This window comes from Falco peregrinus, chromosome 6 (genome assembly GCF_023634155.1).
Source record: "Falco peregrinus isolate bFalPer1 chromosome 6, bFalPer1.pri, whole genome shotgun sequence".
Classification (NCBI taxonomy): Eukaryota; Metazoa; Chordata; class Aves; order Falconiformes; family Falconidae; genus Falco; species Falco peregrinus.
This window is the reverse complement of record NC_073726.1, coordinates 9,750,443-9,894,621: the sequence shown is the minus strand read 5'-3', so window position 1 is coordinate 9,894,621 and position 144,179 is coordinate 9,750,443. Positions and strand designations below refer to the sequence as shown.

The 144,179-nt window shown below is 38.5% G+C and overlaps 1 protein-coding gene across 3 annotated transcripts; it reads right to left on the bottom strand.

Annotated features, from left to right (window-relative positions):
• Positions 1-43,959: 43,959 nt before the first annotated feature.
• On the bottom strand, positions 43,960-119,875 carry POT1 (protection of telomeres 1). 3 transcript variants are annotated; one of them, XM_055807949.1, is made up of 20 exons: positions 119,746-119,875; positions 115,349-115,482; positions 109,976-110,048; positions 108,467-108,558; positions 102,442-102,552; positions 100,702-100,749; positions 99,414-99,528; positions 86,966-87,096; positions 74,493-74,783; positions 69,976-70,131; positions 63,853-64,010; positions 60,992-61,080; positions 59,849-59,893; positions 59,345-59,501; positions 56,353-56,558; positions 53,978-54,113; positions 51,133-51,227; positions 49,588-49,679; positions 46,573-46,678; positions 43,960-45,633 (listed from the first exon to the last, which is right to left on the bottom strand). In XM_055807949.1, exons 2-20 carry the CDS (start codon positions 115,469-115,471, stop codon positions 45,521-45,523), a joined length of 2,337 nt encoding a protein of 778 aa, XP_055663924.1. In that variant the 5' UTR covers positions 115,472-115,482; positions 119,746-119,875; the 3' UTR covers positions 43,960-45,520. The 3 variants fall into 3 exon arrangements, with proteins under 3 accessions (XP_055663924.1, XP_055663925.1, XP_013158178.1); XM_055807950.1 differs by lacking the exon at positions 74,493-74,783; XM_013302724.3 differs by lacking the exons at positions 109,976-110,048; positions 115,349-115,482; positions 119,746-119,875 and having other exon boundaries at positions 102,438-102,552; positions 108,467-108,557.
• Between the last annotated feature and the right edge of the window lie 24,304 nt (positions 119,876-144,179).

The following is a 144,179-nucleotide window of genomic DNA, read 5'->3' as shown; positions in this document are numbered from 1 at the left end:
AGACCTGAACTGTGGTGACTTCTAAGTCGTGGTCCATGAACTAAGGAAGATCTGTGAGGCCATAGCAAAGGTTTCACAACTAGCATGGACAACCTGATGGAAGAATAAAAGCTCCACCATTTCCAGTTGAAACTGCTGAGAAATTCCAGAGTTGGCAATAGTTTGTAGATCCAAAAAGTTTTTGAAGTACTGCTGTCCTTGGGATGGCCCTGGTTGTCCAGCATAGCACCACCTCCACCAACTCCACCTGCAGTCCAGCCCGGACTGGGCAATAAGATGTATCCCAGGGTGGCAGAGGCAGTCGAATGACATCTCAGTTGCTTTTAAGCAACAGTGCAGCTATAAGGAGAAATGAAAATGTGGGGAAGGGGAGCTGAGAAAGATTCTGTGAAGGACAAAGTGGGACAGGAGTCAAGAATGCTGACAGAAAAAAAGTCATGAGTAAGAAAGAAGGGATTCTCTTGAGAGACTATGAGGAAGAGAAGAACAGTTTAGGAGAGCCTATAGTGTAGAGGCTGCATCATGCCGTGAAAGCATGGAGCAGACAACTTGAGGTTATTTGTCCCTAGACCCTGTTGTTACCTGCCAGTGTTGTCGCTTCAATCTCTCTCTTCTGTGAGCATCTCACGATTTTTCTCTGGTTTGGAATGCTAAAACGTATTTAATTGTAAACACTTCAAACCTACATTTGCTCCATGCACAGAGGATTTTCTCCCTTCCTGTGCCACATTAAACTACTGAACATGCAACCCAAACATACATTAGCTTTTGTGTCCAACAAAATGCACTCAAACCCTCATATGTATGCTGCCCTTCGTTCCTAAGGGTAAGCGTAAGCCATTGCTTTGGCTATACAAGATACTTGTTTTTCTGCTGTGATCTGTCCCTTCCCCAGTGCAGTAGCTTGCTGCTGTCTTTTTACTTTTTTTTTTTTTTTTCCTCCTAAAGTTAGGCGTTTTCTGCCACTTCAATGTTACTCCAACTGTAGTTTCATCTGCAGAGCTCATTTACGTGCCGTTTACCTTTTCTTCTGGCTTATTAATGAAGTTATTAAAACAAGAAACAACTTTACACCTTGCAGTAGATCCCATTGCTTGCTTGCCCCACAACTTAGTGTGACCCACTGCCATTTCTCATCAGCCAGTGTTTATGATCCTTCAACCGGTTTTCAATTTACATGACAGTGCTTCCGTCCAAAGTAATTTGAATTCATTTTGGGAGATTTAGTGAGACACTGTATTAAATCCTTTATTAAAATCATGCTGTGTATCTTTTCATCCAGGATTTCTGCAGTTCTATCAAAAAAGCAATCACGTTTCCTTGGCGCGACATGTTTCTTATGAACCCATGCTGCTTATTGCTTATTGTTCCATTATCCTTTGGATGTTTAGAGGACTGTTTTGGGGCTGGGTTTTTTTTCCGTTTATTTTCTTTTTCCCCTCAGCAATTGTTCTGTTCTGTTGCATTACAGAATATGTCTGAAAATAGACTCCTTGTTTAATAAACTACTCTTCTTCCCTTTATTGATGTTCGAAGCTATACCTGCTGTGCTATATGACTCTTCAGAAATAATTTTTGAGGGCTTAGTATTTTCAGTGTGTACTCAGGGATGCCTTTTACCTGGACTAATTGGCTGGATACAACTGTTTTTCTTACTTGTGTGCTGTCAATGTCAATTTTTTATTCCTTCTTTTCTGCCAAACCTTCTGCTTTCAATAAAAACAAATAATAAATACATGTATCTGGGAATCATGAGTTTTCTCCACCTCTCTGCTACCAATGTAGCCCTACTATTGGACCATGTTTGCATTTATTTTATATCTTTTATAAATCCCCTTTGGTATCATTAACTCGTTCTTGGCTTTATCCTGAAAGCCATTGAGCACTTTGACCATGGTATAACAAATTTGTAAGAATATATTTACTTTTCATCACTGAAGTCATCATGCAGCTCTTTTGGATAGTATTTATACATTCAGGTTAAGCATGAGATTTTATGCTTTGGTGTTGCTTATAGAAGTCATCTTCTACAGTTCATCTTTTCCCTGAATACTAGCCCACTCTGTATATTTTGTTTGCTTTCTTCTTCATGTGTAAATATATCACCCTGTGGGAGAAGAGTTATTTAAAGCTGTATGATATATTTTGTACACATTCTCCCTTTCATATCATGTTTGTTCTCAGTTAAGCACAGGTCCAGAGTATGGTAAAATAGATGAGAATATTCTATTTCACTGCAATGCATTTGGATCACACCCTTAGTTGTCAAATCTCCCATTTTGTTTTAGTTTGGGGTCCTCTTTTCTATTTTTTTATTTTGGTTTGGTTTTTTCTTCTCTTTTATTTTATCCTCTCTCCCACTTCTATATCCCATGATAAATTGATAGCTTCTGAAGGTTAACAATGAATAGGGAGATCTACTAACTGCATCTCAGCAGCTGGAGGGTTAATTTTTGTGCATTTTCATGTTATGCTGTTGTAAGGGACATATCCGCTGCCTCTTTTAACGTAGCTTTACTTTCCATATTGACATAATTTTCCATATTTTTTTTAAAGACTGAAATTCTTGCCTTCTATAGCATTGTTCCAGTTTGCCAGCATCTCTTAATAAGGGCATACTATAAAGTCACTGATAATGTCAGCATGTCATTGAAAAGAAGAGGCAGTCAGGGACACCAGCTCTTCTGTCACTGGTCTTATGAATCACAGATGTCCTGGACCACACAAGGCTTCTGAGGGCATGGGTAAGAGCTGCTTGTGGTCACGTTATATTAAGCTGTGCTTTTTCTTCCTAAATAGAATCAGCTCTCATGTCTGTTGAGGTGAAAACCTCAGCTTGCTGCGTGACCTACTATATTCTTCCCTTAAAATCATCGGTGAATATGCCCTCATTTAAGCAAGCACCTTTGTTACCAGAATGTCTCTGTCAAATGAAATACAAAAAGGAGGCACTTGTTAGCTGTGCCCATTAATGAATTCCAGGACACTTTTTACAAGACTGAAGATATCTTGGCATGGAGAGTGCGGTCATTTCCCTTACCAGAAATGTTATCACTTGAGTGGTGGGTGAATTACTTGTACAGTGGGACAAATTTTTGGCTGTGGCTGTTTTTTCCTAATCAGCCCAGCAAAGATACAGGCACAGAGCTAAAGTAAATTGCCTTTTAGCTACTTTGATTCTAAAGCTTCTAAAAACTGCTTTGGGGTTTAGGGATGCTCACAGAAATAGTGCTTGGGACTGCTATCTGCAGCCCTCTTTCCTCCTGAGGGATGTTACGGAGCCATCTTAGATGGCATTTGGCAATCAGCAAGTTCCTTAAATCAGAAAAATCTCACTTGCCTTGTTTTAGCTGCTTTTTAATAGGTGTACTTCGTACCATAAAAGGACCAGAAAAAAGGTCAAGGGTCCAGTTTAGTTGCTGTAAAGGGCTTTAGAGATGTGTTATTGACCTCCAGAATAAATTAATTCCTCGGGAGCTTGAACAACAGAGAAAGCTGTATGTTTTCCAGAAGGAAAATATATTATTGACTGTAGGAGGTGATTAAAATTGTTTTAAAAAATAATAATTCAAAATCCCCCAAATACTCTGGAATCGCTTTGAAAGAAAGGTAATGACATTTATTTTTCTCTCTAGTTTTACTTGCAGACTACAAGTTAAGAATTATCATAGTCTAATCACAAACTCAATGTTACCTGTTTTGATATCCTCAGTTTTTTGCTCTTAGCAGCCACTGTCAAACTGTAATTCATTCGGGTGCTGGCAAAATGTTAGCTTACTGTACAGGGAAACATGCATTTCATGTGAAACACGCATGTATCATATATCCTGAGCGTGGCTGAATTGTACCTCGCTGTGAGCTAAGGCTGCCATCACGTCCCCTCCAAGATTTCAAAGGTAAGGGACAGGAGGAGTGATTTATGTAAATAATTTAAAAAATATATTTAATTAATATTTTAAATAGGAAAGGGACGTGCTTTTATGTTCATGAAGATCCTTCCTTCTGCTTTGGAGACTAAGCCACTTTCAAAAGCATTTCTAATTCAGCTTGAGTCACCCACTTAAGCGCTGCTTAAAATGAAGGCCTGCTCATTCTAACCTGTTGCAGGGAAGGCTCTAGCTGGAGCCAGGACACAGAGCAGGACCCAGCCTGCTAGTGTGAGAATCCTGCCTTAAAATCATAGAAACATTGAATTATTGAATCATTTAGGCTTGAAAAGACCCTTAAGATCATCAAGTACAACCATTAGCCCAGCACTGCCAAGTCGTCCACTAAACCGTGTCCCTAAGCACCACATCTACACCTCTGTTTACTACCTCCAGGGATAGTGATTCCACCACCTCCCTGGTCAGCCTCTTCCAATGCTTGACCACCCTTTTCCATGAAGACATTTCTCCTAAGATCCAGTCTAAACCTCCCCTAACACAACTCGAGGCCATTTCCTCTTATCCTGTTGTGTCTTACTTGAGAGAAGAGACTGATGGTCCACCTCACTATAAGCTCCTCTTTCAGGCAGTTGTAGAGCATGGTACAGTATCTTCTCAGCCTTCTGGTTTTTTTACTCCAGACTAAACAACCCCAGTTCCCTCAGCCGCTCCACATAAGACCCTTCCCCAGCTTCGTTGCCCTTCTCTGGACACGCTCCAGCTCCTCAGTGTCTTCATTGTAGTGAGGGGCCCAGAACTGAACACAGTATTTGAAGTGCAGCCTCACCAGTGACAAGTACAGGGGGACAATCACTTCCCCCGTCCTGCTGGCCACACTATCTCTGATACAAGCCCAGATACTATTTGCCTTCTTGGCCACCTGGGCACACTGCTGGCTCAATATTCAACCAGTTGTCAACTGACACCCCCAGGTCCTTTTCCACCAGGCAGCTCTCCAGCCACTCCGCCCCAAGCCTGTATTGTTGCATGGCACTGTTGTGACCCATGTGCAGGACTCGGCACTTCTCCTTGTTGAACCTCGTACGCTGGGCCTTGGCCCATCGATGCAGCCTGCCCAGATCCCTCTGCAATACCTTCCTGCCCTCAAGCACATCAACACTCCCATCCAGTTTAGCGTCATCTGCAAACTTACTGAGTGTGCACTCAATCCCCTCGTCCAGACCATGGATAAAGAGTTCAGGCAGGACTGGCCCCAACACTGAGCCCTGGGGAACACCACTTATGACCATCTTCCAACTGGATTTAACTCCATTGACCACCACTCTTTCAGCTTGACCTTCCAGACAGTTTTTTACCCAGTGAAGCATATGCCCATCCAAGCCACGAGCAGCCAGTTTCTCCAGGAGAATGCTGTGGGAAATGGTGTCAAAGGCTAAGCTGTGCTAAAAGTAGATAGCATCCACAGCCTTTCCCTCATCCGCTGAGTGGGTCACCTTGCCATAGAAGGAGATCAGGTTTGTCAGTCAGGACCTGCCTTTCACGACCCCATGCTGGCTGGGCCTGATCCCCTGGTTGCCCTGCACGTGCTACATGATGGCGCTCAGGATGACCTGCTCCATAACCTTCCTTTGCACTGAGGTCAGGCTGACAGGCCTGTAGTTCCCCAGATCCTCCTTCTGGTCCTTCTTGTAGATGGGCATCACATTGGCTAACCTCCAGCCAACTGGGATCTCCCTGGTTAGCCGGGGCTGCTGGCAGATGACTGGGATGTGGCTTGGTGAGCGCTCCTGCCAGCTCCATCAGTACTATTGGGTGGATCCTGTCTGGCTCCATAGACTTGTGTGTGTCTAGGTGGTGTGGCAGGTCACTGACCATTTCCCCTTGGACTATGGGGGTTTCGTTCTACTCCCCATCCCTGTCTTCCAGCTCAGGTGTCTGGGTACCCAGAGGAAACTGGTCTTACTATTAAAGACTGAGGCAAAGAAGGCATTAAGTACCTCAGCCTTTTCCTCATCCCTTGTCACTGGGTTTCCCTCCACGTCCAGTAAAGGATGGAGATTCTCCTTAGCCCTCCTTTTGTTGTTAATGTATTTGTAAAACATTTTTTATCATCTTGTACAGCAGTAGCCAGATTAAGTTCTAGTTGGTTCTAATTAATTTCTTATTACTAATTAATTACTAATAAATTAATATATTAAGTTCTAATTTTCTTCCTGCATAACCTCACAATATCCTTGTAGTTCTTCTGAGTTGCCTGCCGCTTCTTCCAAAGGTCAGAAACTTTCATTTTCTCTGAGTTCCAGCCAAAGCTCTCTGTTCAGCCAGGTCAGCCATCTTCCGTGCCAGCTCATCTTTTGGCACATGGGGACGGCCTGATCCTGTGCCTTAAAGATTTCCTTCTTGAACACTGTCCAGCCTCCCTGGACCACCTCCCAAGGGACTCTGTCAAGGATTCTCCTAAACAGGCCAAAATCTGCCCTGTGGAAGTCCAAGGCAGCAGTTCTGCTGACCCCCTTCCTTAGTTTTCCAAGAATTAAAAACTCTTATCATGTTGTGGTCACTATGCCCAACATGACCTCCAACCATCATATCACCCACTGGTCCTTCTCTGTTCACAAAGAGCAGGTCCAGCAGGGCAACACCCCTCGCTGGCCCACTGACCAGCTGTGTCAGGACATTATCTTCCACACACTCCGAGAACCTTCAAGACTGTTTCCTCTCTGCTGGAGCCAGGAAACCAAGCACAACCCAAGATGCCAGCTTGTTAGTGTAAGAATCTTGCCTTCAATGAAGTCTTCGGATTAATGACTTCAGACAGACAGATGTGAGACTTGGAGGCCATGTGTGGGGGAAGGCGTTTCTTGTTGGAGATTCCTAGTGTTCTTGGTGGGAAGAGTAGCTTTATACCCTGAAAAATACAGGGTGGTGACTGAGTAATTGTGAAGGAAGACTGGCAAAATGGAAGGAAAATATAATTATTGCATGTATCTTTGTGCTGGGAAGCAATGCACATCAGCTACTCTGAGTCGAATCAAGGAAACCCTGTGCTTTCTGTATAAATCTTAAGCTAAAATTAGTTTCCAACATCTGAATACAGTAATGTTACCAATGCATCATTGCTAATGGAAGTAATTTGAGTTTCTCGTGAGCCATCACTGCAGGAGAACTGATTTCTTTAGTGAAGAAGATTTTATAAAACACCAGATCTGTCATAGCAAATCCATCAATCCCCTGCACACTAACTTTCCTGCTATACTATCAAAAATAAATAATATCAAACAAAATCTAAACATCTTCATTTTTCATCAAGCAATTCTAAATTAGGGGATACCCTCTGGAGCACAAGTCACAGTATGTGCACTTTACAATAAAATGTTTACATGTTCTGTAACATCTGTATAGTACAAGAGAGTGTAATCTGGACTAGCATTTGGAATGCCAATTGTGCACATAGGAGAGCAAACAGAAATGTTACACAGTATTTCATAGACTGTCTATAAAATTATTATGGGAATATAAAAATGCATAACACTGATATCCTGAAATCTGTATGATATATTTTTGTACTGTTTGCATAGTCCAGTTTAATATTAATTGCATTTTTAAAATGCTCTATGTTGTGAATGCACATATGCACACATACAGCTCCACACAAACTCTGTCATACACTTATTAAAGTGTATATGTCACACTTTCTATTTTGTGTTGTATGTTAATGTTAAAACCAAGAAACTCGAGGCATATTTTCAGTCTGAAATCATAACACTGGGAATGGATAAATGGTAACAGATGTGATGTGGAAGGAATTTTATTCTGGAAGGCTGTCATAACAGAATTAAGCTATCCAGCTGACTTCATATTCAATGGTAGAAACTTTCAGCAGTGGGTGGTGTATGAGCACAGAGGCATGCCAGTTCAGAGCTCAGCAAGTAGTTCTTAAATATAGCCAAACTAAAGCCTGGTAAAAGATTTAGAAATAATAAGCAGCAGCTGATGAAAAAAATTGCTGGGTGGACATAATGTGTCGCAATAGCCCATCACCTTGAGATACTGTACAGCTGCAACGATGTCAGCTGCTCTGTCAAGAGTCCTGCAATAGGGTCTTGGAATAATAGAAATGAATAAAAATAATAAAAAAGGCTCTGTTAGCATATGCAGTGTGGTGATAGGCTGGGGACTTTTGAGTACCCTCTTGAGGTGTGTGATCTCTGCCAAGAATATGGATCTTCTCAGGTTTGGGGATGAATGACTCCTGATGCATTCAGTTAGCAGTATCTTTAAAAATTTCCCATGGAGCAGGTCCTGTAGCTACAAAGCCAGAAAATATATCTTGCATCGTCAACATAATGGTGATACTCTGTCCTGTGTTCGGTAATGATCTTACCAAGAGACTTCATATTTACAGCATGGGGAATGGGAAAGGAAAAGAGCCTTGGAGGGTGCCACATTTCAAATTCCCTAACTCTGACACATGATTACCCAGTAGAGTCAGTTAGCTCCCATTCTTTAGACGGCTGGGAAAGGAAGGGCGTTCTTATGTGTAAGACCTTGGGAGATACAAACTCAGCAGCTGGCTCTGAGACAGCTCTCTTAGTGTGCCCTTGAGAAAGTGCTTCAAGTGGCTACTATTTGGTTCTCTTTATTTACAAGAAGATCACTACTTCTGGTCTTGTAATTGGCTTGATATTTCTAGGCCTTTGGGTATGTGACTGGGTTGCAGCAAAACACCTGGAAAGTTTCAGACACATGATGTTCTAACGCTGTTTGGACTTGTGTGCACTACCAAGCTGCAGATAAGTGAGCGGTGAATAAGACTACTGGGGAACAGCTCTAGAAACACCAACCATTTCCTCTGTTTGCTAAAATGAAAAATTACAGATTAGAAATACTATTTATTTTTAAAATCCAGGAATATCTAAATACTATACTTTTTTAGGGACGGAACAGGTAACAACTCCTATAATTAATGCTGCTTTTAAATTTAGTTCCAGAATTTTTCTGTTTTCCTAGAAACTGGAAAAACTGAGTAGGATTTTTTGCTTCAGGCTGAATATTTAGGTTGTTTTCCTGGAAAGTTCCTGGGTAGAGTATTAAGGAAATGATCTATTGTTTTGATCGCTATGAAATACTGCCACCTGTTCCCTTAAGCAGAAGTTAATGTATTGCAAAAGGTCAGAGAAAGAGGAGGTTCCCTTTTATTGTTTCCCTGAAATGTTGTTCCACTTGAGCTGTTTTTTCTCCCTGCAAGATGCCTGTGCACATCCTGCTTCCACTGCAGATGCTCCACCACTATGACCAAGCCACACAGATGCTGGCACCAGTGTTTGTGCACTGAACATTCACCATCCCAAGAGAACAGCACCAAATTGGGACTTTCTTTGAAACTGCTCATCCCAGTTGCTGGTGCCATGAAGATATATCTGGCTTCAGAGACAGTGAGCAAAAGGAAGGAAATTCCTTCTTCTAGCATTCACATTCTTACTAACCTCCCTACTCTAACCAGAGATCAGAAAAGAATCTCAGCATCAGAAAAGAAAAGAAGACAGGAGTTTTGCAGGGGAGGCACCTAGGGGTTGAGGAACTGCGTGGAAGGGGACGGGGGTGAGGATGAGGTTGAGAGAATGACAGCTCCTGAGGCTGGAGAAGGGAAATGTAGGAAAGGAGACTGGGAGCTGACAGATGAAAGAGGAGCTGGAGAAGGCCTTCATGGGATGGGAAGAGGCTGGACAAAAACCTCTAGAATCTGAAGTTGAGCTCAAGAATCCCAAATCTCAGCAGCCATTTGCTTTCCAAAACGCCGCTTTTGAACCCCATTTTAATGGGAAAGCTTTACAAAGGATAATGGCCTTCTACTGCTGCCACCCACCACCAAAGGCCAGAAAACTGTGCCAGGAAAGTGGTTATCTGCCACCAAGGGTCTATCAGAGGGATCTCCTTACTCTGAGCATTTTAATAACTTAAAATTACTGTGGACAGTGTTCAGAGAATTTAAATCTTGCATGGTCAGAAAATACTTGAATGAAGGCTACTTCCCCACTTTTAACTACCTATTGCCTGTGCATTATTGGGTTGCTTAACATATTTACAAGAATGGGGAGCAAAACTAACCAGGTTTATTTTGCCAGCAGCCTTCCATTTTTCTCAAAATTTCTGATCTAGATATTTGAAAATACCCTTTTCAAACTGCATGCATGCTTAAATGTGCACTTCCAGAAAGAGCAAACTACCTAAATGATGACTGCCTATCCATGAGTTTATCTGACCATATATCCCAACAGTCCATTTCTTATGCTAGGTTGCTTCTAGAGTTCAGAAGAAGAATCCTGACCTTTCTAGAAGAGACCCACTTTGGATAAGAGGTTTTTTTATAACAGTCATGTAGTCTTGCTGAAACTTACCAAACTTTGCCTGGCAGCAGCCACACGTATTCATATATTTCAGACTTCTGAAGCAACATTTGAAGTGAACTGTTTCTTTTAAGCATGAGCAAGATGGAGCTCAGTTTAGCGTACCTAGCTTCAGCCACGTTTTGGTTGGGCAAGGGCAAAATTTCTGATCAGGAAATTACGAGACCGTCAATTTTCAGACTTGCTTAAATCAAAACCTGTTCAACTGATTTTGCTTCAGCTTTCTGTACTTTCTTATTCAGACAGACCATGCAGATCTGAAACAGCAAGGGAGCTTGAGATAAAGCTCTGAACAATGCTGGAGACAAGCTTACAGAAAAGCCACATATCATAGTTAACAAGAAGAACTGTTACAACATACACAGTATGGTGTAGCATAAATGCAAAGCGTACTGGAGGAGCAAACACACCTATGCCGAATGGGCATATGTCCAGAAGGAAGTTAGGGCAGTGTAATTTATCATTTGCCATGCACAGACAGTCACATCAGCAAAGGATGGTAAAGAAGTGGGGTCAAGGCATCACTTCCAGTCACCAACACAGGAAAAGGGAGCTGGGTCACCAGGTGTAGAGAAGAAAAGAAAAATCTGCTGCAGTCCTGTGCAAAACTTAACCAAATCACAGGGGACAAATCAGAGCTCCTAAGTGTTAACCCATCCTGTGCCTAGGTGGCAACTCTGCATCCTCACTCTCTATTTAGCTCTTGAATTGCTCAAGAAAGGCACAAGTATTTATGTTAAAAAGGTTCACACAGAAAATGCTCCACTCAGAAATTATTCCAGCCAAAAAATATTTGTTCACAGATACAGAAGTATTCCAGAGGCAAACCTCCTCTTGTTTCGGATTATTTGCTATCAGTGCGTCAGTGGCAAGAGCTTGGTCTGGACTTCGACTGCACAAGAGGGAAGAGAGGAGCAAGAAGGGTTCTTGCCCCAAGAGCTTCTAGACCATGAATATATGCTGCATGCAGGCAGAGACATAACCCTGAGGAGTGACTGGCAGCTGTCTCAGAGCACCAGCTCTCACTAGAGGATCTCAGCCATGTGAGATGAGGGTCCATCGTCATTAGAGCCATGCACACACTGCAGAGGCAGCCTGCACCCTTCTCTCTTCCTGGTATAAAGGCAGGACCTTGAGGCACTGTATGCTCATGGCAGGGCTGCATTTGGAGTCCTCCCTGCCCACACACACATAGGGACACATGCTGTCTTGGGTATCCTGCCCCGATGTACTCTGTCAGGAAATTACTCCGTGTGTTCACCGGTAACGATAACCAAAGTCTCAGTCAACAAAGACAGGGGAGGAGGGGGATGCAGGTGAAATCAGAAGAGGTGATGACAGTGAGCACTGCAGCACAGGTAACTTGTGGGATGTTCTGTGTACCCTGCTGAAGCAGCAAAAGCTCAGTTAGCAGCTTTCCCCAAAGAACTGGCAGCTCCTTTAAGCCTGTACCTGCCACATACAGCGAATACACACTGAAATGAATTCTGAGTCATATGAAATATAAGACCTTACCCCTTCTGAGAAAAATGCCTCTCCATATTAGCCATATATGCTGCTAAAGATATTTTTCTTAAGTCACTATGATTGGCATTCACAGTGAAAGAAAGGGGAGTGGTCTTGGCTGTCAGCATGAAGGAGAAGCAGCAGGACCTTGGCTGCAGCAAGAGGTGTTTAAAAATGCTAACATCTCCTACATCACTTTCCTGAAAAGATGTGCTTGATAAAACAATGGGAGCCCTGCTAGTATTTTACAGACCAACCTGTTAAATGAGTGAACACCCTATCAATCTAATACATTATTGTGGCTGAGTACCACCTTTTTATATATTTCTATCCACATGCCTAGAGTGCCTTTTATATCAGACTGACATGGACTAACTGCTTGGTAGATAATCAGAGCAAGCAGACCACAATTAAGAAAATTATTGATGCCTATTAATACCAGAATGCTATTACACTAATTGTGTATTCACAAAATAGCCAGAGGGCAAATACGTGGTACCTACACATAACAAAGTGTTTCATAGAATCATAGAATGGTTTGGGTTGGAAGCGACCTTAAAGATCACCCAGTTCCAACCCCTCTGCCAGGGGCAGGGACACCTTCCACTAGACCAGGTTGCTCAAAGCCCCATCCAGCCTGGCCTTGAACACTCCCAGGGATGGGGCAGCCACAGCTTCTCTGGGCACCCTGTGCCAGTGTCTCACCAGCCTCACAGTAAAGAATTTCTTCCTTTCACCCAAACTAAATCTACCCTCTCTCAGTTTCAAGCCATTACCCCTTGTCCTCTCACTGCATGCCCTTGCCAAAAGTCCCTCTCCAGCTTTCTTGTAGGTTCCCTTTAGGTACTGGAAAGCTGCTAGGAGGTCTCCTTGGAGCCTTCTCCAGGCTGAACAACTGTCTCAGCCTGTCTTCACAAGAGAGGTGCTCCAGCCCTCTGATCATCTTCATGGCCCTCTGGGCTCACTCCAACAGGTCCCTGTCCTCCTTCTGTTGGGGGCCCCACAGCTGAAGGCAGTACTCCAGGTGGGGTCTCACGAGAGTGGAGTAGAGGGGGAGAATCGCCTCCCTCCATGTGCTGGTCATGTTTGTTTTGATGCAGCCCAGCATTCAGCTGGCTTTCTGGGCCGTGAGTGCACATCACCGGGCCATGTTGACCTTCATGTCAACCTACACCCCCAGGTCTTTCTCCCCAGGGCTGCTCTCAATCCATTCTCTGCCCAGCCTGTGTTTGTGCTTGGGGTTGCCCCGATCCAGGTGCAGGACCTTGCACTTGGCCTGGCTGAACTTCGTAACATTCACATGGGCCCACCTTTTTAGCCTATCAAGGCCCTTCTGGATGGCATCCCTTCCCCCCAGCATGGCGACTCCACCACACAGCTTGGTGTCATCTGTAAACTTGCTAAGGGTGCTCTCAGTCCCACTGTCCATGTTGCCAACAAAGATGTTGAACAGCACTGGTCCCCAGTACAGACCCCTGAGGAATTCTACCTGTCACTAGCCTCCACTTGGACATTGAGCCATTGATCACAACTCTCTGAGTGCAATCATCCAGCCAATTGCTTATCCACTGAGTGGTCCCTCTGTCAAATCCATGCTTCTCCAGTTTAGAGACAAGCATGTTGTGTGGGACCGTGCCAAAAGCTTTACACAAGTCCAGCTAGATGACGTCAACTGCTCTTCCTTTATCCACCAATGCTGTGGCCCCATCTTAGAAGGCCACCAAATTTGTCAGGAATGATTTGCCTCTAGTGAAGCCACGTTGGCTGTTTCAGCTTATGTTATTACTGGTTACATTTGAATTCATACTTCTCAGAACACTTGTGCTTTTTTACTTATGTGCTTGACAGCAAATTTCTAAAAATATATTTTGCATCCTCCTCGTACCAACCGTGCAGGGTCTGCAGTAATTTGTTACCCTAGAGAGTCATTGTCAAGTTGGACAACCCAGCTCAGTGTGGCAGGACTTTTAAGAATGGTACTGTCATTTTATTAACATGTGCCCTAGTGCTTTATTTTTTAAGGACACTGCTGACCACACACAAATACATACACAGTTATGAATGCTGCATTGTCCCTGTATAAATATATCTATCATATTTCTGTTAACTGTGACATTTTATGTCACTCATGGGTGCTGCTACATGGTTCTGTATAACTGAGACACCAAGTTCCTAGTTTTTCTTGCTGGTTTCCCCTGCTGCATATAATCACAAGAAGTGTAAGAGCAGTTGTTCCTTTCTTTCTCTCCTCAGAATATTGCTATTTCTCACATCTTCACATCTAGATGTTATAAGGGAAGACTAGACAAAGCAGCCTTGTCCTAAGATGCCGTGGTGGGATACCTGTATAGCATCCTTTTCTCTAGAGCTGGGGACTGGAGAAAAACCTTCAAAAAACCTCATTCTCCAGGAATGAGGTGAGTTAAATAGCAGCTGTCTCCAGCAGATATTTTTTCGACACGTTCCTAAATTTCTCCAGCAAAGATCTCCCAGCTTCTGTGGGAACAGCCTCAGAAAACACAGGATTTTTGCTCTACATTGAGATGTCAAAGAAAGCTGTTCTGGATTGCTTCAAGGTAAAGGCTAAGTAGGGAGAGAAGTCCTGAGAGAACACAATACAGCAGAAAAGTCTTTCCACCCTACGTGCATTTTTTTCTGAGGCTACAATAAGTTGAAAAAAGATGACCTCTCAATAAGCATCAGGGATATTCAAGGGCTACTGGAAGATGCTCCTACTTGCTCATCATGCTGTTAAATGTTTTACCAGACATGATTTGGCATGATTGAGAAAAGAAGTAAAAAAAAAAAAAAAAAAAAAAAAAAAGAAAGAAGTCTGACATAAAATTGCTGTTAAAATGCAAAAGAGGGGGTGGGGGGGGAAGTGGTGGGGGGGGATCATTCTTCTCTTTCCCTGGGATCACAGTGATTAATTCACAAGGGTTTTCTAAATCCCACAGCTGCTTAGTCAGTATGAGAGTGAAAGTTTTTAGCCATTTCTGCTGAGATGTGATTTAAAAAGAGAAATTATGTTTTGTGGGATACTTTGGCAGTTCTAAAAAATATGCTCACCTCATCGCAAGACTGATGAAGTTGGTGTACCATTAGCAATAGTCATCGATTAATATCCTCTAAGGATGCTACTGTTACTACCACTGAAAACTCAGCAATCCTGATGTAGCAGCCTAAAAATTAAACTGATGAGCTGCAACTTAAGTATTTAACAATATGATATCGAGCGAACTATTCAAATATGATGGAGCTTAGCAGTTTATAGCTGTAACTAACGGAGAATGCAACAACAAGTATTAGAGAGATTAGTGAAAGCATGCAGTGTGACTGATGGGGAGGGCATAATGGATGGTGGAAGAAATGAAGCAGCAAATATAGATAATTACTGAAGAGACAAGAGATTTTAGTAGCTCTGAAGCTGACAGGTAGTAAAGCATTAAATGTCTGATCCAAACCGATTCAGGTTGATGATACTGTAGTAGTAGCAGCCAATTTTTCTTTTATATTCTAATGGTTAAGGTGCTTGGCCAGGAAGACTGGTTTTCAGACCAGTGCAGCTTTTTTCTTCCTTTGTGTAGTCAGGTATGTAGGTGTTAAAGGAACAAAAAGCAAGGAAGAAAGACTGGCTCCAGAAATGAGAGCTTGGACACTCATCTTTTGCATAACAGCCTACTTTCAATTCCCTCGTTGGAGTCATTCAGACACCTGTCTCCTGCCTATCATTCATCCTAGAGCTGAGACTTTCATGGAAAGCAGACAAACATGGTCCTACCTCTACTCTCCAGGGCATTTCTGCACATTCCATTATCTGCGCACTGACAAGTAATCCTGAGCAGCCAGATGAAAACTCAGGCTGTAGAAACCTGCTGGTGACCAAGCAGCACTGGAGCAGCTTGCTGCCTACCCATCCACTAGCAGGAGGAGGTGCTTCTTGAGCACTAATGGCAACAGAAATCTTAATGTGGATAGAAAAGGAAAATTATTTGGGATGGAGTGTATGAGATAACTTTGTCAGTTGCACTCCAAAATGGGGAGCTGCAATCCTGGCAGTCTGGAAACCCTAGGAACGATGGAGCTCTGCTGAGCTCCTGGTGTTCTGGATCTGAAGGCCCAGTTCAAAGATTCAGGTATTTGTTTCTGGCTTGAACTCAGGCCAGTACCTCTTCCCTCAAAATGGGCATTTCCTAGAGCCAGAAAAAAACCCACAAAAACAAGAAAAGGATTTGACTGAGCAGACACTTGATCCTGATACTTGTTTGTTGTTGATACTATTTTCCATTGCCTCCAGGCTATTTTTCCTGTTTACTCAGGCAAATAACCATGAGTGAATTCAGAGTCAAGCTGTTCAAATTTAGCCAAAAAAGATGGGGTTTTGCAATCATATTTAGTTATTTGCCCATCTTGTGGAACTCCAGAACTGATGCATGCATATAAGTATTTATCATATTGCTCTTATTGGTTTGACTGACATGAGGGAACAAAGACAGCTTCATACCAAGGTCAGACAAAAAGGGTCCAGACATATGTATTAGATGGCTTTGAAGTTCCTGAAGCTCCTTTTTCTAAGCCAATAAAAACTACAATATAAAATTGAAATGCAGAGGAGTTTGTTACAGTATGTTTGTCATAAAACAGAGTGAATTACAGCAATACTTGCAGAAAAATACTGTACCAAGAATGGCACGTAAATATCACCTTTAAAATGCAAATATTAATCATGAATCTGTCTTAGAATATAATGAGCTTTTTTTAAACTCAGTAAAGGCCTTAAAATGTAAAGCTATATCAAAATTATTTGTATATAGTTGATAAATAGTATTAGGTGGTGAACAACATAAGGTTCCAAGGCAGAAGCAAGGGACAGCTATTTCTGTAGCCTGAAGAACCTCTCTATGTAATAATGAGCACAATTCTCATGTTTTTCTTTAACATCAGTGTGTTCAATATAGACACAAATTGAGCTTTAAAGAGGATTTTGCAGGCAATTTGTATTGGTGTTTGTAGCTGGTTTTACAGGAGGAGAATTTGCACAGAAATAAAAAGTCTATTAACACCCATAAGTACAATTGCCCAAGAGAAAAAAAGGATAGAGGAGGGCACCATTCAAAATCATGACAATCACTGTAAAAATTGTTCTTTATGTTACATAAAAAACATCAGTCAGTATGAAAGTGAATCTGTTCTTTATTACAATTCTTTTCCTCCAATTTGTGTCCAAGATGGCTTGCTGAGATAAACTGGTGGGCTTCTGTCACTCACATTTTCTCTTTAAGCTTCCAAAGAGGAAAAAAAACCACAACCCTGAATAATTTAAAAAAAGGAATCTTAAAATTATTTCAACATTACAGAGCAAAAATGATAACAGAGGGAGTTACATTTCAGCCCTACCAGTTTCAACAGTGTCTCCTTAATCTGAAATTGAAGCGGTTCTATGAACTTGAGTCACATTTGATTTTTTGTTTGACCTTTTGTATGAAGATACAGGTATGAACGAGTACTCAGTCCCCTGTGAACATGTTATATTAATGAACACAGTCTTGGGAAGGGAGACAACAGTGGGGGATTCTATAAACCCTAAGAAAATATAAAACCTATTTTCCACTCCCTTGCCTGCCATCCACAGGGTGTTCAGTGCTTTTCAGAAAGTGTTTAGCCAATACAATCACAATAAAATTGTGATTTTCAATTTACAGTGCAAGTGATTGGCTGATGTTCCTAGTTAATGTAGGGAATATGTTTATGTATATGTTTCATCTGTGTGGTTCAGGCTGTGTTGAAATCACATCAATTTGCAGTGTTAACTGTTATGCAGCACAAATAGGTCCTGCACAGAAATTTGAATTGGGAACTAAATGAAAAGAGGCAGAGATAATTCCAGCTGTCACAATCATTTCAAAATGTTATTTTTTTAATGCCTACATCTCCATTTTAAATACTAGGTTGGGGCTACATATGGATAAACAGGAAACCATATCTCTCTCAGATTTTTTCTCTCCTAGGTACAACACAGGCGGACAAACTGATGCACAGTCAGAGCGTAGCCAGTGTTGCCCACGTTGACTTGCACAGAAGGTACTTGCTGTCTGCCCTGCAAGAAACACCTGTAATTCTCCCAAAGACTTGTGCGCTACTGATACTATGGTTAAAGACATTATCAATTGTGTTGAGTCTGACTGACGCCCACAGCAGCCCTTATAGTGCCGTGCTTGTACTGGTATGATAACGCACCGGGGTTTGGCTACAGCTGAGCAGGGCTCGCACAGCACCCAGGCTGTCTCTGCAACATTCCTGCTCCCACCTCACCAGTAGGCTGAGGGTGGGCAAGATCTTGGGAGGGGACACAGCCAGGACAGCTGACCCAAGGTGACCAGTGGGATATTCCATACCATATGATGTCTGCTCAGGTATAAAAGCTAAGAGAAAGGAGGAGGAAGGGGGGGCATTTGTTATTTATGACATCTGTCTTCCAGAGCAACTGCTACATGTACCAAAGCCCTGCTTCCCGGGAAGTGGCCGAACATTGCCTGCTGATGGGAACTAGAGAAGAGCATCTTTTCTTTTCCTTTGCTTCTACCCACACGACTTCTGCTATTGTTTCATTAAACTGCCTTTATCTTGACCCACAAGTTTTTTTCCATCTTGTTTTCTCCCCTGCGATTCTGTTGAGGAGGGGAGTGATAGAGCAGCTTGATGGGCACCTGGTATCCAGCCAAGGTCAGCCCACCACACCGATATACAGACAGCTTCTCTTTCAGCACTTTGTGACTTTGCAGCTTGTAGTTTAAGGGCCCTTAGCGCAGCCTCCCTGTGGGGACAGACCAGATGAGAGAGCACAAAGCTGGGATGGAAATCCTTTGCTAGATGCCAACAAATAGCCAGGATTTGGTAGAAGATTTTTAATTTTTTTTACATTATATTTCGTCTGTATTGGCAGAAAAAGATTGTGGCTTTAACACCATCAAATGCGTGCAGGCACATTTACCTATAAACAGATCAGAAGGCTCAGCTAAATATTCCTTCCTTCCTTCCTAGATGAGGTTGGGATGCAGAGGCAAGACAAGCGGCTGGAACATGCTGTTAGGCGGAAGGTCTGCAGGAAAGAGCATTTTCTCTCTTTTTATCATCCCTATTTATCTGTTTTAATCTTGGAGACAGAACAAAACAATGTAAGTTTCACAGGCATCCCTAGCCTATCCTGCACTTGCTGCATGTTTCTCTTTAGCATACTGAATGATTTTACACATTCACATCCTAAAATATGTAGGGAACAGCTCCCTCCCCTGCAAAATAGAAGGCACTGCTGCAAGGCATAGCTTGTACCTATTCCTTACGTGTTAAAGGGAAAATAAGCCTGTTTAATTGGATTACAGTAAATTGCACTTGCTGATCCACTTGTACACTATTTCCTGTATATAGAGCATGAAATTTTGAATTATAGTCAGACATCTAGGTTGTAAATTCGTTTACAAATATAGTAAGATTCTTCAAGAAACACAATAGAAACAGCTCGTTACGGAAAATTTTTCCCTAAGAATAAACAAAATTTGCATTTCTCAGACTTCTCTTCTCTGATTGGAGGGCTTACACATTCTTCCAAATAAAAAGAAGGTAAAAGAAGCATCTGTTTCATAGTCAGCATGTAGACAGCATAATAGTGTAAGAATTCAAATACTGCAAGAACTGAAGATACTGGCTCTGTTCATCTATCATAATATCTTCTCTCAAAAACTATTTGGTATCCAAGGCTTTAAGAGCAATGTAAGGCTAGCATATACAGAGAGCAATTTTTTTCCTGAAAAAAACTCAAAAGCCAAACCCCCCCACACACTTTCCTGCAAGATCAGGACTCGATGATTTAGAATTAATTTTCATGAATTCTAACACATCATGTGTTTGCAAGAAAATGCATGAAGTAGTTTAACAGATTATGCATCCTCTGTAAGAGTTATGGCCTAAGAAGTAAATTAATGGGTTTACCAGAGATGAGAAGTGTTTTAGGTAATATTTTCTCCTTGCATTTGCTTAACTGCTATTTGGAAATATCCGTACTAATTGGGACTCCTGGGTGCAACAGCAACACGAATAATAAACACAATGTAAGCATTGATCAAAGTCCCCCTCTTCCCCTAGTGCTAAGATTAAAAGTATAAAATTACAAGAAACACTAGAATGGAGGTAAAAAACCTGAAGTAATATCTACAATAATAAGTGTTGTTATCCAGCAAATTTGTAAAGGTATTTTAATGCTCAGCAAAAGATGCCAAGAAAGATTCAGATCAGCAGGTGAGAAGATGCTATTTCCAGAGATTTGCCAGTCAGAATACAGCAATTCTTTTTCTGTCTGTCCCTTTGGTCACAACATATTTCCCCATCTGTTTTTTTTAAGGTATATCTGATCTTGGACACTGGTTCTGATATTATTAAACATAGCATTAAGTGTCCCATTTCTCCTCCCACAGGCATTAGTTACACTATAACATCCCACAGCTAAATTCAGATCCCCAGTATGCAGTCTGGTATGGCCAAGAAAGTTTGTAAGGTTATTAGCAAAGCACTTACCTAAAACTACTCTAGTTCAGTTTTATTCTTGATCCAGGCTTAGTGCCTCATATTAGAGACCTTCCCGGAATGATGAAAACAAATGGGAAGACTATAATCTTGAGCATACTTCACTGATATCTAGGGAAGTTTTGCCATTAGCTTCAAATAACACCAGGAGTAAGATCTTAAACAGTCGGAGCCCTGGTGTAAATGGGCAAGTTGAGCTGTGTGGCATGAAAGCCTGCTCACGCCAGAAGCAAAATGGTCCCTTTCTGGTGCAGAGTGGGTGGAATGAGTGAGACACTTGGATTTTAAAACTTAACAAAGTTTATGTGTTGACCTTAGTTAAAATTGACATTATCTTGTAAGTTTACAACATCCTATGTATTTTGCAGGCCAACAGTTGTAGAACAGACTATTAACCTTGATAAATAACACCTACTGATGAGTCCATTGTTCTTACTCCCACTAACATATTTCTTTTGATTCCGAAAGCATGATTGTAAAGAGGCATTTCTTTACCTTTAGAAATTTATACCTTGGCTCTCAAAACATCATCCTCAAGTTACACAAGTGGGAATTGAGTCTGCTTTATTGAAAACAGTTAATAAATGCCAATTTCAGACCCTTTTGCTTGATTTTCTAAAGAGAATCTTCACAGTGATTACATGCATCATTCTCAACATATGCTTAATAACAACTAATGTGCAACCCACTAGTACTAAAAAAGTAGATCCAATCATAACGCTATTTTAATAGAAGCCATTAAAACTGTCCGTCAAATAGGAATGACAATCATTTTCCAGCACGTGATCTGCAAAATATCAAGGCATGTTTAGAGCAAAAGCAAACTACTAAGCTTCTTTGTTTTGACCATGATATATGGCACAAGATTCCTTGTGAAATCCTCACTCTGCAATTTATGGAGAAGTTGGCAAAAGGAAACTGAATATTTTAAGAACAATAAAATGATGGCGATGAGCTAACTGGTTTCATCTCTATTCTCATTTCCATGAGAACTCGCTACTAGTCCGGGTGCAGGATACATCACTTTAGGTCTCCATCTGTCACTGCTGACATGTAACATTTTCTGACTTTTCTTTGCTTCCTGATGAATCGTCCCAGATGACAAAGATGCAATAGGAATTAAGATTGGATCACAGTAATTACCAAATTATTACTGGAATAAGAGAAGTAAACCTGGCAGAATTAGTGACGTGGAGCTCTTGATGCACTTTCCTTTGTTTCCTTTTTGTTTTTTCGTCCAGCAGGTGTTTTAAAACCTATAATTACTCTTTGGTGTTGTTGGTACTATTTTGGGCTGCACATCATATTTCTGGAGTCTAATTTGTTGGCCACAGTAAGGGGCATAATCCTACTGAGGTTGATTATGTTGTCCCAATTTCTTTCAAATGGCACTCTGGCCCATAGCTGAGGAAAGTATGTAAATATATAAACATATATATATAACTTGCAGTGCTGCATATCTGATCTTCCAAAGATATCCCTTTAGCAAAGACAAAATGGTGAGAATAGTTATTGACACAAGAAGCCAAACCCATTTTATAATACATAGGAAGGCCTTTTTTAAGAAGATTGAATGGGTGGATGCACATTTGGTTTAATTACTGTTGAATAAATACGTTATAGTCCTGTAATAATAATAATAATGACAGTAATATCTCGTTAAGAGTATTATCTTCTTTTATGTTAGAAGACCCAATGGTAAATTATAATGGAGTACGCTGAGACTTATGAGAAGCAGCTGAGGTCACTCGATTTGCTCACCTTGGAGAATAGAGGGCTGAGGGGTGACCCCATGGCAGTCTACAGCTTCCTCAAGGGGGGCAGCAGAGCGGGAGCTGCCGATCTCCTCTCTCTGGTGACCAGTGATAGGACAGAGCAAATGGAATGAAGCTAAGTCAGAGGAAGTTCACATTGGACATTAGGAGAAGTTTTTTCACTGAGAGGGTGGTTGGTTGCTGGAAGAGGCTCCCCAGGGAAGCGGTCACAGCACCAAACCTGCCAGAGTTCAAGGAGTGTCTGAACAATGATCTTAGTCATATGGTTTAGTGTTAAATAGTCCTGCGAGGAGCAGGGAGTTGGACTCAATCCTTACGGGTCCCTTCTATCTTGAGATATTCTATGGTTCTATGATTGTAAGAAATTTGAGCTAAAGGAACAGTTGGTACACTCATCACAAAGTTAAAAGGGGAATTGTAAACTCTCAAACTTTTTCAGTTTTCCTCCAGATATAATTCCAAGACAATTTTAAGTCAATTAACTGTAAAAATCTGGTAAGATATAACCCTGTCTCTTCCATCTGACAAAAGCTGAGAAGGACTATAAGAAACAGTGCTGATCAATAATGTCCTTTGATGTTCTTTAGTGGTTTAGGGATGCGCTGTGCCAGAGTTCATATTTCTAATTAGTCAAGAATAGCCTGGAAGTAGGAACTCTTAAGCCATTAACTGTGGGCACAAATCCCACCAGGAGTTAAGCACTGGCAAGCTTTTGGTGAAATCCAGCCCTTCTTGAAATTGAAAGCAAAACACATCTATTGATTTCAGCAGCATCAACAATGTATTGACTCATCATTTACCAGTTCATCAACCATTTTGTCCTCGACCTGTTTGCTTTTCTCATCCTTGATGCATCCAGTGTGAAATTCAGTTCCCATTTCATGCTAGATTTTTTCAATATATAAGAGAAAAACGTTGAGAGTTTCAACTGATGGCCTGAAACCATGGCTAAATTCATCTAGTATCTCCTGCAATGAGGTGGTGTGGCTGCGGTGGGTTAACACCAGCCCTGGCTGTGAAGAAGTCTACATTGTTTGTGGTCTTTGGAACTGAAAAAAAGTTAAAACCAAAAGCAAATGGGTGACTTTAAGAATGGTGTCACCTCTGGTGCGTTGACTGAGAAATCATTCCCTGTGACACTGCACAGACTAAGGACCTTGTTGTACTGGGAATAAAATGACTGGTGTGTCTGTGTCATGGCTGCATTCCACTAAAAGTTGTTGTCTTCTAGTTGCTGTTTATAGCAACATCCAGAAAGTCCCTACATTTTTCAAGGAAGAAGAGTGAAATGTGTTATAGATTTTTCACAGTCTTTACGCTAGGAAGAGTTATGTGCAACATTAAGCTTAAATTGATTTTCAGTGTTTAAGAACCAGCCTGAACAGTGGCTTTAATTAGTATTTGCAGTTATTTAAATAGCAATATTGAATGCCTGGGTTGCAACGGTTCCCATCTTGGTTAAGAATTATGTTTTCTTACGGAAACTCTTCCTGTGTTATATAAATTTGGGTTTATTACTTAAGCTGTGATAGTTTTGCCCAAGTACTCAGAAACAAACGATGAAAACAGAAGCTTAGCCACAGAAAAACCCATCTGCCATAAAACACATCTCATGGGAACCATAGATCTATATTTATAGAGGGTTTAAATGTGCCATGATCCTTTGTTAATAAACTTGGTCTTTGGGTGCCTTTTCTATCAGGTTTGTGTAAAGCAGGCAGAAAACTAGCCTCAGTGGTACCTGTGGATCATCAGAAAATTCAAACCCACTCTAGTTTAAAACACAACTTCTTTCTCCATTGTCTGTAAAGAAGGTATTTTGAGACAGAAAAACTGCTGAGATGGTGCCTGGGAGGGCTGCGGGTCTCTATATTCACTCAAGAAAACACTCCCAGAGGATCTGGCACATGTTAAATGAACCAGTTGAACCAGAGAAGACAGACACCTGTCTCACACTGCGTTTCACTCTTAGCCACTACTTTTACTTTTAGAAAATAATTGAACATGGCTATTACCTGCTTACTGCCTTTCAGAGTGGGGAAACAAGACAGATTTATAAATACTTATGACAGACTTCTCACCTAACCCTTCAGCTTCTGAGTACTCAGTTTCCATTGAAGGCATGTGAAGTACAGGAGTGACAGCACCTTGCAAATGCACGTGAGAAAGAGTGTTCAGGGGCCGGGTACAGAGGAATAACACCAGGGATGTCACATGATTTCCTTATGTTGTGCTTACATTTATTTTCTGAATGAGTCATAGTTAGATTTTTTTTTTTTTTCCTCTCCACAAATCATTATGGAATTATAATGGTAGAAAAGTGTAATTTCAGCCTCTGTGCTTTGAGTGATGGTACTCTAATTTGCGATCACTTAATTAAGGTCTGACATGGCTCAGCTATTCTTTACACTTAGAGTGGCTGGCCATCTGGGCTTCACTAATAAATAAGCACTTTAATGGCTGAACTACTTAATAAACTTTCCATGAGAGAAGAGGGAAATTAAGTCAGTTCTTTCATTATGAAAATATGCTGTGCCATCTAATTGTTCAAAAGCAGATGTCACTCAAATTCAGTTAAGCTGTTTAATGACCTGTGTGCTCTTTACTAACTTGACTGAAAGTTTGACACAGTTAAAGTAAATACAAATGGCTGATAAGATTTCAGCTTCTCACGTTTCTGCTTTTTGCCACTTCCCCAAAATATCCACTTCAATCTGTGGGGGTTTTCTTACGATACATGACAAATTTGCACTGTCTGGTTTGAAATCAGGGTTTATGCAAAATGTTAACAAACATATTTTTCTTATTTTCCCTTCCAAATATGTCATTTTGGTCTCATAAAGAATGTGCAATCATGAATGTTGTTGGTTAGATAGGCAGTAAAGCTCCTAAACAAGCCCTCTGTTTAGTGATTTAGCTTTTTTTTGTTTGTTGTTAGTGACAGATTGGGAGAGATATTAAGGCTACTTTTTCTCTGTAAACAATTTTTCTTAATATGCCAAGGTTTAGAACATGTTACTGAAATCTATATATAAGTTCCTCCTGGATTATTAATAAAAATACATGCAATATTCACTGATGATTAAAATGTTATTCATCACTTCAGTTTTTATAATGTGCTTTCTTCTTCTCTGTTTCCCTCATCCTCCTGACTTTTAATTAGCTAATTATTGCTTAGTACTTATTACTTACAGAAAATTCAGGGTGGATTATCTCTGTTACAAACTTTAATCCACGCTGCAGATTTCATGACCACATACGCATTGTGGGGCTCACCCAGTCTTTCGCAACAGAAACATGAGGTTGTGTTGATCAGACATAGGTCATCCTGGCTATGCAGTGGTGGAGACTTAATGACATTCTACACATGCTGTGCCTCCCACAGCAACATGTACATGCTAACTGATGCTGTGCTGCATAACTTAACCTGACAGTATTCACTGTCAAAATCCTTTTCTTGACCTTGCCATGGGCAGTAAGATACTTACAGTCAAAGCAAACACTGATGGGAAAGGTCTAGGCATAGCTAGTCCCTCCTGGAGATGGGAGAAGGACTAGATGGCCTTTTAAAATCTGATTTTCCACTGGAGCCTATACAAGCATCTATGTATTATAAGCAAATCAAGTTTTTCAGATGTGCTGATAATTCCAAAACAGTGACTTAAAAACAAATAGAAACACTAAAGTAAACCTTAAAGCAGATGCTGTGGATGGATAGCTTCCTGCCAAGGAGCAAGAAGCCTGTCCTGCAGACATTCATCTCAGCTCAAGGTTCTCCTGATTTCCAGACTCCATGATGGGAAGCAGATAACCTGAGAGCCCTGGAGGCCCAGAGCTATCCACATGGTGATGCAGCCCTAGAGCAATAGGCCCTGAAAAACAAGACTCTTCAGCATCTGGTGCTGGGAGGCAGCTGACAAGCCTCCAGCTGAGCATTGTCTACATTCCGGCAGAAGGGTTTGAAAAGGATGCATTTTTGCAAAACATTTGCATTTAGACTTAGTTGTCATTTTTCATTTTACAAAGCAATTTTTACCCTGCTTTTGCAACACCACAGCTCACTTTTTTGTTGGGTCAACAACCCACAGCAGCACTTTCTTTGTCCAGTTCTCTATCCTTGTGGGATTAAAGGGCTACCCGGAAAGCACTGCTTCACCCTCCAATTCTTAAATGTGTTTGTGTGTTTCAAAACATAGCCAAAGGTACTCTTTGAGTGAGGGCTTTGCCACATGGATTTTGAGGCCACTGTAACTGTATATTTTTTTTTAACTGGCTGTAAACAGTTTGGACTGGAACTCATTTAATTTGTGCTTTCCCATGTTCAGGTGTCATCCATTTGTGTTAGGAAGTAGGTACATTTATTTCTCTATCAATGTGTTAAAAGCAAACTTGTAATTGTGAGGGTTTTACAGTTCAGACATGGCTAAAACCTGTGACGTGGAAAATGTTTTAAGTTACTCTGGAGGAAAATACAGAAATTTTTTTTAATTTGGCAACATGAAAGAGCATAGCCAAACACAACTCGCTTGACAATGAAGTACCAGAGATTTGCTAGAAACCCTTCTGTACTGCTAGAAAATGCAACAAAATCAAAAGCAAGAAATCCAGTGGCTCCATCACTGTATAATATTTTCCTTCACCTTCTCACCTCTGTGGCTATGGCCATCAGCTGCAATTCACATGGTTTTTTGGAGGTTGAATCACAAGCACATAAAATAGAGTGTTCTCTTTTCCTCCTTCACCAGTGCTTTCTTTATTTCATACAGTTAATAGTTCAGTGAGCTTCTCTGACATTTGGCTAATACAATCCTACTAGATTATTCTAGGGCAGAAATGCTTCTTAAGAAAGTTGCTTTTCTTTCCTTGGTTCTGTTCTTCTTACGTGGACTCGTCTGGGTGAAATCTCACTCTGCCTGCTTTGGAGTTCAGTGTAACAAGGGTCTTTTCCTAGGGCAAGGGTACCCACATCTTAAAAAAAGATTACGTTTTCTGCACTAAGTGCTGTAATTATTCAGCACAGGAATCAGTATTTTGCTTGGGGTATTTTATAGGAAAAGGTAAATGTGTCCTGCCAGTGCTCAGAGCTGAATTAAATCTATGTTGGCATGCTTTCTGAGCTTTGTCTGATAATTCGGTGTACTGACATATTCCTGTGGCTTTTGTCCAGCTCAGAGTAAGGGTGGTGTATAGCCTGTGAAGCACTGTAAAACACTGTGTTTTTTCAGTCTGAAGAGAAAGGCTGATATTACCAAAGAAAATTATTTTTGAAAACCACTCTGAATAGAGACAATTCTGAAACTTGAACAGCTCTCCAAACTTCCTCCAATGCAACAGATTTTATGAACTAACTACGAGTTAAAACAGAAAATAAGTACAAATACTTTGTGGTACACTACCCAAGGATTGCTCTGCCTCCTTGTTCTTTTTAGCTGCGGTTAAATGTCACTATATGCTCGTCAGCATATCCAGTTTAAGAAGTTACCTCCGCCATTTCTATTACTTATTCCCACTCCTTCTAAATTCTGGTAACTCAACTTTTTGTGTGACTGGTTCCACAGCTGCACTTGTAGAATAACATAAACTAAAGTTATCACTTTCTAACATTTCTTTTTAAGGAAATATTGGTTTAGGCCAAGACATTTAAAAATTATTTGGAGAGCTGCCATGTTCAAATCCAGAGGAGATTATAAACTTTTGGAGACGGGATGAACACAGCTGGGTACAAATATAAATCTGGAGTGGATTTGCTGCAAATAAAATCATAGCTTGTGTGAAGAAAAAGATGCTTTCCCCTAATTAGTAATACACTGTCATTTAAAAATCAAAATTTCTCAGTTAAGCTCTTTCTTTATCAGGTTTTGATAAGTAAGAGCTGCCAAGCTCTTAATGGCCTCTGGAAGCAAGAAATAATCCAGCAGGTTCTGCTGATGAATGAACCCAAGACCTATTAAAAGATGAAACCTCTTTCTCTGCATATTGTCAGGAGAGCCCTACCTAAATAAGAATAGGTAAGAAAAAAAAAAAAAAAAAGTGTCACATTTTTTATTCAGCAGTGAAGGAAAGTGCACAGATTTTCTAAGTGTTATTTTGTCTTCACTGTGAAGCAAAGGAGAGGAGATGAAGAGGTAGAAAGAAAGAAGATTCAATATGAAGAAGCTGGAAGTCAGACAACAAGGACTAGACTCAAATAACTTCAGCCCCTCAAGATTAGCCCTGTATAAACACTTGCACTCCCACAATCTCAACTCAAAACGATTCATGGGGGGTGCAGCACTTGCATCCAGCCAACGAGAACCAGGTTACATGTGACCTCCTGCTCTCCTAGTGCAGAACCAAAAGCATCCTAATCTCTGCTCTCTGGACTGTTTCTGGTTTTTACGTAACACTTGTCAATATAGATGTGTGCTCAGTGCTAAACTCCTTAGTGAATTCAGCTGTAAAATATTTGTGTTCCTGTCTGCAGGTCAACTTTGAATACAAATGTTTTCTCTGAAATACAATATCAGGATGCTGATGAGTCTCTAGCACAGCTTTGCTTTTGGCCTACAAAAGGAGTCTTTGTATTAGCCAAATTTTCTCTTTATGTTGGTGATGATTTTCAGAAGGCTTTTCTTCAGGTGTATTGTATTTATCTAAAGACATTGTAGAAATTAATTCAACAATGTCAGTGCTGAACCTCTTGCAAACATCTCTCATCATTAGGAGAAACACCTTAGCTGGTTATGATGTCATGAATGAGCAGCTGGGATGGTAGTGAAAGGTTTGCTGTAGGTTGAAACTTTGATTTTGAAAAGCAAAAACTTGATTTGATTTTGAAAAGTAAAACTTGAAGCTGTGTGTGTACTGGGACAGGACTTCAAGAGCACAGATGGCTTAGCAGGTAGCTGCTAAAGACATCGCAGGACATGGAGTTGCTGTGCAATAGCAAGGACAACGCAAGCAGAGTCTTTTCCTGCCTGGCATGCTCCATAATTTACATCCTTCTCACTATCCCAAATCTAAATAGATCAATAGATAGATAGATAGATGTTGATGCTTTCACTGGTGACAGCTTGTACATGAGTTTAGAAACAACTGATAGAAGAGCAGAAGACAACAACTTAAAAAAACGTGCTGTTCCTCACACTCTTCCCTCTATATAAGTATGTCTGTAGCTGGGAAGCAAAAGCAGGATGAATATAAAGCAGCACAGGAATTGTTCCCTCAGTCTGCAGGGAGACAACCCAAAATAACAGTCCCAAGACATGTAAGCTGCACTCATTCTTCATTATGACAAGTTAATGAAAGCAATTTATGGTCATCCTCTTAATGACTTTACTGTTGATCAAATCACCTAAAAGGAGAAACCATGTTGTGAAAGTTTGCAAAGGAAGGCTTGGGAGCTTATGACCAGAGTAAAATGCAGGACTCCTCTTTTTGATGGCACCATGGACTTGATGGGGCTTAAGTGACTTATGAAGTTGCATCTTCTGAAAAAGTTGTATCTATGCAAAGCCTGCTGGTGTACAGGACCTTCCGCGGAGATACTAGAAAAAGCAGCAAGTGTTTTCAGGATCCAGTGGCAACATTTCAGGATGTTAGTGGTTGTGTCTGAGAGCAAACCAGCAAGCTGGATTCACAGTACTCAGATGAAATTTAGAGGGCTTAGCATCTAACATTAACTAAGCACTGTCAGCGTAGGATCCTTGAACCCAAGGATCCCACACTATCCTTCCCAGACTGGGGAGTGACTGCTACACTTCTACAAAACGAGTTCCCAGAGTGGAGCAGCATTTCAGAATGCAAACAGATAAACCAGGCACAAGGCAGCTCCACGGAGCTTGGTATTAAGCCTGGGCTGCCAGCTCCTCTTGCGTTCAGGTGCACCAATTCCATCCATGTTCTTGTTACAGATGAAGAAGCAATTTTAAATGAATTCCTGCAGGAGCCCTAAACCTATTCAATATATACACACAAGCTCCTTTTCCTCAAAGAGGTAGAATGTAACGGATGACTTAGCTGTCAAAGGAGTAATTCTGTTAGAAGAATTTTTTCTGTGTACCATATCAACACATAATAAACTAAAAGGTTTGAGATTTAATAGTTGTTTCCTATATTGGAAAGACTTGAACTCTAGCCTTTTGCCAATGAAATAAGTTTCAAAGTTCTTTTGCCTGTATCAGTATAATACCTATACTTTCCCGTGATAGTTTTGGTAACTGTGCGACTTTAACAATCACGAAAACTTTTCTGTGTGTTCACCTAAAGTTTTGTTTTTAAGGCCAAATGTCTAATTCGCAATCAGCAGGAGCACTCTGAAGCCAACAGTAAATCTTTGCTATGAAGTGCAATACGTTTAAGTCTTCATTCCATTATCTAGAAAGAGTCACATAATGTGGAATCTGATTCACATAGTTCAGCCTATCTGTTCAACCTAACTGCTTTGAAATTGCCTTAATTACACAAGGGATGAATAAGGCTCGTTGAGTTTAAGAAAGCAATAAGAAGACTCATCTCCATATTTCTAAAGATGAAATGTTAAAGATAGCGATCACTCATCAGCATTCAAAGAAGAGCTATGTCAATCTCAACTCAAACTCCAAGAGTTCTGGCATAAAAAAAGTGTTCAACTGGCTCAAGAATGAAAACCAACACTGGATACATTAGCTGAATTTTCAAAAATTGACTCCTGCCTCCCTTGGATGTGCAAAAAAAATGATCATGAAGTTGTAAAGATCCAGTTCCTACCCGTTGCAGCACTCTCCAGACTATCAAGCTGCAACAAGGTCTTTTACCCTCTCTTACCAGCATACTCTTCATGCCAGTCCCTTCTCTTAGTCTCACCTCATCCAGGGCATGTGTTCTCTCTTCTCTTGATTCTTCCTCAGCTGCTCTCTCTTCATTGACTCTCAACCACTTAACTTCACCAGCCACAGCTGCACCTTATCTACATCGGCCAACCCGCCGCCCCTGAAGCCAGCCCACAGTTCTATATGATCAATGCTAATTAACCCAGCTTCGTTCCTCTAACCTTACCTACTTTTCATACTCACACAGCATTATGCACAATATAAAGACTGGTGTATAATCTCAGAAGGCAGGAGCTTTTTTTTAATTTCTTTTAGAAGTATTGTAATATACTTTAATCAGACCTGGTTTTTCTGCATATACAATAGTTTTCCTGCTATAGTTTTAATACAGAGGGAAGATCTATTTCATACTTCGTGCATGATGCTCTGTTGCTTTGAACAAGCAAGGAGTTTGTTTCTTCAAACATTTGTGTTTCCTTATGTCCTGGTTTTGGCTGGAATAGAGTTAATTTTCTTGGTGGCTGGTGCAGTGCGGTGTTTTGGATATGGTATGGGATCAGTGTGGTCTGGGACTTTCTGGTTTCTCAGGCCCTGCCAGCGAGAGGGCTGGAGGGCACAGGGCCTGGGACGGAACACAGTCAGGGCAGCTGACCCAGACTAGCCAAAGGGATATTCCATACCATGGGACAACATGCTCGGTATATAAACTGGGGAGGTTTGCTGGGACCCGCCGATCATTGCTTGGGCACTGGCTGGGCATCAGTCAGCAGGCGGTGAGCAGCTGTATTGTGCGTTACTTGTTTTCTTTTCGCCCTTCTTTTTGGATTTCATTCCTCTCCCCCTTCTCCCTCCTTTTCATTATAACTGTTATTGTTACCATTACTATTATTCTTTTATTTTATTTGAATTATTAAATTGTTCTTATCTCAACCCTTGAGTTTTGCATTCCTTTCTGATTGTCCTTCCCACCCCTCTGAGGGAGGGGGGAGTGAGAGCAGCTGCATGGCACTTAGTTACTGGCTGGGGTTAAACTAAGATACCTTAGGAAAAGAAATAACTCACCAGCGTTTCAGAGCTCTGAATGAAAGCCTCTAACAAAGTCATTGAACAAAACCCTTGCCAGCTTTTCAAAAGACAAGCTGAACAGCTTCTCAGAAAAGTGCTTTTGAAAAACTAGTTGCTTTCTCAAGTGGGGGATGAGCAGTGTTTGGAACCTTGGCTTGTAGCAAAGCTAGGAAAGGAAACTAAATGTCTTGTATTTGGTGGACTTCAAATGGGAAGACACCCCTTCTAGTAAAACGGGCACAATAACTGGCCTGTAGCAGCTATGCAAGTTTAATTGCACTGTTATCCTGACACCCTTTCTTTCACATCCCCCCCACTCATCTGTTTCATTTCTGTGTTGCATCCGATCATAAATGTGCACAATCATCTACAAGGACTGTCTCCATATGCCTGCCTGTGCGGGGGTACACACATGATTCCCAAATCTGGCTGTGGTCCCTGGCTTGACTGGCTTAAAAATTATGGTCTCAGCTAAGTTTGAAGTATGACCACAGCCAATTCAAATAGTGCTCTATCACTAGGCTGATGCAGGTAAAAAAAAAAAAAAAGGGGGGGGGGGGGAAAGTAAAAATCTTACTTCCCAAATAGTATTGTATCTAACACATTTTTCTTTCACAGCTGTGATTGTTTACTTCAGATAGCAGCAGTCACTTCAGATACTGGGGAATAGCTTCACCTACCCGCTTGCTTTATTCAGCCGTCCTGAATGAATATCTGTACTTGTACACCTTGAAGCTTCTTCAGTTTCACAATGCTCTTTGTATATCAAATGACTGCAAAAGATAATACCTGAATAAATGTGCTGAACTGTCCACACGAAAGGCACTGCCCCAAGAAATACTGCATAGGTTTTGACTTTGGATTTTGCCTAGGTGGACACATGGGTAGACAAATTTATGAGCCTATGGTACAACTTTCAAAACAAAAATGATGTCATATTCTTGTTGGACAGTACTGTAAAAGGCTTACTAGGACTGTGTCTGTGCTTGTCTCTTTTCTTCTCTAAAGACAATTTTCAGTCATCATCCTCAATTTAGGTACCTTTACAGTGGGTTTCCCTTTGAAAGCATCTTGATGTGACCAGAACAATAAGGGTAAAGAAGAAAAGCTTAAACATCCTCCAGATACATGCTGAAGAGATTCCCATTACAGAATAAAGGGATGAGTAAAAAGCTCATGCTAGAGGGTTTGTCATGAAGATCTTACATGGAAAGCATTTATATAACATCTGAAAATAAGAATAAAATTCAGATTAAGAGAATTCTGTGAATAATTTCCCAATTCCTTCTTTTAGAATCATAGAATCATTTAAGTTTGAAAAGACCCTTAAGCTCATCAAGTCCAACCATTAACCTAGCACTGCCAAGTCGTCCACTAAACCGTGTCCCTAAGCACCACATCTACACCTCTGTTTACTACCTCCAGGGATAGTGATTCCACCACCTCCCTGGTCAGCCTCTTCCAATGCTTGACCACCCTTTTCCATGAAGACATTTCTCCTAAGATCCAGTCTAAACCTCCCCTCAATCAACTTGCAGCCATTTCCTCTTATCCTGTCACTTGTTACTTGGGAGAAGAGACCGATGCCCACCTCACCATAACCTCCTTTCAGGCAGTTGTAGAGAGCAGTAAGGTCTCTTCTCAGCCTCGTTTTGGTTTGGGTTTTTTTTTCTTTTTTTTTTTTTCCTCCAGGCTAAACAACCCCAGTTCCCTCAGCTGCTCCCCATAACACTTGTGCTCCAGACCCTTCCCCAGCCCCGTTGCCCTTCTCTGGACACGCTGCAGCCCCTCTGCTCCCTCTTGCAGTGAGGGGCCCAGAGCTGAACACAGGGTTTGAAGTGCAGCCTCACCAGTGCCCAGTACAGGGGGACAATCACTTCCCCTGTCCTGCTGGCCACACTATCTCTGACACAAGCCCGGATGCTGTTGGCCTTCTGGGCCACCTGGGCACACTGCTGGCTCATGTTCAGCCAGCTGTCGACTGACATCCCCAGGTCCTTTTCCTCCAGTCAGCTTTCTAGCCTTTTCACACATATTAAGTGAAACAACACTTTCTTTCAGTAAGTACATACACCTCTGGGGGCTGCAGTAGTTCCAGTACCATTAACAGAAGAGATGTGTTAATCATTTGCTCAATTATTTGAAGCCCTTTCCATCCACTTGTTTGTCACTTAAACTAGATGAGTTAATGGATAATAGTACCACTGCCTGGAGCTCAGCTGGGTAGAAGTGGCAACAGCTTGTCTAATTTCTAAGGTGTTGATTTAGCCTTAAAAATATTGCTCTGGTTCTGCACTATACAAGACAGATGGGTTATTTGTACAATCAGGTCTTAAGTGTTAAATTCTTCTCTTAAAATGCCCAAGTCCTCTCTCTGTTGCCAACTACCATTTAAACTCTGTGCATCTAGTTCAGGGAAGGATACACTCTTAAGTATTTAATTATGTTTTTCAGATATCTGGGTACAGAAGGGTGGAAGGAATACTGCACATTTCTGTTCCACATTATTTCTGCTCTTAACTTGGGAAATTGAGCCATTTGTGGATCATAACCAAACTTATTTGTGTTTACCAAAACCTCACATCTCATCAAGAGGCTGGCTCTGCTCCATCAGTGAACAGATTCAAATTTTTGGATTAACAGCTTTTCACATTATTTATTATGCTGTCAATTTTTATGCTGTTGTCTTTAGAATCAAGACATCTCAGCCATCAAGGGCAAGACATCAGTGTCTTAGTGTGCGTGAGCCTGATCCTGTGCCTGCAAAATCAGGCCTCATACAGTGTGTCCATGCCCCGGTGCTAGCGGTGGGGCTGGGGTGGCCTATATGAGGGGTGGCCGGGGCTGCCCCAGGCCGGGCACAGCTGGTTCCAGCCGGTTCCAGCCCACCCGCCACAGGGCACCGCTGGGCACCGCGGCCATGGCGCCTCGGGGAGAACCAAGTTAAGAAAGGGCAAAACACGGCATGGCAGTGAGGAGTGAGGGAAAAAAGTGTGAGGAACAGCCCTGCGACACCAGGTGTGATAAAGAAGGACGGGAAGAAGGTGCTCCAGGCGCTGGAGCAGAGATTCCCCTGCAGCCGTTGGAGGAGACCATGGCAGAGAGATTATCCTCACTGCAGCCTACGTTGGACCCTACACCGCAGCAGGCAGATAGTTCCTGAAGGATCTGTGGCCTGTGGAGAGCCCACGCTGGAACAGGCTCCTAGTGGAAACTGCAACCCATGAGAAGGACCCGCATGGGAGCGGGTTTATCCCAAAGGTCTGCAGCCACGCCGGAGCAGGGGCAGAGTGTGAGAAGGAAGCAACAGCAGAGAGAATCTGCTATGGACTGACCACAGCTCCCATCCCTCATCTCCCTGTGCCACTCAGGAGGGGAGGGGGTTGAGGAGCCAGGAATGGAGGACTGAAGTTGAGCCTGGGAAGAAGAGGGTGGGATGAAGTTTTAGTTTTTGTCTTTGTTTCTCACCATCCAACTCTATTTTTAATTAGCAACAAATCAAATTATTTTTTCCCAAGTCAAGGCTGCTTTGCCCATAATAAGTAATGTCCCTGTCTTTACTTTGGCCCATGAGCTTTTCCATCTTTTTTTCTCCCCTGTTCTGCTGAGGAGGGGGAGTGAGAGAGCAGCTGGGGGGGGCCTCTTGCAGCCAGCCAAAGTCGAACCACCACAGCCAGGCAAGGGAATGGGACCTCCCCGCCCCTTCCACTGTGACAGCAGCACAGGTGTAAAGGTGTGGAAATTCATACAGGTGCAGATTTGGGTACTCTGTATGCAAAGGTGAATAATCCTCTTCTTTCCTAATCTGGTTAAAAAAAAAAAGCCTCATGTCATCAGAGCAGGGAGGCTGGGCCATCAGGAAATCTGTCTAAATCAAATAACTCTGTCTCTCATTTCCACCCACCTCTCCAATCTCCATCGAGCAACAGCGTCAGTCAGACTGCTGTGCTGTTTCCAGGTGCCTTTGCACTTGCTGTCAGTACTATGCCCCTACACCTCATGCACATCTACCACTCCAACTACAAGAAGCTTGAGAAGCTTTGATAGTTTTTTAGTTAAAAAGGGTAACTGCAGTGTAGTGTGAAACAGTGGGGAAACACTTGTTCTTTCAGCCAGGACAGTATGCTGGCAGAGAGGAAGCACTGGTCCGTTCCTGGCTTGAAATAAATTTGTTAAGAAAATACATCTAAGTCATAACATTGTTGGGCCTAAGTTTCACTTGTCTGCAGTGAGAATGCTGCCTGTAGCCCATGCCCCTACTCCAGTCTGCAACGACATATGGTGGGACACTGGGTGGGCTTATTGAAAATATATCTATTACCACTGATCCCATCTGTTACAGCACCTAGTTCTCTACAATCTTCTAAAAAAAAAGCATATCAACATTCAAACAGTGCCAATTGGCAATTGTTTTCCTCTACTCTCTATGCGAAGATTAGAAAAGTAATTTTTTAACTAAGGAAATTGGTTAAAAGTAATTTTCTAACCAAGAAGAAATTTCTTTTACAACCAAATAAACGCTGGAAGTAAGCACAAATTATAAAGGAGGAATTAAAGGGCTGTTTTGCTACAGTACCACCTGGCATTATGCATACTCATCCATACGTGTTTTGCAACTGTGCAGACACAGCTATTGTAATCTGTGATTTAATCTGCTGCTTCTATTTTGAACTTGCCAGTGTTCTCTTTTTGATTAAGACCAACTGCTGCATTTTTTTCATATTCAAGATTCATGAAAGAATTTGAGGAAAAGCAGCAAAGTACTGGCATGTTTTATAAAAAACGGTGTTTTGCACTAAGGAGGTGCAAACATTCTTATCTTTTGATAAGAAAGGCACTGACACTCAAAGCTGGTTAGACGATTTATTTAGAATGGAAATCAGAGAAAAGGTGACAGTAATTTTATGTCCCTCTTGAAGCTGGGATGCAGCTGGCACACAGCACAGCTCTTTACACACTCCTGACGACTGTCTACAGTTATGCTTAGTCACAATTCTCACTGGTTCTTACACGTCCTGCCCCCATTTAAAGGTACGGTGTTCTTTTTTTTCACCACCATGTTCTGTGGGGAGGAGGCCTTGTTAGTAGGGGGCTCTCTTTGCTTGAGGATGGATCTTTTAGTACGACAATCATGATAGTTCACACGGAGTTCCAGTAATTTTCTGTTTAGTCTCATTAACAATTTGGTTCTCCTAGAGTGCACCTTGCTGTACCCCAGCTTAACATATTTATGGTGTCTGTTCCCTCTCCCAAGGCCATGTTTTGTTAACTGTTTGTAAGGATTTAACTAACATCCTCTGTGTGTAAAATTCTATGGTTTTCACTATAGATATTTACTTTATTTTTTCCCTCTTCTTCTTTTTTAAAGTAAATAATGCTTATATTAGAAGCATGCTGCACAGCGTTCTGGGCAATGGTGGGGTTCACCAGCTCTGTGTTCACTGGCACTTAGGAACAGATTCATCAGTCACTGACAGCTGTCAAGTTTGGAATCCGGATTCAGTTTTGATGAGAACCCTGGATAGTGTGTTCCAATACTCTTATCTCAATGAAGGTATGGTTCCCAAAGTACATACATTATTTGAAGGGCACAAGCTAAGGCACTATACCTAGAATTATATGTATTGAATACATGCAAATTATTTATGCATTTATATATATATATATACACACACACCTTGATTAGTTATGCTATTCTATAAAGCAGTTGCATGGTATTCATGGTACTGATAAATACACATGAGTAAGCATGGACTACTCTGTTGGTAAGCACTCACAGGCTATTCGGAGTACACATGAGAAGGCAGCAAACACACAGATCTCTAACCCCTCAGTGATAGTCTTCCAGCTGCCTCACTACAGATAGGAAAGACTGCATGGAGGAGTTGTAAATGAATATTAGCGACATTTCTTATCACCTGATGTGTTCAGGATAGCCTCCTAGATCCCAAAGAAATGATAGCCTCTAAGTGATGGTGTTTTTATGCTGACATAGAGGCTTAGACTTCAGTTCCAGTAAAATAAGGTGGAAAATCCAAAGGCTGGTTGGACTGGATTGGGAACCTAAGTATACTGATTATGAGGAAAAATGCCTGAAGAATGAAACTCTCAAGGAAGTCAGGTTAATCTATCTGCAGTACAAAAAAAAAAAAAAAAAAAAAAAAAAAAAAGCCTCTTCTGAGGTCTTTGCTTTATTTAAGCAAGTAGTTTTGCTATACTTTTTTATTTACTATTTGTTCAGACCAGAATTCTTTACCAAAGCTGAATTACCAAAACTAGAATATACCACTGTCACACTTTTCCTTGTGTCAGTTTCAATTGGAATTGATTTCTAGTTCTGATTTGCTTTGCTGCACATGCTCTTGACAGTTTTTGGTACAGCTCTATGATTTCCTGACACATATTAGCCGATGACCTCAATATTTAAAATGAAGCTTGAGTACCTTTGCCATAGCCACTAAGAAAAGAGTTAAGAATTCCCTGCTCCATCACATCAGATCTTTGCCCAGACCGAAAATTAGGTCAAACACATTCACATTTTTCCAGACCTTACAGAAGAGCTAAACGAGCTTTGAAAACTATGGCTATTTTTACAGTATCTTGGTGAGCTTGCTGTGAAAAGGTACACTTACACAGTATCATTTCATAATATTGTCATTGCCAGAACAAATAAAATAATAATCACAGAATTAATTAAGTTTGAAAATACCCATAAGATCAAGTCCAGCCATTAACCCAGCACTGCCAAGTCGTCCACTAAACCGTGTCCCTAAGCACCACATCTACACCTCTGTTTACTACCTCCAGGGATAGTGATTCCACCACCTCCCCGGTCAGCCTCTTCCAATGCTTGACCACCCTTTTCCATGAAGACATTTCTCCTAAGATCCAGTCTAAACCTCCCCTCAATCAACTTGCAGTTGTTTCCTCTCATCCTAACGCTTCTTACTTGGGAAAAGAAACTGACACCTCGCTACAACCTCTTTTCAGGTATCAGTACAGAGTAGTAAGGTCCCCCCGAGACTCCTTTTTTCAGGCTAAACAGCCCCAGTTCCCTCAGCTGCTCCTCACAAGACTTGTGCTCCAGACCCTTCCCCAGCCCCGTTGCCCGTCTCTGGACACGCTGCAGCCCCTCTGCTCCCTCTTGCAGTGAGGGGCCCAGAGCTGAACACAGGGTTTGAGGTGCGGCATCACCAGTGCTGAGTGTGGGGGGATGTCCGGTCACTTCCCCTGTCCTGCTGGCCACACTATCTCTGACACAAGCCCGGATGCTGTTGGCCTTCTTGGCCACCTGGGCACCCTGCTGGCTCATGTTCGGCCGGCTGTCAACCAGCACCCCCAGGTCCTTTTCCTCCAGGCAGCTTTCCAGCCACTCTGCCCCAAGCCTGTAGCGCTGCGTGGGGTTGCTGTGACCCAAGTGGAGGACTCGGCAGTGAACCTTGTCAAACCCTCTACAACTGACCAGAGCCCTTCGGTCCAGCCCGTCCAGATCCCTCTTGACATGCAGAATCGAACTCCACAACTCGAGGAGAGTTATAAAGCAGGTATGTTTATTGCAGCGCTGGGTGCAAGGGGGATCGCTCCTCCTAACTTGCACACCATCTCAACAAGCTGACAGCTATTTATTGTACGAAGTCATGCATATACATAAGGTTTCCGAAAATTCAGAATGTCAAGATAATACATGCCCCCTGGGCTGGTTTTAATCTATATCTGCATGATCCCTGGGCAGGGTTCCACCCTTCTCGGGTGGGGGCCATTTGAGTAGAAGGTTGCTGATCTCCCACTACCACCATTACTCCACCCTGGTTTGTTTTCTTTTAGGAGTTAGCACATCCTTGTCAGAAGGCTCCTTATTTACATTCTTGTTGAGCTCATCTACATCATCGGTGCTAACGGTCCCTTCTGGAAGTGCTAAGCTCCCGCCCTTTGCTCTTTCTGGGGTGTTAATGTTCCTGTTACCTATGCAGCTTCTGTCTGCAGCGGAGTTTCAGGTTTTTCACTATATCGCTCCGCAGAGCCTTCCTGCCCTCAACTTGGTGTCATCTGCAAACTTACAGAGGGTACACTCCATCCCCTTGGCCAGATCACTGATAAAGATATTAAAGTGAACTGGCCCCAATGATCTGATGTGAGCAGGCCCTGGCACTCAGTGGAGTGCAAGAGTGCATCTAATTAATGATGAATGTTGTCATCTTGCCAGGGGTTTTGGTTTTTTTTTCACAGTTTCAAACACACAAACATACTGACCCCCCTCAGTTCAGATAGAAGCAATTTCCAGTAACTGGATCCAGTGGAAGTAGACTTGTTTAGAATCAGAATTGTAAATTAGTGGTCTAGTTAATCTGTTATATACAGACGAATACTATTCAAAAGGTTATTAACTAGACTGGAAGACTATTCAAGAGGTTATTAACTATCAAATCATATAATCATGGCAGTCAACACATTTGAATCCAGATTTTTGAGTTACAATATCTGATTTTTAGAAGTGCAGTTAGATATTTAAGGGGCTTTCCTCATTCCTAACTGTCCTTTCATGTGTAACTTCTGACCTTTCCCATCTCTTCAGACAAAGCTTTTCCACCTTTCTTTTCTGCTGCTTTTTCCTACAAGGACCCAAGCAGCAGAAAATTGCTAACAAATGCATTTAATGACCTGCAGGGGAAAAGCAATTTTTCACCCTTCTCCTTACTTTTAATGCTAGTTGATTCACCCTCCACAAAACACAGCAAATAGTAGAAGCGCAAAGTAATTGTCTCCCTTTAAGATGACTGTAACTTTATGAGCAGTGAGACCTTACACACATCACTATACGTACTAGGATACCCATGCACAACGAGAAACCAAAGGGCAGCATGTCAAGATGATCTGCGACTTCTCTTTATACTGTGGGTTTACGGCAGAGTCAATCAATGCAACTACTTTTTTTTTTTTTTTAATGCGATTTTGCACCTTTAGCATGGTAAACGGCGATAGAAGAAGAGTATCCTTCGAGATGGAACATCGTATCAACGTGTGCCAGAATAACAGCATTAAACACTGCTGCCAGGTGCAAGCCCCTTACCCATCCCCCTATTCAACACAATAAAACACCCCTCTGGTAATACACACCCCTCCTGTGACTGATTGTCATTTGAAACATTGCTTCAGAGGGGCTTTGAGTTGCTTAAGGGGTCATTTGCAGACCGAAGGAAGAAATAATGTCTGTACTTCATTGTGTCCAATCAACAGATTTCAGCGTTCATTTACGCCACTCTTTTAGTCACAAAATTCAAGCAGTATTTCTAAATTGCCGTCATTCAGAGAATTCCTTTCAGCAAGTAACACCTGCATAATTCAAAGCCACCTGATAGCCAGTCTTTGAAATAAAAACAGACTCAATTGTAAAGGTGTAGGCTTGTACTCACAACTATTTTAACGGTGGTAGTCCACAGGCTGTATGCACACAGAAGGTAAGAACAAATTCATGCTCAAAGGTTTGCATGCAATAGAACAGTTTTGAGGCAAAAGAAGTATTTTTTCTTCTCTAATGCATATTTCTACATAAGACACGTTTACTCCTAGTTTACTTGCAAGACCTCAAATTATAGGAAGTATCTACTAAATGCAGATTTATTCCTAGACTTTCAACTTGCTCAGTTTATGCAAATAGTAGCATTGCAGCAGTTTTATGGAGTTACCCCTGTGTGCATATATCATAGCTGTAGCAGGAAACAACAAAAATCCCCGCGTTGCAGCACTGTTCTGGCGTGAAGTCCACCTGTAGCTTTACCACAAATATAAACTCGTTAATTATAGCATAATTCTGCTCAACATTTTTCAAGCACTTTTGATGCAAACATCTGATGGATATTTCCACAAACCATCGTTCTCACTGGGAATTTCGTGTACAGAAAATGCCGTGAACAGGACCTGCAGCAAAAGGTCTTGTAGACTCTCTACCATCGCATCCTGCCTTTGCTACTGTCCTCTGAAACTGTGCCTTCCTTCTTTCTTCTGCTGAATTCCCTTGGTCTCAACTCTTAACATTCACTGTTCAGTACAGCTTGGAATAATGTGTATTTAAAGTTAATTCTTATTTCAATTTTTTTTGTCTCCTGCACTGAAGATTTTCTGCGGTGTCCCCACTCCATTTGAAGAACTTACTTGAACATACATGTTTGCTTAATATTTTCACAACTCCATTTCAATTGGCCTTGCCCCTTACTGCAGCTCTGGCCCGTTTCACATATTAATGGAATGGCTTTGGCCAAGAAGTGACCCAACGTGAATAAATTCCTGTAATATAAACCACTGTGGCACTGTTATCCGCTATCAACATAAACTCTCTTCCTTCTGTTGCAAACCTGAGCCTGTGGGCTCTGCTACTCTTCTTTGCCAATCCCAGGTCCTGCTGCTCAGTAACCAAAGGATTAGTATTAAGCAAAGCATGTCACACTGTAAATCTCTTCATGCTGTAACAGCAAAAGCTGATGAGAAAGTTCAATCACCACTGAACAGCAGGCCACCTATCAGGATTGCCTCCTTGTTTCTGCAGTGTATGTTATTTACATTGTGTCTTTTCAACTGGCGTTTCAAGAGCGTGAGGCATCCAAGAATTTAAATTCAACAGACTTTTGAGAAACCTCCGATCTTAAGTTTTTAAACACCCTTAAAAGAAGGGCTTCAATGAGCCCATTCATACAAGCACCCCTGAAAACACTATTCCACACTTATTTTTTCTCATTTTTTTTCCCTGAAAACTTTTTTTTTATTACAATTTTGCCACTTTTATGCACTTACCTGTGTTGTGTAACTGAAGGAGGGGGTTGGTGTGTTCATGTTCCCTTACTGTTCTTTTATAGTTTTATTTTCCCTCACCGCTCCTCCTTTACAATCAGACACAACTATTTGCCCTTGCCTGTGGTGAACGTTGCTGTGTGCTGTACACTTGCACACCTCACACTCCATGCATGTTTGCTATTTCTAGTAAGAAGCTGATGTTTTGATGCAGTTACCCTGTATGCTGGGATGTATGTGGATGGAAGAAGATGAGACACCAGGAAAACATCCCTGGAGTTTTCATTGGACCTGGTCTACCATTGTTTCAAATTTTGAGTGTCTTTAAATACATTATGATCTAATTCAGTAATTTTTTAAACTATTAGAATAGACATTTGACCTTTTATTAATGTTTTAGAAACTTAAATCACATACTTGGTCAAGAAACTGACCGAGGAAAACATGACTTTTGTTTCTATTAAGGAAATTATTTCTATTACTACATAAATATTATTTCTAATTTCTTGTATCTTCTATATACTGTTTTAGCTTGTAATGGCTAAAAGTCATTGCCGCCTGGGATACTCAGCTTTCAGAAACTGGAGTCACTTGGTGCTGTAAGTTTAGGACACAGCAATCTTGAGTTTTCCATCCATCAGTCAGCTATTCCCAGGCCTCAGCATTTACCAGGGTAAGTAACTAAAGGTGTGATCCTGTCCCCATGACTTCCATTGCTCCATATAAAGGCTGCCAGTGAGACACAGACATTTTCGACTGTCTGTGCACTAATGCTTTCCTGTACAGTGATCGTTAGTATTGCCAAACACATAATCTTTAATTATTGATTTAAATTATTTCTATGAACTATATTCAGAAACAGAATCAAACATGGATGTTTCAATCCATCAAACTACACAAACATTCATTTGGAGCATATTATTGGATGAAGGTTACTGACAAAATTTTCAGTATCTTATGAACTAGGAACTAAAAGTCAAGTAGAAGAAAACCTCAGTATTTGGAAAAATCTTTACTAACAATTTTAATACAACATTCAATAATAAAAAAATAAAATCAAGTGACGCATACGCAGAGTTTTTTGACAGGGATCTCAGACAAGGGATGTGGTGAAATTGATCTAACTTACACGAAAGTTCAAAACAACAACTTACTTAGGAAATGTTTTTATTTTTGGATTTTTTTGTAACAACTCTGATATTGTACATTTTTTCTTCCAATGTTTTCATATACTACATACAAGAAATGCAAAAAAGATTGCCTTCAGCTTAATCCGTTTGTATATGGCCAGTGTCTGAAGTTTTATAATATTCATTTCATAACTTGTTCAACTGTTTTTTGTTTATGCATTTGTTCACAGATTCAGGCAAGCTTTCATAAGCCAGTACTGCTGATTCATAAACTGCTCATCCAATTCCAAAGTGTTCCCCCCCCCCCCTTTTAAAAAGGAAATATCCACTAACCACTTTTAATATTGATTCTCCCTATACATCAATCAATAAAGAACAATCTCCTGGTTTATGACATATAAACTCAGAATAACTTTTTAGAACACCAGAAAGTTATCAAAGATATTTAGAAGAAATTTTAAGTGACAGAATGCATAACATACTAAACAGCCCTGAGAAATTAAAAAATAAAATGTCATCTACTATCAAAATAATAATCTACTTGCAAGTATTCCATCTTGCTTCCGAGCTTCCTTAAAAAACAGCTGTTGTAAATATTAAGTAATTTTGCTCTGATGGAAAGCATTTGATTTGACAGGGATTTCTACATTAATTATCCTTGGAGAAACATGTCCTGAATTTGTCCTGTAGACTTCTGAATGAAGAATAAAATCGAGTAATTTTCCTACTCCAGCAGTATTTTCAAGCCATGGTATCACTAGATCAGTTTTGTATCTCTAAATTTAGTCACACAATCTGGTTACGTAAGACAGAAAAGGCAGATCTGGGCAGTGTAATCTGACAGCAATTGTAGCCAGATACATGAAAGCCCTTAAAAACAGAGACCCAGCTAATAAACGTGCTAACGACTTTGGTATCTAGTAAGTCCCCCCTAAAAATTATGATCTAGTGAATGTCAATATTAATTTTACAATTTTACGCTACCGTACTTTCATGGCTTGACTTTAATTTTAGTGATTATCATAACTCCATCAAAATCCACAGTAAATGGAACACATAGCAGTTACTTCGGTGTGATTAACAGGAAGGATTCTGTCTAAATGTACATATCGGTGCAAAATCAAAGAAGTCTCTAAACACAGACAACCCCCCTAACTGGCCAAGAACAAAGAGTAACATATGCTTGCACAAAGTAATCCAAGATGGAAGTTTACTAAAGAGCTCCTTTTTCCTACCTCTGCTGGCTGACGTTGTTTATTTTAATAAGGAAATGGACAAAGCAACATCATTCTGACTATTTTCTGAGTAAAAATCACCAGTTCAGAGTAACATTCACTGCCTTTTTGAAGGACAGATGGATACTAGATTGCTTCCACCTGCCTGAGCCAAGCAGCCTCCAGGGAAAAAGCTTAGCACCTCCACCCGCACTCAGATCATAAGGCTGTACGCCAGGAAAGCAGTAAATACATCAAAGCAACTAAAACTTCATACATACATGTTGAATTCCTAAGAAGGGAACAAAGATTTTTTTTAATACAGTCTGCTCCCCAAAACCTCTAAAATTGGTTTCTCACTGGGTCACTTCCGATACGCAACACATCACTATATAACATCTTCAGCAACTGTAGTGTCAAAAATTTGGTAATAAACTTTATGTCCCGTCGTATCTCTGACATTATAGGACTTGATGAAGCAATCCAGCCATGGCAAGTCATCTACAAACAAAACCCAAAATATTGTTTATATATAGGGGAGAAGTAGAACTTCACAACAGTTAGTAGCAAGAAAAATGAATTACTGATTTTGGAATTCCAATTTGTACCTTAAAATTTCCCACACAGTCTGAAATGGTGTTCAGTGACAATCTTCCAAGCCTCACCCTCCCTGCCCTAGCACTTCCCCCACCCCCCAAAACACCTGGTACCCACAGCTGTACCACAATAGCACATACAAGGACTTTCCAAAAAATAAACCCTCATCTCCATGTGTCTCAAGGAGACAATTTCATTGATCTCGAAGGAAACATCCTTTACACCCTTTACAATAGGTATAAGCATGGTAAAGACTCCAGCAGGGTTGCGGTGGTCACTGACAGCTGTGCACTTAGATGGAGCATGCTCCAGAGATCAGAGCTGTAGCAGAGACACGTAGCTACTGTCTGCCACAACAGAAATATTGAACAAGCTTTTGCTCAATTTCCATGGATGTTTCCTGAAGCAAGGGATGCTCTAAATCCACATGTGCATTCAAAAGTAGAATCTCTCCCAAAGCATGTGCTACACCCCAAATTCCCTTCCAATTTTCCCCTAACGTGCTCTGGCATTCAGTACAAGGGCGTTGTGGTTAACTTCCCTATGAATACAAATGGCATGTTAGTGCCTGCATAGTGCAGACTGTATTCACATATCGCTGCGTGCTACGTGAGAATTTACTGAACCATTACTCTTCTTTCTCAAAAGGGAGTTCTGCTATTAAAGAAATGTATCAAAATACATATCAAAATTTGAACTCTCCTTACAGACTCCTGCATTTCTCTGTTCTGAGAAACATGCTGCCCATGTGTAAGTCGAACTCTAAGACTTTGCATATGCAATAGCAGATTAAAAGACCCTTTTCCCTTCCCACCCCCCCTTTTGAAATAACGGCAAGCTGACCTAATTTTCTTCCTGGAGGACAGAGCATATTCATAGTCATCTGCATCTTTTGCTGAAGAAAATTATTGGTTAAAATTTCAGAGGCGGGAATTTGGAAAAACTTTTCCTGGAAGAGAACAGAAAAGTATGAGCTGTTGGAAGAGGGGTAAAAAGAAGTCATTAGCCAGAACCCTGACTGCACGTTCTTTTATCGTTTAAGGAACTTAGAATTATCCAGATAGGTAATGAAAGAGAAGAATATTATTTCTAAAACCGTTCAGGTACGGAAAAAGCCCAAACTGTTGGAAAAAATTAAGTCTGTACTTCAGTACAGCTGAGTATTCAGGGACTACAGCCACCTGGAAAGCACACGTGTAGGCCTGTATAGATAACTGGCAGATATTCCTCATAAACCTCCAGAACCAGGCAATGTTATGGCTGGAGAGGATGGTCAGTCCTCCTCAACAATACCTATAAAACTTTTATATTTTTTCCCTTCATGACTTTTCAGATAAATAGGAGAGGAAAGAAAAAGAACTGAGCACTCCTACGAAAGTGCAACTGGAAGCTAGTGCAAAGCTGCACTTTAAAATAGCCCAGTTTCTTCTCAGGTGGTGCTGAAGGACCCGAGTTTAGGCTTGGAAGGTGTTGGCTCGTCTGTGAAGTACAACCAGCAGGAACACCAGCAGCTGGCACTTCAGATGAAATTGTGTTGCTTTTCCTGCAGCTAAGCTGTAGTACTAAGCAGTGTCTGATAGGAATCTGAGCTACCCTGAAGCAGAGATTTTTGGAATTCTGCATCAGGAGATGATTTAAAATCTTTTCCTCCACTTTCCCTTTGCAGTTTAATTTCTTGATATAAAAAGGAGAAAGGACAGTAGAAGGAGAAGATGACTAGGTGAAATGGGGATTGCAATCTTTGACCTCTTTTGCTGCTAATACACAATAAAAAAAGCACACTTACGTTTTTTCCAAAATAATTTTTACTTACAGTGTTGAAATCAAATGAGGAAAAGTATTCCCTTCTAAGTTTCATTCAAAGTCATTTAGTACAATGGTGGAAATATGCAGATATATACACATTAAATAGCACTGCTGTGGGGAAAAAATCCCACTAAATTGTTTCTCTGTCCCCTTTTGGACAAAGTTGCAACACATAAGTGCCACTACACTATTTTCCACTTGGATAGACAGATTATTCCAACTGTGTATTGTGAGATCCTGACATTCCAGCTGTGAACTGCTGGAATAACAAAACACATAAATGCACTTACAGCAGGACAAATGGTATAATGTAATAGTGATCTATTTTAGATTATAATTATCTTCTCTACCAAGTTCTCGCTTTTTTATTATTTTCCTGTTTTGAAATGATGGACATACCATCTCAAAATTTAGGCTAGTAACTAAAATGGATGTGTGCATGTGTGTAAAAGACAAAACAAAACTCCAAAAGGTAAAACAAGAGAAAAAAACCCATAAAGTACATCGCAACAGATATTTCTACTGCACACAGAAATACATGTAAAAGTAAATTTAATGAAGAGGGTGCTAAATATATACAATTAATCGCCAGCCCTACATTGGTGATGTAGGAAGCAATGACCAGTTCATCAGTCAGAAATCCTCCACCTTCATCATCACAAAAATTCTTAGTCAAACCATCTTTGTGTATCAAACTGCTAGTGTAATAATAAAGGAATGATTTAGAGTAAAAATGAAAGAAAAAAAATAATCCTTAAGAGTAGTTTACTGTTAAAATGGGAGATGTCCAAAGTGGATTCTGCAGGGGATTGTTCCAAGTCTGGTGATTTTGAGAACTTCTCGTTAATAACATGCTTTATGGAGTAGCAAATAGGCCCACTACATTTACAGACAAAACCAAGCTAGGAGAACTGAAACCATACAGAATTAAAGACTTAGAATGAATTTTTTATAAACTTGAAACTCACAGGACAAAACCACCCCAATACCCCCACTTTCCACCAGACACATGTATGAACACTGCTTTTAAGCAAGCCAAATCAACCGCTCAAACAAAGAATGAAGAGTAATTTCCTAAAGCCAAGGCTCTGCTCAGAGATGAAGGGATTATACCATGAATCAGTAAGCAAGAAATTAACGCTTCTATATGTAAATTAGTATGGTCATCGCTTATCTGCCAGTGCCTTGTGCTCGGGTACTGTTTTAGCATTTCAAGGAAGAAGTTCTTTTGGATTCTTCTCAGGTGGCCCACACCAGAGAGGATGGCCAGAGTTTTTGAAAAACTCTGGTATGGGAAAAAAAACAACTGGTATGAAAAAAACCTCTGATACAGAAGAAGATAGAACGAACAGTGTTTTCTTAGCCTTCAGAAGGCAAAAGCATTACACAGTGTGTAGTGACAGGAAAACCATCTGTTCTTCAGTGTCTCAGGTCGCAGGAATGCTCTTAAGCTGCTCCAGAGAAAACTGAAGATAGGTTAATTCTAAGGTTAGCAAAATAGTTGAATAAACTACTTCTGAAATCAAATATCTATATAGCTGAGTCCTGCCTAGGTTCACGGGAAGGAAGGCCTCTTCTACCTTATGGTCATATAAAACAAAAATCAAGAATAACTGAATGGATGGATTCTACTGAGAGTTAAACAAACAGGTAATAAGATTTTGAATTAATTCAGAAGTTACCTGCATTAATCCTGAAACACTCCCATCATTCACACAGCATTCAGGCTGCCCAATTTAACATTGCCAGTAAAAAAGAAATTCAGCCATGGCAACATATAAAAGTCTATAGAAATACCAAATAATCTATCTACAAGCTTCAGTTTTGTCTTTATGCTTTGATATTCTACACACCGATATTTTATTGAAAAATTACATTCTGTGCATCTTCATTTATGGACAGTATCAATAACATTACAGCAGTTATCTGCAGTGTTTTGCGGGGACAGTTACACAGAATGAGTATTTCTGTACATACATTTGCTATTTTAAAAACAAATAAAATTAAACCCCACATAATCTGCAGAGTCTACCTTAACCTAGATTTACTTACATAATCAAATAGGTATGCGTTTAGTGCTCCTGTTCCATCAACCAGCGTAAACTTCATAATAAAAACATACTGGAGCAGTTTAATACCTAAAACTAAAGAAAAAAAAAATTGGTCTTTCGTAGAGTGAATATGCAAGACAAACCATAACAACTCAAGCTGACAATATCCTTCTTTTAACGGTAACTGACTTTGAATACTGTCATTAGGAGTATAAATTGAGAGTCCAAAAAACCAGAGGCTCTTAATAGCAAAACATGGTTTGTATTTTGAGTGTGTTGCAATTTCCCTACAAACATTTTAATAGATAAGTCTATAAAAATGCGGGAAGATTTTAAGTACTTATTCTCATCCTAGCAAAATAAATGCTAGCATTTGCTTAGATCTTTGATCCTATCTTTGTAGGATCCTCCTACTCCTTTTATCCATAGAAGATTAAAGCAGACTTGCTCTTAATCCAGTGATAATAAGATAGCATTCCACCTGAAAACATATCTTCTTAGGAATACAATTTGTTTCATATGATGTAGTAAAAGCTACCAGGCAAAGCCTTATTCAGAAACACTTTGCTGGCAGTTCTGAAAATATTTCAGCATAAGTACGTGACTACAGTAAATTCTCCTTGCTGGACGCAGTAACTGTTATGCTGCAAACATAAAATACCTTAGATATACAAAGTTACTGCAACTCTGCATCAGATGACAGAAAGCATTTAACAAGTATAATTTTCATTTTGAGAATTAATTGAAAAATAGATGTCACAGGTGCTGTATCACTGCCAGTTATGTATTACTTCAAATTTATTTAATAGAATTATGACCTTTTAAGAGAACCACTGTATTGCTCCAAGATTTTTCTTTTATAAAATCCTTACCAAGCTTAGAGATTACTAGATATTCCAATTTAGTATGCTAAACATGAACTGATAAACATGAAAATATTCTCTTTCCTTAATGTGTGATGAAGTTTTAAGCTCCATTTTAACTCCAGCATTTCAATGTGCTGACAACAAAGTAACTCAAGGAACACTCAAAGCATGGAACACGTATGTATGCTACGGAATAATTCCTTTCATTTGAGTATTACTTCTTGCAGAGTCTCTGGAATATGCTGAGCATCGATAAGGCTTACAGAAGATAAAAGTTTAACTTGTTCTAGACACTACATAAGACACTCTTTAGTTCAGGTCAGAAAACCTGTACTTCTAAAAGGAAAAGGAAGATTAACTTCTAGGATTGCAACCATATACAGTTTTAAAATTGCATCTGCAATCAAAAATTCATAACATCTGTACTGCAATAGGTGTTACTAGTGATATGTATGGTAGAAAAAACTATTCAACATAAAATCGTTTAATTCATACTGCAATGGTTTCAAAAGTAAACGTTATCTCAGCTGGTAAAAGGTGAACTTACAGCTTTATACTCAAGCACAACCATGATTATGTGCTTTCTGTACAAAATTGCAACCCGGAAACTAAACTATCTCATATGAACACTTCAGAATCAAGGCACAACACTATTTCAGGACAATATCATGTCCGCTGACCTTGTGCTATTTCAGTTGGTTCCCATGACGGTTGTTGTTCCGCTGCAATGGAACTTAGATTCTTGATAGGCTTTGGACTTGAACACTGCTTGCACCTAGCATTTAAAACAAGAAACTTAGACTAATCAAACATTGATTTATTTATACTAGAAGCTTTCTGCACAGAAAAAAAATAATTCTGATTTTCTTACTCAGAGGGAGTGCAAAAGTATTTCTATTGCTGTTTAAAATAACTATTTTACCAGATACACAAGCTTTGGACCACAGCAAAACCCTTAAATGCTGCTTTTGAATTATCCCTGAGAAGAAATAATATCCTTTTGGTCTGGAAAAACCACCTCAGTGAATAGAAAGGAGGAAAACCCATACATCAAATCAAGGCTGAGAGTTGGGGTTGCCAGCCTGAAGAACAGAAGGCTCCGGGGAGACCTCACTGTGGGCTTTCAATATATATGAAAGGGGCTTCTAAGAAAGATGGAGACTTTTTACCAGGGCCCACAGTGACATGACAAGGGGCAATGGTTTTAAACTGAAAGAGGGTCATTTAGATTGTATACAGAAGGCAGAAATTCTTCATGACTAGAGTGATAAGACACTAGAGCAGGTTGCCCAGCGAAGCTGTGGCTGCCCCATCCCTGGCAGTGTTCAAGGCCAGGCTGGATGGGGCTTTGAGCAACCTGGTCTAGTGGGAAGTGTCCCTGCCTATGGCTGGTGATCTTTAAGGTCCCTTCCAACCCAAACCATGATATGATTCCAAGATCACTACATTGCTAAACTTACATTCATATGCCACTGCTAAACATATATTCATATGTTACTACTTTGTTGTTTAGCAATACAACATTCCACTTTGTAAAAGCAGGAATGAATCTGAACTTTCAGCACACTAAAACCTCAATAGGGTTAGAAGAGAAATTTGGCTTTATCTATGTTAGCAAATTATTAACTATGAGTTATTAAAACAATCTCTTTCATTACTGGTGGATATACACCAGTAATTATAAATCTTGCATGTGACAGTAAGAAAATGCTGCAAGTAGATGAAAATCAGTACTGAAGAATTGTTTTCAAAGTTGTTCTCGTTTGCCTCAAGGAATACAATTACAGAACAACTATCTTTTCCAAACTAGGCTTCTGTGCTAGTTAAAAATTAAAATACACATTTATTATCTTTTAGAATTACATGCAAAATGTGTAATAAAAATCAATAGCACTAGCTGCTCAAGTGATACAAAGCCAAGTTCAATGAAGTTACTGTCTGTCTTTAAAAAAAAAAAAACCCACACAAACTCCAGTAAAGTAACTTAGCTGTGAATTTTTGTTTTTATATGCAAATATGTGTGTGTTTAGTTTTTTATCTATATATACGAATACACATGCATATGCACACACATATGAATATCTATACTGGTATTCAGGTTCATTCCTATACCAAAATTACTTTGCTTTTCATTCTACTAGACAATCTTTTTTAGACTTTGCTATGTATATGCTATTGATTAAAAAGCACATGTAACAAAGCTCTGAAATGTCAACATCCTTGTAAGGTTCCTTCCTAAATATCCTATAAACAATCATGGAATATCTTCTAGAGCATTGGATTTTACAATACAGCCATTTAAACAGAGAATAATATCAGAAGGTGAGTTGTATGTAGCAGGAGAAATATATGGATTATGAAAGTGCAAGGGGAAATACTTTGTACTGGTTAAGATCTAATCCCAGTAGGAATACCCATATATTGCCTTTATTTAAAAAAGCTGTGGATAACCAGATCTGGAATGGTCAAAACAACGTATGACAAAGAGAAATCATTATCTGTATTCATCTTATCAGGCCTTTACAGGAAACTTTAAGGGTCATGTGAAACGAGGTATTTCTGCACAGAAATTTTTTTACTGCCTCCAGGACTGAAGCAGTGCAACACAGTGCTCTGCTTGAACTTACCAGGACTGCTGAGAGGGCAGACCCAGTAAGCTTGCATGAAGTAGACTGACATTTCTGAGCTTAGTTAACTGCATGCTGCTGTACAGTACTGGGAGAACATACCGCTGCTAGCTCTCACTAAGCAGGAAGAGTGTATTGCATAGAATAGCACATATAGTACACCTATACACACACACAAAAAGTGTGTACCGTATTCTGCAGCCTTGGAACTGTGGAATTCAGAAACCTGTTCAAGTTTTCTCTATAGTGACTGACATTCACAAATAGGTAAGGCACTTTGTAGTGTGGCAGAGCCCAATAAATGGCAAATTGTGAGGAAAGGCTGTCCAAAATCCCTTACTGTTCCAAAACCCAAGCTTTCCCAACACTAGGAATGATTTCCCAATACTAGGAATAGAGAGAATGAGATGTGGATTGACAGCTTGAAATTATTTTCTGGGTCTCTATTTAAATATTATCTGTGTACAAAAAAATGCAGCGTACAGTTTTAACAGGTGTTTTGACTGTAGTCTAATAAGACAGACCAGAAAATGGAAGATCTGGACTAAAAGAGGAAGATTTAGGCATTCTGCAGACTAAAGAGACTCATATGTACACTTCTGTCTCTGTAGTATATTGCCCTACCCACACACAGGCAAGATGGAACCTGGGGTGCTGTGTAATTAAGGGTGTAAGATTTACAGAGCAAGATAAAGCCCAGATGTGGTTGAGTCCTTTCATATGAGGCAGCAGTATGGCATTTCATCCCTGATCTCAGTGCCACGATCACGTTATGTGTTTTGCATCAAACTATCTTTGGGTAAGTTATCCCTTGAGTAGTGCGATTTGAATTACTGAAGAAAATGGTATCTATTTATTACTGCAACTACTAAAATATCAAAAATTAGTCTTAACCTACCCATAATAACTTATGTTCCCTTGTAAAAGAAAAGGGGCTGAAAGATCTAATAATTCAAGATCATCTTCTGTGGATCTCACAGGAATGACACATTTAAATCTTTTTGTAAGGTTCCGGACTTCTTTTAGTTTTCCACCTATTTAAAACAGAAAAACATGGGTTTTTTCCAACTGTCAACAAGAATAAATTGAACAACTTGCATTTCTTGGCTGATTAGATGATGATTTCAGGATCTTCAAAAAAATATTGAGACCCACTATTTAAAACTGAAAAAATGGTCCACAACCTTCTCACTCTTACTCAACGACAGACTTAATAAAGAATCAAAGATGGACATTTAACAGAGCAGATGCTTTGGTATCTTCCTCATAACCATGAAGTTGTATTCAGTTAGCATCACTTTCACTCAATTTTTCCTATGATATTACTAGCAATTTTCTTGGGGGTGGGGGGAGAGAAAATAAACTGCATTCTTGCAGTTGCTCCTAAGTGTTTTTTCAGCTTATAGGTGGCAAAAATCTATGCAACTTGTGTTGCAGAGGTAACTAGAGAAGAAAATAAATTTTATGAAATTGGATTATTACTGGTGATGAAAAAGTACACAACAGCATGAAACCTTCTCAATGAACTTGCAGTAAAAAAAACCCCCAACACCAAACAAAAGACCAAGAACAGAGGCACAGATACTTGAAATGGCTTCCCTAAGGGTTAGAAAACAAAGGTCCTCCAAGCACAGTGACACAGATAAAGCTTCTCATACACATTTGAGCTCTCATTCAAGAGATTTACACATAAAATTCAGGATAGTTTTAACAAACATTGCTAAAAGGTCTCTAGAATTTAAACTTTGCTGTAATATGGAGTTATATTGAACAAATGTATTCTGGCTTCTAAGACACTGGGGTAAACCACAGAGAGTTATCAGGGGCTGACAATTATATGAATCCCAGTGATTTCATGTACAAGTGATGAGGATATGCAAGGAGCATTAATCTACTTGTTAACCGTAACATTTCGCTCTTCAGTTCAACTAATCTGTAGCAATGGTTATAGAGTCCCGTCACTCCCTGTAGAGAGTCACTTACAATTCTGTCTGTTACCCAAGTATTTCCTCAATTCCACCCGAATAGATGCCAAACACCCGAAAAGAAGTCCTTGTTTCAGCATAATGATTATGGGGAAGAATAAAGTATTGTGTTGTGGAAGAGCAAATTGCTTGTGGTTAACAAACACTTAGAATCCAGACCATGTCTAATAAATAATGGGTTTGGCCTTTGAGGGTTGTCTGTATCTGGAAAAGCGCTCTGAAGATTTCTAGGGAGACTTCAAAATCTCCACCTCCCAAACTTAAAGATAAAAATTAAACCAGCATGTAGCTTTGGCAAGGTCCATGATCAATATTCTGGGAACAAAGTGCTAAAACACTCAGCAAGTCTCTTCCTTGTGCACCAACATAAAGCACATATATCCACATACACACATAACTTAGCTGCTGGCACTTCAGTATCTGAAAAGATTTACCAAGATATATTGTTCAGTTATTTTAGGGAAATAGATTATTTTGTCTTTTGTTTTCATAAAGCTAAGGTTAGATTGAAAAACAAACAATCCAGTTTGGAACATGTCAGAAATAAAGCAGCTATCAGAACTAGCTGAATATAAAACAAAGCAGAAAACAGAAGGGGTTTTGTCATTGATCCTAGCATGAAGGACCACATGACTTACATTTGCTTATTCACATCACTACTTGAGCACAATTGAAGATTTTGGTTTAAACTCAGGAAGTACTAGATGCATTTATTGATTTTATTTAAAATATTCTTTATTAGTAGTCTTGCTATATTACTTTGTTTAAAGTTCAGTGGCTACTTCTCTTCCCTGAGGAAACGTGATAAAAACCAAACCAAAAACCCCTCATACTCCAAGAAGCTCTATTAATATGATACAACACTGACATCCAGAGGCTGACAAAATTAATTGTAGGTTTCTGTTATCAGAAGCCTTCCAAAACTCTTCCACATCCACGCCAATACTAAAACAAGTGCTTTTAGAAGACTGAAAGTTTCAAAACAGAACTGAAAAATCAGTAAGCATAACTAGAAAAAACAAACCATATTCAGATGCTAACTTTAGCAGACTCAACAATAAACTTATTGGTATATTTTTAAAATAGACAGAGGCATCTTACAAGACCTTCAGAGATAACTTTTTCATGTTTCCATGCTTCAGTTCCAGCTGAGTTGTTCTTTTCTTTCAAGATGTCTTTATGATCATCACAACTTACACTGAATATAACCATTGCATATCTTAAAATTGTAGATACTCAGAGAGGACACTGCACCATAAGAAGTGGTAATATTTGCAATTCATCTTACCTTCTATCATAAGCAAGGTGTCTTCAGGATGCTGAAGCATTTCATCATGCCTTACAAAATGGATAGTTATTTTCCTTTGGTTTTGGTCTTGTGTAGTCCACGTTACAGAATCATACCAGGATGTATTGTGTAATTCCGGGTTTGAGGGAGTAACAGCAGAGTCTTGTAAAATAAAGTCAAAGCTATCTCCATCTGGAACTTCTTGCCTAAAACCATTTCCAAAATGAGCAAGTAAATTCTCACAGTTTCTCCTTAGGCAATCTAGCAACTAGGACAACAGTACTCCCAATAAATATTAAAATATCACAAGAGTTAAAGTGTATACAGGAAAAAGTAACTTTGTTGTTGTATCAGTTTAAACATTTAGAGTTGTATAGCGAATTATGAAAAGATTCATTAATTTCCATGTAAATAAATATGCTAAGTAATCTAATCTCACCTAGGAGCAGAGGCAGCCCAATGGCTTCATCCACACATAATGTAAATTAATGGAAAAACAAATACATCGGCTTTATGTGATTTCAGTTGGATTTCAATTGGGCCTTAAAAGGGCTACACAACTGTACACCATGTCAGTAGAGCAAAAAGACCATATAAGCTCATATAATTTCAAGTTTTATGTCCTAGCCTATTCTACTTCACATATTGAGGGGGGGTGGGGGGGGTGGGGAGGGGGAAGAAGAAAGGGTAGGAGCAGAATAGCTTCACATATATACTGTAAAGGGAAAATCTGGAACTCTGCACCATGCGGCTTCTCTTCTGTCCTGCTCTCCTAAGCAAGACAGAATTTGCTGCCTTCAGGTGGAATATGAACCATGACAAAAAGGCTAATGAAAAAAAAAAAGGCAAAAGCCTGGGCTTTCGTAAAACACTGAAAGAAAGTAGGTGCCAAGCTTCAGAGTGGAATTGAAGAATGAACATCATCAACTCCTGCAGATTATTCTGTTTCACTTCCAAACGCACGAGCAGCTGCTTCCACCAGCGAATAGAACAATTCCTGTTTATGAAACCCAACTTTGATATTCTGCCATGACTGTAGAACTGGCACACAAGAAGTCTTCCTCAACCAGAACTCTGACTTCATGAACACAGTGCTGTTCATATGAAATCTTTCCACATGTGTTCCTGCTGGATTTCTAAGTTAAATGCAAACACAATGGACCTAACATAACAGGTTGACTTTCCAGATATAGCCATTAAACTCTTCCAGCCTCTACAGCCTGCCTGTAGGTTTTCTGCAGAGGCAGGAATGGAACTAATTGGTTTTGAACTAAGCTACACACAAGGGCTAAAACTTCTGTAATGTGGGTATATGAATAAAACTACATTCATGTATATCAATATGTTGCTACTCACAGAGAAGCTTCCAGGCAAAGTCTAAAAACCAAAAACACTTTTCTCACAAGGATTTTATACCCCAAGCATTATATGGATCTTACTGCATGAAGTGTTAAAGCAGCAAACTTGCACGAACTTTGTTCAGTCAGGCTCTTTAGCATACGCTAAAACTTTGAACAACTTTGTCTGCCACAGCAGGAAATGTAGGAGGGAAGGATGCCCTTAACTCACTGTTTCCTTTATGGGCCTCTTCACTCACCCAATCTAGGCTGCAGTACAGCTTTACTGATTCCTTTCACCTGATACGCACAGTTGAGAAAAGAGAAGCTAAAGTTCTGGGAAAGCACTACAAGTACTCCCATCATTGCAGCAGGACAGTGGTAGTAGTAGTAGTAAACTACTAACTAAAGCCCCTAATTCTGTGGTAAAGAGAAGGCAGCAACGTGTGAAACAGGAAGAGACTCAAATGAACAGAAATAAAAACATTAATAAGTCAAGTATACATAAAAAGGCTATAGTACTCATGGAAAACTGTTGGAATAAAAATAAAGTCCATAAGGGAACAAACAAAATTCTATCAATTGTATCTGCTTATTACTATACAGGATTGGCAGATATATCAAAATGACAAAAAAGGCCAAAACAGTTGGTAATTATCTCCTTTTTATACTTGGTTATAAAACCCATGTTCTTGTATTTTGTGAAGATGATGAAGCACTTCCTCTTACACTGGCAACCAAAAGAATGTTATAACATCTGATAAGGACCAATACGGTTAATGCTGCAAGAGTGGCACTTTGCACGCAAAAGCTGTAAGGGAAACAGAGTAGGGGCATTTTCTTCTGTCATGTTTGTATCTATTAAATCTTGATTGTGCAAACAATTTCGAAAGGCTAGGAGAATGCTAACTTGCCATCATTTAAAGAAAGCAATAAAGCTGTTTGCTTGGGACAGATGATAGGCTAAGTCAGACCAAAAAAAGTGATACAGGATTCCAATGATCATGAATAGCACTGTGGGGCATGTCACTCTAGTTTAATCAAAAATAGGCCATTTCAAGCAAACCTTCCTTCATGTTTGGATTAATATCCATCAGAAGTGGTATACAATTATTTGACTAAGCATTATTTGATACAATGACAAAAGGCATTAAAGGGGAAATAACAATGATATAAAGATCAGTGAACCAACTCAGGTTAAAAAAAATATATATCAAAAATACCAAGATGAATGGTGTTTCCCTGACGTTTCTGGATCCAGAAAAGATGCCTTCTCTGGAAGATACAATTTAGTCAAAGATATTTCACTCATTTACTTGGAGACTATCACATCTTTTTGCATATTCTATTTTTAAACTGCAATACAGAAACAGGTACTTAAATGCAAACAACAAATGGGAAAAACTGCACTGATAAATTTGAAAATAAAGTAAAATTATTGTTTAGAAAGCACTCAAATGATTCTGTAAATCAAACTGATTTGATGATTTAAAATTTTCCTACTATAGCCAGTGATTTTCAAATCTCTGCTTAAAACTAAATATGTTTACATTCAGCTCATTTTACACAAAAAAAGATGAAAATACACTGACAATCAAGGCATGCCAAAACTTATAGAACAATTCCTAATTTCTTTAATTGTGTGAAACACTTACAATGAGTTGCAATTGGAACAATGAAGTTTAAGAGACTGATGGAGCTCCTGGGGTTTGTAATTTTTCAGCTTTGCTCTAATACGGTACTGTTGAGGAGCCGTGCTGTTCAGAATAGTTTTCAGTTCTGTGTTACTAAAATGCTGATGATCTGTTAATACTGCAAAGTAACAACAGAAAAAAATATCCATGCATACCTTTTAAACACCATAGTATCTGGAATACAGGAAGCAGTCACTGCAGTTATACATTCTCCCTTAATTCCTAGCTCCTCTTCCCTTCCCAGTTGCAGCCTCAATTTTATGAATACATATTAGTACAGTCTTTAAGATAAACCACAATGGGCTGTGGAAGCATGGTGTACCTCAGGGTACAGAAATTCAACGTGTAGAGAAAACCCAAATGAAAGTAGAATATATAGATATGCTTGATTCCTTTAAAAACAGAACAAACCCAATGCCCATTTATAAACTTATACTTTCACCACGAGGTCAAAATGTTTCCTACCTGTAACAGGTAACTGCTGATATATCTGTAAATGTGATTCAAGATCTAAAATCAAGAAGAATTTCCTGATTATTTTCCTTCTTTTATCATGTGGACACAAAAAACCAGATAGATACGCATATAGATAAACACATAAAACCAAAACCTGAACAAAAGGAAAATGGAAATCCCAATAACACATGAAAACAATATAGCAAAAGGAAAAAGCAAAGTAAGTGGGAGACAAACATTAGATAGATAAATATCAAGAGTTAATACATTTGAGGAGAAATTAGCGTATAATTAAATAGCAATGCTCATAAAAATTAACACTTTTCAAATGTATTCTGTGAATGACACTGCTGACAAACTGTATCCATACCCCTGTAATCCTTCTGGACAAGAGCAAAAATACGTTACTCTAAAACCAATATTGACTGCCTGGTCCCTCCTCTGAACTGCTTCTACTACACATACACAGTTCAAAAATTATGCGCAAACTTCTTTCTAAACTTGCAGTGTTATGGTCTAGATATGAAGTATTTATTTATTCTTGACTTTTGCACCCTTTTAGAAATATCCTGTCACACTATATTAATAATGGCTAAAAAGATCTTAAAAGCTAGAAGCCGAGTACATCCAACCAGCTTTAGACTTCAATTCACCTTTAGTTATTGTTATTCTGGGCTAAAAATACCTTTCAAAGAATAGTATGGGATCTGTAGAACTGTTTATATGACTATTTTTCCATGGGCTGCATCTTGCAACTCTGCCACTGACACAACTTTCCATTTAACGGCTTTAGAAAGGCTCCTCAGCAGCAGCTGTTAAGTACTGTTTCAAGTGCCTGTCTCAAAGGAATCCCCCCTTAGATGGAGGAAGTTACATTACTCTGCTTTATGATCCAATATAGTATGCTTAAGAACACCATCTCTGTTTAATAATTTATTCACTACCTCCTATGAAAGTATTTTTCCATGTATATGAAAGGCTTCTGCCTGTGAAAAAGAAGGATAAGGTAATGTCAATTTCCAGTAGAATAATCCAAAAGAATTCTCCAAGGCTTTGCATGTGAAAGTAACATTCTACACTTAAAGAAGCAGTAACTTCACCTTACCTTGACCATGTACGTTGGAAGAAAAAACGAATCACAATTGCTCTTACCTATAGTGTCGTTAGAAGTGCTGTCCGATTCCACTGAAGACACGCTTTCCGTATTCTGACTGTCTGACAGATGCACAGATTCTAAGAATCTAAAGATAAATTACTAAGTATTTTATAACCTAGAGAAATCCTTCATATATACACACACACATATACATGAGACTATACATACAGTTATGATAAACAGTAGGTTCATAATACGCAGGTATAATGTTCAGATGTAGATTTTCCAGCAGAAACATAAAACTCAAATTGAGCCAGAAGTTGAAGGAGCATATAGTACCAATGCAGATGGCACATTCCTTTCCAAATCACTTCTGGAACTTTAAACACAATATAGTGCCAAAAAAACCCTGTACTACTGCAAACAGAACTCCTGATGAACATGCACTTTGGTTACTTAACCTTTCCCAAATGAAAGAAGGGAGATTTTCTGATCTTCAGAAGGAGGGGCACACAACTCAGAAGGACTATAAGAAGGACTATTGTGAGGTTATGCAGGAAGAAAATTAGAACTTAATATATTAATTTATTAGTAATTAATTAGTAATAAGAAATTAATTAGAACCAACTAGAACTTAATCTGGCTACTGCTGTACAAGATGATAAAAAATGTTTTACAAATACATTAACGACAAAAGGAGGGCTAAGGAGAATCTCCATCCTTTACTGGACGTGGAGGGAAACCCAGGGACAAGGGATGAGGAAAAGGCTGAGGTACTTAATGCCTTCTTTGCCTCAGTCTTTAATAGTAAGACCAGTTTCCTCTGGGTACCCAGACACCTGAGCTGGAAGACAGGGATGGGGAGTAGAACGAAACCCCCATAGTCCAAGGGGAAATGGTCAGTGACCTGCCACACCACCTAGACACACACAAGTCTATGGAGCCAGACAGGATCCACCCAATAGTACTGATGGAGCTGGCAGGAGCGCTCACCAAGCCACATCCCAGTCATCTGCCAGCAGCCCCGGCTAACCAGGGAGATCCCAGTTGGCTGGAGGTTAGCCAATGTGATGCCCATCTACAAGAAGGACCAGAAGGAGGATCTGGGGAACTACAGGCCTGTCAGCCTGACCTCAGTGCAAAGGAAGGTTATGGAGCAGGTCATCCTGAGCGCCATCATGTAGCACGTGCAGGGCAACCAGGGGATCAGGCCCAGCCAGCATGGGGTCGTGAAAGGCAGGTCCTGACTGACAAACCTGATCTCCTTCTGTGGCAAGGTGACCCACTCAGCGGATGAGGGAAAGGCTGTGGATGCTATCTACTTTTAGCACAGCTTAGCCTTTGACACCATTTCCCACAGCATTCTCCTGGAGAAACTGGCTGCTCGTGGCTTGGATGGGCATATGCTTCACTGGGTAAAAAACTGTCTGGAAGGTCAAGCTGAAAGAGTGGTGGTCAATGGAGTTAAATCCAGTTGGAAGATGGTCATAAGTGGCGTTCCCCAGGGCTCAGTGTTGGGGCCAGTCCTGCCTGAACTCTTTATCCATGGTCTGGACGAGGGGATTGAGTGCACACTCAGTAAGTTTGCAGATGACACTAAACTGGATGGGAGTGTTGATGTGCTTGAGGGCAGGAAGGTATTGCAGAGGGATCTGGGCAGGCTGCATCGATGGGCCAAGGCCCAGCGTACGAGGTTCAACAAGGAGAAGTGCCGAGTCCTGCACATGGGTCACAACAGTGCCATGCAACAATACAGGCTTGGGGCGGAGTGGCTGGAGAGCTGCCTGGTGGAAAAGGACCTGGGGGTGTCAGTTGACAACTGGTTGAATATTGAGCCAGCAGTGTGCCCAGGTGGCCAGGAAGGCAAATAGTATCCGGGCTTGTATCAGAGATAGTGTGGCCAGCAGGACAGGGGAAGTGATTGTCCCCCTGTACTTGTCACTGGTGAGGCTGCACTTCAAATACTGTGTTCAGTTCTGGGCCCCTCACTACAATGAAGACACTGAGGAGCTGGAGTGTGTCCAGAGAAGGGCAACGAAGCTGGGGAAGGGTCTGGAGCACAAGTCTTATGTGGAGCGGCTGAGGGAACTGGGTTTGTTTAGTCTGGAGTAAAAAAAACCAGAAGGCTGAGAAGATACTGTACCATGCTCTACAACTGCCTGAAAGAGGAGCTTATAGTGAGGTGGACCATCAGTCTCTTCTCTCAAGTAAGACACAACAGGATAAGAGGAAATGGCCTCGAGTTGTGTTAGGGGAGGTTTAGACTGGATCTTAGGAGAAATGTCTTCATGGAAAAGGGTGGTCAAGCATTGGAAGAGGCTGACCAGGGAGGTGGTGGAATCACTATCCCTGGAGGTAGTAAACAGAGGTGTAGATGTGGTGCTTAGGGACACGGTTTAGTGGACGACTTGGCAGTGCTGGGTTAATGGCTGGACTTGATGATCTTATGGGTCCTTTCCAACCTAAATCATTCTGTGATTCCTTATGTATATAATGCAGTTCAGTGAAGCATTTATACTGTATGGTTCATTTTGAATACCCTTAAGTCTCACCATTTCCAAGTAACGTATAAGCACATGCTCAGAATTTGCTCAATTTGCTTAACCATAGCTTTTATCTTTAAAAGGTCACATGCACTATAAAAAAGAATAAGGATGTTAATGTGTCCTAGCCTTATTATTACAGCACTTTAAAATAGAACTCTTAATCCCTACTGAATTTTAAATTGAAAAAAATTAGCCTTTGTTTATGTATCCTCTGGAATACTTAAGTCTTCATCTGGTACTAAAGACATATTATGTTCCAGAGTTTCTGGTTCTTACATACGTTTGTAATTCTAAACTGTACAGGTGTTACAAATAACTGTTAAATTTAGCCTAGAGTTCCTCTAGGAAAGAACTCTACATATAAAACTTACTCTTTTAGTTCCTTAACGTCAGGGTTACTTTCTGGCAAGACTCCTATTCCTCGACCATAACAGGTGCCACCATGAAGATGAAATTCTATATGAGAGACATCAGCAGCAGCACTTGCTTGTTTCGTATGAATACTGTAAATTCTCAGAAAATTTCCAATCTTAAAGAAAAAAAAAAAAAGAAAATAATAACACGAAGTTAGCTATTTACCTGGAAAATGCTAGGCCTTGTAAAACTTCACTCCTGTTTTCACTGAATCACAGAATAGATGAAGTTGTCAGGGATATCTGGAGATTGCCTAGTGCAACCCTCATATGCACAGTAGTCACCTAGAAAAAATTTATTAGGGCTGTCTCCAGGTGAGTTTTGAATATTTTCAAAGATACTCCAAAACCTCTTGGCATGATCTTTATCAGACAACATTACTGGCAGTGAAGGCCGATTCAGAACCAGCATAAGCCTTCTCAGTAAATCTGATTCTCAAGCAGTCCTCAGAAGACAGATCAAACAAGGCAATTATTCCTTTCCTGAGGGTACAATCTATCTTCTATATTTACAATACAGCCCTCCAGAGACTGACATGCTGTGATTTGTCCATGTATGATCGCACTCAGCAATTGACCTCATGACCATCATCATGCATAACATGTTATCTATTTATTTATACACGCAAACACATCTGCTTACCCAGATTTTTTTATCATATCTTAGTCTTACATTGCAGATAAAATTTTTTTCAGCACCAGGACAAAAGGCAAGAAATGTTAGAAATTCAAAGATTTTGGCACTGTTCCTAACGTAGATTTTCTCCTCAGGTACATTGAGAACATGCTTCTTGTTCTGCTTCGAATTATTTTGTGTTCTTTGGAACGGTTTTATGAAGGTACATGAATAGACTTAGGCTAACTTATAGAAGTACCTGTTAAGAAAGCAGTTATTGAGTGCTGAACATCAAACACATCTTTGTAACTTTGCTTTTATTTCAAAATACCACTCCCATTATCCCTCACCCCCTCCAAAAAAACAAAACCAAGGTTCTAAAAGTAGATCATCTGGAGACTTAATTATATAGTTAATTTTCCTATGTGTTTTAATGGCCTTTAAACCAAATTAAAAAAGTATATATTTGGGTGACAGTTAAAGTATAACCTAAGATCCAACTGACAGATGGCAAGCTACACATTCATTAACCTAGATTTATGTTCACTTTGAGTGTCTTTTAAAAAGCCCTATGTAAAAGATGAAAGTATTTTAAATTGACTTCAATTAATATTAATACTACAGTAGCCAATGAGTTAAGTCTTATTTCAGCTTCAGCTCCTGCTTTAGCCAGTAGAAACCTAACAAGTATTCCTATTAGACTGTATTGTCCAGGTCTTGTTATGACACTTATAAATGTATGCATAAATGCAGATAGAGCAGCATCCCACTTCTAGAATCTTCCTACATATCAAGGAACAGACTATGACTATACAGTACTGGTATCGAACTGCTTTTTTAAACAATAATCACACATTAAAAAAGCATATTTTCAAATTCAGGCACCAGGGACATAAAAAGCACACTTCAGTTTGCACCTGTTTTGATTGTGGCATGTGGCTTTTACCAGATCTTTAATTGATCTGCACCATTAGGGGGCTGCTCATTTTGTCCATTCAAAGAATATTAACAGGACAGCTTGTGCATTTAGATAGCAGATAAGAGGCTTATCTGGAGGCTTTTTTTTTTTTTCTTTTTTTCCTTTTCTTTTTTCTTTCCAGATGCTAAATTTCACTTACGTTAAATATCCAAAAATGCAAGGGACAGATATTATATAACTAATTTAATGACTACGACAAATGCTTTTGGAGAACTTTTTTTGTGGAAGTTTTAGTTCTAAGTTCTGCTTATCTAAAAATCTTATGTCAATATAGTAGTGCCAAGTGACTTTTTTTAACTTTCAAGAGTGACTTGTTTATAAGCAGGAAAAAAAATCAATTATAATTGAAGAATTTCTTTCTTTAAAAAAAAAGTATGAGAAAAAGTATTTACTAACTGTACAAACACAAAACATTAAATGTAAGAGAGGAGAGCCCAGAAACCAAGAATAGAAAATGCTGGGTTTGCCTTCTAAACTTCTGTCCTAAAATTCATGCAGAAGTCAACCAATTTACGTATTTTAGCACAACACTAAACTTCCCAAAGATTTACAATCACCGTAAAAATGCTATATATGCATTTTATTAGATCCTTTTTCTGAAAATGTTAGTATTTTATATATTTTAATATAAATGAGAACTATACGAAAGGGATGTATTATCATCATCATCGCCAAACACTGAAAAAGTCTGGAAGGTTGTGAATGTCAACACAGACCACCAGACCTGACCGTGCACACAAAGTGCAATTTCCGTGAAGTCCTTTGGGGGGCAGCATTGCTTACAGTTAACAGTGGCAAGCAAAGGTAGGTGTTTCTGTTGCTTACAGCATGCCTGCAGATCCAGCACACTTTATATACCTGACTGAGAGGAAATGATAATCTACATTAACGTAAACACCATGATTTACAGAGCCATCACTAAAATTAGTACAAAACCAACCCCTTACTTGACTTTACAGCAGTTCTGGTTATGAACTACCCTACCTCATTTAGAGCAAGTTCGTTTAAAATGAAATTAAAGCACTAAGAAAACATTTCTTGCAGTAAAATACACTAATACCCTATTTGCAATCTAATTAAAATACAACTATTTTAAAAATACATATTGAGGCTAAAAGGAATTAAAATTAAGAAGTCATGTACGCAGTTCTCTGTAACACTGGCCTACTAAAACAACATTTTAATGTAGCAAATTCTCGTGTTTATTTCAAAACAAAGTCACATTTAAGATGCTGATAAATTTGGAATGGTCACTTATCATGGCAGTTAAATATTCATGTTTGGCCAGAAAGACACTCATGACAAGAGGCTGTTAGCTACAGCTATCACTTAAAATAATCAGTACTAATTTTTATGCCTATTTTATGGTTGACTGTATTCAGCGAGATCTTTGTCATTTTATCGTATCAATGGTCTAATTTTACTGAGAAGTTGTGCACAACTTTTTGCAAATGAGAGGAAGCATATACACAGCATTTGGGTGTGGTCCCTTGCAATAAAAAAAATACTAACTTAAATCCACTGAAAGGTTTGGAGGACTTGGGGGTGGGATGGGTGGGGGGGGATTCCTCCCCCCCCCCCCCCCCCCTTTTTTAAAGAGTAAAGACAGAAGTGAGGAAAATGCCACTGACAAGTCAAAGGAATGCCATCCAGGCCTGAAGAACATGATGCTAGATATTACAGCTATGTAACTCAAGTTGCAGGTTGGAAATGTGACTCAGACACTAGAAAAGCAGGCAAGGCTTCCTAGTCCAAAATACTACCAAAAAAGACATGACACTGTATACAGCATGCGGAACAGCTGAAAATATTCAAAATCTGCATCTGAAGATGCATAACACAAAGCGAATACTGTGAAACTACAGACTAGGTAGGGCTTGTATGTATGCTCAAGGTTAATTGTTTCAGTTGTGCTATCCAGAAAACACATGACAACAAGGTTTAATATGATCAGTTTTGTAAGAGGAACGCACAGTTCTGTATATGCAATGAATGACAGTACATAAGGAAATTGGACAGCCAGACTCCTACTGTGCACTGACTGGCTCACTCACCTTGATGGTTACTATCTACCAAAATGCCCCAGACGGAGAAACGCATGTCACAGACCTATTCCCAAGTCGCACGACAAGGTCAGTGAATCCTGAGAATCTCTGGAAAAACTGTACTAAGAAATGCTGAAGAATAATGAACTACAATGGAAATCTACTTCCGAGATGAGATTTCTGAAAACTGTGTTCTGTTAAGGCAGCAAATGCTGAAAAGCCACTATCTTGCCCAGCAGGAAAGGGAGGCCAGTAAATACAGGGGACAAAAATTCTCCTTACAATATTAACTGCAGTGTACCTCCAATATTACTGAAGTTCTTTCCATTGAAAACTGTAAGTATTATTTGACTGTATCAGAAAACGGGATAAAATGCTCATATCTTCCAGCGTTCTCTGGACAGACAAACCAAACAAGGAGGTTTAAAAACTCTTGTGGGAATATCCCCAACATTGTACTTGAGGATTTGCTAAAAATTCACTGTAAGACATTACCCACATTCTCTAGACTGTAGTGCTTACTCAGAGCTTCCTTGACGGAACATGTGCCTACAGGTATGATTTTAAAGTAAGAACAAATATTTCAGTTTTATTTTCAATAAGCCCTTCCTGGTATCAAGGCTGTGTAAAACAAATTGTTCCCACATAAAACATAATTTCAGAGCTGCAAATGTCGTTGCAAATGGCACACAACAATGGAGAGTGTAACCTAAAAAATTCCATAATAATTTCCAACAAAAAAGGCAATTCTAAGCTACTGTGAAATGCAGAAGAGATAGCTGAAAAATACTGCACTTTTATTGTTTCCGAAACCATGACCTGGCAAAACATCTAGTCTGGTTTCTGTCCACACTGTCGTCATGTTCGCCCTTGGGAAGGTACACATGCATACACTACACGCTCTCCAGCTTCGCACTTCTACATAAATGATTTAAAAAAAAATATCTTTGCATAACAAGACCCTGAACTAAATCAAATATTATACAGAATAATAGAGTACTTTAATTATATTTTCTTATGACATGACACAATTTCCAACAGTATTTAAAGACAAACTTTTTATTAAACCTTTCATTTTAGGAAAAGTCCCTCAAAATTCTATCATCCTTATTCTATGAAATAAAATTAATTGCACGTATCGTAACCTGAACTTTCTAAATTTTCCTGAAGTTTAATTGTTAGGGTATCAGCACTTTTTCTTCAATATCTCAGCTAAAAAGCTGTTTTCAAAAATGATCGACCTTAAAACTTTTACAGCTTTCATGAGTGTAACTAACTGCAATTTTGGACATGGCCAGAAGGACAAAAAACACTTCGTGTTGCTATGTAAGTCAAACCTGGTTTCTTAACACATTTCTTTGACATTAGATCTTCTGTTACATGAGTGCAGTATCCAACAGATGCTTTACAGGTAAGAAAGAAAGGGCTTATAGGAAGGCAAAAAAACCTGGTAACTGATGAAGGCATTCTCACATATACACACATGTTCACTAGGAATTCCTGAATCAAAGTGGGAGAGTAATAAAAGGAGTATCATCAGCTACTCGAGGAAATATATTTTGTTATTATTAGTGTTATAATATCTAATATTAAAATATTTCCCCCTTGATTTTCAAAACATATTGCTTCATTGGAACATCCTCAGTTATTTATGTCAACAGACTTTACCAGTTAACAAAAGAAAAATTCTGGAAGAGAACCTGTAAGTAATGAAATACTTCTGTAAGTTTTCTTATGATTTCTTACACAAAGGCAAGTTATTTTGCTATCTGTCATTTACTTATGGACAGGTATTAATATATCAAATTGATTTCATGTCTGCTGATAGCTTCAGCCTGACAAATGGCTATCACTTATCTTTATTTTCTGGTAAACACCTTCTTAAAAATGATGCTTGGTTATAGAGGGCAAGGCATAAACCGAAAGAAATATTCTTCGCTCATTTACTGTATTCAGAAGCAAGATGGCAGTATTGCCGAAGATCAAATGTTTAATTATGTTGTTTTCTCTAAGCATAATCAACATTACTGACCCACTAAATGAAGACTGCACTTCAAATTGCAGGAGTTTATAGAACAGAAAATCTTTTATTGACTTCAGAATTACGATCCTTTAACGGGACTACAAGTTTAACCCCAATTTATACAATTTAATTAATTCTAAACTACATTTTTTGTGCATTATTTTCACATGATTATATATATTACAGTGTCTGGAAATAGCTTAATTGAAATAATTTTTTTTCATGGCAATTTTAGGGTAATGAGGCCTGTTTGTTGAAGGATTTTTGCATTCAGATTAAAGGTATGGGGAAATACAGGGAAAGATAAAGAGGAATATTTGAAACTAATTAACAGCAGAACCAAACTTATACCTTCTCTAAAATAAGTTCTAAGCAGAAAATAGGCCACAAAAGTCAGAAATACCAAATTGTGCATTACCTTGAGTGATTTTGCCAGTTGTACATGGTTATCATAGACTAGAATGTCCACTGTTAGATTTCGCAGCTGTTGAAGAAGAACTTTATCTCCTTCCAGGTCTTTTGCTTCCACAGGCACCTTCCATGTTGGGTAGGGGCATTTTGTGCCATCCCATACCTGAAATGCAAATAAACTATTTCAATACATTCAGAATACTTTAGATTGAGATTTTAAATAATGTTTATTTTTTTAACAGATTTGTTGTTTGATTAAAAACTGGTAACAATAAGAAATGTTAATTGGAGTCTCAGTCTTAAAGTCCTTGAATTACTTATATTAATTTTATGGAATTTTTAAAAATTATTATTCCTCAAAAAAATAATAATAAAAAATCAGCACTAGCAAAACCTCAGCTGTTTATTCAGCTGTTACAACTATTAGGTATCACCATATGCAGAACTGTCTATATTAAATATTTTAATCCTGCTATAGGCTTTTTTTAACTATTCCAGCCATAGTGTATGAACACTGAGTACACAGCATGTACTCCCTTAATTATTGATGATTTGCTGTATGCTGATATACTGCTAGTTACCCAGAATGTACTAAAAAACATCAGTAAACATACTTAATAATGAGGATTTAAAGAACTGTTTGCCTAAAGCTAAGTTCTTGATACACTTAAGTACTGAAATATCAGTAGTCATTTTTGAGCCATCAAAGTTACTGTGAAAAATTAACATTACCAACAGACTCAGCACTTCAGAACCGATGTCTTACTACTGAAACCAAACATTAAGATTTCAGTGATAACTGCTTAAGACATATTCTGTAAACTATGGTGTCCTGTGTTCATGAAAACACACTCTTCTCAAAGACAACAAAAATAATGATCTAAAATACTGGCCACAGAAAAAGAAAAATCCAGAGCTATTTGGGCTGTAAGACTAAAATGGTGCATTTCATAGGATTTCAAGCTGTTGTGGTTTAACCCCAGCCAGCAACGAAGTACCACGCAGCCACTTGTTCACTCCCTGCCTCCCCCATTGGGACAGGGACGAGAATCAGGCGAAAAAAGATAAAAGCCATGGATGGAGATAAGAACAGTTTAATAACTGAAATAAAATAATATACTACTAATAATAATTAATAATTGTAATGGAAAGGGACATAAAAAGAGAAAGAAATAAAACTCAAGGGGAAAAAAAAACCCAAACAAGGAAGTGATGCACAATACAACTGGGAGCAATACCCTGCCCCCCCGGTTAACTAACCCCAGTATATATATATACTGATAATGACATCATACGGTATGGAATATGGCTTTGGTCAGTTTGGGTCAGCTGTCCTGGCAGTGTCCCCTTCCCAAATTCTCGTGCCCCTTCAGCCCTCTTGCTGGCAAGGCATGAGAAGCTGGAAAGTCCTTGACTTACTAGAAGCACTCAGCAACAACTAGAAACTTCAATGGGTTAGCAATATTCTTCTCATCCTAAATCCAAAACACAGCACTGTACCAGCTATTAGGAGGAAAATTAACTCTGTCCCAGCCAAAACCAGGACACATGCATACAGGTTCAATAGAAGCTAATTTTCAGATAGTTTGTGATATCAAGGCATTTTGTCCCATGAGTTAGGTATTGCAGAAAGGGAATAAAAAAAGACACCAAAGCTTAATTTTTTAAAGGGTTTCTACTCCTTATGCTTAACTGCTGTGGATCAAAGGACCCACAGGAAAAGATCTAAGAATCAAAGCCATGTGTAAATACACTGAGAATAACTCATGGCTGAAACACTCATCCCAAATCAAGAGATAAAAGGGAAAACTGTCCATAGTGAAAAATCACCCATAACATCAAATTAATGTTCCCAAGTAAGTGTGTATTCTGAAGGACCCAGATAATGAGGCGGTACATGCTGTCAAAGATTAAAAAAAAGAAAACCTATTATCTTCTGATCCTGTACCATGAAATACTTATAACCACCTTTCAGAGAGAGGTTGCCCATTGCTTGAATTATCAAACCTTTTCCAGAACTGAGCTTGAGAAACATAGTTTTAGTGCATATTATGAATTTAGTCACTTTGACAAAATAAAGAACCTTAAGTGTGTCAAATTTCTCATTATTTTTCAACTGGCTTTACCTAGGACACTTTGGAAGTTCTACACTGAAGAGATGGATCTGACAAATGGACCAAAAGAAACCTGAATGCTCCCTCCCAGATACAAGGATGACTACATAGCTTTAAAACATCCTTCACCAGAAGAACTAATGGGGTTTGCATCAGGGCACCTTTTGGAGGAATCTGTAAGCCAGTAAGCTTTATTTACAAAAAAATTAAAAACTCCCCCACAAAGAGTAGTTTGTTTTATTTTTTACTTGCACAAATATGAAAACAGATCAAGCTCTCTACCTCAGGAGCTTGCCAGCTTCACTTTAATTAAATTACTGATGAAAACAGAAGCCCTGGTTTACAAAACCAACATGATTAAATTAATTCTGGGTAAGAAACAGCAAATCACTCCATTACTAGTCATGAACAGACTGGAGCTAAGGAATAGTTAGGGGCAACCTTTCATTGCCATGGTCGGCAAAACTCTGAAAGGGAAGAGACACAATGAACGCTGATTCTCTCTCCAGCAGAGTATGCTAATTGTATGAAATAGCTTAACACAGACAACATAGAAGGAAAGAAAAGAGTAATAGCAGAAGTCTTATGAAAATAAATGACAGACTAGTTTCTAGTAAGAATTATTTAGTCTCCATCAGTTTCAGTAACAAAATTCTCAGAAAATGGTAAGTGATACTATCTTTAAGCCATGTCAGCCTTAGGTGCTGTGCATATCACAATTAATTTATCAGGTATATTATTAAAAGTTATGCTATGGGTGAAGCACAAAATCACCAAAATTAATTTCAGTTGTCTTTGAAGCAAAGCACACTGATCTCAACACTTAAAATATTCATTATATTTTAAAGTATAATCAGCCATTAATATAACTTGATATACTTGGAATGACATAATAAATTATTGTGAAACATAACCAATCTAATATAATAATAATATTTAATGTTCACTCAATTGAACTGGTATTGAATTTAGGCTTTTTTTGGTTTGTTTAGTGAATCAACCAAACAGATATGTCTACAATTTTTTAAATTCTCTCTTCTATGAAGACCAACATTTGATACAAGAAAGGGATTTTGCCATGCTTGAAAAAAGGGAAAAAATTAGCAACAGCACACCAATATAATCTGCCATTTTTAAGCTTGTCTGATATATTTTAATACAGATTTGAGAGTATATTGGGTTTTAGTAGTATAAGATATTAATTAATTAAAAGAATTGCGTATCAGAAAAACTGAGCTACTGGTATTTGATTCCAAACTTTTACCTTCCTAAGTCTATCCTAGGTCTTCCTCTTCTGAAGTCATTATCTTTACTGTACAAAACTGAAAAACTTGACTTCAGATCTTCCAACACAGAAAAGAATGTAAAGAAATATTAACAATTTAAGAAAGCAGTTGTCTGTCATTGCAAAGGGTCCTTCGATGCTCAACATATACTTATTAGTGAACAATGTAATTAGACTCCACAGAATTCTGAAATTTTACTGGGTCTCATTTGACATCTATTTCACAAAGGGTAATTTAATGAAAATATTTGTAAAAGCTGCAAAGCATATTACAGGATGATACAAGGTTTGTTTCTGTGTAGTGCATGTATCGTTTTGCACAAGAAAAATCTTTGCTGTGTTAGTGAAGGATTAATGCAGCGTGCTCTTTCTAAAACTGTTGTAACAATATAGCTTAATACAGTAGAACCAATAAATAATTTTATGAAGTCATAAAATGGAAAGTAACAGGCTGTTCATCACTCACATTTTAACAATCACCTTATAAAAGGAAGAAAAAGAAATACAGAGGATGTCAGAATAACACCAGACTGATACATTCCAAGCCAAAACCAGGAAAATTATTCAGACCTTTTCATTTAGCAGACGTTAAGTATCACCCTTGGAAAGTACTCCCCTGTTGCATGGCTCTTTGCATTTTGTACTTTCACTGAGCACTGATTCCCGAAGTGCTTATATATAACTAAAAGAAGCTACCTAAAAATCCATCAGGATAGACAACATAATCCATTCATTACTTTTCTAGGTAGTGCTACTTACTACATTAATTATACCCAGCAGATCTAGAAAAAAAGAGCAATACTTGGTGCTAACTATAAAACAAGGTTAGTATTTAAAACAGTATTTTTCAACTTCAAGAAGTCTTGCGATATTTTTGTACAAATGTTTGTGAATTGATGATCCATACCAATGCCATCTTACAAAATCTTTCTGAAGAAATTAAACAGATGAACAACTAAACTTGTTTTCATAAAAATAAAATGGTCAAAGATCATAAATTTACTTAACCATTAAATATATATCTATGTAACATTATTTAAATAAATGAATAGGTCTGTTTTACTGAAAACACAATCACAATGTCTTAATAAATAAATCTAAGATTTTTTTTAAAAATAAATCTACCTTTAGAAGAAAGGAAGATCCATCTACTTGTGCTTTTCCTACCAGCTGGCAAGTGAGATCAAAGAACAGCATTGGCTGAACACCAGACAATTTTGCTGCTGGTCCAGAGATGGAAAGATTACTGGCTGCCCAGACACGTAGTTCTTCTATTATTTTCAGATCTTCATCCATGAAAGTGTAAGCTTTGCTAGAGGCTCGAGGAACTACTGGAGCTCCTACATTTCCATCAAATGTCAAGGATGAAAATCCCACACTGGTAATTCCCTGCATCTGTCCGTTGTATTCCCTGATCTGTAACAAAATATGAAGAAAAAAATAGTTGCACTGTATCAAAACGTACATACACTTTTGCTTTATCACGTGCATGAAGAATGGACCATTGAGCACTTGTTTCTAGTCCTATTAGAAAGGCAAAGTCAAAATATATATATATAAAAAAATTAACAAGAAAACAAAGTGAATGAGCAGAAAACATAATCATAGAATGGTTTGGGTTGGAAAGGATCTTAAAGATCACCTAGTTCCAACCCCCCTGCCAGGGGCAGGGACACCTTCCACTAGACCAGGTTGCTCAAAGCCCCATCCAGCCTGGCGTTGAACACTCCCAGGGATGGGGCAGCCACAGCTTCTCTGGGCACCCTGTGCCAGTGTCTCACCAGCCTCACAGTAAAGAATTTCTTCCTTTCACCCAAACTAAATCTACCCTCTCTCAGTTTCAAGCCATTACCCCTTGTCCTCTCACTGCATGCCCTTGCCAAAAGTCCCTCTCCAGCTTTCTTGTAGGTTCCCTTTAGGTACTGGAAAGCTGCTAGGAGGTCTCCTTGGAGCCTTCTCCAGGCTGAACAACTGTCTCAGCCTGTCTTCACAAGAGAGGTGCTCCAGCCCTCTGATCATCTTCATGGCCCTCTGGGCTCACTCCAACAGGTCCCTGTCCTCCTTCTGTTGGGGGCCCCACAGCTGAAGGCAGTACTCCAGGTGGGGTCTCACGAGAGTGGAGTAGAGGGGGAGAATCGCCTCCCTCCATGTGCTGGTCATGTTTGTTTTGATGCAGCCCAGCATTCAGCTGGCTTTCTGGGCCGTGAGTGCACATCACCGGGCCATGTTGACCTTCATGTCAACCTACACCCCCAGGTCTTTCTCCCCGGGGCTGCTCTCAATCCATTCTCTGCCCAGCCTGTGTTTGTGCTTGGGGTTGCCCCGATCCAGGTGCAGGACCTTGCACTTGGCCTGGCTGAACTTCGTAACATTCACATGGGCCCACCTTTTTAGCCTATCAAGGCCCTTCTGGATGGCATCCCTTCCCCCCAGCATGGCGACTCCACCACACAGCTTGGTGTCATCTGTAAACTTGCTAAGGGTGCTCTCAGTCCCACTGTCCATGTTGCCAACAAAGATGTTGAACAGCACTGGTCCCCAGTACAGACCCCTGAGGAATTCTACCTGTCACTAGCCTCCACTTGGACATTGAGCCATTGATCACAACTCTCTGAGTGCAATCATCCAGCCAATTGCTTGTGCAAAAGACCATCCACTGGTCCACCTGTGAAATCCAGTTTTGACACAAGGATGTCACGTAGGACAACACTGAATGCTTTTCACAAGACCAGGTAGATGGCAGCAGTTGCTATTCTCTCATTGACCAACACTGTAGCCCTGTCACAGAAGGCCACCAAATCTGCCAGGCACAATTTGCCCTTAGTGGAGCTGGGCTGGCTATCACCTATCACATCCTTATTTTCCATGTGCCTCAGCATAGCTTCCAGGAGGATCTGCCCCATGATCTTGCCAGGTACCAAGGTGAGACTGACTGGGCTGTAGTTCCCTGGGTCTACCTTATTTCCGTTTTAAAAATGGGCATTATGTTTCCCCTTTACCAGTCAGTGGGAATTCACTGGATGGCCGCTTCTCAAATATGATGTATAGTGGCTTCGCCACTTCATCTGCCAATTCCCTCACAACCAGCAGACGCATCTCATCAGGTCCCATGGACTTGGCCAGCTTCAGGCTCCTACCACTTTTTTTTTTTTGAAGAGGCAGACTAACACCTACCTGTAACTATAAAGCACCACTGCAGAATATTAAGAGTATTTTATTCACAAATTTCAAAATGTTCATGCGGGGTACACATCAGGATTGCTTTTACAGATTGGGAAACTGAGGCATGAGAGAAATTAATTTTTAAGGATCATGCAGCAGATCAACTGCAGAGCAGAGCTATGGATCCCTGTTTCTGACTCTCACAATAGCCCTACTTCCAAGTATTACGGAATTCAAAAAGAAAATATCAGTTCTAGGAGGTATTTTTTTTTCTATAAAGCAAACAGTCACCAGCTTTCATCCTTTGAATTATGAATACAGCTTTCACTATTACTCTTACGTCTACTGCCCTGCACATTGCAGGTCCCCTGTATCAATCTGATTTAGCTTTGTATCTGCTACTATATAAAGCAGTGTTCAGTCTGAAGCATTCCTTCAAGGATCTAGTCTAGTTTTACTGTTCCCTGCATTCCATATATGTATACCAAAACCTTGCATGACTCGTTATCCAGAAATCTCAAAGCAGCTGCTTCGATTCATCTCTTTTTTTAATTAAAATTTGTTTACCAAAAAAAGCAACAGGACTTGTGAATATAGCATTTGTGAGAGAATCTAGTTTAGGATTCCCAGGTGCTCAATTTTCAAATGGTTGAAAATCTTAATGATATACAAACGCAGAATCTGAAAGACGTGACAGAAGTTCTAAACAGCAGCGATTTTTACCAAAATAATGCCAATGATTTAGGCCTACATTTTATAAACACACTGAAATTTAAAAAGCAAATTTAAAAAGCAAATTAAATATTCCTTGGAAATTCATAAACAAGCAGTTCAATCTTGGTGACAGGAACTCCTTTAATCCTACTTTGACATAACACATAAATGTATCAATTCACAATGTAGTTTTTCTTCACTTGTAACACTGAAAAGCTTTAGTCTTTTAACCTTTAGGTTTAAACATAAAAATACAAGAAAAGCCAATGGGAAAAATCAGGAAAAGACAGAGTTTCTTAATTAACTGTGCCCATTACCCATAAACTGGAAAAAAAATATTCCGCTATAAGACGTTATCCAATATAACCACACAGATTGACTTTAGTTGCTGCCACTGGCATTATATTCCATAGTTTCTCAAATAGTTAACAACCAGAGGGAAGGAAAACTCTCATCACTTTTACTCATTCATCCACTATCAACTCCAAGCATATTTTAAAGTATCATCTGACATGTCAAATGTTTCTCAAAGCATTTTGATTTCCATTTTACCTACTTATTTCTTCACTAATTCTTTTAAGTAATCATCAAAATCTTTTTACTTTTTTTTTTTTTTTTAGTAAAAATTCTGTCCTAGATCTCTAGCCTGCTCAGGAAACCAGTTCAAGAAACTACTTTGTCTCCCTGGGTTTCCACTAATATTTCATCAGACTGTTTTCCCTCTTTCCCTTTATGTCATGTTTTGGGCATTCATGAAGCTGTGTTTGAACATACTGTACTTTCGGCATCTCCTAGTACCTCATTTACAGTATCTGAAATCAGCCTTACTGTAGGGAAAGGCAGTTATAAAATAACAAAAGAAATAAGTAAGAAGGTAAACCTGAAACATCAAGATGAGAAAATTACCAGTGATCTTGAAGGAAACCTATATGTATAGGTAAGTGGAGAAGCCACTGAGTGGTCTCCCAGGTAAACAGCATTCAACAATATTATTTAGTGAAGGACAGAACAGGACAGGACAAGTAAATATAGAGGAATGTAAAACGGAACAACATATTTCATAGCTGGAAAATTACTTATGTCAGACCCATAGAACAGATGACAGTTGACACAAATTCTCCAGGCTTGTCCTTTGAAAACAAATCATTGCTAAAGCGATAAGGAATCACTAGAGTATAAAATGAACAAAACCTATGGGCAAATGTTTCATTATTGCACTGTAAGTAGATCTGACCAAGTTAAGCGCTGATACTGTAAACTAGTTATATTTTCCACACACAAATGATTTTGAAATTGAATTAAACTTAGGGAAAAGAGGAATCTGAGACTTTTGTATATGACAATTCCCCTTCAGTAGTTTTTTGTGTCATTTCTAAAGGCATTGGGGACTTTATAAAAAAATGGGGGTGGTGGGAGGAGGGGAAACAGGGAAGGGGGGCAGATGGTTATCACTTTAAGAATTCCCTGAGAATTTTAAATAAATTCAATAAGTAATGGTTGCTAAACAAAAATATCTTTCTGGAACAAAAGTCAAGCAGACACCATGTATCTGGCTTGTTCTAAGCAGGCAAGTTAATTCCAATACATACTGTGGGAGTCTTTGGCATAGTTTTTATACACTAAAGAACAAAAGCTGAAATATCACCTCAACAAACTACCTGGACAATAAACTGTTTTCTGTAGGGTACAAGTCCATCCTGAATGTGCTTATTGAAAATAAGCTAATCTTGAAATATTTATAAATAGATGTACAGCAATCTAAACCACCTGAATTTTATTTTATTTTTTTTAACTGAAGGTAGTGTTATTCACCTCACTCAATGGAAAAGTGCAACAGTAAGTAGTGTATAAAGCTGAAATAATAGCATCTCCCAGGTAGTTTTCCACCAAAACTGACTGTTGGATTGCAGAAGCAAAGGATTTACAAAACAACTGCAGTCACAGATCGCCTTAGAATATATATCTAAAAAAAAGCCTTGATACTAAACTAATGTACATGATCTTATAAGGCAGAATTCCCAAAATAAATTTAACCATTGATTTGTGGAAGTATCAGGAATTTAAGGTAATATTTTGAAACATGAGTACATTTAGCTTAAACTCCATTATTATTTATACATATAAAATTATTTTAAGACATCAAGTTGTGTTGTTTGGTTTTTGTTTGTTTTGTGTTTTTTTTTTTCTTTTTTTAAGTTGATTTATTGCATCATCTGAAATGCACTTCTATTCCAATTTGGGTTTAAATTCAGCTGAAGACCTCTTGTAAAGTATCTTTTACCTAAGCAGATGTCCAAAACTTATGATCCCTGTGATTCATGGCTGCCAACAAAGTAAGAGAAGATCAATGTTCACATAAGCCTTGAAAAATTCCAAGCACAGAGGTTCCAGAGCCTCCCCCCCCCAGGTAACCTGTTTCAATAATGCATTGCTCTCTGAGTCCACAACCATCCTTGGAAACATTCCTTTTGCGATACTAAGTCTTACCACCTCTAGATCTGTAAGGTTCCCTAGCAGTGATTACTAAACATTTTTACTGTACTGAATGTTTAAAAAGATCTGTAGGAACTTGGGGAAAATACCTACACATGGTTTATATTTCCAGTGAAACTCCATCAAAAACCTAGGCAGTAACTTGGTATAGTGGGAAAAAAAAACCCAAAAACTCACGAACAGAATATACTAGATGCCACACACTCCTCCAATTTGTTCTTATAAATGATAGCTATGAAAAAGCATATTTCTAGGAGACTGAAAAAAAAATTCCTTATGCTAGGGGATGGGCGTTCCAAGTCATAAATGGATGTCCTTCAATTCTCCCCACTCACGACCTTACAGAAAGTTTTAGAGACAGATCGCTGCACTTGTAACTTGAAAAATGGTCCAGAATAGCTGGAGCAGATACTTGACGGAAAAACACATACACATAAAACACAGATTTTCCATTGTGTCAAGACAAAAGATTACACAGGTATTTAATTTCCTTGGATTCATTCTTTTCTATTTTTGGCTGCACAGGTAGCCAACACAACTATATGGTATCTAAGAGCCACTGGTCCAAGACAGCACAGGTTTCAAACTTGTCTGAAGTGAACCACAGAGCACTGAACACTTGGAAACACTCCGTAAGTATTCAAGCAGTGATGGCTTATAAACAAAAGCTGCTTTTCCTTTTAACGTATTACTTTCAGCGGTTCTGACCTTTTAAATAAGAAACAAAGCAGAAGCAGCTTGATAAGGTGTCTTGTAAAGAAGTTATGTGTATATGCCTCAAACTAGCTGAAAAAAATCCCAAAAGAATTGTCCTGAAGTCTTTTAGGCTATGAATGGCCTCAACAACTTCATTTCTAAATGGCCTTTCTATTAAATGGGAGTTTCGACTTTGTGTTATGGACTTCCTAGAGAAAAATTAAAGTCCTAATTTATGATGATTTGTCTATCTCTGAGACTGTAGCCACTGAATACAATACTCTGTATGCTCACATCACCTACAAGGATGTCAATAAGTAATCCCCTTAATTTGTCCCTGTTCCACTGCTGCTGAAACTTTTGAGCTTTATTAGGAATTGCACAGGGCTAAAAGAAGAGGCTAAAAGTTACAGTAAGACCTTTGGAGATGCTTTTCACCAGCCCTGTCCAGACTTGACAACATGAGAATCATTTCAGCCCTACAATCTGGAAACCTACATTTTTAAAACTAACCTGAAAACAGGAAATGCTTGCTTTCCGTTCTGAGTGTCATGCAGTGCATGAGGGTGGGATGGGAGGCTAAAAAAAACCCCATCATGAACACTGAAGACCTACTTCAAGCTAAAACAAAGCTACAAATCAAGCACTGGAATGATATACACATCCCATGCAAACACGCGAACAAATACTCCAATATAAAAAAATATTAATATGAGTCATTACAATTGTTACTAATTTAATAACTTATTACTCAAAAATATGCTAGGCAACTGACCCTGAGCCTTACCACCATATCAGATCCAGAAATTAATTTCTTTGTAAAAAGTTTGATGATTGTCACTGATGCCATTTATATGAAAAAAAGTTTCCTGTCAAAAAGCACATGAATGCATTTGGTATATTTCCTTATATTTTGTAAATGTTTTCTGACATAAAGTAAAACAGTCTAAACAAGTTTGGCTAATACAGTATTCCGATTATGTTTTCCTGTATTTTAATAATGTAATCCTAGTGTACATGTACCTCCAGCTCCATGAACAGCGAGGTAATAATGAAAGAGAAGCAGTTTGAAGTAACTTAGTTTTAATTTATATAAGGAGAGAGATTATGTACTATTTTGAGCACATTTTAATATAACAAAAAGAAAACTGAACTACAAAAACTATCTGCAGGCACATTCCAAAAGAACGTTAACAAGGCTAGTCATATGAAAGTTAAATGAATTTTTATGAAGATATGAAAGATACACCTAGATACTACGACCATAAGTTAGAGCTTATCCTCTACTTCTTGAGAACTACTGTCTCCGAAAAATAAGATTGTCAGAAAAGTCTGCAGCAATGGAAATACAGGCTAAAGAAGGAAATGAGCAATACATTGTACATTTCATTTACCAGTTCACCTGAACATATTATAACTATTTTGTGGGAAAAAATTGTACACAAAAAGTGTATTTACTTAAACCAGCTGCAATAATGTCGGGTTTGACAATAATTTAAAAAAAACAGCAGGCACTGTGATACTATTTTAGAAACATTCCTCAGAGGAAGTGGCACAGTATATTTGAGAAAATTCCAGTAAAGTAAAAAAATACTATTTTGGAGTATTTCCTACATATTTAAGACATGACCAGGCAACTTGACCAAAAGTACTCAAATGAAAATTTTAGAAAACATATGTGCAAAACTGTAAGACTTCACATTATTGACTGTAGGTAGTGATATTTTACTCCGTATTTTTTTACATTATCTACTATAGGAGAAATAATTGGGTTTTGAATTCCATCAAAACTTCTAAATGAGTTCCACGCCTTATGTGATTTTTGAAGGGAAGCTAAAAGCTATAGCAATGATATTTCCAAGAAAAACGCTGGTTTCTCTGTGTTAAAAAGAATCTTGTTTCTGAAACTTCTGCAACTGTTTACAAAAAAAAATTGCTTCCACTCTTCAGAACAAGAACTTGAGAACACAGCTGCAGCGCCGCAGACAATATGTTCTTTGACATCCTTTGTAGTAAAAAGTCTCAAACTAACTTTGGCCAAGTTTACTTATTTGGACCACATTTACTTAGAGGACACAGAGTCTGGCAGCTAAATTCTGCTGAAGTTTGATGTTCACTCAGCACGTTCTATATCTAAGTTCCAGGCTTTCCCCTCTCATCCTTATCAACGTGACAGCTATGGCCAGAGCTGCCTAGGAGTAAAGTGAGCAGATGCTCCTGTGTGTCTCTCTCAATGCCTTCCATATTGCACCAAGTAGAAAGAAAAGAGAAAGAATCCACTTTCATGGGTCAAACTGGATCAAACTAAAGGAGGGAATACACAGAGACAAGGAAACCACTGCGAACTGCTCCTAGAAACAATGGCAGGCTGGTTTAAAGGTCAGAATAAGTAACCTAGTGGAACAAATGCTCTGTTAAGTATTACAAGGTTAAGGAGAGTGATGCACAAGTGAGACAGGACAGAACTAGTAAGGATAACAAAAAAAAGGACTGTAATTGATCCTTCTATGTTTTTATGAAGCCATGTTCCATATGCTTAATATTCAGATTCCCATTCCTCTGTGGACAGGCAAACAGCTTAGAAACTCATTAGCAAAACATACGTCTTATACTTGTCAACTGACGGACCTATGGAGGGAATAACCATCTATACCATGGCTATAAAGTATATATAAAGTACTTTTGCTCAAAGAAGCAACATGTTTATATTGAAATCTAAAGAGTTTGAACCAGATGAGTATGCATGGAATTTGTTGTTTCTTGCTGGTTTTCTCCATTTTGTTATTCTAGAGACGTAGGATGCCACATCTAATTGCAAAGCCTAACCACTAGACTTATAAACCATAATTATTCCAAAGTTAGTAGATGACAGTTACTGTTGTCTGTGCAAACAGTTCAATTAATGGTGTATTTATGATACCCTATTCTGTTACTCTATTTTTCTACAGGACATCTTCCTATGCAGTATATGACTTTAGTAGTACAGTGGTGATGAATTGGTGCTGTGTAACAAAGAAGCTGTCATCTTGAAGACTCCTGCTTCATTTGTTACAGTGACTGGAGCCTGTGCACGGAAAAAGTTGAGGGATAAAGGTAAGAGAAGAGAATAGTATCAAGTTTACGATGACAAAAAGCTACAGAATTAAGACTTTGCTACAGAGATTGCATTATGCTGAGTAAGTTATACAAGTAAAGATTATACTGAGAGGTCACTCCTTTGGTCTTCACTCTCCAAGTGTTTTCTACAAGAGTCACACAGCTCTATAAAGCTGTGCATTTGGGAGACAGACCCATCAAAATACATCCTAGACAGTGATTATACCACACAACTCAAGTATGCTGAACAAGATGAACACCTAAATCAGAATGTGCTTCACTTTTCTCCAATTCTCAAACATGAAAATGGAAATCAAATACCCATTCACTTCACTAGGAGTGAATAAATTCTTGTTTGTGAACCACTCAGTGGTAATAAGGAATACTTGAGAAAAGCCAACAAGAAAATTAACAATTCCGTCATCATGACAGCATCTGAATAATAGACAAAAGGCAGAACACATGCCAAAACTCCCAAGTCAAGTGAGGATAAAACACTGCAGATTTAGTCAGTACAGCAGGTTGTCTCTTCTCTCTTTTTAACAGCTTAAACATTAGGCATTAAGTCTAAGATATTAAGAGCATCCACAGTGAATAAAAAAAAGTTCCAAGTAAACTCTATTTGAGATAACTCCTTCTTTGCCATGAAGATAGAGGGATGCTAGACAGATCACAAGTCTAGCTTTTATACTGGGGAGTGGTGGGATCCCCCCCCAATGTCACCTCTGCAGAGCACTGACTGTGGTTGAAGGCCCAAATACAGTACTGCAAATCACTAAGTACTATTCATTCATGAGAAATCATTATAAGAAGTCATAAAAATGCAATTCAAGAAATATTAATAGAAATTTAATTAAAACTGGATAATCCTTCAGTTCTGTTACTAAGACACTTAAAATTTTCATTCTTTGCAACAAATACTGAGTGAATAAAATTATTCTCTATCCAGAGTAAGCCCAAGAGAATCCTTTCCATTATGTTATTAGCTCTGAACCACTGGACCTTGCCAACACCTGTGTTACTATGAAGTTATTCATTAGCAGCTGAGGACATAGCTGGGAGTAGTCATTTTTAAAATGCATTTGCTATCAATATCAACTTCTTGGAAGTCTCTCAAAAGCATATCTGGGACAGGGAAATGTGAATATATGCTGTTAAGGACTGTGTATATCTGTCCTCACTGGTAAGCACATGTGAGACTATGGCCTCTGCTACCCTCAATTGCTTTCCATTCAGCAACCTAAGAGAAGGTGCTAAGGCCTGAAGACAAAATAGAGTGAAGGAATAACTGCAGACAGTGTAATTAGAACTCTAACTAGAGTTGTTTTTTTTCTTTTAATTGAAAATCACGTTGCACAGGATTCCCACATGCTATGCTGGTTGTAAGTGAAAGGAAGAGATCACCTCCCTCCCAGTTTACTCCCAGCAGTTGGCACCAGGCTTCTATGTCAGATCTTTACCTGCTCAGATCAGATACGGGAACATGCAAAGTAACTTTGTTAGCCTAGGGTAGTCAAAACATTCCCATCCAGAAAAAGACAGTTTAGTGACTCTAGATCATTCTAACTTTTAAAGTAATTAAACAAGCTGTCAGCTTATGCATCTGAGGAGATATCAACCATGAGCAACTGAAGGTCAGTTAGGGCTAGAAACCACTTAAAACAGCTCAGCTGTGATGAAAAAAACTTAAGTGTATGTGCAGAGGGAATTAACAGACCGTCCTTGAAACGGAAACATCATCTTGGAGAACAATGAGGTACCAATTAACAAGAATTTTAGAATGATCTCCTGAAAAATGATGCCAAGTCAGAAGAATGGTGAGGTTCCTTCCATGTGCTATATCAATAGCTTTCCTGAGTAAATTTAAATTAAAGACTGTCTCAGCTTCACTCTTTATATTATATTTGCATAGAAGAGGGTACACGCAGAACTTCCCTAACAGTGGTCTCATTTGGTTTTTTAACCTGTACTTCCCACACCTTAGAAAAAAATCTAGTATTAACCTATCACAGACATGCAATTTTTCAATTATTTTCTTTCATTCAGGCTCCTTTCTACTGTCTCCTTTTCACACATGTATTATAAAGTATGTAGTTTTGCTTCAGAAGCAATAAACATGTTTCTATCTCCATATATTTTCAGAAATGAATATATCTGTGTAATGCTCATCCTGCTGTTTTCAGACAGATTTAAGATTTAGCAAAAGACTTTCACATCTGAAGTCAAATCAATGAACTTCCAAGCCTAACACAACCATATCTCAGGTACTGATTAGCAACACAAGCTTCAAAGTCTAAATATAGTTTAATTCCACTCTAATTATAAAGATGACCTTACAGAAGCTTTATACTAACCCGGAATAGGTTATCTAAGTTCTCTCTGAACTGTAAATACCTATAAGAATAGCTGAAGACTGTTTCTGAATCTTAATAAGTTCTTTCTTAATTTTCTCAGTGGTACCAATCTCAATTACTGGATAAATCTTACCCCTTTTGCATTTATTGTCATAGGGTTTTTTTCTTTGTTCTCCTGCTACAGAGTATCAAAGTGTACATGCTCAGTACCTCCTGATCTTTATCCTTTCATCACCCTTTTGTACAATCCTAAATTTCCTAGATGTCTCAAGAGTGTTTAAATGGGCAAACTGTTGGCTTTTTTTCAACTGTCCTCTTTCTGGACATTCACTCATTTCTGCTATAATTGTTTTAAGCAAAACAAAAATATGTAATTGTGTTATCTTGCAAATTAATATATAACATCGTAAAATCATGTCTTTGGTTCTATTCTGCACATTTCAAGTATGGTCCAGCATTACAAGACTTGCATTCAGTCTCTGTAGTGTGGCTCCTCTTCCCTATACAGTTGCAACAGGCACAAGACAAAACATCCTATCTATCTATATCTCACCAAAGCTATATGCACTATTTCCTTCATGACCTTTGATAGAGATAAATATGGGGTAAGGCAGGGAAACGTGAAAGCGGCATCTAGAGCATACTGCATACTAACAACCCCAGACAGATTACATTTACTTGAGTAACTCTTGATCCAGCTGCTCCACAATGACAGCTCTAAAGTAATCCTTCAATTCTATTAGTTTGAAGAGGAATAAATTGTACACATTTATGTCAGTTAAATTCTGTTTATCTAGCAGTATTACCATGTGATTTCTGTCACCTACTTTAAAAAATAGAGTTGTCATAGCCACATCTAACACTTTTAAAGCGATGTATCAGCTTAGCACTCTGTTGTTTAAAAATATTTGATTGTTTACTTCCACTTTTGGAAATAAACCACAACCATAGCCATCTTATCAACCAACTGCTTTATCCAATGTCGCCATATGTTAATTTCAGTACATGAAGAATTAAATTATTCCTACATTTCTCTCACTGCCAAAAAGCAAGCACAGAAACCCTCCACATCCTAGTACCTACCTTTATTCTATGAAATCGAACAATATCTCCAACTTTGTAAATTTTTGGTAGTGAATCTAGATTTCCATTAAAAAGAGTGCACGTTAACTTCACATTTGATGGGTCCACAAGTGTTACAACTGAGCAATAATCTGTAAAATATAAAAGTGTTTGAATGAATAATAGGCATTATGGTATTATTAATACACAGGTATTAAACTTGGCATGAACAACGACATGGCCTATTTTTTTCTGCTACAAACTACGTAACTCCTCCAAAGTCAATTTAGTTACAGGACCAAAACAACTGAAGTGTGGCCCATCTTGCTGATAATTAGCCCAAATAACGGAAAATGAAATGGGTGATTAAGCACAGGTCTGTGATCCAGGAACACACAAAACTACTTCTTCTATCTGCAACAGGAATACTACTTTTTCACATTTCAATTACTTCCTTTATGAAATGAGGAGCACATGTACTATCTTGTACAATCCTTTTCTAAGATTTACTTTTGCACTGTCTTCTGAAGAGGTAATGAGTTCTGTAACTACTAAAAGCAAATTAAAGAATAAATTACTTCTCTTTCACCTCAACAAAATGTGCAAGATTATATACTGCAGGCATACACAGTCCCACAGTGGTAGTTAAAAAGTATAGTAAGAATCTGAATGTCCTTTTGAAATTAAACTTCATTAATAGAATTTCACTTCTATTAATGATCTAAAAAGTAAACTCAAAGATACAAGTATGACAAAGCAAACCAGCTCAGAATAGAGCAGTATTTGCAGATGACAGAAATGAAACCTGTAATTTTCCATTTCAGCTTACAGAAGCATGTGTGCTCAGATACCTTACAAACATAAAAAGGAATGAGTACAGTTGCTCTTTCACAGGGTGCTAGCTGGTTAACCTGCCTGAGAGCTATACAAATACGCAGTATCAGCATGGCTGTACGTTTAGAACCTCAGGCATCCACATCTTGTCCTACTTGCTTTTAATCAAGACTACAGTGTTTATTTTTTTGGCTACTTACTGTGCTAGATTTACTGAAACTTACAGCTCAGGCCTGGACTACAACTTTTTCAGCAGATGAGTAGAGCAATAACTTTTATAACCTTTTATTTTTACCTTGATGACAGCCTTTATACATTTACGAACACAACATTTTGGCTTTTCAAAAGAGTTAGCAAGATCCTCAAGCAAAACCCACAATTTTTAAGCATTAACTGTTGAATACTGTTAATTTAAAGTTTGAACTCTTGCAATGGTGAACTCTGTTGGTTTTCAGTTTGAGCATACCACTCAAATGTCAGAATGAGAAAACACAAAACCAGTATTCGTAAGAGTGGCAAAATTATTTTGTACTTTTCCATACTGGTGTAACACTGATTTACTATCTCTCTTAGCATTTTCCTGTACTCTGAAAAGAGTGGAAATATCTAAACTGTTTGCAGTGCGCACAGTGCTTTCAGACCAGAATAATGAATAAAAGTTTTGTTACTATTCATTCTGACTGAAAAAAGCATAAAAGACTACATCTGAATTACCCAAAGCACTTGGGCAATTCTCCAGTCTTTCAATGCCATTTACTTTTAACTCACACTTTTACTGTCACAGTCCTATCTTAAGAATGTAAGTTTTCACTGTAAAAGTCTGTTTATTCATACTGCTGACCTGCATATAAAATACAAACACACCGTTTAGAAGCAGGAACAGTTCCTCTGTGTACAGAAACCATTTACACCTGCTATAATCTTACTATTATGGACCCTTATTTGAATTAAAAGTTCTTTGCCAATTTTTGTTACATTTGGTAACAGCCAACAACAGAATCTCAGCAATGTAAAAAGAAAGTAGTTGTAACTCTTACAAAGACTTGCACGAAGACTTAGACCCATTCTCTTTACGTATCAAAAATGAGAACACTCTTCATGATAGAAAACTCTCTAAACAGAGTAACACACAATGACATCATAATTCAGCAGGCATCAAGTCAACACTAAAGAACATGAATGAATAAGCCCATTTATGAATTCTATTGCTAATATTCAAACAAACTACAGAAACTACCTGTACAAAAATGAAATCTGAACAACTGACCAGAAGCTTCTTGTTTGGCAGTGTGAGCTTTCTCAATTTCTATAATGATGAAATTAAACACTGGAAGACCACAAATGAAATCCAAGGTTAAAGGAACTGTGGCTTGTGGGTAAGCCCATGCCAGCCACAGCAGATATGCACACATAAGGATGGAGGAACACACATCAGAGCAGAGGACAACACTAAGAACAAGGGTACGGGGCTGGGGGAAGAGTAAGAAAGAAGGAGCAATAGCAAGAAACTGCTATGCACTAAACCCAATCCCCTGCACCCCCAAAAAGACACAACAACAACAACAACAACGGGAGTGGAGACTAGGAAGGGGGAAGGAAAAGTGTCTGGAGTAAAGCTGAGCCTGGGAAAAGTGGACAAAAGGTGTTTTCCCTAGGTGTTTAGATGTTTCTCTTCATTGTTTCTTAATACCTGAACCAGTTATTAAGTGTTTATGTTAACCGGCAAGGAATTAAATTCCCCGAGTCAAATCTGTTTTGTCCATGACAGACACCTTTTCAACTCTCAAAAATAAAACCCCAAACAAAAAAGCAACAAATCCAAACAAATCAAACCCCCCAACTTCCCTTAGCTATAATTCTGTGAGGCAGTCAGTGACAATGACACTAAACCAGAGTTTACATATCTGGGAAGTGAACAAAGGTTTCATAGTGCTAAGACAAAGTTAGTAAAATCTCCATCATGCATTTTATAAAGATACAGACAAATTTTTGCCACACAGCTTTGAAAGAGAATACTATCAGTCTACAACTGACAGTTTTACTTTATATAAAAACTACAGGAATGCAGTCAAAAGAAGACAATCTATGAACAGACTCCCCAAAAATGAAGACACATAGATTAACATACATAATTGTATGTGCACTGCCTATTCCTTCAAAAAAAAAAAAATTGTTCTGCCATTTTCAGCAAATACACCTTTGATTTTCACTATCACTTAAACTTCAAAGTTTAAATTCTCTACTCTTTTGAGTGGCTGAAGTACTGAAAGAAGAAATGCAATAAATGCTTGCTAAGAAAAAGAAAACTACTTTGCCTACCGATACAGAAGTATTTCTAGAAAACCCCTACTCTTCCTCCTCCAAGACTTTTACACAGACTCAATAATGATAAATTCTCATCTATTGCACTCAGAAGTTGCTAAGCATCACTCTTTGCATGCTCCCACCAAAGGCACATGGTCAAGTACCATATAGCACCTATCCTAACATTCTATGCTAGGATAAGCAGATATAAAGAAAGTTGCATCAGTGGCTGACAAAACTGCAAGTATTTATACTGTAATATGAGGATGGATTGTTGTATTTCTTTGAATAAGAAATATGAAATATTTTTGGTTAGAGGTTAACTTAACAGTTCAGCTGCAAAATGACATGAGCAAAATGAGCAATTAAGAAGAAAAACCCATATGGCTCAAAGATTTACAATCCTTTGAGGACACAGGGTAACATGTTACAGTGCATTGATAAAATCCAACATAGGAATGAAGTGAATAATGAAAATGATCCACAGTAAAATTGTGGTTACTCTTTGATGCTGTGCTCATCACCTTCACACGTGCAGCTGCCTGCTAAGGGAGAAAAAGAGAACACACTCCCTCCATTTGCTGTGCAATCAGCATACTCAAATGACTAATAATCATCCTACTCAAAAGTAATATAAATTATACTTCCTTTATACAGTTCGATAACACCTACGTAAGTTCAGTTTCTGCGATTTTAGACTTCCATTCTTAACTATCATCTCAAAACATCACTTCTACATTAAAATTAATTAAAATAGAGTTCTTCAAGAACAAAGCATAAAGACCAGTTTTCTTCCAAAGAAATCCTTATCCAGCAAGTCCTTTTTGAAGGTTAAAACCAAAAAGCCATGCATCTTTCCTTCTCCAGCTGGAATGTGAAAATTGCCTTCTGCTTTCCATAGCAGCATAGCAGTTCAGTGATCAAATTCACTTTTCTGCACAAATAATGAATTCAACTCTAAACAGTATTGCTGAATTTAAATAATATCCCAGTGTTATAGGAAATGATATAATAAATGCCATTGGTCAAGCTTTTGATTTTTCATAAAATACTTTCCAATGAAGCAAAATCCCTCAAGCAAAAAAAAAAGTTTACATATTGTAGTCAATCAATTTTCCTTTACTAGGTAAGTTTACTTCACTGATTAACTTTTCTTAAAGAAGGAAAACTTTACCACTGGCAATTTTTACTTGTAATAATCTGTCTTAAAAATATTACACTTACACACTGGATTTACAGTTGAACTTTATTACTATGAAAGAATGTTTTCACTTTCATACTAGACTGACTCAGTAAAAGCATTGGGTTTAGGCTTATACTACACAGAACTCCAAACTATACCTATGGGTTTTTTTAATATATGGATTATTATGAAGGGGTACTCCCACTCAGGCTTAACATCATGTTAAGGACTGCCAGCAATGGACACCTGTCTAATTATGCTTGTAACACCTCAGAACTGGTGTTTATGCTAAAAAAAAAGCAGAGAAAAGCAATGTTTGGTTTAACGAAAGTACAGTGATGCAACTGTCCACACGCTTCTTGCATCTTTCAGACTAGTTCTTAACTGTTCTTTAGAAATACAATTACCTTACCTTGTTACTTAGTTTTTTATTTCATCTCATATAAACCCCACAACTATTTGATGAAGCAGCTTTTAGAAAATAAATTTATGCAACAAAGGGAAATCATTAATATTGCACAGACTATCTTAAACCTAGTCAAATTCCAGATCAGTGCAAGGTTACATTAACTACATGGAGAACACTGATCTCCTCCAGGCTTCTAGGTCTTGACTTTAAATAGTCTGAAATACGAATGTTTTGTAGCCCTGCAACAGTCATTGAAAAGCTGAAGTTTCCTCCAGTGTGATGACGGTTTAGGTTCATTTTTCAGGTTATAGCTTTCTTTTTATAAATGCCATAGCATTTCCACTCTTTTATGGACTGTTACATCACTCATTAGCATGCTCAGAAAGTCAGCATCTCTCCACAGTGTACAGATGTATTAAAAAAAACAAACCCATACACAAACCCCACAGATTCTTACTTTTTATTTCAGTCACTGTAAGAAAACCTGAACTGCTACAAAAGCTTTCCAGATTAGTAGTTACTGATGTTGTAGGAAGCCATTTAGCACTTACTGATAAAACATTTTAGTTTTATTGAGGACTTCAGCAGTTCCTAACAAATGCGTTTGTATAAATTTTTAAGGTAGAAAGCATCGATTTAATTATGAATCTCCTTTTGGGCAATCATATATGCAACTCCTGACTAACATTTCAGTAGAAAACCCACTATCCTGAATCAATAACTTCCTCCTGCAAAGAGAGAAAAATGTTTTTGGCAATGTTGTTGGCAATGAGGGATGCTAATTAGACATTGCCTTCTGTTTCTTATATTTCAATACACACACAAAAACAGAGGGAGATTATTGTAGGAAATTCTCTCTTCAAAACTACACCAAACATCAATGTTTTCAAGAATTACTGAGGCCATTCAATACACAGGTGTCTTTGTACTAAACCCAAGCAGTTGAACCAGCTAATTTACCAAATATGTTCAACAAAACACAGGAAGGAAAATAATGCAAATATACACACACTCCTATACAAACACATATACTGCCAAAACCTAAAACAAAACCTTTAAGAATCAAACTGAAGATGCTTTACTACAGCTTGTTATTTCTAACATGCAATACACCTAAAGAGATACATTGAGTAACTACCAGAAGCATCTGGCTGAACAGATGCTTTAATGCCATTATTTGTAACTTGTAGATCAAAGTGACTGTCCTAAGATTTCTTTCTGTTAACTATTTATTCAACTGTATTTTTTTAAAACTTTTATTTATCTTCATTATTAAATGATAGGAAACAGCAATTATTTTAAAAAAAGAAACACAAACTCCACTATGAACAGAAGGGAAAGAACATTAATCTCATTTTTAGGCTCCAGAAACAAAATCACTATCTTTACCTCTGCAAACCTTTATTCTGTTCTGCAAAATTTAAATTCATCCTCAAAAAACCAAAATGGAACTCAATACTTCAAAGACCAAAACTACTGCAGATTTAACTATAAGCCTGCTTCCTCACAATTAGACCATCAGTTACCACAACAGTCTGGTTATTACTTAAGAAAATTTGACTATTTTAATCAAAGTTGCCCACATGCTATAGTTTAAAGTAATTTTTTTTTTCAGCTACATAGTTTTAAAAAAATTCTGGACTGAGAATTTTGATGAACTTGGCTCAAGATCAAATAAAAACTGAAAATAAAAATAAAATTTAGGGCTTAAAAATATCTTGAGGAATCTGATTGTTGGTTCTTAAACTGTATTTTGGGCATGTAGAACTGCAGACCTGGAAATGTTCAAGTTTTTAGAAGTGTACTTTCTGAAAATGCTACCCTTTATTAATTTGATTCTAAGAAGTATTTCAATAGTTGTCATTCACATGCATGTCTAGGTAAGCTGAAATGAGACTTTAATTCAACATCTGACATTACTATACTGCATATATCTAAGGGAACAAGCTAGGTGGAGGCTTCCCCAGGAGAACAGGATTTTACTCTCATGACATCTTGTGAACTAGCAGCAAGGATTCTTCATGCCATAATTCTTCCCTGCACTATGGAAAACAGTGACTAATATCTGCAGGGGGAAAAAAAAAAAAAAAAAAAAAAAAAAAAAAGGCAGACTTGGGGAAGCAGCAGCATCACACTAATGTCCCAAAACCTTCATGGTCAAGCACATAACGTCTGTAATTGGACACTATAAAGACAGATGCATTTACTGTTTTTACTCAGGCTAAATACTTGAGATGTCCTTGTTGGGCTTAAGGGAGGGGAGGAGGAGGTGAGAATCACCTTTGCTAAATATAATATAAAATACCTAAGACTCTTAAATTATTCAGGAAGGAAACTTACAATATAATTCTGAACACCTGCAAGAGACCTTCCAGCAGACAGAAACCCATCTGTCTGTTGTACCAAGCAGGACCTGAAGTACTTCCTTGGATGGTTTTCAGAACACATGAAATTCTCATGTATAGATATTCCAAACTACACACCCTGAGCTGAAGCATGCTTAGTTAAAACAACTTTATCTGGAATAAATAATAATTTATGATCATACTGAAAACTCATTTCATGCATTAGTGTTTTAACATTTGTCTAATGCAATAATTGTCATCAAAATTATGAACGTTTATAGATTATATAAACTGACAAGGATAACTTGGGTACCACTTGCTTTCACGGGAACACAGTGCAAAGCTTTAGCCTTAAGCTTTAATACATGTAACAATGAGTAATATCCCCTATCTAGGGGCATATCTATACAGTGAATAGACACCATACAGATTAAGTACAGTGGCTCCACTGCCCATGCTTCCAGCAGGTACCAGTTTAAAGCTGTATGATTCTATTAACACAGTGTCAGAAAGAGAATGTATGAGTGCAGGATTGTGCCAGATCTAATGCGACTACAGAATCTCCTCACGACCCGTTTCATGCCCTAGCATTTCAGAGCAATCATTAAGTATTTTGCACCCTCTCAAGCAGACATAACTCTGGATTGTGTAAAAAAACCAAAAACCTAACACTGAAATATTTAACTGAGTGTGAATATTTTTATGTCAATCAACTTTACCATATCAATGATATCTGTTTAGGAGATTTTCATGATACAGTAGCAAGTGAATCATAACTATCCTCATAAAAAAGAAACTTTTCAAAATTGTGTCCATTATCTTCATTGATAAATTGTTGTGCTTGGGGTTTTTTTTTATATTACCAAAGGAAAAAATATATGGAAGATATATTAGAAAATTAATGATATTTAGGCAAGGACTAGTTGTTAAGTAAATGATCCTCTATTTAATTTCTACTACTTATGAAACTGAAGTCATCTGTCAAATAACTCAGTTGCAAAAATCTGTCCTAGTTGTTTCAGAGACATATTATCCTGACAGTTTATTTAACATTTTTGGTTTTACACATCTGGAAAGAATGGCTGTCTTGATAATTTCCAGCAATTGGTGCTTATCTAAGTAAGATGTTCAAAGTCCACAGGTCCCCAGAGTCTTGTTAAAGCAGCTGGACAAATCACAAATCTAGACCATGCGATCCTTCAAGAATGTCCTGCCGTGATTTACTCAAAGAGTAAAAATAGTACTTTCTACATTTTATTAACTTCCTTCCTACCCTTTTAGTGGTCAGCAGTGTGAACAAAGGAAACAAAAGCTGTAAAAGATTTGTGGGGTTTGTTTTGTTTATTTCTTTTAAGCCTGAGTTTTGAACCTGCAATATTTTTCAAGGGGAAAGTACCTCCATTCACAGCTGGCAATATTCTGAAGTATTATAGACAAAGCTAATCTTTTCAGTTCCTTATAAACACAGCTAAGAAATCTATTACAATTGCAGGCTGAGACTATCAGTGAGAGCTCAACTTTTCAAATAAATATATATATGTATTTATGTATCTATATATTATATAGATATTGTAAGACTGATAGCATTTGAACAGGTCTAGCATAAGCAATCACCATACAGCAACACAAAATGAAGATTTTGAGAAGCTCACTACAGTGGACAGATGTTGTTTGGCAGATTGACTTTTTGATGTTTTCTGCACAATCAAAATTAAAATAATTTAACTTTTTAATGTTAAAAACAAAACACTTATCTGCTCTGTATAATGACCTTTATAACAAAGTCTTTAGCAGATTTAGTGGCGTGTCAAGCAGGAAAGAATATCACTAATGAGAACTCCCACCCAAAAGAAGTGTTTTGTAAACTTTTAAATTTACTCATTCTATTTGAGAAACCATGAAGACTCTGTTACTATTGTTTGTCTTTTTAAGATAAAGAGATTTTTCATTCCCCTGAGATTTTTATCTTCAAAGGAAATTTGCTTCTCAAGATCCTTTCTGCAGATTTATACTCATTTCATTATAACCCAAAGAACAGGAATGTTTGAAAAACCCAGAGAGTCCTAGCATATATGCTGGGGTGGCCTTGGTGGGTTGTGTGGTGCCCATCCAGCTGCTCTCTCACTCTGCCTCCTCAACAGGACAGGGGAGAAAATAAGGTGGAAAAGCTTGTGGGTTGAGATAAAGACAGGGAGATCCCTCACCAGTTACCATCGCAGGCAAAACAGACTCAACTTGGGGAAGATTTAATTTACTACCAGTAAATATAGGGTAGAATGGTGTAAAAGACTAAAACACCTTTCCCCCCAAACTCCTTCCTCCCAGGCTCAACTTCACTTCTTCATTCCTAACATCTCTACCTCCCCTCTTCCCTAGAACAGTGCAGGGGGGATGAGGAATGGGGAGTTGTGGTCAGTCCATAACAGATCCTCTTCTTTCACGCTCCTTCCGTCCTTACACGCTTTTTCTGTAGAACAATCTGCTCATCTGAGGTCTGCTCCAGCACCTGGATGACTTCCTCCCCTCCTGCTTCCCTGACCTTGGTGTCACAGGGTTGTTTCGCACATTTTTCCTCCTCACTTCTCAGTGCCATGCCGTGTTTTGCCCTTTCTTCACTTGGTTTTCCCAGAGGCACTGCTACCTTGACCAAGGGGCTCAGCCAGGCCCTGTGACAGGTGGGCTGGAACCAGCTGTGCTGGGCCCAGGGCAGCCCCAGCCACTCCTCCTGGAGGCCAATCCCCAGGGCACCCACAGACAGCACAGTTTGCTTCTTTCCCATTTTCAAACCTTTTTCATGCCTGGCAGCCCCAAATCCTTCTCCTTAAGCCCCCAGCAACCTGACACTACCCATTCACTAGTATCTGGGAATCTATCTCTGACCTTTGAAAAGCTCCTTCTGGAATCTTTCCTTCAATTAATATGTTATAAATATTAAGTATTGCCTAAGTATTAACTGTAGCTAAATCACATGACAGTTCCAAAAGTATTCAGTTCTAGGGGTAGAATAAATTTTATTACTATTACTTGTAAGCTAGCACTGTAACTTGATTTGCTATACACAGAGGAAACATGCACACACTTAATTTAGTATTTTATGAATGGCTGCATTTCTAACTAGAGAGCAGAACACTTTTCTGTTTCCACACTAAATGCATTGAGTTCCTGCAAACACTTTCATTTACTGTTATTCCTCTCTTACATCTAGGAATATCTGTTGTGTTGTAACATTTCTAATGAAAAACAACTGGAAAACTGTAGTCTTCCACTTTTACTGGGTTACAGTATTAAAAATCAATTATTTTCTGAAAAAAGTGACAACCAACTTTGACACAGCCTTCTCTTAACAACTACCATTTGCTTTTTCCTATATAAAACACTCAAAACAATATATAATCTTAAAGATTTGTAGTTTATTGTTTAGAAAAATAACTTTAGTGTACTGATGACTAAATTAACATTAATTTTATCCTACTCTACACAGTCTCAAAAGGAAAAAAAAACCCGACCAAACATGCTATATTTGCTATAAAAACAGATGGACCATTACTGGCTTAGTTCCCAACTTAATGACTACATCTATTTTTCAAATGTTTATGTTTAAATTAGATTATCCCATATTCTTCAGACTTGTTTTTTGTTTATGTTTTAGAGTTATTTTGGGAACACTACTGCCTTTTCAACACTAAGAATGCACAGCAGAAAGGTTTTCTAGGAACAAGCCTTGTCACCTTCTATAACAAACAAAAACAGGAACATACATTTTGACAACTAACTGTATGGGAAGCACAGAACTGCTCTCCTGCAGACATCAGGGCACTGAGCCCTAACGCTGCAGATATATGCTTTCTTCTGTTGACAGGGCCAACAGTATGTAAAAATACTGCTGAACTCCCTGCTGCAAGGAATTCATTAGCTGCAAGCTATTCATTAGCTTGTGGACCTAGTTAATTTCATATATTCTTGAAAATTCCTATGTTACTATGACTACTGACGGGGCTGGTGGCTGCCTTTAGTACAGCTGACACCTGGTGTACTACAGCCCAGAGAGCAGCACACACGTCTTGTCTTTTCTGTAGGCAAGCGTTAGACCACACTTTAGCTACAAGCGAGAGCAAAGATTTCCTGTCAATAGGATCTTTCAAACCAGTATACCTGCTTATCTAGAAGAATACTATGTGCACCAAACAGAAGTAATTAGCATAGCCACAATACAGATTATATCAGTACAGTTCATTTGAACATACTGAAAGTAGTATACATGTATTTGTACAGACCTCCCAGACGTTTCTCCTACACTCTAAACTGATTCAAATGAAGGGTGAAGATTGCTTGGTATTCAAAAGTGAAGCCATTAGTTGAATCTTAGCTGGACTTGGAACTTTTTTCAAGTGTGCCACCAAGTTTGCACACCTTTTGGCTATTTCATTTTTGTTTCAAGCTACCCAACAGTAAGCAAAGCTCATTCTGGAAGCCATGGTACTGCAGCTATAGTACTGTGCTCTCACAAAGGCATTTAATGCCTTGCGTGCATCACCTTTCAGACTGCTGCTGGCAAGTTTTTGAGCAAGTAAGATCACACAGATCTGTTTGAAAAGATTTTGCAAACAAGCCACTAATTCTTAGTTCTGATTTAACGTTCACTTAAATTTTGGTATTTAGAAGCCAAATTCATGGCTACTGACATTGTTCAAGAAACTTGCATGCATAACTAACACCATAAAAATCAGTCACCATCCTAATTATTCTTTTTTGTTTGATTAGAAATACATATAGAAGAGGAAACCCTCCCTGAACTTTAAAATGCACAGTAACTTTATAACAAGCATAAAATACTTTGATTAATTCTGAATCAAATAAGAAACTACTACTTAATTGAATTTAGCAGGGATATCACCTAGCTGTATACTTACTGAGCACCTAGTGAAATGGTATGATCTTCTAGCAAAACCAACACAATCATTAAGTGTTCATCTCTCAGAAAAAATTCAGTTGTTGCACAGCTTCTCCAAATAACAAATATACTGGCACCGCATAAGCAGTTCATAAAACTCATTGTCAAAATCTCAAGGAAGAATTGCACATACTTACACAATAAACCTTTCCCACAAGGACAGGTGCAGGGCTTTTGCGCTTTTTTTTTTTGCACAGGTCACTTTCTCTGTTTTCTACTGATAGTATTAGCTTCATAAACACTTTCTTCATTTACTATGTCCACCAGTCTGCCTAAAGTGACTGATATCCCTTACCTATTTGTTGTTCTGTTTTCTTGAGGTTAACTGAGAACTGTGGTCAAAGGATCACCTGAACTTTTTGTTCTGGCTGATTTTTAATAAACATCGTAAGAACAGTTCTGTTTGATGGAGGAGTTTTATATTTCTTGAATATAGTACGTACCAGTTCCTTTGCTTACATATGGAGGCTTGAAGAATTTCACAATGCCATACAAATTCACTATAGTTCCATCTTTAAGATGATTCAGAGGAGTATACACATATTTTGGTGCAACAGACTGGAAAGGCATGATAAAATTAGGGAAGAGAAGAAAAAATTGTTGAAATATTCATCCATAATTTTGTCTTTTAACATTATATACCCTCAGATATGATTTAATCCTAAAAAGAAAAAAGGTTATCTATTTCTTCCTTATTCACTTTAGACTCTCTAAAGATACATACATATGTATTTTCACACCTAATAAAGCACACAAGACTTACTTTCATTTTTTTGAGAAATCTTCCTTAAAATAATGTCCATATAAGTTTCAATACATGAAATAGGTGAATAAAAGTAATTATAAGAAAGAATGATGGAAAGTGATTTTTTACTGATTGATTTTAACATGTCCATGCAAAGGGTTTTTCAGAGTATATGCATAAATAATTTTATAAGTACTATTGACAGTGTCACTGCACAGATCACTGTCTCAGGGGCTGGTGGTTTACCTCTCACAGCCATTGTGTAAGTCTTCTCATTAAAACAGCATTTCTTGGAGGATTAAAGAAATTGAGGACTACCTTCTACTGTTTAAGGACTACTATCCTTTCACCTTAAGGTTACATTATATGCTGATTGGTCTCTTTTAAAGAATACAAATTCTGCAAAACGGACTGAAAACTGGTTTCCTATTACTATACTGGGGGGTGGGGAGAAAAAAGAAGTGTCTTCCCAAATTAATACAAAGCCAAGCTGTAGCATCTTTAGTACTAAACCTTTAACCTTATGATAAAGAATAATAGAATTTCATACACCAGTTTCTATGCCTTTAATATACTATCTCCTGTAAATTTTTAATTTAGACACATAAAGGTTTGTTCTAAATGTTAATCAAAAGATAAGACCAGTACATGAAGTCTGATTATAAATCAAAGGAAGATTCATATTTACATTTTTGTAAAGCGCATGATCTTTAGAATGACCATTACCTTTCTAGTTTATCTCTCAAACCAACATACAGCCTAGTTTGAGATCAAAATAACTACACTGCAAGTACAGAAAAGTATTACTTTTTCATATTTTCTTCTGTTTTCCAGACATATTATTTGCAAAATTTAAAACTAAATAACTGCTGTGATGAGAGTATGGAAGTGTAATAGGCAGGAAAGAAAAAGAATTCCATCCAGACATTCTTATTTACATGTAGTTAGTCTCTCACAGTTTAAAAACATCCCAAATATAAACTCACCACAGATGCAGTTTCTGAAGCAGCGTATTTTTTTTGTTTAGGATAAATCTGAGGAGAAAAAATAACAAACTTGCTGATTACAAAATTGAAGACACTGCATTTGATAACTCTAAAGCAAATATAACACCATAAGCAAATATAAAACAGCATTACAGGCTCTTTTGCTATGTGAATCACTTCTGAAACTAGTACAATTTTATCCTACAAAGAAAACAGTATTTACTCTGATTACACTCAGACAAAAGCTACTTTAAGTAACACATATTTTCTAAAGCAGAAGTGCAGTATAACTCAGGTCACATTAACTCAGGGCACAGTTTTGCTATTATCTTCAGTGAAACATACTTCTTCTATCTGTATGTCATTGCTATCAATAAAAAATGTCATGAAACAGTCTGCACTACAATTTTAATTGATTTTGTTTCTCATTGAGCTGCATGCCAAACTTTAATTATCTATAGAGGTAAATTCTGGGGGGGGAAAGAAGTGCCTTTCTGAAATAAAATATTTTCTTAAATTTAAAATTATTTTCAGACAATTTTACAGAAAAAAGTTCACACCTTAATAATGGCACAGAATGCATTTTAGAAAGACACTTTTCTATATGCTTTTGCTTTTAATTTTTCATAATTATTTCTAAGTTTGTTTCAAAATCTGATGGATGGGCTCAAAGGAATCACCATACAGTATAATGCTTTATTGTTCTCCAGTGAAGGTGCCCTTTCCTTTTCACTGACTACAGAATAGTTTACAGCATTGTCACTGAGAGTTCAGTTCAATACTATCATCCTCCTTCTTAACAGTAGTAAACAATTACAGTCATCAAAAACATGCAACACACTCTCACCAGATGCCCATAACTATTGTAATAACTTTCGTAACAAATATTAGAAATATCTCCCACTGAGGCATCCAACAAAGTTTTTGAAAACTTAAGCTTCATTCCACACCCAGACACTCTCACTGCTCCCCATGGAGGGGCTATGACAGTTTTCCAAATGCAAAATATCCTAAATACTTTGGTATTTAAACTTTTGTAATTTTAAAGTCCTATAACTTTTAAAATACCTAGTTAGGCTTAAAAAGATTAGCAAATGTTTCTTGAAGCAAAGACACAGTGCCTACAACAGCCATGCACTGCTGATGCATTACCACACATAGAAGCAGCAGAGGAAGAACAGGGTACCTCCACTCTCATATCTCAAAGATGGAAGCATGTAAGATGAACTGTACTGATGCAAGAGTAGCACAAAAGAACAAATATTTTCCTCAGAAAAAAGGCTGTAACTCTTTCAAAAATTAACAATCTAGGAATTCCTATATTTCAAAGGCAAAGTATAATGATGTGAGTTAAAGCAATACAAACTCATAGACCAGAAAAAAACCTAAGAATTATAAACTCAAGACCACTCCTGCTCCCTCTACCTTGTCTGCATTTCCGCACTGTGTCATGCATGAGAATGATTTAAACCATTCTCCAGGTTTCAATAGTCCTCTAGGGATCTATGTAAAGCCAACTAAGGTCAAGTTTCTGCGCTCAACAAGTAGAAATTTACTGGGGATGTCCAAGATAATTTGGATCTTGCATGGTTTGGGTTATCACAAAACTGTATGAAGACACACAGAGATGTGTCCTGACAAACATGCTAAAATAATCTAATGTATCAGATCCTAATAGATTTTATTGCTTTTTCTACTGTAAAGGTATTTGGAAAAAAAAAATTTTGGGTACTCACGTACATAAATGGCTGATCCATCTTCTTCAGATGCCTCCAGGTGGCAATGATGTCTACCATCCTCTGCTGCTGTAGGTGATTTTGCCAACTTAAATCCTGCTACTACAACTGTGTCCTATGGGAACAGGGTGATAAACAGATTATTACATAGGCTGTACCACATACTTTTAAGAGCATGTGATGTGAAATTTCACCCTAAAGTCTCAAGAAATTCAAGAAACAGAAAGCCTGAACAAATTCTCAACACTGCCTTCAAGTTTCTCTATTTAGGTTTCCATCCACAGAATTCATATTTCCAACCAATGCCAGTGAGCATTTTTTTTTTCAATTTCTGCTAAATTTTTTTGTGCTTTCGATGCTACTGTGACTGAATGCTAATTTTGAAAAGGGCTAGAGGGGAAGAGTCACACTGAATAAAAAAGCATAATTCCCCTTCCAAAATACTGAAGACTGACTCCTTTCTGAGTTAAGTGTAACTAAGCTAGAAAAGGAATCAGACATCAGATCAGTAGTGACAAAACACTCTTTCCTCAGAACTTAGTTCTTACTGAGCTACAACTACATTTTGAAGAGATTCTACTTGTAGATATTTTCTGGTTTGGTCTTCCAAATTTCCTTCTTAAGGGTCAAACAGGTAGGTCAATCAATAGGTAGGTTTCTGGTAGCAAAAGAGACATTACAAACTTGTGTGGTGTCACTCCTGCGATTCTGGCACAGAAAGTAATTGCATTTGCAACTGTATTTTCACTTTGGTATAAAGTTCCTCAGACACCAACAAGAAAAGGATGATTTAAGGGGTAAATGATTTAAGCCCCTGAAGCAACTCACTGTTTTAGCAGCAAACTTACATTTTTTATTTTTTTTTTTAAGGGGAGGAAATAGAAAACATATTTAGGACACAGAGATAGTAAGAAAGGTATCTGACCAAACAAAGATAATGCTGGAAAGTCTGATACAACGTAAAGCTCGTTTAAAATCAGTTCCTTTGGTACAAGAACTGTATAGCAGGGCTATACCAGTGTGATCCATTCCAATAAACATGTTAGACTCGGAACCCTATTTCTATTTGACCTTCTACCAAAAGCACTTCCATAAGCTTTTACTGAATGACTTTCATTCACGTGTTTATTTGATTACAAGATATAAAAGGGTTTTCTGATTAAAGTTGACAGTTTTAGCTAAATATTGCACTATGATGGCTATTTTTTGCTATTTCAGCAATCTGACAATGCTACTCTAAATGATTTAAGATCCAAAACCTTAATGTTTTGTGCAATAAAGGCTACTAGCTTAAGTGACAGTGATATATTTAGTTATTAAAGGATTTATATAATTACTGCAGAAAAAAAGTTTAATCACACAGTTTAATACAAAAGGAAACTATTTAGGGCATGGTGATTTTCCGGTAGTGCTGTAAATGGGAGTACAATGTATATTTTGACTAAAAGACAACATGTAAGTCACCTTAGTGTAACCCATACTCAGAGCTACATAAGTTAAAATAGGTCAAAACAATTAGACCGCTCAATATTTCTTGCGCCTGGAACACACCGCCCTACTAACGTATGTGACAGTCATTTCATTCTTTCCACACAGAAACACAAGCTTCAGGAAACTCAGCTACTTTGCAGAAACCAGGTGTTAACATGTGTCCTTCCTTTCACTGTTGCTGATGCTACTCATGCAAATGTTCCTTCAACAGTGAAATCAACCTTCTGCTAAAAAGCTTGCCCTTCTATACATTATTCCCATTTCAGCATTTTATTAGATTGCAGGCTGAACAAGATTCTAGGACTTGGTTGCTGAGTCAGGATTGGAGCTCTGTACAGCTGACTTGCCTTGTTCTCCTGTGTCAGAAGGAACTTTAAAATTACAGACTCAAGCCTTTACACAAGTTGCTAATAATGGAAACTTTTTTGTGAATAGTAATAGATCACTGGTGACTACTTTCAAGTAATATGCAGTGCATTACATTTCATTCAAAAATCACCTGTGAAAGGACTGTGCAATTTCAATGAGGAAAAGACAACAGCACTAGCCTCAAAATCTAGTTTTATAGATAGAACAAGTATATTCTCCAGTCTGTTACAAATTCATGGTCAACTCTGACAGGCTGTGACTTGCAGATTTTTAACACGAAAAAACTTTACACAAGGTTTGCACACTGCTTTGAAATTTAATGCTATATTAGTCTTCAAAATAGATTAGTTTCAATTTGACCTTTAGCTACAAAATTCTCTGATAAGTGGCTTGGGAATCAAAGTCATTTACATAAATTGGTGGATTTTCTTACCAACAGAAGAATATTACACTGCACACATATATACATATATAAAAACTCTAAGATTCAACCAACATTTTGAAACAATAAAACCAAATCCTACTCCCCTCATTCAAATAAAAGTAAGAAATAAAGGAAAGACAGTATTTCCCCTGACACTTAATCTGTTACAAAACCAAAAGCCTCTCAGGAGACAAGAACAACATGGTTATTCACATTTTTTGGGAATAGCCTGCTCCTCCCTCCAAGCTCATTAGCTAAAGCTGTAACAGTATGGGAATTACAATATGAAAATCTACAAAACTGAAGTTTGAAACAGTAAGAGGCAAACAAAAATACTGGACCTTACTGAAGTAATTCTTTAATGGCTAAAACTTTGCCTTTTTTAAAAACATTAAATCTATTTCATAACTGCCAAATTGCAACTCTGCTAGTTTCAGAAGTCACTGTGTTCCCTCACATTCAGATTCTTCCACAATTAAAACCTCGCTTGAGACACACGGAAAGTACTACAAAGGTTCTACTGGGGAAGACTGAACACTGGTTTTAGTGTACTCTGGCTGTCTAAGGGTTGTCCTCTGTGCGCTGTGGTTTCCTACCCAGCTCTTTAGTACTGATCTTTATCTTCTAATTGCCACTCAGAGCCTTGCTCAATATTCTTATTATTATCAGGACAATACAGCCAATTTGTTCTTCAAATTTAAAATTGATTCTCCGGTTTGTATATTTAGAAATAAGTTCAGGAACTACCCATTCTGGGCTCACTGTCAAAATTCTGTGGAACCAAAAAATTTGTATAAAGACTGTCACTCTTATTTTATACATATTTGATGGATGTAGAAGATTTTTCTGCCCTAAGCAGACTGGTTTTGCTGATCTTCCAGGCATGTTTCTCTCTTTAGCATGGTATATGACAAACACTGAAATAAGGCTTTGATTCACAGCAGAATCCAATGTAAAACTGACCTGCACACCTTACCACTCAGCCCAAAAACCCCGTGTTGTTCCCTCAAGTTCACACGTATCAAAGGGCTGAAAAGGGCCACGCACCAATTTTGACATAAATTAAAAGCACAATCTCTAAAGGGGTTCTACTAAAAGGATCTAGGTAATTTTTATTCTTGATAGCTAAATCAATTTGAAAGAATTCAATCTGTGAAATCCTTCATTCACAACCATGAGGTGTTGCTGACTTTTCCTTCATATAACCTATGCTCGTTGGAGAAGATACTTGATGTAAATAGAAAAAGATGCCCTATAGAATTTTCTTTTTTGCTCTCAAAGATGTATTTAATAGATCACATACTACAGAAAATGTATACTTCCCAAGACCTACCACCATGCCATCTGTCAGAGCAAGCACCTTTTGCTGGAAAATATTTCTTAGACTCAGTGATTTCTCCAAAATCAAAGTTTTAACCCATTCTGTTTGTGGCACAAGGTTGACCAACTGCTGATGGAAGCCATACAGTAAATTATGCCAGAAAAAATTCCCTAAAGTACAAGGAATCACATTGTAAGCAAGACTTCTGAAGTATTTTACTGATTCATAAAAAATACAGTAAGCTATTTAAATATATATTTAATATTAATTACTGTTAATATTATTTCTCATTATTAATATTAATTTAATAAAATACATTATGTGACAGGAAATAAGGCAAAGTAAGAGTAACAAAGAGAGAGAAGGGTCTACAAAGATATATGCCAGAATCCTTCATTTCCACGGGAAGTTTTCACCAATACATGATCTTGCAATTTATTTTTTTTTTAAAATGCTGCACTAGGTCACAACTATAACTTCAGAAAACTTTCTTCAACTATTCACTAAACATTTATTAAACTGTTTTTTTAGCCTTGCTTTTTAGAGAGATAAATGTCACTGTCATGTCAGTCTGCCCTACATGTTCTGTACTTTCCAAACCTCTTACTGACTTCACCTAAAATGTGAAAAATGATAAAAATCTCAGAGTTACACCTCTGTTGGGAAAAACATAAGGATAAACAACTTTTTCTTAGCTGAGATACTCTTCTTCACCCATTTGAAGAGGCAGCCAGTGTATGTCACCTGCTCTTTGAGGATTGTCTACATGACAAAAGTAATATTTAAACATTTAGTTCCTTCTATCTGCATATATTCATGAAATCCATGTTAATTTAGTCAGATTAACAATGCTGAAAACATAGGGATTCAAAAGTTATCATGTGAATATTTCTAAGCACATAGTTATAGAAAAACTGTAATATAGGTCACTGTACATTATATAAATACCTCAGCTCTAATTTTAGGTGTAATTCTTGAAATTAGCAGCTTTGGTCCCATTTATTTCATGAACTGATTCATGCATCCTTAAAAACCAGTAAGATTCAGGGTGCAAGCTACTATCCAGAAACAGAAAGATCCCTCTCAAGGAATATAAATAGATCTTCCCCCCCCCCCCCCCCCCCCCCTCTCCCCCCATCCCACACCCCACCCCTCTCTCAAAGCTGGAAAATAAGCAAGTCATTATTTAATCTTAGGTAGAATTACATAAAAAGCATACACAAGTCTCTGAACTGAAAGTAAAATGTTCCACAGATTCAGAGCAACTTGAACTTTAAGTGGTATTTGCCCTAAGGTCTGCTATAATTTTTACCCTTTTTCAATACACAGATCACCAGAGCTGAGGTGTACTAGTTTGAGCTGAAAAACCCTGACAGAATCCTAAGCCATTGTTTTTCCATACTTGACAAAGCCCTTAACCTTTGTGCATAACAAATATTTCTAAGAATGTCAAAACAAAGCTCTATTTTCTTCACTAAACTTCCCATCTTTTTGATGAAGAAAGACTTTTTACCAAGGCTTGTAAATGGCTTTAAACTGAAAGAGGCTAGGTTTAGATTGGACATAAGGTAGAAATTCTTTACATTAAGGGTGGTAAGACACTGAGACACTGGAACAAGTCGCCCAGAGAAGTTGTGGATGCCCTGTCATTGGAAGTGTTCAAAATCAGGTTGGATGGGGTTTTGGAGAACCTGATGTTGTGAAAGATGTCCCTGGCTATGACAGGTGGGTTGGAACTGAACGATCTTTAAAGGTTCCTTCCAGCCCAAAACATAGTATGATTTAGTATGAATTTATATTGCAAATGAAAAAGCACTAACACAAGCTAATAACGTATTGTATAGTAATTTTAATTTTATATCTGGCTAATATTGAAGTGTCAGCAAACTGACAGGCAATCTCATAAAAAATACTGAAGTAACTGTTTGCAGCTTGTTCTCCTTTAGTTGCAACACTGTCTTACAAACTCGTAGGCTGACTTGCCAATGTCCTTTACCCAGAAGCTAAAAAAACCCCCAAGCTTTTATCTCTGCCAAAGGAAGACACCAGCACCCAGCCAATAAAAAAAACATGTACATAGTTTTGATTATTTTTTTAAAGCTTTTAGTATAACTGAATCAATTTAATCCTACAATCTATCTTACCTAATGGCAATAAACATTCAAATTATGAACATAAATATCATCCATATTCATGATCCTTTACTTGCTAGGTAAAGAGCATTGACAAAAAGAATTGCTTTGTTTCAATATTATTGTTAGAAAGAATTTACATAAGCAAACTTTTTGGGTGGGTTTTTTTCTAGTTCATATTTATAGATTTCAGTTGACTGAATAGACTATTTCTGATTTTCACATATAAAGACAAGAAGTCAATGTACATCTGTGGAAAACAATTCCTAAGGCAAGAAAAAAAATATCTTACCCCAGAGTGTATCATTTTCGCACAATCCACTGCCATTTTTCCATATATTAAAATATTGATGCTGTTGATCCGTGAACACAAGTTATTCAAATCTAGAGAAAGAAAAGCAGAAGCAATTCCAGTCACCATACCTTCTCCAAGACAAAACAGCAATGGAAAGGGATTTCCAAAATAAGTTACTCTACAGCATAACACTTTCCATTCCGATTAATCTACAAATAGAAAATCCTTTCAAATAGTTATCCAACTTCTTTTATGTGATAACTATAGGTATATCAAGCAGAATATTCTTCATTAAGAGGACCTATTAAAATGTGTACATTAAACAGAACTGACAAAGACTTCCACTTGGCCAATTCAGTGTATAGTGTGAGAGAGGAAATACTATCCAGTCACATTTGATTTTTTACATGAACACAAATCATATTTTAGAACTATATAAACTGGAGATGTTCCAGGACACAGACAAATAAAGAGCCTTCCACGAGGACTGAAGCAGAAATTACATTATTATTCTAAGAGTTTTCTACTTTTTACTGTTTCAAAAGCAACACTGATTATTTAGATGTGCAAACCTAGTTTTTGAGGCTGTGGAAAATGTGCAGGAAATCTCATCCCTCCTGAACAGTCACATGAAATTTGGAAGACTCAAAGAAGGTTTGCCTCCCTCTTTGGGAATCCTGAAGCCAGTAGGGAAACTGACTCAGGTCCCATCAATTTCATTCAGCTCTGCTAACACCAGTTACAAGCAACATCACCAGGTAGGATCTGCAGCCCCCAGGCTGGTGTTCAGACACAGTCACAGAATTTGTAGAATTAGGAAAGCTCAGAGGGAGCAAGTGATGTTTCTCTAATTAGTGTAAGGAAGCAGCTGAGAAGAAAATAGAAAAGAACAGAAATCTTGAATTCAGCTGACTCCTGACTAATGACGTCCTCCTCCCTCCTGACTGGAAGGGTGATGAACTTTTGGACTTAAAAGGGACTACTGTTTTTTACTATAATTTATTACATGATGAACAACTTAAGAAATGGAATTTCACCTGATCAGTCAGGTATTCTAATATAAGCAGACACATTGAAAGACTTATGTGCTTACATTAAAACAGAATGAAATACAAATATTTTGCTGCTAATCAACATACCAACCTATATTAAATGCGCACTTACATAGTAAGCGTGCATTTTTCTTATTCCTTCCTTATGATAAGCAGTTTAAAGATACACTATTAAAGCTGTACATATAGCTAATGCGTTTCCAGGGCAGTATGTTAAAACATTCTGCAACGAGAACTCTACTGAAATATAAAGACTCTATTCTTCCCATTAACTTAACTGGCATAAGTTTAAAGTAATCTTGTTTCTGTAGAAAATGAACACTTTTAAAGTTTAAATATAACATTTTACTGAACACAAAAATAAGCAGGTACTAGTGATGTAATAGCATGAGGTCAAAAAAAGTGTCAAGTAGTTCAACAAAATAAATCTAAAATGTATACTTAAATATAGTACCTTGAAGAACAATCTTCAAAAAGTCAGTCCCATCTCCAAGTTTCACTAATGGGTGGGAAAGAACAACTATTCCCTAAAAAGTAAAATAAAAAACAACAAACAAAACCAACTGTGAATTGTGAACTAAGACTACACACTTACTGGAACAGTGATAATAGCCGAAACAGCAGTAAGCTAAAAAAAGGTAGAACTAAAGTGCAAATTACCATCTGAATTCTTTAAAAAAACATGAATAAAACCTGATAAAGACAGCACTGAAGAGCAATATTCTTGAGCTTTAACAAAGGAAATATGACATGTCGACACTACTTAGATGCTATGACTAGATGACAAGCTTAGACTAAACAATGGAATAGTAGCTATGGAAGTACCTTTACTAGTTACAATAACAGCACAAAGGCTACAGTTTTAGCACAAAACCTGAAAGACAGCTAAAATGGTAGGGTGATCAAAATCTTAAAAGATACAGCACTTTCTCAAAAAATGTTGGCAAAGGATTACAACAAGTATCAAAACAAAATCACAGTCAAGGAATAAAAGATGTATATGAAGTTGAATAATCTTCTGTGAAAAAAACTGTACAGCTGAGAGAACAGTATTACAAAGTTCTGAAACTGTAGTGACTCATTAGTCAGCAATACAAACACTCTAAAAGCTGCAAAGTTTCTGTTAATTAGGTAAAAATACTCTATAGTGAAGTTGAAGTTACAAGAAGCAAAAGTCACAGACCAGCAACTTCAGTGATGTTAACATCCCTTTGGAATAAATGTGTTTTGAAAGAAAGACCTCTCATCTAAAAAAGGTTCTCCTTTTAACAGTAGCAAAAACATTAGTCAATTGTACTCTTCCAAAGCATGGCAGGTAAAGCACTGTATCCTTCTCAAGGATAAAACCACAGAAACTTCTTCAATAAAGAAAAACTAAAAAAAAATTAAAACAGACTATATAAAGTGTTTAGAGAACTACACGAACAGCACAGGAAATAAAGTCAAAGGTTTCTTGTAATGAGATAAGCAGGGGCAATCTTTCTATAAATGCACAAAAGCAACTTTAAGAGGACAGTCAGGTAAATCATAATGATTTCAGAGTATATACTCAGTGGGTAGCTTGTTTAATATAGTCGTAAACATTTCTTAAGCCAAAGTAGGATTATACACACAGTAGCAAATTGTTACTGTAGAGAATTTTTACAGTAAATTTAGTTCTACAACATGTTAGTTGAGGAGAAATCCAAATCAAATTCAACATTTTTACTGTTTTATAAAGAAATACTAAAACTTCACAAAACAACCTTTTTCAACCCAAAGTATATTTTATTACACTAAAAAATCGCCATGTTGAATTACATTTAACATGTACCATATTGTTTTATTGCTTTTGAGACAGCAGTGCTTCAAGACCAAACCAAAAGTCAAAAATCTATGACCATATGTTTTTAACAGGTAAAGTTCCTACTTTTCCACAGGAAAGAGTAATGAGTTCTGTAAGGAGACTAAAGTATCAAGTACTTACTTTAACAATTAGCATCTGCAAAATTATGCCAAAACAGCACAGAGTTAACTGCTCAGAGACAAATTTTGTCTTTAAGCAGCAAAGGTATTTATTTCGTGCAATGTTGGGGAGCTAGCTGATTCGCACCGGACAAAGTAGCTCCAAAGTTTTCAGTGAAAAGTTAGGTATTTCACACAGTTTTCGTGAGAGGTTACATCTTTACATACATATTCATTTGATTTTGACATCCAATCATTCTATTCATAATAGGTGGGATCTAGGTGGAGAAAACCTTTCAACTTTCTTTGTTCAGCGATTTCCTGACTCCTGGTCTCCTTATCTCCTTCAGGTGCCCACCTTATCTTTTCTAAGTATTCAGAGTACATTCCTTTAACATCCAGTGGTACATTCCTTTACTTGTCAGTGGAACCTTTTCTTATTATTCAGAGTACATTCCCTTCTCAATACAAACAGACCATCACCTAGAGCGTTGTACCAAACATCCTGACTAATCTTTTTAAGACCTTGCTCTGTTTCAAAAATAACATCTGAGATCTGTCTATGAATACTTGCAGAAAGATCTGCCACTTGTTTTCCATATTACAACTTTGTTTAATATTTCAAATATTATATATAATTGCTCTTGATGAGATTGTATGCCCTGAACTGTACTCACAGATAAATAAAATACTACAGAATTTTTCTTGTAATAACGTCCTTGTAACGAAACAAAGTCACCTCAGGAACAGTCTGTATTTATACATACATTTTTTTCTTACTAAAGAAATTTCAGTCTGTCCAAGCCTGCTATTTAAAGGCAGAATACATTGATGAGACTGCTTTCTGACCTTTTTTACTCATTATTTTTCCTTTTACCTTCCAGTACCCTTCCAACGAGTTTTCAAATTCTGGGACCACATTCTCTGTTATAATAGTCTGGCCCCACTACTTTCTTCTGTATCCCAAATGACGTACGGAATTAAACTCTATAACTCAAAAGTTATAAAGTAGGTATGTTTATTGCGCGCAGATGCACGGGGGATCGCTCCTCCACAAGCGTGCATGCCCGAAGTGACGAACCATCTCACATTTATACAATAAAACAAATGAATATTCAATTAACGCCTATACATATTCGTTACCTTACTCTCGCTTCGTATGTTAATTAGCTTATCAGTCCTTTGCCTGGAATGTGGTGGTCTTGCAGGTTTGTAGGTGATTCATGCCCTTGTGACCATCTGATCTTCTCCAGCAAGAAGACTTAGCACTCCCTTCCTCTAGATAACATTGGGATGTCTCTCATCCTTTTCTCATCCTTTTTATAAATAGCCCCTCTGTTAGAGGAAGAAGGGTAGGTGTCTCCTCAAAGCTGTGTGACTATGTGACCAGACACCATACCCACATTCCTTGAGCAGACATATACAATCACAATCGATGTCCATTGTCCCTATTTCACACTATTTCTCCATATCACAAAGGCGTATGCTCTAGGTCTCTTTCTCAGCAGAAATACTACCCACTGCTTTCTCAACATGCCTGAAACTCTCGGGCTCCAAATTCCAACAAAATCTACTTTAGCAAAACCTGCTCAAATTCACTTTTCCCCCACAAATCCTGCACTGTTTATTGAGCCCATAGAGAAACCAACCCCTCCCCATTCATTATGCCACTTAGACAGTCTCAGACTGACCACGTGCAATTCCTTTATTGAATCTGACTCTTTCCTTGCTGCAGCCTCATTCCTCAGTCTGGTCTAACAGCTGACTTGGCAGCTGATTTTCAGGTTTGGTTCAGCTTTGCCACAGCAAAAGCCAGAGGATGATGAAGTAATGGGAGAAGGTATCAAGTTCAGTTAATGGTCATCGTGACTAAGGATGTATAGATGTTGCTCATGCTGTGTTCCCACAAATTTAAATTAAATTTTGTATTGTTCAGAGAGATGCCAGGAAACAAAACAGTTTCAGAATAACCAAAGGACTGAGGCACACAAGCCAGACAGCAGCATCCTAGATGCTTTTTGTTGTTTTTTCCCGTAACACACTTCATGAAAATCCTCCTCTCCCCTTCCTCCCTCCTCAAAGCAGGACCTGATCCCTATTTTGGCAGGTCTACTGACAGTGTGCTGTGCCACTGCTAAGATAACCTAACATCAGTGCATTCTAAGGTTTGCTTCAAGCTCAGCCTGCAGAACTGGATTTTCCTACACATTTAATGATGCATTAGCACAGCTTTATCAGCTGTCCCATTGCACTGAGCACATATCAAGCCGTTTTAGTCACCTACTAATCCGTGTCAGCAGCAGCATGATGTTCTTTCAATACAAGGCAGAAGTCTGAGAAAGATTCCATACACCTTCTCTTTCCACAATGGGCTATAACACCATGTATGCTTTAAAACATAGTCTGGTAACAATTGTTCCGCTTTCCTAATGGAAACATTTATTTTCGCAGAAACATCTTCTAATATATAATACATTTTTGTCTACTTCATCATTTCCTTTGTGAACAAGAACCCCTGTTTTCCCATGTCAGGGGTGCTTGCAGACACAGCTTTTAAAAGCAGGAAAACCTGTATGTCCTACAGGTGAATGGGGACAGAAAACTACACCCTGAGAAATAGAACCCTCATTTACTAGCAGCATTGGTTTATTGATGTTTCCATTTTGTTCTCTTACAAGACCTAAGGTAAGCTGGATCATTCTCAATCAAATCACCTCCTATCACACCCTGCTTCCAAAAAGGGCAGCTTTGTTTTTTGTTTTACCTGATTATGCTACTCCTGGCATCTCTTTGACACCGTAACAAACCAGTTCAGAGAGGAGAGCAGCAGCAAACTACCCTCTCTTCATCAATATGGACAGCCTTCTGCCACTTCATTTCTCATGAATGGACTCAATCACAGGGTCAGGTAAGCACTAGAACTGGAACTGCAAATATACAGCTGGGGAAGCAAAAAAGTTTTTTTGATACAGAAAATGACTAGGCCAGTTCAGCTCATATTATTTAAAATATTTGTGCCATTTTTTAAGGATGCAAACCACCTAAGGTTTTATACTGAATGTTTGCTTTATTTTTTTATTTGTTTTCTCTTTTTTTTTTTTCCTGTAACAGCCTGAAGGCAAGCCTGGGATGATGTGGATTTCCTGCCACTTAAGCACCAGAGATGATTAAAAGTATTTCAGAACCATTCACAGAAAAAATTGAACAGGTTAAAAAAGAAAACTCTCAAGAAGTGACACCACATTTTACAGAGTATATTTGTTTTAGGGAAGAAAAAATATTTCTGCACTTCACTAGTACCCTAGGTTTGTACTTCTAATCTTAAATATATGTGGGACTACTGTGAAGTATAAATGCACACTTGGTAATGGCAAAGAAACTAACTGTGTCTTGGTGCAGGTAGCTGCCACAGAGTCCTCTTCATAACACCGGATATTGCATTCCTTCACACAAGAAAGGAAAACTGCTTTAGAAGTCATTATCTGAAATCTGATCTTTAAGTCTGATCAGGATGGTAGTGTTTATTACTACTTATTTAATATTAAAATACCACCCCTACAATCCCTCCATTTTCAGCACAGCTTTCTGTATATTAATGTGGTTTTAAACAGGTCCACAGTTTAGAAAACAAGAAAAAACCCATTCTTCTAAAATTTAAAGTGTGCCAGTTTAAAAGGAAGGGGCAGAACTATGAATCAACGAAGTCAATAGCAACATGCAATGAAGTACAACAGGGTCATAGTTTTGCATTGCTTAAAGATATGCAACAGATGCACACAAAGAAACACAACTGCAGCAAATCACCAACCAGGCTGGAATATGGAGCTCCCTTATAATTATAGCAGGAGCTATTTCAAAGCCAAAACTCTTATTACTAACTTACCTGAAAGTATTTGTTTGTATGATCAAAGCCTTCTTGCAAATGTTCCAAATCCTCCTCCTGCAGATGGCTTGGCAGTGAGGTTTCAGATTCTCCTTTAACAATCCTCAGCAACTGAACAGGCATAGCTGCTTTATCTAAACAAAAGTGATAAATAGACTCCTGAAGCTACACCTCTTGTTCAAGTTAAGAGTTACCAGAAGTTGCAATTTCCTCAGAAAGGGGAGTATTTATCTAATTCATAATAAGAAAGCTTAATTACGTAGGCCAAAAAAAATCTTCAGAGGGACTGTCCTCATCTCTTATTACCATGAATAGCAGGAACAGAGAAAGTAACATTTCCTTGGCAATAGACAGCCATCCAAATTATTCTGCAAACATTCCAAATGCTGCAAATGGTAACAAAATGTTACTTTATATACAAATGCAAAGGGTAAACAATGTGAATACTTCACATACAGAAATGTACACTAAAAACCAAGCAGGGACTTCGAATGACCCAGTCCCAGCACAGGTCATGGATAAACAGTCTCTATATTCAGGTGTTTGCCTGTAAGATAATTTGATTGCATCAAAGTAAAACATCTGTCATTTTAACTTACAATGAACAAAATACACCTATGTACAGATTAAAAAACTGATCAATGTATCAGGTAGAGAAAAAATAATAAAGAACAGAAGATGGGCATCAGCTTTTTTTCTTAACATTTAAAAGCAGTAATAGCAAAACCACCTCTGGTTCCTTAAGCTACTGTACCTAGGCAAGAAAGTATTCATTTAAAAGCAAAATACATTCTATCAAGTCTGATAAATATCATATCTCAAATAGGAAAAAATTAGCACCTGACTTGTGGGTCTTATTTTAGATTGTAACTTAGCCTTTGAAAACCAGTCCTCCTGTACTCCAAAACGCAAAGCGGCCCCAAGAATTCAGGAGAATAACAAGGCCATGCATCTTCACTGCTTACATTATAAAGTAGGGGATTATATATTGTAAGCCAACAAGCAACTTGTTTCTCTGTAACTTCCTCTCCAGCGTACATTAAATAAGGAGGCCTTATTACAACATTCAGAAGACACAGCGGCTCCAGGAGGCACCTTTACTTAAAATGCCATAGATTCTGAGCAACAAGCATAGCTTACTAAGAGAAAAAAATCCTACAATATGTTTGAAGGACTTTATTTATACTTGTCCTTCTCACTTGCAGTTCCACAGTTTAAACACACACAGACACGAATTAGGCTGCCAGGTATGATCTGGAGTGTATGTACAAGAAATAAGGAAAGCTTTCAGGTTCACAGTGTTTTGCTTTCTGTGTGAACTGATTAAAATAATTAGCATTTCCTTTTAGGTGTAGCAGAACCCAGATACAAGCTCTGAGAGCCCAGCAATTTCAGTGTTTAAGACAAAGCATACATCCAAAGGCTTGTGCACTTACAGAATCAGACAATGGCTCTGCAAAGAGGTTTAAAGACTAATTTTTGACCTTTGCACTGCAAAATAGACATGACAAACGGATCAAGTCGACCTCCTGTTAGAACTGGGAATCACTTCACTGTACATTCTGAATATACAAGTTACTGAATTCTTTCGAGCAAGGAGAATCTCTAGGATTCAGTGATAACCAACTGAACTTTGACAGATGGTAACAAATCAGAAGAAAACTCATTTCACTAGTAATGGAACGATGTTCTATAAACCTCATAGATCTGAGGACACATAGGAACAAGTAATACAAGGAAAATAGGGTAATGACAGTCAGAATTAACATCTCTGGGTTTTGTCTCCCAGATCAAGATAAACAAGCATTCTTCTGGAAGAGGACAAAGAGATCACAAAGCAAGACTTCTCCCTATTGTCTTTTTCTGATTAAAAACTCCATCATACTAGTCTTCCATGTCCAGATGCCTAAAATATTAAATTGTTATTTCTTTCAGTAAAAATTAATCAAGATACATTTAAAAGAAAAAAATAACAAAAAATATCAAACTGAGTCCCTAATAGCACCCTAAATTATAAATAAGATGCAAGACATGCTTTACCACTTTTAGTTCATACTGCCAAAATTCCAAAATATAAGTGATTATTAACAATGGAACTCAATTGTAACAGCTGCAAGCCCTTAATCTTGTAAAAACACAAGGCTAAAAAAAAAATCAGCATATTCATATTCTACATCTTGACTCCTGAACTGATTTCACGAAGGAGGAAGTCAAAATTAGATCTGCTTTTGTTATAGTTTGATGTCATCGTAGTACATCCATCCAGTGTGCAGCACAGCAAATAATTAACACCCCTTTGCCTGAATTACTCAGATCCACCCAACAATTGAGCCTTTGCTCAAACGCAGGACACACTACTGGGTCCTGTCTCTAGCTCTTGCTACAACAAATGAACTGTTCCTCTGTACCCTCCTCTAGAACACAACTTTTCTTCAAGCCCTAATGAGAGATTAGCTTTGAGGCAGAGAAGCAAAGAAAACATAAGTAGTAAGGTGTAAATTGGAAAGATTACTCCCATCTCTACAACCAAGAAATACTTCAGTGACACATCAAAATTATATAAAGAGGATTAATGTCACGTCAGGAAAAGCAAGGTGTAGTGGTCAGAGGCATGAGGAGATTCCTCATCTATCAAAGCAGATGTGACTTGCAGAGAAATGTGTAAATTAATTCTCCAAATCAGAGAATAAAACACACTATTGTGTGGAGCTCTGGAGGAAACCTCACCAAAGTTTCATAAAGAATAAGGAATAGCCAAAAGCATCAGCTTCTTATTGATGTGATTAGTCAAAATGGTATCTTTAGATATCAGTAGATATCTGAAGCCCCTGTAAACACAAATACTAGTCAGCTCAGTATTTGGGCCAACTGTGCAGAAGTTAAAACAATTATGAAATAGATAATGGCTCACTCTAAATGTGCACACATATAGAGATACAGCCATACGCTCTTTATATAGTTTATGTGAAATTTTCTCATTAAAATGAACATTTACACCATTGAACAACACACAAAGTACAAAACTACAATAAACTCAATCTGCGATCTTTGGTCGTACTGATTTAAAGAATCACTTTACCAATATACAAGTGAGTGGAGGTTATCTTTATTCGGCAGCGCTGGGAGCATGGGGGATTGCTCCACCAAAGTCACGCACACCGAGGGAATCTTTCAGCCCTCTCTTTATACAAGTCACTCATGTCTATTAATTAACTTTCCGGGAAGTCATTAACATATCTCGCACAACATTCCCTATGTCACCTATTCAAGGATTTAGTACATCTTCAAGTTAACAATATTAACATATCTTGTGTCTGGACAATTAGCACACTCCCTATGTCACCCATTCAAGGCTTTAGTACATCCTCAAGTTAACAATAAGGGTCTCCTCAGACAAACATGAGCACATCGTTCTTTAAATAAATTGTATATGGCCCATTATTCAGTACAGCAGTCTTAATGAAATCCAGACTACTCGTGAAGACCAAAGTCTGTAGTCTAGATTTTTTGTAATAGTCTAAACTTGTAACTTGTCATTTCCTTGAGAATTCTTAGGAGAAAACGCCATGCCAGATAACTAAAACAGGAGGGAAAAACCAAGTCAGCAGTGTAACACATATTCTCTTAGCTGCAAGGCTTTAGCTTGCTGTTGCTGCAGATCTTCAGGCACTTATCTTCTGGAAATAAGTCCTAAGTTATTCTAATTCTTAATACACAGCTGGTACTTCTTTCACTAGAAATTTTAGTTTTAAAACAAGCCAACAAAAAACAAAGAACCGAAACAAAATATCTTTTATTAGTTTCAGATTAAAATTCAGTAATCTGATAGCGTGCTAAAGCGGCCACAATTAAATGTTACCTGAGGAAACCCGATTCTTACGCTGCCGTTACCCCTGCAACATTTCCCCTCTAGAAAGCGGCGACCGCGCGCAAGCCGCGCGGAGCTGAGGGAGGCGGGGCTGCGGCGCGCACGCGAACCGAGACCGCCTCAGCGCGCCAACCCCGCCACTGCCACGGGCCAGGCCCTTAAAACTAAGAGTTTCTATGTATTATCACAAGCGTATTGACAGCAATTGATTTTCAGTACACTCAGCGTCAACGAAGAAGAAGCGAAAAAGAATTTTTAACTCTTAAAGCACCGTGCTTTTCAAAGCGGGGATTCGAGGGCCGCAGCAGAGCGGCGCGAAGGGCAGCGCGGGGGGGGCGGAGGCGCCCGGCAGCCGCAGGTCTCACAGCGGAAGGCAAAGCCCAGCAAAGCACCGGGGCGGCACAGGGCAACGGGGTCCCCTCTTCCGCCGCCACCCGCCCGCTCCCCTCTGCCCTACGGAAGGGGCAGAGCACCCCACCGCGCCCTGCCCGCCGGCACCGCGGAGGGCGGCCCGCGACCTCGCCGGTACCTGTCTCACGGCGCGGGCGGAGAACGCACAGCCCGGCAGCCGCCTCCACGCTTTTACGCCTGCGCTTACGCCCGCGCCGCGCGGCCGCGGCCCACCGCGCATGCCCAGCCGTGCTCGCTCATGCGCGCGGCGGCGCCGCCCGCCCGCCTCGGGTGGGCTCCGCCAGGGGGCGGGGCGAGCGCGCGCGCTGCCCTCAGCGGGGGCGGCAGAGGGGGAGGCGGGGGGAGCGCAGTGTCATGTCCGGCCTGGCCGTGGGCTCTGCGGCGGGGTGGCGAGGCTCGCCAGCGGTCGTGTCGGTGCGGGCCTGCTTGCAGGAGCTGTGCCGGCCCTGGGGGCGGCTTTCTCCCCTCCCGCCCTTCGCCGGGCCTTCCCCCGCCTCCGGGCGGGCTGCGGGCGGGCTGGGCAAGCGCCGAGGCGGTGCCGCCTCCCAGGCCTCTGCGGGGGGGGGGGGGCGGGCGCGCCGTCGGTGGCCGGGAAAATGTGGATGCTGGGAGCCGGTTCAGGCACGCTTAAAAGCTGTCGCCTGCAGAAAGTTAAAAAACATGGCGGGGAGGGAAGCCCAGCTGCTTGCTGGTATTTGTTTGCTGTGTAAATGGCAGGAGGCATCAGGCCAGGCTTTGAGCACGAGCAATTGTCATTGTCAAAGACAAGGGGTACCTTCATGCTTGCTGATGTTTGGGTGCTGCAAGTTCACACGTGCAAAGATCCCGTTTGCAGTGCTTGAGGATCCAACATTACAGCATAACGCGTGGCTGAACATCGCTGCAACAAGGCAGCTTCTTTAGATCCTGCAGGTTTCTCTCTCCTAGGTACCTAAGAGACACATCATCTGCCAGACTCTGCTCGCTCTCTCCCCTTTCTCATCTCTGCAGTCCTGAATATCTGGGACAGCTTTCCTTTTCTTCTTTCTCATCACTCAGTAACTTTTAAAAAGTCCCACTGGAAATAATTTTCTCCTTTCTCTCCTTTAAAGCTTTTCGTTCACAACCCTCTCCCTATTTTGGAGCTGTTTTAGTTAAGTCTCTGAAGTGTTTTAGTTACACTTGAATTCAAATTCAGTTCAAAAATTGGAACTTAAATCTGTCCATGTTCAGAAAGCCTCTGGAGGGGGATTCACTGACATTTATGTATTGTACTCATTTTCATTGTTGACAACCTTTTCTAGAACAGGTTTCTTTTCTTTGGTCATCACTGTTCTCAATAAATTTTAACCCTATACCTTCTATTGAGTATTAATGTAGGAGACTTTTTTTATAAACAAAAATACTAAGTTGTTGGTTGTTTTTTTTTTTTTATACAGGTGTGGTAAAAATAGCCCACAGTCAGAGCTAAGGTGGAACTGGGAATTTAAGCACACATGGTTACCTGGAGGTCTAATGATCTGGTCATCTGAAGCAAAGTAGATGGGCTGAGAAAGTTGGTGTCACTTGCCCATGTCCTTAGTGTCCATCAAAAGGTTGGGTGAAATCAGCCCTATTTTTAGACTAAGTTCTGTCAAGTAAGCATTTCTGGCGGAACATTGTCTGTCCTTTCTTATGAGCTCTATTTATAAACCTGTATTTTGAAAACTACAGTTTTGATCACAATTAAAAAATTATCAGCAAAAATAGTTGATAAAGCAGTGAAGGATACAGTCAGGAGTGAAACACTTTTAGAGCTCCTTATCATTGAATAATAATAATTAAAAAAACCCTAAAAATCAAAACTCTGGAAAATTTGAAAGAGTGCAAAGTGAGGGAATTCTGCTTTAACCCACTGATGCACTTCTCTTTTCTGTTCTATTTCCTTTGTCCTGTCTGTAAAAGATCTGCTTAACAATTATAGTTATGCTGAAGTGAAATAATGAAAAGCTTGTACGTTATAGAAGAATTCAATTAAAATCATTTGGTAACAGCAAGTTATGCTCCTGAGTAATTTAAATGAGTACTTGATCTCATCTTCTGTCTTTTACTGCTTCTGTTCCCAGCTACCTTTTCTAAATTTACTATTAAATTCTTTTATAAAGTCATCTCAAACCTAGAGGAATTTGAGTTTTGTATGGACTGTCCTTTATATAATCAAAAGAGAATATTGAAGTAGAAGCTGTATATAAGCAGAATTTTGATAAAATAAAATCCCAGTTTTATGTGTTGACAGAGCAATTGTTGGGTCTGTCAGAAATTGAGTCTGAAATGTGGTTTTCTTTGCTTTCTAATACTGGTTTTTGTTTTGTTTTGTTCTGTTTTTTTTTAATTATACTCAGCTTCCTCTTCAGCGATTTTTTTTTTCTGAGAAATTATCCAGTTTCTGCCAGTAGAATTTTACAGTCAATATGAGAAGTTAAATGAGCAATGTATTGAATTACATCACATCAGAAGGTGTTTTTTAATATTCCAGTAAGTGTGTACTGTATGTGCTCATGCTACTTGCAGTAATCTTGAAATGTGCTGCAATTTATATGTATCATAGTAGAATATAATACCTTGGCAGACGAAAAAACAAAAATTAACCCCCCACCCCCCCACCCCTCCCAAAACAGAATTCTTTTCTTAACATTGGTTTGCTGTTAGGCTATCAATAAATAATTTTTAAAGTTCTCACTATTAAGTGAAAGTACATTAAAAAAAAAAACCAAATATGACAGCCTTATTTCTTTAACTTTTGTTTTGAAATCGGAGGATTGCAAAAAGGGTCCACAGGTAACAGTTGCCCATGTTCCTAACCCATGTAAGAATTCTTGAAAGCCCCAAATACAACTGAAATTCTGATCCCACTGAAAATAATGAATATTTTCCATTCACTTCAGCCAGACCAAAATTTCCCCCTATATATGACGTGCGGAATTAGACTCTATAACTCGAAAGTTATAAAGTAGGTATGTTTATTGCGCGCAGATGCACGGGGGATCGCTCCTCCACAAGCGTGCATGCCCGAAGTGGCGAACCATCTCACATTTATACAATGAACAAATGAATATTCAATTAACGCCTATACATATTCGTTACCTAAACCCCGCTTCGTATGTTAATTAGCTTATCAGTCCGTTTCCTGGAATGTGGTGGTCTTGCAGGTTTGTAGGTGATTCATGTTCTTGTGACCATCCGATCTTCTTCAGGTGATTGTGACCACCCAATCTTTTCCAGCAAGGCGACTTAGCACTCCCTCCCTCTAGATAGCATTTGAATGTCTCTCATCGTTTCTTATTCTCTTTTAAATAGCCCCTTTGTTAGAGGAAGAAGGGCAGGCGTCTCCCCTTTGTTAGAGGAAGAGGGGCAGGCGTCTCCCCGTCTCCTCAAAACTGTAGTTGTCACCGCACCCATGACTAGTCACCATACCCACATTCCTTAAGCAGACACATACAATCACAATCCATGTCCATTATCCCCATTTCACATTATTTCTCCATATCATATACATCAAAAATATATGTAACATAAGACATTGAATCAAAGCTTTCAGAAACAGAAACCTTATATATTAAATCAATACCTAGTTACAGGGGCTCCTGAAGACTGTCCTTCTAATGAGGCAGGAAACTAAATAGGGACTCAGGAAACTAACCTCAAGCTCATGTTTGGTTTTACTTTTTTTTTCCCAAATTTTTGGAGCCATTTGAAAATACCGGGCAAGATTTTCACATGTGTTTTGACAAACACATTGAAATTGCAGTTGAGTCCATAAGCAATATTGAAAATTCTGTCTCTCCAACCTTATTTTTCTCTGGAATCTTAGTAAACAATAGCAAGAGAATTGTCCTATAGGAATACAGTCTTTCTCCATGAGCAGCTCTATCAGTATGATGTTTTACAAGATCAGCATGAGACATTCCACAAGCTGCTGATATAACGTTAAGTGTGAACTACACACTCAGATTCTAAATAATACAGCTCTCAAAAATGATCAGCTTTGATTGCATTTGAGAGCTATTTGTAAAACTATTTCCAAATACCTCCTCAGCTAAAGGCAGCCCTTTTCTACTTCTTTAATCTTGCTTTGATGACAGTACTTGCTTTTTTAGTAGACTTTTATGGATACAGGCCAAATTCAGTCAGTTATGGGCAGAGATCCTTTGTGGCACACCTGAAATGATGTGTTCTTGTTAGAGTTGATAAGCTGATAAAACCTAAAAATTTACTAAAATTACTGAAATTGTTACACCATAAATTTTTAATAATTTTCTAGATTATTTCCATGAGGTTTTTCTATCACTGGTGGCAAACTTGAAATGCAGAGGACAGAATTAGTCTTTTGAAATCAGTATATATGAAATACCAAAGTAATTCTTCATTATTTGTATTATATTTGTGGTTTATGTAATTGAAGCTCACTTACATGGATATAGCTTTTATGGATGTAAAAATAAATAGAACATACATTTAATAAGTATTTAACTATGATAATTTAAGAAGAAAGATTTTAACCTTTTATTAGACCAAACTGTATCAGTTATAAGTTGTACAAGTTATATGATAGCAGTGGAACACTTTCATGGACTATTGCTGGTATTTCAGTCGCTCACTCACAGACCAGATTCATGACTGGCTCCGTGACCAGAAGCCATCAAGTTTAAATAGCAGTGGGTGAAGAAAGACTTATTCTGGGCAGAAGACAATCTTCTCCTCTGTTTAGGGGTTAATGAAAAGAAATGGGAGAGGATCCAGGGAAAAGTAAGAGAGGGAGTGTAGGTAAGGGAGTGAAGAACGTCCCCGCTATTCTAGCGCCATCTCTGCTTGTGGCAATACTGTGGTTCAGCAACTGTAAAATATGTCTGAAAATCTCCCAAGTTTTCTTGTAAAAGGTGGTGATATAAGATGCATGGAATCTCTCACAAAAGAACAGTTCTTGTGTCTGCTGGTTGCTTCAAAAGTTGGTGGGGTTTTGAGCATAAGGCAGATGTTAATAGAATATAAAGAGTTATTACTGTCAGTGTAAATTTTGGAACTTGACTCAAAGGTGGTTGAAGTCAATGCTAATCTTTCAATTGGTTTCAAGTGTTTCCTGTTAATTGAATCATCACAGATACTGCAGATTAGATTTTTGTTTGCCAGTACTAGATCTGCTTCTTTGTTTAAAATGAGACTTTTTTTTCTAAATTTAATACCCTCATTAACTATGCTTGCTCTGTGGTTGCGGTCTTAGCTAATTTGCTTAGCAATAGGATTTTATTTTCTAATAAGGCAGCTACTCAAAAGCCTTCTGTAGAAAGGAACAATAATGGATATTTGTTATCTCCTTGTGTAATAGTTTTTCTGTATTTTAAATGAAATGCTTCATAGCTCTAAAAATGTTGACATATTGGTCTTGCTTCATAGCTCTAAGAATGATTAAATATTGTTCTTTATTTTAAAATCTCAACTGCCTGAGTAGCTATAGGAGTTTGTGCTTCCTTCACTGATGCTTATAAGCTTATACCAGCTAAGAAGGCTACTGCAAAAATGAATCAAACTTATATAATTTCCCAAGGAGTTGATGTGTTACTGTGGCACATATTTTGGGAGTAAGATAATGAAAAGAAACCCCAACACTTCAGAAGTGCTGGATCTTTTGTCGCAAACATAGGAATAAAAACGGGAATATCTTAAGATACTTGTACAAGAGTAGTACAGCATTCATAGGTACAAAGTAATTAAAAACAAAATGGCATCACTGAGGTGCTTAGTCTTTTAAGTGCTTGCACTTAACGTGGGAGCATTTGTTTGCATGTCCATTCACTGCATGTGAATTTTGCTAAATGTGCTTTAGTTGTAGACAACTGCAGACAGGAACCTAGGCACATATTTTAAAGGAAGTCATTAAAAGAGCTTATTAAAGGGTGCAGTTGTGTGAGGACAGATAAATAGAACTATTTCTACAACAGCTATTTAAGTATTACTTGTAAGACAGTAATTTTTTCTTACTCTTTTATTTTCATTAACTGAAGCAATTACTTTTCTATGATATGTACTAAAACCTGAGAAATTTTCTTTCTGATTTTTTAAATAGGATTATTTATGAACCAGTTTACTTGGAAAATTCAAGTTCTTCAGTTTCAGGAGTGAAAGTCTAACTGGTTGTTTTCACAGGCATCATTGTCCTCCCTGTGGAAATCTACAGGTGCCAGTATTAAATGGAATCCTTTTGTGTTTAGCAGTGTGATGGCAAACAAAAACCAGCCCACTAGGCTTACAGTCAAAATACACTGAGACAATTAGAACTGGAGTTAATTTATAATGTAGCGAGATATTTACTTCGAAACCAAAAAATACACCAGGAAGCAAGAGACTTGGGAGGAGATGTTACTGGGAGGCGTATTAAGTTACTTATCTTTCACAAGCGTGATAATGGTGCCAGTTTTCTAGACATTACTGCATTCTCCAGCCTGGAGAAAACTTCAACACATAACATGAATTATACTTTAAGAAAAACCTGACTTTTTGTATATATCAAATACCCCAAAAGCAGAAAAAAACATTTGTTCTTTTTCTTGAAAAATCTTTAGCTCTTGGAGCTCAATTCTGATAATTCTATTTTCATGGACTGTAGTGGAATTATTCAAAATACCTATTTTTTTTGGTTGTTTTGTTTGGGTTTTTTACATTTAATTCTCACTTTAGCTTTGCATTAATTTTTTTTTTTAATTACATATTTCTTTTGACTTTCAGTAAGATAAAGGGAAAATTAAATGACAATCAAAACTAAGTAAAAAAAGGAGGTGAAAGACCTGTGGCTTAAATAGAATGACTTTATCACTGGACACGTTCATCTCCTAACCTGTGATATCCTGAATGTTTCCTAAGAGGTCCTTAATTCAGGTTTTAACGCAAAGGGCATTAAGTGTTTTTTGGTGCCCTGAAGCTGAAGCATCTGGCATCCAGTGCTCTTAAGCTCTTCAGCTTCAATGTCCTGTGAAAAATTGAACAGAAGTTGTTCTACCATGAATGACAGACCACCTTATTACAAAACTTGTATAACTTTGAAGATGTTTGTCTTTAGTCTTCCAAATATTTTCATCTGTTTATTTTCTTAGGCTAGGTGATTACTTTTGAAGCTTCTGTATAGCAGAAAAAGCATTTTCCAAGACATGGTGAACATAAACAACTTTTTGTATTGGGAAACAGCTAAAATATTCGAACTGAGGCAAAATATGCCATTTGTGTTTTGATCATGACTGAATTGAAGAAGTGTCCTTCAGCAACTAAATAAAGGAAAAGCTTCTGACCTCTGTGATAGTACCTGGTATAACAGTTTAGTGATGATTTTGCACTCATCTTTGCTTCTAGAGTTTGCTTAACTGAAGAGTGCTTTTGATTTCATCTGTTACTGGCCACTTTTTTTGAGTGCACCTGTGTGGTATTCAATGTCTTACATTTTTGTGGACTTCAATGAGACTTAAATGGGAATTTTGCGGAAATAAAGATTCTTCAGCTGTGTTAAGACCTTAACAGACTGTTGAGCTCCTGGAAGGGACTGCATGAGCTCAATTTCCATAAAAGTGCCAGAAGAGATATTCAGGGCCTCCAGAACTATAAGAATATGGTGATATGTTCTTACAGGCTTGGCAGTGGTGGTGTTGCCATGGTCTCTAAAATACAGCACACCTGGGACACATGCTAATCTGAAGAAAGACTCTAAATAAATAGTATCATATACTGGAGGATGTTGATTCTTTGTTGTACTACAAAAGTATTTTGTCAAATTGAAGAAAATGGTTTTAAAAAATAAGATGCAGTGAACAGGAACAAGCAAAAGATACGGCACTTAAGCACAAATAGTCAACTGCATAGCGTAAGGGTAAACAACAGGCTAAGCGGCAGTTCTTTAGAAAAAAAAAATGAATCACAAGCTGATTGTGAGTCAGCCATGCCATTCTGTTCTGAAAAAGAACAAATGACATAAGTAACCTGTAAGATACATAAAATAACCTTTCTGATCAAGAGCTCTGATAAGCTGAAGTAATGTATTCAGTTTCTGTGATAAAACTTCAAGAAAAGCATAGGTCAGTTGGAGGGGTTCTGGAAGGACACCAGCAAGAATGATGAAAGGCTTAGGAAACGTGACCTCCAAAGATGGATTGAAAAACCCGGGGTTATTTAGCCTAAAGCCAAGAGTATGTTTTTCTCATGTGGAGTCATGTGGTATATAAAAAATAGACGCAAAGAAGAAATAATTGCTTCTGTGTGTCCGTGATACATAGGATAATAAGCTTAAACTTCAAAATGAATTATTCTTACTTTTCTTCTGAAATCTGCATTACTGAATGGATTTTTTTGAACCAGGGTAATAGAATATTTAGTTTAACTATCTGATCTGTCTCAGAGTAGATGGATGGATAAGATAACATCTGAAGGTCACTTCAACTCTGTTTTCCTATGGTTTTATAAGATCTGCTATGAAACTTTTACTTTAAATTTATTCACTTTTTAAAGCCGTATTATTCTCAGACAGCATTATTCTAAGCTGTTGACACGAACCCAAAGCGATCACTAGCCAAGGATGGAAGTCTGTTCATATACAGACTGTGGAATAAATATTTACAACTTGTTGGTTTTTTGTGGCTTACTATATGTTCATTGTATTTGATTGGATGTGGTTAATACATGCTTTGAAGCTGTCATTCTGTTTTATTTTACACAATCTTGCATGATTGTTTACTGTCATATTTTCATGCCACATTAATTCTTCGGGGTTTTTTATATTGACAGTGTCTTTCAGCTTTGTGGTTTGTGTGTTTTAATATTTTTTTGTTTAGTTGTTGTCTTTTAGACAACTTGTAAAATCTAAGAAGTGCTAAGTGGTTTCAAAATAAACTTTAACATTTATGTGTTAATGTGATTAGTAGCAAAAAGGAATAAACATTGTAAACACTTCTCTGATATATCATAATTACATGTGCGTTCAACTGAATTGACTAAAATTAGGTGCTCAACCAAGCATCTAATTATTTTGAAAAATTGCAATTGCATGCTGCATTTGCACTGAATAGAGTCAAGGGTTCCTGATACTGATTTCTGCCTCTCTCAGAAAGCAGTCAAGCGTGGAAGAGCGTAATAGCACACCGAATTTGGAGCTTGTACCTCTTGCTAGTACAATAGTTTTTCTTAGAGGAGAGGGTCAGTTCAGTTGCATATGATTATTAACATTGATATAATTTGTAGCTGTCAGGAAGATGTCCAAGATGGAATTTTCTAAGAAAACAGGACATTTTTCCAAGCCACATTAGGAAAAGTCATGTAGATCTTGTTTGTTTCAACCTTGGTGAATATGAGTATTTCTTTGCTAGTTCCACATGAATCTTTTGTGTGATTCTGTTCACAGGACATTACAATTGATCAAACACTACGTATATGAATATGTCTTCTCAAATGTGAAGCTGTCTCTGAAGAATGTACAACAGTGAGAACTGCAGGAGTTTTAGCTTCTCTGTAGCTTAAACAAGGTGGCTTCTAAACAAGGCTGATTTCTTTTGAAGAGTGGGCACTATTTGAAGAGGTCAGCAACATTACCAAAAAGGTAATTACCAAAGAAATCTGTGGTGGGTTGGCCCTGCTGGCAGCCAAGCAGCCACCCAGCAGCTCATGCACTGTCCCCAACCTCACCATGACAGGGGGAAAAGTAGAACTGGAGCAAAATATCTCATGGGTCAAGATAAAGACAAGGAGGTCACTTACCAATTACTGTGGCAGGCAGGACAGACTTGACTTGGGGAAATTAATTCATTGCAAATTAATTTAAATATTTAATTACTCTTTCAGCTATTAAAAACCAAAACAAGAAAAAAGCTTTAAAAGATTTAGAAAAAACACACCACTCCTTTTCCCAGGCTTAACTTTACATCAGGCACCTCTTCTCCCACTTTGTAATGGCTGCAGGTTATGCTCGGTGCCTTCAGTGAGGCAAGGAATGGCCATGGTTGAGGGGTGGTGGCGTTGCAGTCCGGACATAGTGGTTCTTTTTGTTGCTTCCTCTGTGCCCTGTCCCTCTACTGTTGCATGGGTCTTCCATGAGCTCTGTCCCTTTGGAAATACCTGCTCTGCCATGGAGCTCCTCCTGCCCTTCTGATCTCAGTGTTCTCTTGCTGTTTCCCTCTGATTCCTTACTCCTATCCCTGTTCCCTCATTCTCTCCATGTTCCCTCCTCCTCTCCCTGGAGTTTTCTGTCCTTTCTTAAATACGTTTTCAAGAGACAGTACCAGCTTCACTGATAGTCTCAACTCTGGCTTGCAAAGGGTCCAGAGCCATCTGGAACTGTCTGCATCCAGCACAGTACAGTCTCTGACCTTCTTCCACAGAGGCCACTTCTGCAGCTCCTCACTTACCAAAACCTTGACACACCAACACGGAAACTTTTATCTACATTGCTTTTTCAGACAGAAAATCCATATCCCATCATCACTTTTTAAGAACTGAATAGAATCATCAGAAATTTATGCTTTTATCACCTTTCATCATTCCTTTCTTATCAGCCTGCCTCACAGCTTTTAATTTAAACAAATAATATATTAAATGTGTATTTTATAGCTATTAGTCTGACTTATGTGTTCAACAGATATTGCTACGCATTGATAAAGATAATTTACCATTTGTATTGACATCCAGCTATAAATTTCTCTCAGGATGGGCAAATTTTATTGTTATTTATTAGGTTTATTACTGTAACAAGTAGGAGCTTTATCAGAAACTAGCACCACATGGTCCTGAAGAGAACAACAGCCACTGACAGTGCTTTCAACTGGCAGAAGACAAGAGAAGGCCAGTGAGATAGTAAGGCCAGGCTGATGAGAGGCAGTTTTAGCACAGCAGCAAATTATGCATTGCCAAAGTCAGCAGTCCGGTTTCTTAGTGAGTCATCTGTCCATTTTCCTGTTGGTCTGACAGAAGCCGGTCTCCATGTGTGAGAAAAATATCGAGGGAAAATAAGCCAGAAGGCATGAACTGTGGTGGACAAGATTTTTTTAAAAAAATGGTTCATAATGAACTGTGTAGGTCATTATCTTCATTGGAGAAATATCTAATAACCGTTCTAGAGGATTCAAATATCCCATAGCTAGTGTATTTGGCTAAGTGATATAGAAATAACAGAAATATTTTTTTTTAAAAAAAAAGGTAACAAAGGACTGCAGTAGTGATTAAAGATAATTTCTTTGTACATCTCTTAAACTCTGAAAATGCCATCACTACCTAGTAACTCTGCCTTTTTTGTCATCTACCCTTCTTCATAGTAGATTCATTAAACTCTTGGGATCAGAATAAGAAAACAAGATGAGGGTTTCTCTCTGGCCATATAGAGAAGGCTTTCTACAGAGTTTTCTTAGGACAGTGGTGCTGCAGTTTGGCACACCTCACAAGTGGAAAGATGCAGAGATGACAATCATGAAGTTCATAGACAAGATAATAGCAAGACTGATTATTTGGTAGCCTGTTTACTACCACAATCTCACTTTAAACTTAAGAGTGACTTCCCACATGATGTGCTGGCAAAACAAAATATAACGCGCTGCTCAGAATATTAAAAATCTTCCTTTCTTATATTGATGTCAGGAATCAGATTGTTCTGGAAATGTTTATCAGGTGGTGCTGGTAAAATAGAAATTTTATCAGTAGCTTCTCAAATGATAACAGAGCACAGCTTCCACTGATACCAACAGGTGCTGCGTGTAACCATCTGAGAATTGATGCAGACTCTTTCTGTAGAGTGGGATTGAAAAAATTAGTGGATATTTATAGAAAGTAATGAACAGTCCTTTTATGCGTTATTTAACTGTCAGGCATATCTACATAGAAAACCAGAGAAAGATGGTATGAAGAACTGAAATGGAAAACGAGATAGAAAAGGAACAGGATAAGAAAAAAGAAGGCTATAAAAGCAATAAAAGACACATTTAACATTTTACTACCTCTCTAGACATCTATAACTTGCTGTAAATGTATACCCTCTGCCTTAGGGCATGAACTAGGATGATTTAGAACTCTAAGAAAGGGGAGACTAACAATTAGGTCTTAGGTGTATTGGTAACTAAGGAGAACTATCCCTACAGTAGACTAGGAAGTGGTGAATGAATTCCTTGGTTTGCTTTGCTTGCTTCTCATGCTTCTCAGAGGGGAGTTTAGGTGTGGCTAGATCCAGACTTAGTCTCAGACATGGTCAACAATTTATATCTAAAGGATTGTATGTGCACCTTTATACCACCTAGCTAAGAATGTGAAGTTTAGCATGCTATTAATCACTTACCGAGAATCTGTTGTGGCAAGGTATCTCTTAGCCTTGAGGGGTGACCTTGAGAGGTGTCCCTGCTCAAGGGGAGATCCTGGCGTGCAGCCCTCTGCCATGCAGGGCTGGGCTGTCCACTGTTTCTGGAGTAAGGTGATTGACTTACAGGCATATTTGCACACCAACTACAGAGGTTAGTTTCTTTCAAACTTGGTTTGAGTCACACCTTACCAAGCAGGTTGGTTTGGTGGGCTCATTGTTCAAATTAGCCCTTGGCTATCACGTTGTTATGTGTCTCCCCTGAACCCACCTTGAGTTGGATACAGCCATCGCAAACAGATGCAGGCATTGCGGCTGCCACTGGTGGTTATCACTTCAGTATTGTTGTGGGAAATAAAGGCCAGGATGGGGGGGGGGGGGCGGGGGGAGGAAGCACACCGCCACAAAACCTGGGAGGAGCGGCCTGCTAGTGCTACCTTCAGAGACCCTCAACAGGCTAGAGCAGTGGGCCAACAAGAACCCAGGAGACAAGCCATTTTAGAGTAAATTCATACAAGGAGCCTCACTTGTGATCTCTGAAGGAGTCTGTGGAAGAGCCTGTCTCTCATCACTGGAGGAACCTGCATAATTTAGGCTCTTGCACCTGAAGTTACACTTCGTGAATATGCACCTTTTAAGAGGCCAGCTTGTAGAGCTGTAGTACATAAAATCAATGTGACAGGAAGGATATTTTCTGTCGTATGACAACCGGTTTTCAAGAAGTGGAACACAGAGCTGAAATGACATAGGTTTCCTCACTATTGTCACTGTTTCATTCCTGAGTAGTGCTACCTGGTGCTTGTCCAAATAACATCCTGACAGCTTGTCAAAAGGCTCCTTGGAAATAGCTTTCACATGATTTACTACATCAAACAAGCTGTCTTTACATTCCAATTCAGGCTTGACAAATTTGTCAGTTTCTCCGGTCTTTTCACAGTTTGTAAAGTCAACATTTCTGTGAAGCAACCAATTCTGAGAGACCTGCAAGGAAGCCCCTGGTGATTGTTTCAAGTGTGACTAATTTAGAAAAAGTGTAAGATATTTTTAAATCTCAACAAAAGAAAGGAGCTCAGAAGGTAGCAGGAGGGCTTCATTAAAAATTATCTAACAACATCTGAGAGTTTGCTGTGCAGCAAAGATTTATTTTAGAAAATTCTCACTGGTTTAGGAAAACTCAGTGCTTCCCTTGAGGAAGTATTTGATCCATATTTGTAAGCTCTTAGAATGTGTGTTATAAAAATGATGAGGATACAACCTTTAAGCACTTGGATGAGCAAAAAACCCTGCTTATTTTGCTGGCTGGATAAACAACTTGAGTCCTGCATTCCTCAAATATTGTCATCCTTTTGAAGTTGTGCTTGCAAAGAAGTTTTCCACTTACTAGTTTTTGCTATTTTTATTTCCTTATTGCAGAGAAGAGCAGGATATTAAGATGTTACAATACATATGACAGTAAAACAGGAAAAGGTACGTTAGATCTTAATAGTTCTCTCTGCTGCTTCCTTTTCTTGTGATTTGTTATTTTAGTGAAATTGATTTTGTTTTGTTAAAACAGATGCCACAAGTTAAAAGAAGCAAAACTATCTAAATTACTAGGAGAAAAAAAAAGTGAAGAGGAAAAATAAAAATGCAAACATATAAAAGAATTCTGACTGTATGGAGTTCTAAGATGGAATTATGTTTAATTCATGTCACTGTACATTATCAAATAATGTAGCCTATTCGTAGTAGCAATTGCATGATGTGATGCAGAACATTTTTTTACTGTTTTCTGTACTGATTAAATCTCTTGCATGAAGTGGAGAGATTAGTTCAGCTTTTACAAAACTTCAAATTGGCTTTTTCTGAATAAAAATAGCAGGCTTTGAACAAAGACAATGCAGATCTGTTGCTTAGCAGAGCAACCTAATATGGCGTTGCTTCAGAGGACAAGAAGTGGTCTTTCGGTGCTGGCCAAAGCAGCAGGACTCTTTCATTTATTGGCAGAAGTATGAGCCTGAGATTAGTTGAATGTGTGGGCAGAGAAGTGTAATTGATATTCACAAAATCACAAAAGTTCTTGGAGGATTTATGGCACAAACAGGACTAGAAATGTGACTTCAATGTTTTATACAATTGCTTCTGCCTCACAGTCTCAGCACTAACCAGTGTGCTTGGCTCTGCTGTGGCAATTATATATCTAAGAACCCAGGGTAATACCAACCCCCTTTTGTTCTCGCTGCATGCATGCAAACATTACTTGAGGTAGTCTGGTTTGTGCTACTGCACCAGACATTTTCTCTGTCAGCAGAGAGAACTACCAAATTTGACAGATCAAACCACTCTTGCTCAATACACTTTTCTGGAAATCAATTTGACTCTTTCACCTTGCAGGTTTTTAAATTCCCTGAACCTGATATTCCATCCTTGAAAAGTGCTTCAGAATATGAGGCTGTTTTTTTACTTTCTTTGGGTCCAAGACATTTGTCCCACCTACAATTTGTGAAGCAGTTCCTCCACAAAGCCTTCAATAATTTCTTGTGCCTTGAGACAGTGTTCACTGTGTTAATCATCTGGAAACAGCTACAGGAGATGGTCATGTGTGAGTTTGGCCAACAAAAGTCATAATGTTCTCCTTAGAAGGAGTGTTTGGTAGTCTCCTGCAACAAGTTTCCTCAGCCTGAGGTCATGATCTGCGCACTCAAAATACCTTCCAGAGGCTGGGCGTAATAGAACAGGTCAGCTGCAAGTCGCCGGTGCAGCTGCATAGTTCAAGGCAGTTTGGATTTGGTTGGAGCTGCATGGGAAGTTTAATTCGTCTAGTCCAGCTGTGCTCCTTGCATACATCTATTTGCTCAGTTTACACCAACAGGCTTTACCTAGACAGGAGAAATATCCTGTTGCTGTTTGTTATTGTAGCTTGTACTTATCGTGGAGCCTGTTAATAACTACTGGTCATCAGTTCCATGTAGTCCAGCCTTGTCCATGTAAGGTTATGTTCTCCTGAAGGGTGGAAAGTCTGCTGAAACAGCTTGAGAGTGCTCTGTCATCATGACACACTGTGTTATTCTTGAAGAATGGCAGAGCTATAGACAATGTCAGAAATACATGACACAAGGAACTTGTGCACTTCAGACATCTTGTGTTTCACCTCTGTGCTGTGCTCTGTGGGTTGTTTCAATGAAAATACAGCAGGTTCCCTTGCCAGGGGACTGTTAGCTGTAACTTGGGGCAGAAGAGCAATGTGTGAGATTAAGAGTGAGTAAGTAGACTTCGCATTAGATTAACCCAATGTAAAGACATGATGTAAAATTGAATCAGGATGAATAGACATAATGTTTGAAACTATAATGTATGCAGGAAGCCACAGGAACTGTTGTCACATATCATAGCTGTTACAACATCTATTATTTGTAAGTTTATTTTATATATATCTAAAATTATATATATATATATATATATATATCTATCTCAATCCTGATACTGGACAGAAGCTACTAGCTCTTTATGCAATGTGTAGTGCTGTTTCTGGGTGTTGGAACACAGCTGCCTATGCTAGTAAGCTTCCCACTTCTTAGCTAGTGTTTTCGGCATGATTTTTTCATGTGCCATAAGTAACTTACCCAAAGAATTCCTGAGCATGATGCTGGGGTTGGGAAGTTCCAGTGAGGGCTGCCAATAGACAGTTTGTGTGAAACGACGCAATTTCCCAGGATAACAGCAATTACTAGTGTAGACACAGGCTTTTCTGTGCCAACTGATTTCAAGGCCCAGGAATACCCTCGGTAAATTTAATTTACAAGCATAATTCTCAGGTGTCTCATCATTCTTTTCTCTTCATTATGGAAATTCTTGATCTCCATAAAACTTCCTCTGATCTCTTACAACCCAGAGTTACTGAGACTGCATTCAGAAAAAAATAAGTTGGGTCTTTCATACTTAGGAAACTGGCTGAAATGTTGATTAAGAAAATAACTCAAGGTTTGTATTATTGCTTCAAGCTACCATAAGTGTTATATGTCAGATGTTCAGACTTTTCTCTGCAACTACCTAGGAATTTAATATTTTTCCACCTTCTAAATCACAAGAATCCATACACTGAAGCTTTGGAAGAAAAATTGTCAATAGGTCTTCCTGTAAATGCAGTATGCAACAAAACATCATAAAATCTACAAAGGGCATAAAATTAACTGCAGAAGTGCTTAAATGCATGCAATAATTGATGTACTATATTATTTTAAACTTTCTGTTGTCATAGATGCAAGCATTTAATATTACTGACATAACTAATCCTTGTGAAATCAGTAGGACATCTCACAATGACTGATACTGAGAACCAACATTGGTAATTGCAACATCACATATCGCTAAAATAAAGCTTTTTTTTTTTTTTATAAAACCTCCATAGTTAGATGGAGCACAATTATCAAAAAAATTCAGACATGTTCAGGTCCAAAAAATAAATTAAAAAAACCATAAAGTCAACTGTCTTAAAAGGAAGTAGTGAATTTGGCTTCTCTTGTTCAGTAAAAGTTCATATAAGAAAGAAAAAACTGTCACTTCAGAATTTTACCTGAGGTTTTTAACATGTAATTTATGGATTCTCATGCTCTAGAATTGTGATTTCCCTCAAGGGAAAACATCAGGATTTTATTAAGGATCAGAGAGATAAGTTATTATGAGTCCTTCTGGCTAGCCTTGTGTTTTCTTCTTTTTTTTTTTTTTTTTTTTTTTTTTTTAATTATACCAGATTTACTGATGTGAAAGTAATTCACAGGTGTTCAGACATATATGGATCCAGCTCACAACATCCAAAGATAAAGCTGACAACTAAAATAGAACCTATCTTTTTTCCATGGGATGTTTAATTTTTAAAAAAATCTGTATAGCTGTATTAAATAATACTCAGACACTAAGCTAAGACCATGAGTAACTATTTGAGCCCAAATAGCTTTCTTTGAGTTCTGGTGAATTATGCTTAAAGTCAGATTTCTGTTTCTGCTGTCCTGGTAAGCCTAGAGCCAGTTCAACTTGTCTTATGAATAAGAGCAGCTTGAGGTTCTCCAAATTTGCACAGTAAATGCACTATTCCAGCACTCAAGCTGTTTTGCCAATACTAAGGATGCTGTAGTGACCTTCTTTCACTGTTGGTAATATTGTTGTAGCCACAGCAGTATAACGATAAATGAAATGTAAGGTAAATGTAGAGTGGCAATAGTCAGATAGTTGAAAAAAGCGGCAGAGCTGGAGGAAAGAGGATTCCTTTAAATGCTATTCCATTATTGGGCATTATTGGGCAAGTATTAGCATGTCTCTGCCATAGACTCAGGATGAGTTGAGGGAAGGGATAGAGAATGAAGAAAACCTGATAAACATGAAAATCTCACTATATAGCTTGAACTGTCTTGAATTTTTGTCAGGTGGAGATTCCGTCTACCACAATTATTTGCAGCGCTTCAGTGCTGTATGGATTTCAAGTGAAGCTGTTTATTCTGATCAGACCATTTTTTCAACTTGTTTGATAATCACCTTTGAGAGAGGCTCAGTGATATTTCTGAGAAAACTGCAATGAAAAATGATGATCCATCCCTGCCCTGATAATTCATCCCTGGATGGGACCCTGTTACTTATCAATTGTGTAATGGTCTTTCCTCTTCCATTAATGAATTCAGTGAAGAATAAGAATCGATCAATTTTTGTTGATAAAATAACTTGATACTGCCAGTCATAAAATTATCCATTTCTTTTTAAAATCTGTCAAGAACATTTGATGCTATGACCTACTAGTGTTGACAGCTGCACATCCTGACTACACAGGGTATGCAAAGAAATAGCGTGGTGCAGCCTTCAAAAAAACCAAAAAACCACAGTGATTGCAAAAACATCAGTTACTTGAAATACCAAGTACTTTTTAATATACTATAATATATAATAAAATAATATTAGTAATTTATTAGTTGTATTACAGATCAGAAAGCAAGGAGCTAGAATCAGAGAGCAAGAAGGTCTCTTTTAATCTATACTTCCAGGGTTTTATTACTTTAACTAACACTAATCATGGGTGAAACAGGCAGGATGGGCAATGCTGTTGCATCAGCATGGAAATGTGAAATATATGGCTTCTGTACTTTCTACCTTCCCAGGAACCAGTTGGCACCATAATCCAAGCACTATTTTTCACAATACCAGGATCAATATTGAAAATGAGAGAAGTAATAAGCAGTTTTAATTCTTCCCATAAAGTCAGAACACCATATACCAAACAATAGATAGGCTCAACCATTGCCCTGTTTTCTGGAATGCTACTTATCCACAAGGACCTATTTAATTATTTCTTTGGTTTTATGGGTCTGTCTACAGTCATTTACTTTTCCTTCACAGTCGGTTACCCAAGGTAATTCTGACTCTAATGAGACTGGAATGTTTTGCTACAGAAGTAGGAGGATGGCTTAGAGGTCCTGCTGAGAGCATTTTCCTCTCACTAATAGCAAAAACCTCCTCTGCTGAGGCTCCTGAATTCTTCTGTGAAATAACCTTAGTGGCCTGACAAGCCCCACCTGGGACCCCCACCCACCGTTTCCATGTCCAGGAGCCCTGCTTCAGCTCAAGCCTGGCCCCTAGTCATTACCTACTGTGCCTTTCTCCAACCCTGTCTACTGCTATTCCTGAGCTGTTGATTAGATTTCCTGGACTGATATTAGATGTGAGTTGTTACCTCTGCTTTATTTGGACTGTGAGTGGGACCCATTGTAACAGCCATCCCTGCCATGCTCACCCTGCTCAGATACTGTGGATCTTTGCCCTGCTGGTGAGGACATGGTGATGCCTGTGCCGTGCATAACCTCAGTTGTGCTTTGCCCTCTCTGTGGAGCAGCCTGCCTCTTGCTGCTCTCCAGCAATAGTTTTGGCAAGGAACCATAGTCTTGGGGACCTTTGTCAATTCAGTGGCTGTTCCAGTTTTGCAAAGCTAAATTCAACAGGTTACATGCCCTACAGCACCCTGGAAGATCTGCTCATACCTGTAGAGCATCTGGGTTCCCAGCACACAGCTCAAACACATCATGAGGGCTGAGGGATCTGGACTGGGACACCTCCCAGATCCCACTTCTGTCATTTCATTTTAAGATGAAAACCCTTAAGATGAATTCTCTTCCAATGGCCTATTATCCTGTGATTTATCATTACAAAATTATGTTAGCCGCCAAACACCTCAAAAAGAGATATCTGTATCAAGTTAGCACCCACTAATATCCATGATAAATACCCATCTCTTCAATGGGAACATGAGCTAAAGTTTTGTGTGGCTTTGAAGACTTCATCTGTACTAGCAGTCATGTCATCTGTTAGTTTAGATGATCAACCAGATGTTAGTGGTAGCACAGAAAGGGCTGAAACAGAGTTTTCTGAATAATCTACCCTGGATCTGAAGAAGAACCTTAATTTAAATGAGATAAGTACAAGGGTGAATGTGTAAGTGTATCCTTTAACCAGACTGTCTTATGTGCAGCAATTTCTGTAGGATGACAAGCAAATTGCTTAGCATAAAATCTAAGCATGGAATCATCCTTCAACAGACCTATTTTTAAAAGATAAAATCAAACAGGCAAAGCTAATGGAAGGAGCTAGCAGACTTTAAGACAGGTGTTATTTTGCATTTATTTGTTGAAAGGCAAGAACAAATATGTCAATTTTGCACATCATCCTTTTGCTTTGATTATATTTTTGTATTTCAGCCCTTTTTGGTTTAAATACTTCAGCATCACTTCCATGTCATCATCATTCCTGTTTGCTGTTAGCTTAAATATCCTCCTTTGAGACAACGAACTGATAAGAAGTTCTGAAGTGAACCAATGATCCTAACCAGGCTGTATGGGAGAATGATTAATCATAACTAATAATTATATTTTGAGAGAAGTAGCTGTCCTCAGACTAAGGGCTGGAAATGTTGCACGACACTACTGTTGCTTGATTGTTGCTTTGTTTCTTAATTACCTCTGAAAAAATAGGCAAATCTTTCTTGTCAGGAAGCTCTCTCTCAGTGTAAGCAAATCGCACATGGGGGCCCACTTCACACAAAGCATGAGAATACAAAATTAGCATTTTAAACTCCATTCTTTAACCATTTTGTTATCATCTGTGCCTATTACACAGTAAATTATTGCAGCTTCTGTTTAGAAATGTAGTAGTAACATTTAGGAATAAAATAAGTTAAAGCTTCCATCATCTGGCTTATGAGGTCTAGCTAAAGCTTTAAATGTTATTTAAAGATACATTTTTATGACTTAATTTGATTTTAAATGTTATATTTTAGAACATTACCAATAATGCTGTCAGCCATTTTTATATGAGTAAATTACATAGGCTTGTGGTTTTTTCCTTTATTTTGTTCCTGATTCTTTTCTGTGAGTTTCAGCAATCAGCCTAAAATTCTCAGTCCAGATTTTCAGAGGGATCATGTTAAAAGAAGGCAGTGTTAGATTATAGGGGTTTTTTATTGTAAGAAATAGAAACTCTGACTCTGAACCTGATAGCATTGACTGAAAGCACCTGAAAAAATCAAACCACTGCAGTCCATTCCTTTCTTCTTGGTTGTTGTAAAGGAAAAAAAAAAAAAACCAAACAGATGCACAAGAATTTACATCTGCACAGGGAGGATATTTGAACAAGGAGAAATGTCTCAGCCTTGCCCTAATCCAATTAAGAAGTTTCAGTTTCCTGAAACTGTTGTTTCAGTTCCTGTTGCTCCTTAAAAATCTTTCCCAACCCATCTCATCCCAGCCCTATGGGGATGAGGATGGCTAGCTAGAAGGATTAGATTGCTTAAGTTTTTATTGTTGTGTGTCAGCATAGTTTTTCCTTTAGTAATGATGGAAGTTATTTTCTTAATTAAAATAATTAGAAAAAGAGAAGATTTTTACATGACAATAATTTTAAATGTTTTGTTATTAACCAGTTATAATTGCCCAGTTTGGGTACTTCAGTACAAGGGAAACACCAACAATCTGGAGAGAATCCAGTGGAGGGCCACTAAGGTGTTTGTGGACATAGGAAAAGGGGCTACAAAGCTGAATTTTAGACTAAGGGGATCTTCCCTTACTGAAATGGGGTTAGAGATGATGGAGTTAGACTATTCCTGGAGGTGCACAAAAAAGTCTTCACAGTGAGGGCAGTTAAGCACAGGAACAATTTGCACAGGGAGGCTGCGGAATCTCAACTGGACAAGTCATTGAGCAACTTGCTCCAACCCTGGAAGTTAGCTCTGCGCCAGGGAGCAGTATGAGTGGGCTGTTCTGCAGAAGTTGCTCTCTGATCGTCCAGGGATGGGGTTAAGAAACCCAAGGCTGACCTGGAATTGAATCTAGCAAGGGATACGAAGGGCAAAAATAAAGGTTATGCAAGTTACAGGAAAAGCAATACTAGGGAAAACCAGGTCCCAGTGCTGAATAGGGAAGAGGAACTGCTGAAAAAGGGCGTGGAAAAGACCCAGGTGTTCAGTGACTTCTTTGCTTCAGTCTTTACTGGTAAGACCAGCCTTCGGGAATCACAAGCCCCTAAGACCAGAGGAAAGTCTGGAACAAGGAAGATTTATTTCCCTTGGTGGAGGAAGGCTGTGTTAGGGAAAACTTAAACAAACTGAACATACAGAAATCCATGCAGCCTGATGGGCTGCAACCTCAAGTGCAGAGTCACTAGAAGCACAAGAAGATAAAGCATAAAAATGTCATCAGTTGTAGTCAGCATGGATTTATGAAAGGGAAATCATGCTTAACCAACCTGATGGCATTATACAATGAGGTGACTAGGCTGGTGAATAAGGGGAGAATGGTGGGTATTTTTTACCTTGACTTTAGTAAGGCTTTTGGCACTGTCTTCCATAACATCCTCATAGATTGGCTGACAAAACAGTTGTTATATAAATGGATTAAAAACTAGCCAAGCAGCCGGGCCCAGAGCATTGCACTCAGTGGCACAAAGTCCATTTGGAGGAAAGTCACTTGTGGTGCACCTCAGGGGCTTACCCTGAGGCCAACATTACTTAACCTCTTCATTATGGCTTGGATGATGGGACAGAGTTAGCAAGTTTATATATGACACAAACCTAGGAGAAATGGCTGATACACGAGATGGTTGTGTGGCCATTCAGGGGGACCTGGACTTGCTGGGCAATTGGGCTGAGAGAGTTCTTATAAAGTTCAAAGAAGGGAAGTGCAAGGACCTGCATCTTAAGCGGAATAAACCCATGTACCAACCAGTACAAACAGGGGCTGGCAAGCTGGAAAACAGCTCTGCAGAGGAAGACATTGGGGTCCTGGTGAACAGCAACAAGCTGCCCGTGAGCCAGCAGTGCACGCTGGTAACAAAAGTGGCCGACTGCATCCTGTACTGCATTAGTGTGGTGGGTTGGCCCCAGCTAGCAGCCAGGCTGCTTGCTCGTTCCTCCCATACACACACAGTGAGACCGGGGAGAAAAATAGGAAAAAAAAGAGTGAGAAACTCAAATAAAAATAAAGACAGGGAAACACTCACCCACTACTGTCATAGACAAAATGGACTTGACTTGGGAAATTTAAGTCAAAACATTTAATTACTGTATTGGGAAGTAAAGAAGACAAACGTTTAAACGCTTAAAGGAAACATCTTTTCTCCCTCTTTCCCACGTTCAACTTCACTCCAGACACCTCTCCTTCCCTTTTGCTAGTGTCCCACTCCCCTCAGTCCCTTCATTGAGGCAACAGGCATTAGAGGAGGTTGGGGTCCCTACATAGTGGTTTCTTTCTGCAGCTACTTGCTTGTTACTTTTGTCCACTGTATTTTCCTTCTTAGTGGCTTCCTCTATGCTGGTAGTGGTCCTCCATGGGCTGCAGTCCCTTCAGAGGCACCAACAGCTTCACTGATGACCTCAGGTATGTCCTGTGGTGGGTCTGGTGTGGAGTCAGCTGGAACCAGCTGCAAGTGACACAGAGGAGCCCCTTACCTCCTCCCACAGAGAGTACCCATGCAGCTCCCAAAACCTTTGGCATTTATACCCCAATACAGTTATGTAGTTAGGAAGAGTGTTGCCAGAAGGTGTCTAGTTCTGTGATCCCACGTATAAGACAGAGATGGACATAGTGGAGCAAGTACAGCACAGAGCCATGAAGATGGCTAAGGAACTGGAGCACCTCTCATATGAAGGAAGGCTGAAAGAGCTGGGACTATTCAGCCTGGACAATATAAATCACAGGGTGAATCTTATAAATGTCTGTAAATACCTGATGGGAGAGAAACAAAGACAGAGCCGGACTCTTCTTGGTGGTGCCCACTGACAGGACAAAAGGCAATGTGCACAGATTGCTTCTTGCAGACCAATTTTTCCCTTGCAGACAGGGATCATAGTTCCACAGAACCCAAATGAGAAAAGGAGAGCATATCTGGTGATGGTAACCAAGTTCATCAAGAAGTCTGTAGTGACAAAACATATTTGAGGTCAAGGCAGAAGGTCAAGCCAACAAGGCCAGGATCATCATGATACAAGGCCATGCAGAGTGTGCCTACATTATAGCCTAAGGAAGGATGGAAAGCAAGGGCTTGAGGTTAAATGCAGCTTATGAGCCAATGTGCACGAAGTGCATGGTTTGAAAAGCTAGATGAGGCCTCTCAGTGCTCTTTTTAACCATTTAGTTGTCTTCATAGAAGTCTGAACCAGAGGTTCACAGCTGTGCTATATCACAGCTGACTTTGACACAGGCAGCTGATCCCTGGGCAGAGATGTTACAGATAATGACAGGTACAGAGTGGTAAGGGCAATTAGAGCTTTCTGGTGCACATATGTACCTACTTGGAGGAGGCAATTGGACTAGATGATATCCAAAAATCCTTTCCAACCTGAATTATGTTATAATTCCATGACTGATAAGGGAAATCCTGTTAATTCTTCTTCAAATGGATTATGTATTTTTGTTAAAGTACATTCATAGTATGTCCTTGTTGATGACACTTTAGTTACTGGAAGACCAAAAGATGAAAAACAATGTGCCATTTCTGAGTGGTAAATTCTCCTCAGTTCTTGGAAGCGGAATCTGGGGTCTAGCAGATATGCCTTATAGACAATATACCTGAAAGGGCCAAGGCCATGTAATTAATTTGCTATTATCTTCAATGCAAGATCAATTAGAGCTAAAGCATTTTTAACAGTGGCTTGATTGACCGCTTAAAAACCTCTAGCGACGAAGACAACTGAGCTTACACTGGCAGTACTTCATCATCTTTAT

Excerpts from the sequence above, each read along its gene's own strand:
- POT1 (XM_055807949.1), bottom strand. The coding sequence starts at position 115,471 with ATGCCTGTTCAGTTGCTGAGGATTGTTAAAGGAGAATCTGAAACCTCA. Across the intron at positions 74,784-86,965 it reads TTCGATTTCATAGAATAAAG|ATCAGGGAATACAACGGACA; the intron begins GTAGGTACTAGG and ends ATTTTGTTACAG. Across the intron at positions 46,679-49,587 it reads ACGCATACCTATTTGATTAT|GAAAAGTTTTTCCAAATTCC; the intron begins GTAAGTAAATCT and ends GTTCTCTTCCAG.